We start from the raw sequence: 134337 nt of genomic DNA on the forward strand, positions 1-134337 counted from the left end.
TTTGGACAGTGTTGGTTTCATTAAGAAATCTCATGTTTTGGAATCCGAGCTGATTGCCATAATTAACGGGTTAATTTTGGCAAACAAGAGAGGTGTGAAGCTGAAAGAAGTTTGATGTTCTGATAAATCATTGCCTGGACTTCTTCCAACTCCATACCGATCTCTTTGGCCATACGAGCTTTTGACCTGTTTTTTGCAGATTTTGGAAATATCAAAGGATATCCTCTTCCGAAAATTAACTGATGATAGGATTTTAAAATGGGTAAAATCAAAGGCTTTGTTAGCGGCGAGACAATCTATCACTTGTATGTTTGAACATTGTACTAATTTGCCACCCCTTAAGTAATGTGATTTTATTCTCCTTTCACCAAAAAAAAAAAAAAGGGAAAATTACATTGCCACCCCCTGAGATTTATATTAAATACAGAGCAACCCCCTGTGTTTTTAAATTATACAACCACACCCCCTGAGTTTTGGTTAGTTGTTACAGTCAGCTCCACTCCGTTATACCATTCCCGTTAAATGGTAAGGTGTTGATAATTCATGACATAAAATGACTAATAAACCCCTATTAGGGGTGTGAGCTTACCATCCCCTTCCTATCCTTTCATTACTCCATCTCCGTCGCTCACATTCTACAGTTTTAATTCTCCATCTCCATCAGTTTCTCGCCCATTCCCTCTTTCTTTCTCTTGTTCACACCCTTAGCTATTGAAGCATTGTGTCTCTTGCAATTTTTTTATTCAACATTCTGTAGAATAGAGATGTATAAATGAATACCTGCAACTCCATCGCTGACCTGTAACTCCTCGCAAAACAGAGGAGTCCCTCACCACTTCTCTCCCTTTCCCATCCTCTCATTACTCCATCTCCGTCGCTCACATTCTGCAGTTTTGATTCTTCACCTCCATCAGTTTCTCGCCCATTCCCTGTTTCTTTCTCTCGGTCACACCCTTTGCTATAGAAGCATAGTGTCTGTTGTTGAGACTTGGGAGAAAAGCATAGTGTCCGTTTATTCAAATTCATTATCCTCTTTGATGAATCTGACCAAAAACCTTACCCTTCAAATGACTGATATCCTTTGAAGAAGTCTTCGGGGTTTTCAGATGGGAAATCTCAACTGGAATTAGTCAGAATACAAGCGATTGTTTACTCATCAAATGCTCCGAAAGTTAAAAGCGTCATGGAGTTGGAGAAGAACTAAATCTCTTCCGGTAATTTGTAGCAATCGATACTGCTCTTACGACTTCATTCCCTTACCCTGCCTGTCGTCAAAAACTGTACCCCGTGAATCATGATAAGACAAGTTTCTCAGATTAAGATCTTGGTTAGTAGAAGGGAAGAGGTGAGGTCTGGTGGGGGTGTTCTCATATAGTGGAAGGAAAATGGAAGAAATAGAAAAAGAGAAGGAGAGGGTTCGGTGGTGATGATTGTTGGGAGTTAAAGTGGGAAAGCAAAATCAAAGAGACGGTGAGTGAGGTTCTTGTTAGTGGAAGGAAAGAGAAGAATATAAGAAAGGGGATGGATTAAAGGGTTCAATTAGTGGAAGGAAAGAGATGAGGTGGGTCGGTCCAGAGGCAAAAGGAAAATAAGAGGTTTCGGTTTGGACTGTGAAATAGAGAATGAGATTTGATGATTTCAGTTATGAAATGGAGTTGGTGAATGACCGATTAAGTTTCAGAGGGTGGATGGAGAAGTGAGATTGGAAGAAGATTTGGCCAGGATTTCAATTAGGTTAAGGTAACTGAATTTCAAGGTCGTAATTTGACCTGAAGACCAGGGCATCTAGACAGGTGAAAGCAGAGGGAATAACAGATTGGGTTTGCAGATTTTTTAGGGCTAATAGCGAGTGAATGAGAGCGGGAAAAAAATCCCGAGAGAGAATAGAGGGAGAAGAGATGAGGGAGAGATGACATATGCGGTGGAGTTGTAGGTCAGCGATGGAGGCAACTTCAAATTTGGGGAAGAAGACAATGGTAAAAAGGGTTTGTCTTGCAATAGGTTTTGGTTTATAATCTTAGAAGAGGGCAAAGTTGGTATTTAAAATGTATTATTTAACACCGTCCACTCAGGGGGTGTGGTTGTATAATTTAGAAACACAGGGGGTTGCTATGTATTTAATACAAACCTCAGGGGGTGGCAGTGTAATTTTCCCAAAAAAAAAAGATGAACTCCGGTTCTTGACTTCTCGTAGGTCTCTTGATCGACGTGTGGCCTATCTGCTTCTCAACCGACCAACTGGCAACATTTCCCCACCCCCTCTCTTTGTCTCCTCTCTCCCTATAAAACTGTTACTCTTCTCATTTTTATATCAAATTCCTTCTGCCCCACCGGTTCCGTTTGTTTCGACGTAAAATTTTACCTGAAAATTTTTCCTTGGTAAATTTTACCTTGTGAATACAATTTTATATGTTTTATAATTCATAACTTTGTTCTCTTTGTCAAGAGATCACCTGGAAAAAAAAACCTCATATCAGTTGTATCAGTGCTAACAATTGGTCTGTCTTTGCAATATGAACTCCATTTGATCCTCGGCTTTTGCAACAGAGTAAGAAGATTAATCAGACTCCACTAAAATCTCACCCACGTCAGAGCACTCGAAAGAAAATGATATCTTTGCCCCAATCCCAATCGTTCCTCGCGAATAGCTAAACTCGTCTAGATTTTCAAGTGAATATAGCTTGTAATTTTAGTGAATACTTGCTGAGCCACGTGGAGGAGCCAGATTAAAATATGTGAGAAGCGGAAAGGTTTACATGAACCATAACTTAGAGAAAACTCCCTACTCTTGGTACAGGTTTGCTCTGAACCCAATCCTGTTGCTAACCCAACTTTGTGCAAAGAATGCTGAGTAAAACCAGGGCAACTTATTTCTGAGCACTTATCTGGGATGGTGGGTACACTGGTAATAGAGGGTTGGCATGCGACAAGACTTAAAGACAACTCATTGCAAGGTATATAGTAAGAGCATGAACCATCTGCACTGAAGTTAGATCTATTAGATGAAATCCACAAATTGGGGCCTGAGCTACCAACATAATGGTATGGATTGGAAATCGTTCTCATGAGATTTCTAGTAGCTAGTCTATCGAGCAGCATATTTCTAGAAGCTGTAGCATCTGAACCAAAAATCCCACCATGATTTGTTGCTGGCAAATCATGTTGGATATCATTAATTTGTTCTCCCTGCAATGTTGAAAGCAAAGGATATCTAGCTATGATTTGGCTTTGGGAATCCCATCTAAAAACATAGGATTTTGATCATCAATTTCAGGGCAATGGGACACACCGAATTGTTGTACATCATATATAACCCCTGCTAACCCCTTCTTAAAGAGGTTTTAGGTTAAAAATAGAAAACAGATTGCTTATGATTTCGCTCGCCGTGGAGAGCAGCAGAGTTGCAGGTGGATGAAGCCCAAGCCACATTTCGTCCCCATTTTGTTTTGCGTCATGTGCAGTTTAGTAAGGGTAGTTTGGCCATTTAAAATTTGTAGAAAATGCCACATCAGCAACTAATTGGATGACTCGACGAAGTGTGACGGAGTGGACTGAAGTGTTACAAATTCTAGAAACACGGGAGATTCATGTATATTTTAGAAACACAGGGAAGGTGCATGTATTTAAGGTAAAATTCGGTCCGTGTAATTTACCAAAATTCTGTGGAGTCTGTGTATTTTAAACATTGGGTGCCCAAGTCTACTTTACCCAAAAATAAAAAAAAGCCCAAACCTAGTTTCCGTCCAAGGATAGAACCAGGCGGATCAGATCGACCCCGAAAGAGTGTGTGAAGAAGCGCAATGGTGCTTCGGTTCGGATTTCGGAATGAGTAACGGAGGTAGTTGATAGAATCGAAGGGCCTGTTCGCTGTTCCCATGAAATTGACCGTAATTTCTCCTTCCCCACGTTGTTCTTGTTCTGCTCCTTCATCTTCCTTGTCCGTAAAGGTCAGGGCCAAGAGCCGGACGCCCGACCCAGGTTCTGGTAAGGTGAGTTGCTTCATCGTCTCGCAACGCTGTATCTTCACAACCCTCCCGGGGCCGGGCCTGCCTGCCTTCTTTTCCTTATCTGTAGTTCTTATTTATCTCTTTTTTATTTAGGTTGTCTTTCACTGAAGTAGGAACTAGATGTTCAAAAATGACTTAAGGCCTTTGTGGTCTCCATTATGTTGTTGTTGCTACTGTAACATTATTGTGTAGTATAACATTTCTTTTTTCCAGCAGTAGGATCGTTACTTATCCAAAAAAAGAAAAGACCAGAAGTGCAGAAATTACCCATATGCTGCACCAGTTCACTCACTTTTTTAACCATTCAATGAGAAATCCTGAAACTAAGATCAACCACAGAACATCTAAATTAGTTGTGTTAACTGTTAGGTCTTAGGTTCCTTATTGTTTCTCGTCGATTCCAAGATACTATCTCATATCATGAGTCACCTTTGAGCTCCCTTGTCTATAATAAGAAGATCCACCATTTCATCGATTCCAAGATACTATCTCATATCATGATTCACCATTGAACTCCCTTGTCTATAATTAGAAGACTCATCAATTGTCTGACCATATTTATAAAAGAAAATCATATGAGTGGCAGCCATGGAAACAAATAGGTGGAGGATTACCGCAAAATGCATTTAAAAAAAAAAAATAGGAGAGGGTTCTCTGCCTGACAGCGTGGCCCCTGCGCCAGTGCATCAACAGGGGCATGATTTTTCGAATTCAAGAGGGGCGGCGGGGTGGTCATTTGGCCTCCCTTTGTGTCGACACAGGCGCCATGCTGCCAGGCAGGGTTCTTTTTCCCTTTTTCTTTTCTTTCTTTTTTATTATTCTACTTCTCAAGGGTCGGTTGGTAGTGAGGGGAGAGTGGAGGAACAAATAAGGCTCGCAGTAAGAATGAGTAGGACACTGGGAGATGGATGAAACAGAGACATTATGGTCTCTGTCTCTAGTATATAGGGATTACTGTTGGTGCTGGTGCTGGTCACGGTATACTTGATCATAGTTGTCATGGTGCTAAAGTAAGACACAGCGGTGACAAGTCACCTTGACAATTAGGCTTGCTAATGTAGTTCTAGATTGGTAGGAGATCAACTAGAAGCCAATAACCAGGATCTGCTATGAACTGGGTAATTACAGGATCTGCTATAAACTGGGTAATTCAGCTAGGTTAGAATAGGTGAAAATTGTGAAATTAGGGTTAGGGTGTGATGGTAGGGTTAGGTCAAGTTGATGTAGGGGAGTCTATCACTGAAGGTTACGTTAAGTTTTAATGGTTAAAAGTGTGTTGGAATGAATTAGAAGCAGGTTAGGTGTAGAGTTTTGGATTTTTGAAAAGTGGAAGATGATGGAATCTAGGGTTTAGGATGGATGGATTGGGCAGCAATGTAGATCGAGTTCTCCTAAGGGGCAGGGTAGTATTCGATCCAAATAAGGTGAAGTTTGGCTGGCTGGTTTAGTCTGGACAGGATTTGGGTGTTGGGGAAATTGAAAATAAAAAGGGGGAATCTTAGGGTTGGGCTGTGAGAAGATAAGAAGAAGAGTTGTAGGGGATGGGGATGATTTAAACTCACTGTTGTTGCAGAGAATCCTTGGCAACAGCTTGTTTGAATGCGAAAACTTGAATAAAATCAACACTTGAAAAAAGAGCTTCAAAAGAACCACCCAGGCTTTATACCACAAGGTGTCAATTGGATCTAACACCAATCCCACCAGCCTTGATCAGACACAAGACAGTCTCCTTGATGAAGAAACAATTTGTAGCAGTTTGAAGAGTTAATTTTTTAACATTCAACGGGGAAATGAGGAGCCCCACGAATGACTTTAATTAAAGGCTTAAAGCCAAATTCTTAATCAGACTAGGAGACTAAGAAGCCCCTAGCCGATTCTATTACAAATCACAAACTCTCTCGAATTCGTGGCGAGGTGTGGACGCAAAATTATAATTTAAAACAAATAAAAGAAAGGTGACTTAAGTCACTTAAATTGCACCATTGGTTCAATTAGCTTTGGACCGGTTCAATTTATTACATGAAAAATAAACTAAGTATGGGAAAATACTATTACTAATTGGACAGCTTCTTAATGTAGGCTTAGGTTTGAATAGTCAAACTAGGAACCAAACCAGGATCTTTTATCAAAAGGTGAATCAGTTTTAGGGTAAAACCAGGAGAACAATGGGGCGAGAAATCATATGAGGAAACCAAGAGAACAATGGGAAATGAATCATATGAGGAAACCAAGAGAACAATGGGAAATAAAAACATATGGGGAAACCAAGAGAACAATGGGAACCCAATTATATTAGGTTAGGGATGGGGTAATAAATCATAGATTTTGTTAGCAGAAGAATTATCGCCAACCTCAACCATAGAGTCAAATTCAAGTAGAACAATAATGGAGAGTTTCAAAAGAGAACCAAAACAAACCACTTGGGTTTCCCACCGCAAGGTGTCAATCGGATCAAACACCGATTCCTTCAACAAACCACCCGGGCTTCCCACCACAAGGTGTCGATTGGATCAAACACCAATTTCACCAGCCTTGATCAAACACAAGAGAAATCTTCAGTCGAAGAGAGTAGCAAAAAGCCTTTTCATAAAAACTCAGTTTAGGGTTTAGGGTTTCGCCCTGGTTTCGGAAGTCCACGAAACCCAGTTTTGCCGAGATCTTGGCAAGTTGGTATATTTTTTTCAGTCTTGACTCGGTGGTGGGTTTCGGTGGCCATATGGCCAAGATAGGTATTGAAACTTGACATCCACCCTATTTTAGGCCTTCAAAATACAGTGGAAACATTAGTTTTTACTTTTTACAAATTCAAACCCAAAATAATATAGTGAAACTTGACATCCACCCTATGCTGTTTCCCATCTACTGTATTGAAAGGAAACATCTAGTGAAATTCTCTCAAGTGTTGAGAGGGGTGGACGTAGACTCTTGAAGTCGAACCACTATAAATCTTGTGTCTCTTGTGGGTGCTTATTACTTTAATTTTTATTGTGCAATTAATTTTGAAAAAGGACACAATCCACTGGATACAACCTATTCACCTCTCTCTAGGTTGTTTCACAAATGTGAGATCCTACGCTGTCCTACATCATATTCTTTTCCCTTCTTTTTTGGATACCCAACAGTGGAAAAAGGGTTTAGAGTATTGCATTCCTAAAAAGAGGGAAATGGTCCATAAACCCCCAAGTTGCGTACAGAAGATAAAAATCATAACATAAACAATGTGATCATAGAAGTAAACGTAAATCCCTATAACAAATTTAAAATTGAACCACCTCTTGATTTGTTTTAACATCTGAAATCTTATTGGCGGACCTTGGCTTCCAATGGAATGTGAAGGATTAAAAAGCAAGATGATGAATAGACCTACCAAGATAAGAAAATTTCCAAGGTTTTATTGTTAAATCCTCCATTCCTGCACCAACTGCATCTCCTTTTACGATTACCTGATTGTATTGTTTGGTTAGGATAAACTCTGATTCCACTTTCAAGGCTATTGATTCTGTTAGGGTAGAGTCTACTTCCTTTCTAGGTCCTGAATAAACACCTTCCATGGACCATCTGATTACCTAAGTACCCCCCAATTCCGGAGACCCTCTGTTCCTACATCATGTGCTTTTGTACATCAATTCTACACATCAGCCTTGAAAGTCCCTCTTCTAACCGTTGATTCTATGCATTCACTAGCAATGAGCACTGAATACAAAATGTCTCTTCATTCTAGAAGGTGCTTTGGTACTAAGCACCCACTTTCTTATATATGGTTAATATCAAGCTTATCTGTCTAAAAGTCACCTATATGTTCTCCACCATTCTTCTTGGATATGAACATTTTTTTCCGCTCCTCTTTTCTTCAAGATAACTATAGGTTACTGCGGTATCTTCTTTTATTTTTATGGATAAAAATAATAAAGCTTTGATTAAAATTTAGATGTAAAATTGTGTTGTGTTACGGGGTAATGATATATATATATATATATATATATTTGTGACAAGGTTAAATAAAATGCAGTTGGATTAATTTATCTGGTGCTGATAGCTTCTGACATTGTCATTTCTTATGAATTTCTTACGATGTTTAGTGTTTAATATGCTGCTAGGGTTCTGACCCAACTCCTCCACGGATTACATCGAATGTCAAGCAGAATTTGCAGTTTTTAAGGTTGTGGAGGGTATGTCACTTGCCAATATGAAGGTAATTGCTGTGAAATCCCAAATTTACATTTTGTGTGGCAAAAATCTTGTAGGATTTCCAAAGACGAAAGTCCAATACACCTAAGCCTGCTACTAGTTACCGTAGGAAGAAGGTGCAGAAGGAGGATCTTCCAGAAGATGTAGAGCTCTATCGAGACCCTACCATGACACTTTACTAGTAATTTTTCTCTCTGGTTTTCTCCTATTGCTTATGAAGTAATGTGCTATTATGCTAATCTCTTGAGAGGTCCTTTATATGTGATCTTCTACATGAAGGATGTTGTTGCATCTCTCAGTCTCTCTCATTTGACAGTACAAACCAGGGTGTGGACAATGCAGTCCCAGTGTTGCTTGTTGATGGGTACAATGTCTGTGGCTATTGGATGAAATTGAAGAAGCATTTTATGAATGGAAGACTCAATATTGCTCGCCAAAAGCTTATCGATGAACTGATAACATTCAGTATGCTGCAAGGTTATGTGTATGTATTTAATTATTTTCACAAGCAAATTTTGACATATCATATAACAACATGATATTATTCCAACCTCCATCTTGACTGGATGAGGGCCGTAATCTTTGTCTTTCAGGAAGAAAAACGAATATGCTTATGGTTGGGTTGTTTGGGACATCCAAAATATGAGATTAAACAAGTCATTATCGAAGGCCTAGGGAGCCTGTTGGTGTAGTGGCTTCTGCATAAGTCAAGCTTTTTCACCCTTCTGGTTATCAATTTGACGATATAGTTTGCAATTTTAATTGTGTGCTGTAATAAAGTGAGTTATTTTTTAATAAATGGTGTGACGACCCCAAACCCGGTTAGGGTAAAAGGCACTGCTCTTGCGGGTGCTGATTAAATGATTACTTGCATTTCATACATTTACCACAATTCCCATACATATAACATGCACAACGGAAGACTTTTAATGGAGTTGAGTTTATATTACTGGAGTAAAACAAACATAATACTGGTGACTTACATCATAAAACTGTGTATTCAAAAGTAATTACAATTCCATTACTACTTAAATTATCCTATACATGCCTATATACACAAAAAGTATAAAGAACAGTCTTCATCGGTTACTCAGCTGTATCCCTAAGGTTCGAGCATCTTGGCCACTCGCAACCCACAACGTCAGGAGCTGTACATATGTAACCTCCAGCTTTGTCATCTGAAAAAATAACATAATTGGTATGAGCTAAAAGTCCAGTGAGGTTAATCATGTTAAGTACATAAACATACTTATAGAGTTATACGTCATAATACAGTTATAAACAACAAATAAGAAAGCAAAACTAAGTCTGATCATCATAGTGTACTGCCACTGTGCACAGTAATCTGAGGTTCTGCTGGCCACCCACAATCGTCTATTCTACTCCTTAATCCAGTCACCGTAGCACTGAGGAGGAACAATGTAAATGTGATTGCCACCCACAATTGTCTATTCTACTTCTTTATCCAGTCACCGAAGCACTGAGGAGGAATGATGTGAATGTGATTGCGATTCCCCTGAATACATGAATATGCACTATTAAATCACCCATATAAATATCTGTGATCGATGATTCCCCCAAATACATGATCTACTCCCTTGTTCCAGTCGCCGAAGTATTGGGGAGGACCATGTACTAGTAAATCACCTGTGTAACGTATTACGTATTACATCTCCCCTTATCCAATACTTTTTCCCTATTGGAAAGGGATGGCAGTCACAAAGGGTTCTACATTCATTTCTTTATTACTTTCATTTCCTTTCATATAGACGTATCACACAAGGTACTAAAACTTGGGTCTCGGTACCAACTCGACTCTTGGAAAAACCGAGACGAGTCGAGATCTCGCCGAGTTAGTGCATGTTTTTTTTTTTCAACTCGAAGCCTCAACTTTGGGTCAACCCGAGATCCGAGATCTCGCCGATATATGTCGAGTTTTGTCCAATTAGGTAAGGTATTTAAGTGGTAGGTGGGTTAAAATAATGGGTCGAAACCAAGATCCAACCGAGATCTCGCCGAGATATTGCACTTTTGAGACTCGTAGGCAGTCTCGTCTCGGCTTTTCCAAAAACCGAGAAACTCGGCGAGATCTCGCGAGTTCTTGAACTATTTTTACTATCACATCACATTCATTTCATTTATACATGTTCAAACTTTGCATTCATTATTCATTTCTCATTTCATTCATTTACATGTTCCATTCTTATAATCATACATCATACTCTATGCAATCAAACAATCTATAACATTACAATATAAGTTTCCCCCACATGCGTATCAATAAGCTTGTAACATCTTATAACACCGCTACACATATCAACAAATGTCTATCATTACATATTTGCTTCCCTCAAAATATCATTACATCATTCAATCTCTATAGCTCAAGTACGAGTTTCCCTCATATACTTATACATATATTCATTCAACAGAACAAGTGCAAATTAAACATTATACATATGATTTCCCTCACAATACTCATATACATATCCAATCAATGATACAAACATATAACATACATAATGAATCCCTCACCTCTATCTCTTCTTGATACGTACACCACTACACTCACAAGCACTTGGGTATAACAAGTTCTCCTACATATATAATAATTAACATTATTATAGTATAATTATAAATTCAGCAAGCATCTAAAAATTACCTGTAAACCAGATTACACTTGCTTCTCTTAACCTTCTTGTAATTCCTTCTTTAAATCAGTGTTTCAACAACTCAAACTCCCAATCCCAACTTTAATTACATTAACCCTTCCATCAACTGGTATTCTAAGTTAATTAGAAGCCATTCACTCAAAATTCTAAACCCTATAACAGAAATGCAACTAAAATCCACGTGCCTTAGTAACTCTACTTCAATTAGATGTTTCAGGTACAACCTCTGCTGTCCTTAACTTTCTTTCTTCAATTTCTTATGATTCTAGCAACTTTCTTCCTTAATTCAAAATCCCAGCATCATCTTTTCTTATTTCTTTATGGTTCCAGCACTTCAATCGATACTTCTGCAACACCAAATCTCAGATTCAGCTTCTATTCTGTGAACCCTTCACCTCAATTGAAAGATTTACTCCTTGTTTCACTGTTAACCTTGAAACTCCTCTGCAACTTCTATATTCCAGCAGCTCAAATGTCCATCCTTAGCCCCAATTGATTGTATGATCCTTTATTAACCAGCTGCAACCCAGTTCAATTTCTTTAGTTACCTTCTTAATTCCAATGCTGCTCTTCTTCTTCTCTAAGTTTCAGAATTTCAGCAATAGCATCCAATGTTTTATCCTCTTGTAATCCCAATTCACTCCAGCTTCAATGATTTGGCACCTCATTCAATTCCACATCCCATTACAGTTCCCATTTAATTTCTTAAACGCAGGCTTTAACTTCTCAATCTCAACAGAATGCTGCCTATTCTTCATAGTTCAGCACTGCAGTCCATCTAATTGCACATAGAGTTCAGCAGTCTCAAACTACAATTCTATCTTCTCTTTTTCCTCTTCTTTTTCTCCAGTCCATAATCGGTTTTGGTGTGTTGAGTATCTAATCCCCGTTCTTTTATTCAATTATACCCTTATATATAATTTCCTAATCATTCACTTAAACCCATGTCTAATTACTAACTTATTAACTAATCAAACATCTAATTCACTTAATTAACAGTAACCACTGCTTTCTCAAGCCTCCATGACCAGCCCCTTTAGCCAAGTCTCGTCGACCCCTTCTCCTGCACCCTCCCCTTCCCACTCTCTGCAGCCTTCTTGTGCCCCTTCTACCTCCCCTCTTTCCCCTGCTTGGAAGTCCCTCTTCGGTCCAGCACCCTCTTCATCTTCTGATGGTCTCCCTCTGCACTTTGTCTCCCCTTCCTTTGTCGATGGTTCTAAGGTTGCACTTTGCCCTTCAGGTCTCCTTGATGACGAAGCTTCCTTGTGGGAAAATGTTCTTGTTGGACACTTCATTGGTAACCACCCGCTATTCCACATTGTTAAGCTCTCTCTTTCCAAACAATGGAGACCTCTAGGGTCTTTCGAGACTTACGTGTTGGGGAATGGTTTGTTCATCTTTAAGATCTCTGACTCCAATGATAAGAATCGTGCCCTGGAAGGAGGGCCGTGGCTGGTGGGTCGAAAAAATAATTTTTTGGCGGCAATGGACTCGCCATATCCAGCTCTAACATGTTGACCTCTCCTCTATCCCACTCTAATTCTCCTTCCCTTGGCTACCTTTCCATTACTGGTGCTTCGAAGGTCTAAGTTTGGTCGGTTCTATCCTTGGTACCCCCTGCACTTAGATGCCAGAACCAGTAGGAAGGATAGTGATGCAGATTCATCATCAAATAGGGCTTGTTTTATTGGGAATAAGTGTAGGGTTGGGATATATATATGTTGGGCCTTTGTTCCCAAGGGTTTTCTATGTATTAGGCCACTTTAGTGGGCCTGAAATAGGGGTATATAGGTTGCATACGGGATTAGCCCAATATTTAGTTTTTATTTTGTGTTTTTAATTGAACCGGTTTAAATTGGTTGCATCCAATTGGTTCAATTGGTCTAATTTAAGTGAAGTGATCCTATTGGCTAAGAGGTTCTTATATCCTATTGGCTACTAGGGAATCTTCTTTATTTTAAGTAGTTTAAGTTGTTTTAAGTCATTAGGACTCTATTTTGAGTCTATTTGAGTTTCCTAGTCAGTTTAAGTTGCCTAATAGGTTAGGGATAAGGTTAGGCCATTCCTTTTTAGTGTCTAAGTCTATTTTTGAGTCTTCTATATAAGTTTGTAAGGGAGGCCAGCATTGGAGACGAATTTGATTAATAAAAATTAGCTTTATGCTTGCTGCCTTTGCTCCATCGTGAGTGTGCCTTGTGAGTAATATCAAGGTTGCCTTGTGAGTAATATCAAGGTTGAAGGGATTGGTGGATCTCCAATCGACTCCTTGCATCGTGAAGATCGGGAGGGCTGCTACTTATCTCCTTGCATTGTGAAGATCGAGAGACCCCATTGTTCATCTTCAAAGTTGTTGCCATTGAAGACCTGTAACAAGTAAGAAATTCTGCAACTATTCTTCTTCTTTCTAGAAGGTCACATACAAGGTGATTTTCGTGAGAATTCTGCCTAGCCAAATCTAACCATTAGAATCTGCTAAAAATTTGATCAAGTCTTTCTCAAATCCTAAGAGAGACTCGATTCAAATTTCAGCACCATCCACCCAGCCGATTGTCTGAAATTACAGTTTTACCCCTCTCTCCTACTTCTACTAGGAAACCTCCATAACTCCAAATCTGTCCATCAGTTTCAAACCAAACTTTCAGCATACATCCCTTACATCATTGTTGACACTCGATCCAAGTTTCAGACCCAAACTCCCACTTTATCCCCTCCATTCCTTCACTCCATTAAAACCCAAAACCTGCAACACAATTCTGTCCAGAACTGCAGAATTTTAAAACCTTCCCAAATCCTATTATTTTTATACCATATTGACCCCCTAGACCTGCCCATTAATACCCTCTAAACCCCTTTCCCAATATCCAACCCTAACCCTAGGAATTGACCTAAATCCTAGTGCTGTCCATTCGAACCAGCAGCCCCTTTTTTTATTTGATCCTGTTGTTTGGCTCCTAGTAGGTCTCCTACCTATCTAGGACTACATTAGATAGGCTCAAATTCGCCCGTATTTGCGTTGAAGTTTCTGCAAGTGAAGCTCTCCCTTTAATCATTACCGTTGTTGAAGAAGATGGTCACTCTTTTGTGCAAAATGTTTCTTACTATTGGTCATCACCCCATTGTCTGTTCTGTAAAACCTTCGGCCACGCCTCCTCCCTTTTACCAACCAAAGACCACTACTGTTGGGGGTAAAGTCACCATTGAAGGTACCTCCATTACGGAAGTCTCTCTTGCTCAGCCATCATCTATTGAAGTTCCTAACCCTAACCTGGAGAATCGGCTGCTTTCCAGAGGGTGAAGTTACTCCCTCGTGATCCCTGAAGAAACCACTGCCTAGACTGTCATCCCTATTTTTTGCGGTGATTTGTCGACCCAACTAGGCACTGCCAAAGACCAAAGCATCAATCCGGCTCACAGATTGCCCTCCCATAGAAGAACCAGAACCAGACCCTGCCAAAAACACCATCGGCCGTGAGAAACTCGGACTTTGACTTCTCCTATCGGTTTTTCCGCTAGGCAAAACCTAAACTCTGTTTTTCCCGTTGGTTGAAACCATTTTGCAGCCTTAGCCTCAAGCCCTATCGATGATGCTGACACCTCCGCTTCTCTCGATTCTCCATCTGATCGAAGTGTTTCAACCAATCGCGACCTGTCGGAGATCCTTGTAGTTGTCCTGAAAAAGAAACCTCTGCGATAAGATCGCGTTGTCTGATGAATGATCTTCCCCTGCCCCAACAGTTTGAGACCCTTTTGTAGTTTAGGGATCCTCTCCCTCTCCTTGACGTCTCTCTTCCTAGCAACCATCCTCTGTTGTTTTTTCCCAGGCCTGACCCTTTGAGCCTAGGGATTACTCCCTTTCTCAAAGGGTAAGTATTGCTCCCTTTGAGGTGGGCCCTCCTGTGGTCCCTACTCCTTTGGCCATTCCTTCTCTAGCCCAGCCCACCACCCGCTTCCCTTTGGCTGATCCTGCTGGTCTTAATGGGCCAGCTCCTTCTAGCCATTCGACCCATTGCTCTAACCCATCCGTCTGGATTCACCCACGTTTGGGCTTAAACTCCAACATTGGGTTGACCCCCTCTGCAGCCCAATCTATTGCTGCCCCGTCCCTTCGAGTTTTTTGCCGCCGTAACCCTAGCTCCCCTCCTTTTCCTAAGAATCGTCCCAACATTGCTTATTCCTTGACCTGTCCGTAGGGGATTTTGCCTCTAAGCTCGGATATCAGAGGTCATGCCCTCTGTTGTGAGCCAATGGATCCTGGATTGTTTGCTTCACAGTGGATGGCTTTTGTTGCTTTTAGTTCAGACATCTCCCTTTCTTTAATGCGCTGTTTTTGTTGGGGCTCTTCCCCCTTTTTTTGTAAGTCCTTGCCCTAATTAGGCAGGGTTTTGTTTTTTTCTCGTGCTTGTATTTCCCTCTCCCCCCTCTTTCTGTCCTTTGGTTAAAGAATTTTTTATTCATCCAAACAAAAACATTAACTACCAATCTAATTAATTAAACTAGCTTACCTAAGTCAAACCTCTACTAATTACAAGATTCTAGCACAAGACACCTATTCCCCTTATGTGGCTGAAGTCCCAAGCCACCTCCTCCTCTCTAAGTCATGTGGTAGCCCCTTCCATGCCACCTCAAGCTAAGGCATGCTATGTGGCTTCTGCATATGCAGCCATGTGGTCCACTATGCCATCTCCTCCTTCCTTTGTTAAATGGTTAGCCTTACCTTGCCACCACCTCCTTTTCCATGCATGTGGCTGCCACCATCACCTTTCACGTGCACATGGTGGCAGTCCACTAACATGCCACCACCTCCTTTCCCATGCATGTGGCTGCCATCACCATATTTCCCATGCACATGGTGTCATCACCACTTGAAACCATGTGGACCAAGCACTAAGTTACTTAATTCATTTTTACTCTAAATAATCCTAATTACACTAAGAAACTATGGTTAGTACTAAGCTGCCACCTCCTACTTCACTATTCACATAATAAAAATAGATCAAATAAGCTCACTTAAATCCTATTAAAATCATTATAAAATAATATCTTACATTTTCTAAAATAAAATATTATGCTACTCTATAAAATAATATAAAAGGGTATTAAATCGGAATATTGAGCATTATATATTTATAATACATCACTAAAATAATAATAAAATAAGCATGACCTACCTGCGGGGTGTTACAAATGGCCCATTTTTGCATTTGCAACTATTATTATGTGGTCTTCACTTTTTATTTTTGCAACAGTTTTTTTTTTCTTCTTCTTTTGTTGTACAATGTCCTCAGAGTTGATAAGGCATCTTTTACCAATATTTCTTCCTCCCCCTTCACCACCCAATTGGGCAGTATTCTTTCAGCATGGTTGGATGAAGTGTGAAGCATATGTTTGTTCACCTTGGTACCTAATTTATTGCTTCAGATTTCCTTTTGGGAGATACTAAACAACTGTAATTCTTGTTGCAAAATATGAACTACAATCATTTTCCCAATGTGTTGTTTAGGCTCCTATATTAAACAGTAAATTGGCACCCTAAATCTCAGGAGTAATCGCTGAAGGATCATGAACTGCTTGCCATGAGGTTTCCTTCTGCTCGAGATCATTATGTAGCAAAATTTCTGATGTTTAATTTCCTTGTTGTGCCTTTCTTGGATGCCTTTTGTAAGCATTGTTAGGGACCATGTTTAGTACAGAGTGCATGCGAATTGATGATCTTCACTGTATTTCAGACCTTGAACAAATTTCTAAGACCACTTTTTGTGGAATGTCCACAATAGCTTGTTAAGAGTTTCGGTGAAGTTGTCTAATAGCCAAGTATCTATTTGCTTCAGGAGTTAAACTGGAACAGTGGATTTGTTATTCTTTATCTGTTGTTCTAGTTGCCTCATTCCATCCTTTCATGAAATATTACAGAGGTGAAAGTGGTTTTGGTTTTTGACGCTATGATGTCTGGACTCCCTACCAACAAGGAGACATTTGCTGGGTACTTCTTTGTTAGCCTAATTTATGTATATTTAATTTATTATTTTTTGTTTTATTTTTATAATGCTCCTTTTGGCCAGTAAAATTGTTTGTTTACATTACTGTAGAGGAGAGCAGGTGCAGAATTGCCCCTTTGATCACAGGAAAATTTCATATCATAGGTCGATTGCTAACGATTTTATTTATTTGATAAATAACATTTTATTGACTCAAATGAGTAAACTACAATGACCCTCTATCAAGTGGCCCATGGTTTGAGATTTTGGTCAGCCCCGAAACTATGTATTTTTTTCTTGGGAGTTTTGATGTTGGGTTTTGGGGGTCATATGGCCAAGTTAGGTCCTGAATCTTGTAGGACAGTTTATTTTAGGCCCTCTAAACATAGTGGAACCCTTAGATTTTAAAAAATCACACAAACAATGGTAGTTTGACTTCGGACCCTAGGTTGGTAGTCTTTGTTGTATATAATTTCTACCGTAGGCTATTCCACACAATCTTAAGTACTAGAACACATATAATTCAAGTAAAACAACTTAAATAAGCATTAGGAATGAAAAGACATCAAATTATAAACCATTTCATAAATCAGGCATCAATGCGATGAGCAGACAAAATGGTGTGTAAGGACTGTAAGGTTATCCTTAGGGAGAGCCTAACCACCCAACATAGACTGGTGGTCCTGGATATATACCTCAGTGCACGGAAGCGTAGGAGAGAACTTATGTACCCTAAGATTAGGTGGTAGAGATTAAAAGGGGAGTCCTTAAGGACATTTATTGATATTGTAGTCAAACAAGGAAGTGGGACGTTGAGGGAGACACCAATTCGATGTGGAACGAGATGATGATTTGTATTTAGAGGGTTGCCAAAGATGCGCTAGGGGAAGCGAAGGGTAGTCGGCAGGCCCCTAGGAAGACTTGGTGGTAGAACGTTGTGGTCCAAGCAGTCATTAAGACAAGAAAGTTTGTTTTAAGACTTGGCAAAAGACTAAAGAAACAGAGGATAAAAAGAAGTATTATGATGCCAGAAACGAAGCTAGGATGATTGTGGGATGGCTGAGGCGAAGAAATATGATGATATTTATACCAACCTAAACACTAAAGAAGGGGAAAATGCTATATATAAGATAGCTAAGATGAGAGAAAGGAAGAGTAGAGATTTCGATCGGGTGAGGTGCATCAAGAGTGATGATGGAAGAGTGAGTTATAAGCTAGGTATGGATCAATCCTAGTGAGGAACAAGGAGTATTAGCTTAGAAGAGAAAAAGGAAGAAGAAGAGAGAAAGAAGAAGAGATGAGGGAAAATGTAGTAAGTGAGAACTTCCTTGGAATTACATATGCCTTCATAGGGAGGTAGAAGGTAAAAATAACAAAAGATTAAAATTACAACTCAATATGACTTACATAAATTCTAACACTCCCCCTCAAGCTGGAGAATAAATGTCATACATTCCCAGCTTGCACAGAAGGGTACTGAACTGGTTAGGAATGAGACCTTTGGTGAAGATATCTGCCACTTGATCACCTGTCATCACAATGAGAGTACAAATGTAATCAGAATCCAACTTCTCTTTGATGAAGTGTCTATCAACCTCAATGTGCTTCGTTCGGTCATGTTGCACGGGGTTATGAGCAATACTTAATAGCAGCCTTGGTATTACAATAAAGCCGCATAGGCCCCTCAATGTCAAAACCCAACTCTTGAATCAACCGCCTCAGCCATATGAGTTCACGTACCACATGAGCCATGACTCTAAATTTTGCCTCTGCACTGGACCTAGCTACAACTGGTTGTTTTTAACTCCTTCATGTAACCAGATTACCAGCTACAAAAGTACATTAACCAGTTGTAGATCGTCTGTCAGAAACTAAACCAGCCCAATCAGCATCAGTGTAGCTCTCTATCCTCAAATGGTTGTGTTTGGCATATATAAGTCCTTTTCCTGGAGAAGACTTCAAGTACCTGATGATGCGATAAACAACATCCAAGTGCCCACTCTTGGGGGCATGCATAAATTGGCTCACCACTCCAATTGCATAAGTAATGTTTGGCCGAGTCAAAGAGAGGTAGATCAGTTTTCCAACCAATCTCTGGTACTTTCCCGCATCGATAAGAGGAGGACCACAATCTTCACTAAGCTGATGATTTTGATCAATTGGAGAGTTTGCTGGTTTACAACCCAACATCCCTGTTTCTTTTAACTAGTCCAGTTCAAACTTTCTTTGGCAAATATTGGTTCCCTTCTTTGATCTTGACACATCAATTCCCAAGAAGTTCTTCAAGAGTCGAAGATCTTTAATCTCAAACTGTTAGGCCAAGTATGACTTCAATCTACTTGTCTCAACTTGGTCATTCCCAGTCACTACATTGTCATCAACATAAACAATAAGAGCTGTGACAGTACCATTACCTCGCCGGATAAACAAGGTGTGATCAGCCTGACTCTGGGAATACCAATTCCTTAGAATGGCCTGTCTAAATCGCTCAAACTAAGCCTTAGGAGACTTCTTGAGACCATAAAGTGCCTTTTTTAGGAGGCAAACTTTCCCTTCAGCTAAGGGAAACTTAAAACCAAGTGGAGGTTGCATATATACTTCCGCTTCTAGATCACCATGGGGAAATACATTCTTCACATCTAACTGTTACAATGGCCTGTCTCTATTGGCTGCCACTGATAGGAGGACTCTGATCGAGTTGTGCTTGGCCACAGGAGCAAATGTCTCTTGGTAATCAATGCCATACACCTGACTATACCCTTTAGCCACCAACCGAGCCTTATATCTTTCCATAACAACATCTGATTGGTACTTAATTGTGTAGACCCACCTGCATCCAACCGGAACTCTCCCCCTGGGAAGATCAACAAGTGTCCAAGTACCATTTTTCTCGACGGCCATCATTTCCTCAGACATGGCCTCCTTCCACTTTGGGTCAGACATAGCCTCAGTTACATTTTTGGGAATGGAAGAAGAGGAGAGAGCAGTAGAAAGAGAAAAATCTGTAGGAGAAATACCATCATAAGAAACAAACTTGGATATAGGATTAGTACAAGCTTTCTTTCCCTTTCGAATGTCAATGAGAAGATCTAACTCAGAGGGAGGAGAAGAAGTGTTACCTAACTGAGGAAGTTGGAGCTCAGGATGTGGATCCAAAGAGGACTCTTGCCAGGTCTTCTTCCTCTAACAGCCTCTTTTGTACACATTAACTCCTTCGTAGTGTCAGAACCAACACCTAAATGTTCATCAATATGAACAACATCCTCTTCTTTGTGTTTCCCAATATCAAGAAGGAATGTGAGAGACAATGGAGAAAGAAAAGGTGTGACATCAGCAGCCTGTTCATTCCTATTAGTGTCCCCCTGAAGAGGATGCTGATGAGGAGAAAAGAAGGGTATAGATTCAAAGAAGGTGACATCTTTGGAGAGGAGTCGCCTTCGGGAGGAAGGATGGTAGCATTTGTACTCTTTGGTGGAGGATGAATAGCCAAGGAAAAGGCACTTGAGTGCTTCGGGGTCAAGCTTAGTCCGAACTGATTTATTGATATGGACATGGCAGACACACCCAAACACTTTAGGAGGAAGAGAGAAAGCAGGAGCTTGAGGTGATAGGGTTTCCTGAGGGGATTTGGAGCCAAGGAGCTGAGTTAGCATCTGATTGATGAGGCATCTGACTGATTGACATAGGGAGGGAGATTTTTGACAAAACGTCGGATTTCTTTGCACAACTTCGACATTTTGTGCATCTACAAGCTGTATCAAGCTTCCTAGAAGAGTTTTTGAACCTTCATTCTCAAAGGTAATGGTGTTTTCTTCCCCAAAATCAATTTTTTTTTACAATACATTGGAATACATGTTAGCTATAATTGGCCTAATCTACGACTCTACGGAGTCCCATTTTTTTGGGTAGGCCAATTATTTTTTAATTTTTGTTTTATAAAAACTGTTTTGCTGCAACATAATTTTTAAAATTTATGACTTATATATGATGGATGGACACCAATTTAATATATGTTGACACTGTTGGCCGATCTACAGCGTGACTGGGTTGAATTTTTTTTCTTTTCTGTTTTTATTTATTTAAAGTTTCTGATTTTTGAAAAATAATAATTGCTGAAATTAAAAAAAGGAGAATTATTCTGTTTTAGTTTAAAAATGTAGAAAAATAGTTAAAGTATGTAGAATATGTTTTCACCTGTATTTGATTAAATGTTATGTTCTTCAATTAATTTATATAAATTAATTAATTAATGATCATTAAAATAATTCTAAAAATATTTTTAAATATAAGTTGCCAAAGGATACAGGCTAACAAAGCTAGTAGCCACTGTTATTTGTTCCCAGCAACCAGTAAAGCAAAATGACAGTTGGGACAATTAGAGATGATATAATTATTATATCCCCTGCCAATGAGGATCAAGAAAGCTTATATGGTCATGATTCAATCTTGGTGCATTGACTTTTGGTTGATTTATTATAGTAAAAAGAGAATCAGCCTATCTCAAAGGAAGTACGTTTTGGATCTCTTGTCTGACATTGGCATGCTTGCATCAAAGCCAATGGATATTCCTAAGGGCCCTCATCAGAAGTTTGGGGTTAATGATGGTGAACTTCTCAAAGATGTGCACTCTTATAGAAGCCTGATTGGGAAGTTGGTATATCTGACTGTCACCAGACCAGACATATTCTTTGTTGTTGGTGTTCTTAGTCAATTCATGCAGTCCCCTTGTAAAGCTCATTGGGATGCTGCTATTCGGATCCTTCGGTACTTGAAGGGTGCTCTTGGTGAAGAACTTATTTGACGTCTCAAATTCCCAATAGGCATGTGGAGTTGGTGGCATTCTCTGATGCAGATTGGGCAGGTTCGGCTAGTGATCGTCGCTCTACTATGGGGTATTGTATCTTTGTTGGAGGTAACCTGGTCACGTGTCGTAGCAAGAAACAAACCACTATTGTTAGGTCCAGTGCTGCGGCAGAGTACAAAGCCATGGCTTATACTACTGTTGAGTTAGTGTGGATTCGGTCTTTACTTCTTCAGATCATAGTTCGAGAACTCGCGAGATCTCGCCAAGTTTCTCGGTTTTTGGAAAAGCCGAGACGAGACTGCCTACGAGTCTCAAAAGTGCAATATCTCGGCGAGATCTCGGTTGGATCTTGGTTTCGACCCATTATTTTAGCCCACCTACCACTTAAATACCTTACCTAATTGGACAAAACTCGACATATCTCGGATCTCGGGTTGACCCAAAGTTGAGGCTTCGAGTTGAAAAAAAAAAAAATGCACCAACTCGGCGAGATCTCGACTCGTCTCGGTTTTTCCAAGAGTCGAGTTGGTGCCGAGACCCCGAGTTTTAGTACCTTGCTTCAGATAGGTTTTCCCGTGCCAACACCTATGAAGATGTACAATGACAACCAAGCAACCGTCTACATTGCTAGTAACCTTGTCTTTCATGAGAGGACCAAGCATATTGAAGTGGATTGTCACTTTGTTCGGAGTGCAGTATTGAAGAAACTGATTGAGACTCCCTTTGTTTCTTCATCAAATCAGCTTGCTGATGTGTTCACTAAGTCCTTGTTTGCTTCTAATTTTCGTCAGTGTTGTAACAAGCCGAGCATGGGTGATAAATGCCCCACCTTGAGGGGGAGTGTTGAGTTTCCAGGGGTAAATTGGTCTTATGGGCTGTGACACTGTTCACGTGAATAGTGAGGTGAACCGTATCATGGGGTACAAGGGTAGTTCTGTCCTTTGTACTTTGTTTATTTTATGATTCAATATATATATATATATATATATATATATATATATATATATATGAAAGAGCTGTCCTCTCCTCTTTGGACAACTTTTTTTTTTTTCGATGAATGAAAATTAAATTACAAAGAAAGAAGGAATATACAAGCCCAAGGGCAAACAAACCGAAGCTAAAGGCTAGCTAGGGCGTAAAATGGATAGAGGAAGACCCCAAGAGACAACAATGAGCCTGTTCCTTGGGGTATTCTTTACATCAGAGAGGGGGAGGGAACTAACTTTAGATGAAACATAAAAAAAGATGGCATTCCACCCAAGAAGACCAGTTGCTGGATTTGTTTGTGAGGAGCTTCCAGGTAAGCTTAATGGAACCAGCAATGTTAACATCTTTTATCCTTCTAATCCTAGTCCTCCTTCAGATTTTGGAAGGCAAAGGGAAGACCAACTCTTCAGGTGAAGGAATCTGGCTGAATCCACGCCTTTCCAGAGGAAAACACACATAATAGATTCCGCTGCTTTGATGGTAGCCTTGGGGAGGCCAAAGACACCACTCCAATAGATGTAGCAAGATTGGAGCACCGATCTGATGAGCTCAAGACGACCTGCATAGGAGAGAAGCTTGGCTTTCCAAAGCTGTAACCTCTTACGGAGGAGATCTAAAATGGGGGAGCAGTGGTGGGCTGACAGCCTAGCAGGGATAAGGGGGAGGCCAAGGTATCGGACGGGTAAGGTGCCAAGGGTAAAGCCGGTGAGGGAGGAGAGGGAAGCTTTGGTTGTGTCTGGCACACCAGCAAGGAAAATTTGGGACTTAAGGAGGTTGATGTGGAGGCCAGAAAGTCCCTGGAAAAGATGAAGGGAGGACATGATGGACTCAATGGCGAGAGGGTCTGCCTTGGAGAAGATCATGAGATCGCCGGCGAAGGCGAGGTGGGTCAAGTTTGTAGGCTTACACTTGGGGATGGGGGAGATGAGATGGAGGTCGGTTTTGGATTGGATACTGCGAGAGAGCACCTCAAGGGAGAGGCAAAAAGGAAAGGGGAGAGGGGACAACCTTGGCGAATACCAACGGAGGAGGGAAACTAACCAGCAGGGCTGCCATTTAGAAGGACAGAGAAGCGGGGAGTGGAGATGCAGAAGTGGATTCAGTTAACAAAGATGGGAGGGAAGGACATCTTGAGGAGGACTTTGGTGATGAAATCCCAACAGATGGAGTCGAAAGCTTTGTGGATATCAATTTTCAGAAGGGCAGACGGAGAGTGAGATCTGCGGTCGAAACCTCGGACAATTTCCTGACAAAGGATGATATTATCTGAGATGCTTCGCCCACAGATGAAGGCGGACTGGTTGGTGCTAACAAGGGAATCAATGACAAGATGGAGGCGGTTGGCAAGGATTTTAGCAATGAACTTGTAGAGGAGATTATAAAGGGAGATGGGCCTAAAGTCAGCCATGGATGAGGCTCCAGGAGACTTGGGAATAAGGCAAAGAAAGGTATGATTGATGCTTTGGATCTAATAAGGGTTGAAGAAGAAGCTCTTAATGGCACTGGTTAGCTCGACACCAATGATGTCCTGGCAAGCGGAGAAGAACCCCATGCTGAACCCATCAGGGCCAGGAGCTTTGCTAGCCTTGTGGGAGCAAACAACAGAGACAATCTCGGAGTTAGAGGGGATGGAGCTGAGGGAGTTGAGAAGATGGTTAAGGATGAATTTGTTGATGAGGACCTCCGGAAAGGTGGTTTGGGTGGAAGAGGGGGGACAAAAAATACCAGTGAAGTATGCCACGGCTTCAGATTTGATGGCATCCACAGAGGAAAGAACCGAGCCATCAGAGGAGGTAAGAGAGAGGATGGAGTTGGAGTTGGAACGGGCTTTTAGGGAGCGGTGAAAGAAGGCAGTGTTCGAGTCGCCAAGCTCAAGCCATTTGATGCGGGATTTTTGTTTAAGGAAGCTTTCTTCTTGGGAGAGCGAGGAGGACAGCTCAGAGGCGGCAAGGTTCTCTTCCTCCACGAGGGAGGAATTGAAAGGGTCGGATTGAAGACGGGATTAGATGGAGGAGAGGGTGTCACGACAAGAGGAGACACGGGAGGAAATGTTGCCAAAAGTAGGGGAGTTCCAGGATTTGAGGGCCAATTTGACATTTTTGAGCTTTTTAGAGAAGGCGAGGAGGGGGGAGGAGAAGGATTGGACAGGAATGTCCCAAGCGGCTTGAACAACAGGGAGGAAGTCTTGATGGGAGGTCCACATGTCAAAAAATTTGAAGGGCTTTGGGCCCAAGGATAAGAAGGGAAGGACAGAAAGAGAGATGGGGGAGTGGTCAGAAAGGCCAGGGAGGTCGAAGAAGGCATAAGAGGATGGAAGGGAGGAGAGCCAGGGTTCATTGACGAGGACTCTGTTAAGCTTGCAAGCCACTCTGTTGGGGCCAGAGCGCTTATTGTGCCAAGAAAGATTAGCACCCGACCATTTGAGGTTGTTAAGCCCAAAGTCCTCAAGGCAAGAATTGAAGGCATCAATAGCTTGGTGGTCAATGGGGGGAACCACCCAATTTTTCATGACTATAACGGACGACATTGAAGTCGCCTCCAATGCCCCAAGGGGAGGAGCCCACGGACGAGGAAAGGGAGCGGATGTCGTCCCATAGGTGAAGCCGATCAGGATGGCGATTGAAGGCGTAAACCATGGTGAAAAAGAAGAGATGGTTGTCAAGGTGGTTAGAAATGTTGAGGTGAAGGAATTGGGAGGAGTAGGACTGTAGGAGGAGACTGATATATGGAATTTGGAGGGATCCCAAAGAATCCAAATTCGGCCGCTGGGAGAGTGGGAATAGTTGGATAGGAGGGACCAGGAGGGAGCTAGAGAGTAGAGAGTATGCTATATGAGACGAATTGGGCTCAAGAACCTTGGTTTCAAGGAGGCAGCAAAAGGGGGGGGGATTTGGAAGATTTGAGGCGGAACGAATTTCAGCTTGTTTAGTCGGGGCATTAAGCCCACGGATGTTCTAAATGGTCCAAGGGATCATAAGCGAAGGGTGGAGGAGGCAACCAGCCCGAGGAGGAACTAACGCGGAAACCCGGAGGGACGCTACGGGGCCGCAGACGATACTCATTCAAGGGGGGGAAGCAAACAAGAGGAGAGGAGGGTGAAGGAAAGTTCAAGGAGGGAGAGGGATGGACCATGGTGGAACCCGTGAGGGAGGGGAATGGACCAGGAATTGGTTCAACAAGGTTTGACCCGGTTGAAATAGAGGGTTTGGGAGCAGTTAAATGGGTGAGATGAGTGGGGTGTAGGATCGGGTCGGGGCAAGTGGTTGGTTCGTGAGAAGGAGGGTTTGAGTAGGGTGGGACAAAAAAAGGAGATCGCAGCACTGAGGGGACGTGTGGAAAGGTGGGTTTTGACTTTAGGAGACCTCGTAGAAAGCGAGGGCAGGGAAGATCGTGAGCTAGAAGAGGGGTTTGGTTTGGGTTGTCAAAGGGGAAAGGGTGTTTTGCGATGATGGAAAGGATGCAGCAGGCAGATTTGCAAGGGAAGCCTGCAAATCAGCACCAAAGTTCGCCCAAGGCTCAGGAGGTGCAGGCGAGAAAACGATGTCACAGCCAGCATCAAGCTCGAGAGTCTGAAGCATTGCAAACCTGTTGTGGTCAGCATCTGAAGCTCGGCAGGGTAGGCGGGCATCGGACAGCTCGCCAATGATCGAGACCGTATTAGAAGTTTGGAGACTTTTCCGGTGACGATTTCTCTTCTTTTTCCGGTCACGGGAGAGGACAGGAGAACCTTCTGACTGTATTGCCTTGAAAGGGTCAGCCGTGGAAGCCTCCTCAGGCTGTCCAACAGTTGTAACTGCGATAACAACAACATCTACTTCTTCAACCGGCGTCCCTTCTCCAGGATCTTTGACACAAACAGCTTCCTCGACCAAGGGACCCGAAGCAGCAGGGGTAGGGTACGAGGTAGCCTTAGAACCAGCAGGATCAGGAGAGCATTGCTTCGAGGGATGGCCGAACAACTTGCAGTGGGAGCAATGGTGAGGAAGCCACTCATAAAGAACTCTCTGAGAGAAGGAATGGCCTTCTTCTTCCATGATGGTGACAAAATCAGGAGGAGGATCATCAGCGTTGATATTGATATAGATTCTAGCAAACGATAATCGATCCATTCTCTTGGTGCGTTTGTTGGAGAAGAGAGGAGTTCCGATGGTCGATCCGACGATGCTGAGGCCAGAGGGGCACCAATAGTGAAGGGGAAGACCAGGCAGGTTAACCCAAATGGGGATGGGCTTTAAGTCAATTTTGCTGAGGGAGGAGCGATGATCCCATTGTCGGAGGAAGATTAGTTTCTTGCCAATCTGCCATGGACCATCCTCCAAAGCTCGAGCCTTATCGGATTCATCAGAGAACCTGAAGATGAAGATGCCGCTGGACAGCAGATAGGTGAAGACAGCACCAGCGACTCGCCACTGTTTCTGGAGGGAAGATTTGACGACATGAAAGGGGGGGCGGGCGCCAAGGAAGTGGTCCACAAGGCAATACTGCCATTTGGAGATTTCATTGTCAAGCAAGCCCTTGGGACAGAAGCCAACACGGGAATCATCAAGGTTGGAAGGGGGGACGAAATGGAGGGAGTGTCTAGCAGTGGTTGCAGAGGGTTTGCCGGTGAAGAGGGAGCTCCAAGAAATGGGAGGGAGGTTTTGCTGATCATGGACTGGGCTGGCGGGGCTGGATGGAGGGGAGATGGAAGGTGCAGGGGGTGGAGGGGATGGTGTGGTGGCGGAAGCAGGGGGGTAGGCAGCGAGAGAGGTTGCCGGAGGGGAAAGGGACATGGAGGCTGCCGGAGGAAGCTTACATTCACTCAGGTCTAAGTTCTCTTTGGACAACTTTGTTTCTCCTTCTCTTCTCTTCTCTCTCTATAATCTGGTTACAAGGTTTTTTATATTGTAACACTCTTGAAGTCTTGAAAGATAATAAAACATGTTCTTCAATCTTCCCAAGCAACCATCACTATCACCCAATCAAGATTTATAGCATTGATGGACCTTTTCTATTGCTTTTCTTCTTCTCTCTCTTCTCTCTTAGGGACAACTCTCTCCTCTCTTTTTTCTCTTGTTGCGCAGGAAAGAATTAGGAATTAAAGCCCTAATGAGTCATTAAATAGAAAGAAAACTTGGTTTAAAATTCATCCTTGGTTAAACCACCCGGTTCGACCATGTTCTGCGCGTCATCTGGAAAACAGCTGTATCTCCTTCATCTGATGTCAGGATGTCGGAATGACTTGAGACTTGTGCCATTTGAAAGAGGACTTGAAGATCTACATCTTTAATGTTTTGAGCTTCTCTAGATCTGCCATTAAGACACCCGGAAATGCCCTTAAAATGACGTTTTGTGCAAAACAGGAATTCTGGAAACAGCTTTGGGGATGGACATTTGAAACGATTTCTCCTTCTTCTAAACTCCGATTGAGGCGAGACTTGAAGCATTTGAATCTCCATTTAATGAGTCAGATTCTTTTAGTTTTGAGCTTCAATTAATTCTCCATCTAAGACAACTAAAAAATTACATGAAGTTGATGTCAGTGTAGAAACCAGTGTTCTGAAATTGGTTTACCCACTGTCTAGGCCACTGCACCTTGATCCTTTATGTTCACTGCATTAATCACAAGCCAAACGCCACCAATACACTGTCACAACACTGTTAACCCATCTAACAAGTTTCAGAGCTGATCAACACGCCCCCGATTCACATTGGTTGTTTAATGAATCATCATTGTGCCGCTCCTACACATTGACAAGCACATGAAGGACATGGACAGGCACATTATGCTGGAGACATTATAGGACACTACTTCCTTGACATGTAATTTTATTTTTCTCCAATATTTTTTGTCGTTGAAAAGTTTGCCATTTCGAAATTTCTTGCAAAATATTAAGCAGAGCCCCTGGGCTTGACGTGTTTGCCATTTTTGAAATTTCTTGCAAAATATCTGCATCCTAGGATATTATAAAATATGATTTCATCAAGGCCGTTAAGAGTTTCTTTTTCAAACCTAGCCAGAGCAAGGGGATCAACCACACATTCCTTTTGCTCATTCTGAAGAAGGAAGTTGCTTCTATGATGTCAGACTTTGGACCCATCTCCCTCTGCAATCTTCTGTAGAAATTCATTGTCAAAAGTCTTTGCCAACAGGCTTGAATTGGTGGTGGATTTTTTAGTAAGTGACAATCAATCAGCTTTCATCCTTGGCAGGAGCATTTCGGGTAACATTCTCCTTTGTAGTGAGATCATTACAGGTTTTGATAGGAACTCCCACGCCCTGCAGCCCTCTTGAAAATTGACATCCATAACGTGTTCGACTCCTTTAGGTAGGACTTTATTTCTAAGGTTTTGCTTAAGATGGGCTTTCTTCCAGTGTTTGTAAGTTGGATTCACTTCTGCATATCTTCTTCATGCTTCTCAGTGTTGGTCAATGGCAGTCCGGTGGGCTATTTTGCCTCCTCGGTGGGAATTCGTCAAGGATGTCCTCTCCCCCCATATGTCTTCACCTTGGCCGTTGAAGTTCTCTCAAGAAGTATCCATAGTTGCACGTATCAACAGCTCATCTCTCCTAAACCTATCAAGCTCTCCCACCTTGTCTTCGTGGATGACCTCATGATTTTTTCCAAAGCTAGTATTGCTTCCTTGGAGACCATTATATCTTGTTTGCAACACTTTAAAGATCTGTTGGGCCCACACATCAACCCCTAGAAGTTTCTTTTATTTGTAGTTGGGGATTCTTACATTGACAAGGCTTCTTTAACCGATAAGATAGGATTCTCTACTGGCCACCTTCTGATCAAGTACTTGGGCTTGCAGTTGATTCCGACCAGATTGACTACCTACCATTGCTCCCCCATGTTAAATATCATTTGGAAGAGGCTTCAGCTCTGGCAGGCAAGCTTCTTTCCTATGCTGGCTGCTTGTTGCTCATCAGGTTTGGTCTCCAATAATCCCACATTTATTGGTCTGGCATTGCTGGATTACCCCAGTCCATCATCAAAGCACTAAAGTCTCTTATGTCTTCCTTCCTTTGGAAAGGAGCTGATACTGCCATATTTCTCTGCCCCATTAGTTGGGCTGCTGTCTCTCTCCCCCAAAGAAGAGGGAGGTTTGGTCTTGAGGCAAATCAGCAAATCAAAGAAATTAACTCAGCTGGTATTATCAAGTTGATCTGGAAGCTTGTGTCCAAGAAGAAAACCATATGGGTTGATTGGGTGTACTCGGTCCTTCTCTGTTCTGGCTCTATATGGACAGCTCCTGCCTTGTCTGATGCTTCTTGGGTTTAGCGCAAGATTTTGTCTCTTCAGTTTATTGTGCTACGGCCTACGGGCTATCTACTCCCAGATTGATGATGGTGTCTCCACCTCCCTTTGGGTTGATCATTGGCACCCATTAGGTGTCCTCCTTCACACAGTCAGTGCAAGAGCTATTTACAGTTTGGGTCTTTCGAAGCAAACAATGGTTGCTGACATCATTAGTCTTGGTGTTTGGTTCCCTCCGGCCTCCTCCTCCCCTATGCTCTCTAGTAAGTGGAATGCTTTGCTTTCCATAACCGGAAGGACCCAAGGTAGAGGACATAATATCATTTGGGGTCCTGTCTCTTCAGGTTTCTTTAGCTCTAAAGCAGACCCGGGGCCTGCTTTCCCTTTAATGCAATATTGTGTGGTTCAAACACCACATCTCTCACTACAGTTTCACCGTTTGGTGGACCCTCTCCAATTGCCTCCCAACGCAGGCCTTCCTCATCCATCATCAGATCTTCTTCCCACCCTCGTGCTGCCTCTATTGGAATGCAGTGGAAGATATTGATCATCTCTTTCTTGCTTGTCCTCTTCTATTTGGACAGGGGTCCTAACAAAATGTTGGCCAAGAACTCAGAGGATTCTCTCTTTCCAAAGGGAATGGATTTGGGTGGACATTTCTTTTGCCGGTTCTACTATCTTTGATGTTGTGGGTAAGCTTGCTTTTAGTGCCACCATCAACCAGATTTGGATGGAGCATAACCTCAGGAAATGGATCTCCAACTCGTCCTATTTAGCATATTTGGGATTCCATTTCCTTCGGCATTAAAGCCAAGCTTTCAGCTCTTTCCTCTTTTGGTATTGACCCTCCAAGGAACAAGCATATTGTTGCTTACTGGGACCTTCTTTTTCCTCTTCTTGAGGGTTTGGCCCTGTTCTTGTGTATTTAGTTGTTTCTCTTCTCCCCCCTCTTTGGTGGCTGCTGTTTTCTTCTTCTCTTTGGTAATGAATTATTTATTGATCCAAAAAAAAAAAAATGATTCTTTTGGGATCAAACTTAGCCAATGAGACCAGAATAGTGACTCTAGTGTATAATATTGTGATGGCAAGCCAAAGAAATGGGTATTTATTACTTTATTAGTGAATCTGTAGACATATTATAAATATCATAGATTGTTGATGTATCCTGTCAACTGGTTTCAGTTGATTGTTGCACGACTGAAGCTTTCCTTTCCTATAATGTTTTGCAGGATTGATGTAGTATTCTCAGGTGACTCGTGTGCTGATGCATGGATTGAGAAAGAGGTAAAAGTTTGTTTAAGACATCTAGAGATTCTAGTGGATAAGTTTCTTCGCTTCATAGAATTTAATTTATTATCTTATGGTATGTAGATCGGTTAGCATGAGAAATCCTATTGTATTAGTCGGACAATTCTTTCTTTCTATACTTGTTTCTAGGTTAGAGGAAAGCTGGTAGTCCCCTAAGGTCTTCTGTGAGACTCTGACGTTGAGATTAATTTTTCTATAACATTTATTTTTTGGATACAAAGTGTTTTTTTTAACTAAGTACAATATTTTTAGTCATTACTCTGAAGAACAAAGAATTCATAGAAGGAAAAGAAGGAAGAAAATCCAATGGAATGTTATCACTAAATCATAGTTGGGTTGAATAATTGTCTTCCCTAGGATGTTTCTAATGGCTGTGTTTTACATTTATTCAACTGCTTTTGATGAGATTTAGTAACTTAATATAGAATACGAGGTTATTGGCAGAGACACGTTCAGGCTTAATCCGTTACCCAATTGTATTTCCTGAATTTAAGCTCTCTCTAGAATATGATTGGTGTAGGTTGGAGTCATATGTTTGGGCACTAGAATGTAGGTGTCAATGGATTGTATAGCTTTTATAAATATATGATGTAAATTCTTACTTTTTTTTTTGGCGAATAAATAATTCATTACCAAAACCTCGAAGGGAGGAGAAAGGAAAAGGGGGGGGGGGAATACACAAAGGGAGAAAAAGGGGGGGGGGAATATACAAGCCCAAGGCCATGAGGGCCTAGTGAGGGGGGCGAAAGATAGAAGAATCTAAGCCCCAAGTAACAACAATGAGCCTGTTCCTTGGGGAGTCAATAAGAGAGCCATGGGGGAGCAAGTGAAGCTTGGAGCTGACATCAAAGAAGATGGCTTTCCAAATCAGGTCAAGGGACCGGGAATTGGAGGTCCATCTACGAAGGTTCCGCTCCATCCAGATATGGGATATAACAGCCCCGAACACAAGCTTGCCAATAGCATCGCAAATAGAGCTACCAAAAAGGACCTTTGTACCTTTTTGCCCCTGTAGGGTTGTAACTACATTAAAAATAAAGAGGACCTCTGTCATTAATGATGAGTCACTTTATTCCTCAACCTTTGATTCTAAACTCCTCCTTTTACTTTAGACACCTTAATTTTTCGTATATATTTATGAAATGTGGTGTCTTGGTGGGTGTGCGGATTTCCAAAGCACTATTACTTGAAGTGTCTTCATTCAATAGGCTACAGAAATATCGTTTGCATCTCTCTTTAATGTCCTCATCCCTTATTAGTACTTACCAGTTTACCATCTTCTCTTTTAATATATCTAACATGGTCGAGATCTCTACTCTTCCTTTCTCTCATTTTAGGTTGGCTATCTTTTAAATAGCTTTTCCCCCTTCCTTATTGCTTAAATTGTTATAAAGATTTTCATATTTCTTCGCTCTTGCTGTTCCCACAATCTTCTTAGTTTCATTTCTGGCAAATTTATACCTTTGTAGATCCTCGACATCTTTAGTCCTTTGCCATGTCTTAAAACTAGCTTTCTTATTCTTAACGGCTGCTTGAACCTCATCATCCTACCACCAAGTCTCCTTCGAGGAATGACTTTTTCTTTTCGATTCGCCTAAGACTTTTTTAGCAACCTTTTTAATACAAGTAGTCATCTCATTCTACATCATATTAGTGTCTCCCTCAAAGTCCCACTTTCCTTGTTTGTCAACTTTATCAGTAAGTGATTTTAAAGTATTTCCTTTTAAGCTCCACCATCTTATCCTAGGGCATATAAGCTCACCTTTCGTATGATTCTATGTAGTGAGGCACATATCCATGACCACTAATCTATGTTGTGTAGTTAGGCTCTCGCCTAATATAACCTTACAGTCCTTAAAAATCTATCGGACCTTCTTGTTAGGAAGAAATCTATTCACCCACTTTTGAAGGTAACTAAATGCTCCTCTCTCTTTTCCATAGTTCGAGAACTCGTTTCGTTTCGGTATTTCGAGCTGACCGAAATATCCAAAATATTCGAAATTTCGAATATTTCGGTCAAAATATAGTATTTTTCTGGTATGTTTCGATAGGTCATTTCGGTGGGTTTTAGGCCAAGGTAAGGCCTGAAACTTCATGGAAACCCTATTTTAGGCTATATAAACACATTTAAATGTTCAAATTGCAAAAATAGTCACCTAAAATGGTGTTTTGGATGTGCACCATTGATTGGCAACGTACGGTCGAACCCTAATGTATAACTTAGTTAATTACACATTTACACATTTACACATACACATTGTACATTAAACGAGTAAATTGACTTGGAACTAAGTTGGAAACATAATGACTCATAAGTTAAGTCATAAATCATAATATTAAGTACATAAGACATCAAGTCAATAACAAGTTAACAAATAACAACTTAAGAGTTAAGATTTAAGAAGATGATATCAATTATCAAACATTCCAAATCACAATATGTCAATATCCCCAATTGTCCAATACAAGGCTACAAGTCAAGTAGTCAACTAGTCATCATTCATCTCAAATGTTTACAAATTTGCTAATAATAACTACTCCGTCGTCCAGGATCAACCCCACTCATGGTCCGCTGGAGCCGACGTGTATTGCTCTCCGACTGTAGGACAAATGCATGCCACGTCATAGTCTGGGAGAAGAAGCGAGTGTAGTCATCCACAGTGGCCATGTAAACTACATCATCAACATGCTGAAGGTAACCTATCTTAGGATATAGGTCACCAAACTGTGAAGAAGTACTACCCACTGATCCACTATGATATGAGTCATATGACGGCTCTGGGAGCATGTACGGGTTGTACGACTGCGGCTGGTGGGTTGGGTAGCTAGTGTAGGAAAAGAAGTCATCCACAAAAGACGATCCACTATATCCCTGTGAGTGGGAGTCATACTCAAAATTGGGAATGGATGGAGAAGATATAAGCTGCTGCCCCCGAGGGTACTGCCCAGAATGCCCTTCGCCATATGGATGGGAATGAGATGAACCATGCTCTGATTGTGCTGGAGATGGACTGCTGTCTACATGAAAAGATAGGGCACGGAAATGCCCACTCGATCTACTGTCTCTATCGCCAATACTCAGTCCACCAACAGAGCCAGATAGGGCATCAATGTCTATAAGCTCAGCCTGCCTACTAGTACCACTACCACGACCACCAAGACGGGACGGACCACGCTGCTTTCTCGAGTAGGTCGAGGTGGACGATGTGGGCCGTGTGGCTGGTGTGGGGCCGGTGGGGGCACGGATTGCCTCTTGCTGCTCTAGTACCACAAACGGGACTTGAGTTCCCTCATATGCTTGACCACCATCACCATCATCATCACGTCCATCATTACCTTCATCATCACCTCCATCATCACCATCTCCACCAGGACCACCACCACCATCTCCACCAGATGACATAGACCAATCTTCATCCTCCTCATCAACACCACCAGTAGGCTGGAATGGTATGGGTGGCGCGTCCCGTGTGTGTACCTCACCCTCTGCAGCCATGAAGTCATCCACATTAGCTTCTATGTGTTCAGCTATCATGGGGTCAGGTCTACCTCCAGGCTGATCTAACACTGGCTCACCTCTATCCCTCACCCAATCAACAATAGGATCTTCATCATCTGACTCCACCTGGAAAATGTCGGTGAGATCGATATTTTCCCTAATACCCTCTTGTCCCATGCGTATGTGTTGCATCTTCAACCTCAAATTATAATGCACATACACTAAGTCAGAGAGACGTTCAGAACCCAATCTATTTCTCCTCTTGGAGTGAATGAGAGAAAATGTACTCCAATTCCGTTCACAGCTAGATGCTGAACATGTCTGGGAGAGAACCTTGATTGCTATTTTTCTTAAATTGTTTGCCGAACCCCCATACAACACCCACCATTCAGCTGCATTACAACAAAAGAAACATGTCACTTTCATTTCAAAAGAATAAGATATTGAATTGAGTAATGACTAATGAGTACCGGCATCACCGCGTGTCCGGCCTTGCTCTGCAACATCGGTTCCAAAACTTCCCAATGCATCCCTAAAAGTCTTCAACTATAATCATTTGGAAAATATTTAAAATTAGTAATGATTCATTACTATTTAGTATTGAATTGAGTAATTCCAAATGAATTATAACTTATAAGACTCACCTCATTGTTGCATATCGCCTGTAATTTACTATTCGGCTCCAACTTGGCAACTACTTCTTTGACTGCGTCAATAAGACTATTATTCAACCCAAGCCTATGACTGTATTGGTACTTGGGGTTCAAATAATATGTTGAAATTGACATTACATATTGACTAGTTAGTAATATATCCTTCAAATTAACTTTAAAAGATGTAATTGCATAAAAAACAAAGAGTGTACACTTACCAGCCTTATGCAGTGGATGCATAAGTTGATTTTCCCATAGCAGAATCAACTATATGCAAAACCTTGACCACTGGGTCTAGAAGTTGTACCACTTTATGCAACTTAGACCAAAAGTCATCTGATGAAATTGTAGCTTGTGCTTCCCTACCACCATGGGTATTGGACACATTCCAGTTGAACCAGTCTTCAGAAGCAAACATTGATCTCAGTCCAGACTTCTTGGTCTCTATATTCTTGAGTGCAATGTAGTTGGTGGCGAATCTAGTTATGCCTGGTCTTACTAAGTCACCCCCACACTTCTCCCTCAAGAGGTTTCGTGCAAACCCATGGTTGTAGACAAAGTTGGTCATTTGCTTTGCCTTTTCCACAACATGTTGTACCAATTTGATCTTTCGAATGTCCTTCAACATGAGGTCTATACAATGGGCAGCACATGGAGTCCAAAACAATCGGTACTTATTGTTTTGCATCAACCTCTCACCGGCACTCTTGTAGTTGCTTCCGTTGTCCGTTACAATTTGGACAACGTTCCCCACTCCTACATCTTCTACCACTTCCTTTTGCAATTTGTAGATATATTTTGCATCTTTTTTCTCGTTGGATGCATCAACAGACTTCAGAAAGACTGTCCTCCCATCACAATACACCATAAAGTTGATGATGGACTTTCTTGTAGGACCAGTCCAACCATCACACATTATGGTCACCCCATAGTTCTCCCACAGCCCCCTCATTTCATTGATGTAGTCTTCAAGCTCTCTCTTCTGCTGGGGCAAATACACATTCATAATCTCATATGGGGTGGGCCCCTTATACCCTGGGCCAACCTCAACAATGGAATCTATCATAGTCTGATAAAAGGGGCCTTGTGCTGTGTTTGCTGGGATGGTATGGTATAACACCCACTTAGCTATAGATTCCTTCACCATCCCCTTCAGATTTTTCCATGCTCCCTTGATTTTTGGTTGTTTGTTGCCTTTCTTTCTATAAACATCTGGTGCTTGGTGAAGTGCTGGGTCATCTTGTGGTGGTGGAGGCGGAGGGGGAGCTGCCCTTGTACTCTGTGATCTCCTAAAGGGATTAGGCAACCCACCTCCTCCACTTGTACCTGCTCCTCCACTACCACTAGCACCAGCTCTAGAGGTACCAGCTCCTCCACTACCACCTACTCTCTGTCTCTCGACTCTCTCCTGATCCTCATAATAACTGGCTCTGCTCATCATCTGTGCTTGTCTCCAATCCCTAGCCTCTCGCTCAGTCTCTATATCATCAGGAACATAGACATCATCACTGTCATCATCATCATCATCATGATATCTTGATTGGCCTCCCGCTGTACACCTCACTGCTTCCTTAAGATCTACTTTTGCCTTCTCCCTTTGAGGCTTCCTCTTACTCCCTCCCTTCATGTAGTCAATGACAGCCCTAGATACCTCCACAGGGACCATATGACATGCGACCACTTCAGGAGAATTCCCAGCTAGATGTTGTTTGAGTCTAGTGGCACCACCTCCCAAAAACTGCATGTGACAATAGTTGCATTGGGATTTTCTTTTATCCCCATCAATTGGAGTGCCATGCAACCATGCAATGTCATCCCTAGTGCGCCTGGATGTGCTCCCCTCCCCCTGGGTCTGGGCCGGTTGCTTCTGCCCCTCTTGCCTCTGGCTCTGTCGTTTACCACGTTTCGCCATAATCGGACTAGTTTACTGTTGCATGAATAAAAGACAATTCATTAATCATTGAAGCACATCAATTCTTTTAGTTTAAATGTTTAAGAATTAAGATTTAAGAGCACTAACACAAGTATATAAGTATATAACTATTTAGTATTTTTCCCCTAACCCTCATATTTTTCTCATATTTAAAAACAATTTTTAAAAATATTTTTCAAATAAATATTGGCCTAGCACAACAAAATCGAAAAGATATGTAAATGGGCAGCAAATAAGAAGTATGTACAATTTACTTTTATATTTTTCAGTAATTTTAAAACAAAAACCTCATTTTTTCTTATTTTTTGCTATTTTTTTTGAATTATTTAAATATTTTTTATAATTTTCAAAAATTAAAATAAATAATTATTGGCAGAAAAATATTTTTGACACCATGAGGCCATAGATCGGCCAATGGTGTCTAACATATATTTAATTCATCCGCATACAATATACATAACCCCTATTATTTTTTGATTTTTGTTGTAAATAAATCCAAATTTTGAAGTAGAAAAATAAATAAATAATATATATACCAAAAAAAAATTTCGACACCGTAATGACGTAGATCGGCTTCCGGTGTCTAACATATATTTATTTCATCACAAACAAACATGTTGATCATGCATTTCCCTAAAAAAAATCAATTTTGAGAATATGGTTTTACCTGGAATAGTGGAAAGGTTTCACAGATGTGCTAAGAAGTTTGTTCTCCAAGTGATTCCGGCGTAGATGCGGCAAGGATTTAAGTGGGAAGTGGAAGATTGAAGAAGAAATGAGCAAAAACCTTAAAAAACCAAGCAAAAGTGCCAAAGGAGGAAAAATGCTCTCTGTTTCTCAGTCTCGACCGAGACTGTCGAAACATGGTATTTTATACAAAGCAATTTCTCGAGATTTTCGAAATCTCGCGAGATTTTTTCAAAATCTCGAAATCTCGAGAATTTTGATCGAAATTTTGTATTTTTTTGATTCGAGGGGTCATTTCGTTTCGAGAGGGTCTAGATTTCGCAAGATTTTGAACTATGCTCTTTTCAAAGTAAGTATTTATAATGGATAAATCATAAGCCACAACAAAATCTAAAATTGAGATCCTCTCCTTATTCCTCTCTCCAAAACCATATCCTGCATGGATACCTTCATAGTCTCTACGATCTTTCCCGACATGTCCATTCAGATCACCCCCTATAATAATCTTTTCGCCTTGACTATAAGCTTGCACTGATCCACCCATGTGTTCCCAAAATTGTAACTTATGTGATCGATGTTATGGTTACTTTTGGTCTAGGAAGGATGTTCCAATCTCAGAGTGAAGTAGATCTGATTTTCAAACGATGATTTTATCTCTCAGTTTCTGTTGCTGACTACTTCTTTGTTTTACAGTTTTTTCATATAGCTTATTGATTGTCTCGAATGGTATCGAACAGTCTCGGGTTGTATTGACCTAGACGGCTCAATACAGTTCAATACAATTTTTTTTTTATAAATGATGTAGCATATGGATAGGTATCATATCATGCCTAGGTAACATGATATGTATTCGATAATTATGAATAATTTGAACCTTGCATAGGGGCTTCCTAGAATTATGTGACCTTAACCTTGGAGGAGTAATCCTTCTTTTTTTTTTTTGGTGAATAATATATTCATTAGCAAAGGAGAAGAAAAAAGTAGGGAACCCCCAAGGGGTCGAGAAAGAAAAACAATGCTACATAAAAGGAAGCACCCCTCATGGGGATGCGGAGAGCAAAGAAGAGGGAAGACCCCAGAAGACAACAATATGACTTCCTTCGGGAGTTAATACATCTTGAGGGGCCTACAAATTTTTCTATTGACATAAAAAAAGATGGAATCCAAAATCTGACTAAGGGACCTTGGAGGAGTATTTCATTGATAGACAAGTCTCTATGGACTGAGGGTCTTGTTCAGTGTCATAAATTGACCCACCAGGCAGCTTGTAAGAAGATCTCATGCTCCATAATTCCAACCCCTTCCCTCCAACCTTGGTGTAAGACTTAGCACCCTCAAGAAAAACTATATACCCTCTTTATTCAACATCTAATATCTAGGCTGGATGATGTTCGTTTATTGCTTTAACCATATTTGGACCTGCCCGAAAAGCCAAGTGGTGCTCTAACTTCTAAGGGAATATTCTATGTTGGGTTATTGGGCAGGGTGATCAGATCTTTCGGATCTCCAACTTTATGAATGGTCCAACATTGAATCCATTTTAAAAAATATTGATTCTATGAATACTATGATTATTGATTAGTTACAATGCATCATCTGTATTTGCACAGGTTATAGCTTTGAAGGAGGATGGTTGCCCAAAAGTCTGGGTTGTGACATCTGATCGTGATCAGCAACAAGCAGCACATGGAGCAGTATGTGGATTTCTTATAGTGATGGTGTTTGTTGAGATGAATTATTAGTTGGCCTAAGAGCTTAATTTGCTTTGATTACTTTCTTTGACAAACCCATTTTATTAACTCCCGAGTACTTTTGAATGTTATCTGTATCCTTGTTAGAATGAAATATTGTTGTTTTTCCTCGAGTTGTAAACTAGGTTATATCTCTAAAGTATAATGATTTTTTTTGTTTATTTTCTCAACAACAAACATAATAAATTTATACAGTTATGCGTTCTGTCAAAAAATAAATATTTTTCTTTTGCCATTTCATATCCACACTCCTCCCCCCCCCCCCCACCCCCAAAAAAAAAAAAAAAAAAAAAAAAAAGGAAAAGAAGGAAAGCAACAATTTTTAATGAGAGCATTAAATTTGACTTGTAGAAAACGAAACTGAGAAATAATTTGTGAAAGACTAATAGTAAAAGCATAATGTCAACACACTCTAGAGACCTGTGCCCCCAACTGTGTTTTGAACCTATTGAATTGAAAATTGTTTCCAACTTCTGTATCTGTCAGATCCCTCCGTCCATACATATACATGAAACATGACCTTCAGCTGAGCTATGGCTTTCATCTCGATTCATCATTCAAAATCTTCCATATAATCCATGACTTATGCTGTTTGGGTTGGTAGAGGTACTCTACATTGCTTGTACCATGTGTTTCATTTTTATGGCTGGAGGATGTTGATCTCTGCTTTGATTTTTTTGCTCTCCTGAAGGCCCAAAATCCCAAAAAAGTAATCATTTCAGAAAAGCTAGTCAATAGTGATGTTCAGGTGGTGCAATGGGGAAGCCATGTACTATAGTCCTTACCTGATTGTATAGGGTAGGGTCTCTTTCATTCTGCTGTTAGGTTGGTATCTGTTTTTATTGTTGCATATTTTTGTTCTTTTTTTTTTTAATTCAGATTTATAAAGTCTTAGTTATCCAAAAAATTGTGGCCATTTGCTTGCACCCTAAGGTCTGTAAAAAATGTTGCATGGAAGTCACTCTGCCCAAATCTAATTATGGTTTGTACATGGAGGAAGCATAATTTTAGCAGGGGAAAAAACCCTAGCTAAAGATTTTTAAAATTGGGAATAAGACCTGACCATCAGGAAGTTTGCTGGGGTCCTGAGTTTTCTTGGATAAAGTTTGGGATGAAACCAAGGTATGCGGTGACTTCATGGGTGGATTCTTTTTGTATTCTTATTTTGTGCATCACATTATTGGGGTTTTGAAGGGTTGAAATAGTTATTTTTTTTTTCTTTTCAGGAGGGGGGATTTGAAGCTTTGAAGATGGGATAGGTTATTGGTTTTGAGTTGTGAAGTGTTTTAAAGGTGAATAATTTAGGATTGAGTGCACTAGAGTGGTTTAGGTTTTTTGATGGATATACAGAGACAGGGAACAGAGGATATATTGTTTATAAGAGTGGAGTTACCTGAATAAATTGTTTATAGAAGTGGAATTACATGATTTCTGCAAGATCCCTTGAACTTTGGCTGAAGTCACATTAGTCAGAGAGCCACACCTTCAGACCTAATGTAACAAGGTTACGAAAACTGTTCTTATTTGTTTGAAGTCTCATTCACCATGCCCTACCAATTGTCATTCATTGCTGTGGTATGTTCTTATCCATTTTAAAATTTGCTCATTTTTCCCACTTGAATGTAATTCTGGGTCCTTTGTGTGCTGGGCTGGAATGATGAGGCCATGAGTTTGAGATCCGATTTTTATCTAGCTATGTCACCTTCATCAATACACTAAGTGCATGAACTACAACCACCTTTAGGTATCATTCAGCCTTTAGAGGTCAAGGATTTTTTATATAGTTCATTTTGTGGATGTGTGACTATGAAGTTTGGGTTGGAGTGATGAAGACTTCTCCGCGAAAAATGTGGATACAGTTCATGCCATAGTTCTCACGGCTTCTAGGTGACCCAAGGCGTTGGAGTGGACCTAGATGCAAGGCGACACCAACAAGGTGTCCATGGGGCCCGCCTATGCGACCATGGTGCCTGGACGCTTGGATGCCTTGACAACTATATATAATGACCTGTATGGCCCAAAATAGACAGGTGGGTAATGACTCTAAACAATCTGGCACACTATGAGTGTTGTTGGGAGCATGGTTCAATAACTCTGCAGCGAGATCTCGCTTAAAACTCACTTTTTTTCAATAAGCGAGTCGAGATGGGAGGCGAAATACAAAGTTACATGGGCTCGGTCGAGATCTCGGTTCGACTGAGATGTGGACCAAACCCATGTTTAAAAAGGGAAAGATCTCGACCGAGATAGTCAAGATCTCAGCAGAAACTCGACTGTCTTGGTGAACTCGACAGGGAAACCAGTGGTGAGCTGTTGTTTGAGCTTTTGCCACCTTGTTTCGATAGAAAACTTGCCGGAGTCAGTACACTATGGCCATGACTTCGACACTCGGAGCACTGGGTCAGGGTATGTTGACGACGTATTCACAATCCCAACCCAGCCATACATTCTTGGTGGCAATAGCAGTGGATCGATCTCATTATTCCCATCACAACTCTCTTCTATACCCTAGGATAAGATACCTTCAGATAGCTGATGACAACACTTATCTAGGCTGTATGGTAGATTACACGCATTTTGTCAGCAACCCTTTGACATGGGAATCCTATGTGGCACGGTTTGAGCCTTACTGGCTTTGGAAACGGAAGGATAGAGGTATAACATATATGTTAAGATTAATGTAAAATACCCTACTTTACATTTCTAATGCTTATTTAAGTTGTTTTACATTAATTGAATGCTTTCTATTACTAAATTATGTGAAGTAGGGTATTTTAGTACGTCGTCGCCTACCAACCTAGGGTCCAAAGTGAAACTCCTATTTGGACTTTGTTTTTGCAAAATGATAGTGCCATTGTGTTTAAACTGCCTAAAATAGGCTGAGTACCAAGTTTCAGGCCCAAACTAGGTCTAAAACCCACCGAAACCAGCCTTCAAGTTCAAAATAAATAAATAAATAAATAAATAAAGAAATGCACCAACTCGCCGAGATCTTGGCCCAACTTGGTTTTTTGGCTGGGAGAAAGTAGTACCGAAACCGAGTTCTTGAATTATGGTTGGGAGGACCTATTCCACTGATAGTACTCCTGATAAAGCACCAATTATGTAGCATGCTACGTTCTTTTTTCTTGTGAATCAAGAGAGAAAGTGATGTTGAACAACGGATTCATTCTTGTTGGATAGAAGTCGAGAAAGTGTTCCAAAGCTTGACAAGAGTATGAGTGGATTCCCATTGGGTCTACCACGGCATCTCCTCTCCTCATTTCTCCATCCTTGTCAATGGTAGCCCACCCGGCTATTTTACCTCTTGCACTGGCATTCGGCAAGGCTGTCCCTGCTCCCCTTACCTCTTCATCCTGGCTCTTGAGATCCTTTCCAGATGTATTCAATCCAGCACTGACCAAAAACTCATCACCCCCATCCCCAAATGCAAATCCCTAAACCTCACTCACCTGGCCTTTGCCGTTGATCTCATGCTTTTCTTCAAAGCTTACCCTCTCTCGGTCCAATCCACTATTTCGTGCTTGAACCATTTTAAGTCCATGTCAGGCCTTCGTGTCAACCTCTCAAAGTCCTCTCTCTTCCTTTCGAGCATCTCTAAGGAGCTCAAATCTACCCTAATTGAGATATCAGGTTTCTTACATGGTTCCCTTCCTGTAAAATTTCTGGGCCTCCCCTTGATCCCCTCTCGGTTGACTGTTGACTATTGCACCCAGATGCTGGACCTTATGCGCAAAAAACTTCAACTGTGGAAAGGTAAACTACTTTCCTATGCGGGGCGCCTTGAACTGATAAGATCAGTCCTACAAGCGTCTTCCCTGGTATTTTTGACATCCCTTAGTCGGTTATTGCTAAGTTGGAAGGCCTCATGTGCTCTTTTCTTTGGAAGGGATCCGAAACTTCCAGATTTCTTTACCCCACCTCCTGGACAGCAGTGTGTCTTCCAAGAGCTGAAGGGGGTATGGAGCTTCATCGGCTTAAAGACTCCAACAATGCTAGAATCTTAAAGTTAATTTAGAAGATTACCTCTAAGGAAAAAAGTATCTGGGTTGATTGGGTCTATCAAAGATATCTTCGCAAGGACTCTATTTGGACTGTCCCTATCCCCTCAGATGCATCCTGGGTTTGGAGAAAGACTGTGAAACTTAGACCTCTTGCTCTCAATTCTACCACTTCGTTGATAGATGATGGTGCCTCTCCTAGGCTCTGGCTCGACAACTAGCATCCTGCTGGTGTCATTCTCTTGGAGGTGGGTGACAATTATTTATAGTTTGGGTTCGGACAGATCAACCATGGTTTCTCACATCATTAGGGGATCATCTTGGGATCCTCCCTTCCCTTCTCCTCCCCCTCTGGACATTATCTGGGCTGCTCTGCCAAATATATAAAGATCCTCCCCTGGAAGTGGTGACAAAATCATTTGGAAAGCCTCCCATTCGGGCATGTTCAGTTTGAAGTCAGCATGGAACCTCATTAGATCTTGTGGTGATACTGTAATCTGGAGCAAAGTGGTTTGGTTCTCAAGCTTCATCCCTCGATATAGCTTCACCCGTTGGCGTGCGCTTCGCAATTGTCTTCCTACTCACTCTTTCCTCATTAGTAAGCACATCCCTGTTTCCCCTTGCTGCATCCTGTGCTGGTCTGGCCTAATACTGATCACCTGTTCTTCCAATGCCCTTTCTCGTCGCAGATCTGGTTATGGCTCCTAGCTCGTTGCTGTCTGGTTCATCGGCGGATCCTCCATTTCCATAGAGAATGGATTTGGGTGGATATGACTTTTGGAGGCTCCTCCTTTTGTGATTGAGTGGGTAAACTAGCATTTAGTGCTGCTATCCATCATATTTGGTTCTGGAGAAATATTAGAAGATGGACTACCAAATCCAGATCCTTCAATCAGATTTGGGATTCCATCTCCTTTGATATCAAGAGCAAACTATCGGCAGTCCCCTTGCGGTATTCTGATTCCCTCAGAATAGACATATTGTATCCTCTTGGAATTTTGCCCTTTAAGGGTTGTAATTTTGTTGTTCTTTAGCTCCTTCCCCTTGTCTTTTGGAGCTGTTCTTTGTAACCCCTTCAGGGGTTTTCTCTCTTTGGTTAATGAGTTTTTATTCAACCCCCCCACCCCCCCCCCCCCCAAAAAAAAAGAAAAAAAGAAAAAAAGAATTGAAGGTTTTGACATAAGTTGGGATAAACCAGGATATATTTGTTTTGTACTTATACCGCAGGGGTATTTTTATCTAATCCCCTATGGTACATTTGGCATCTAGTCTTTTGGTGGTATTTATAATAAGAGGAGTCCTCTATTGTGTTATGTTATGTTTAGTTAGTTTTTAGTTTCCTTCTTTGTTTATGCTTGTAATAAATTAGTATTATAAATAAAAGGGCAGATACACGATAGACAATTCAATTCATTCTATCTTGTTCTGCAGTTTCCTCTTCTTCCTCATCCATCATCTCTCTCTCTCTCTCATCTTCTAACTTTGGTGTGGACTGGTTATTTGTTTGTCTTTGATTTCATGGTATCAGAGCTTACATAATCAGTCTTCACCAAGGTTCTAAAACTCGGTCTCGACCAGGTCGAGTTTTCCGAGATCTCGAGATCTCGAGAAGAATTATGTTTCGGTGGGCATATGGCCATAGTTGGCTCCGAAACTTTAAGGTAAGCTTGTTTTAGGCTTAATAAACATATTTAAAGGTTCAAATTGAAAAAAAAAACACTCAATTCTTAACTCCCAAGTCCCAACAATACAATACTATGACTCTGAGTACTAAGGAGGTCGAGATTCTCGAAATATTAGAGATTTCACCGAGATTTCTCGAAATATTTGAAATCTCGGTTGAGATTTTCGAGATTTGACATTTTTGTGTTTCGTATGCTATCTCGTCTCGACTAGCTCGAGATTTCCGAGATCTCAGCGAGATTTTGCTATGGTCTTCACCCTCATCGAATCATGGTTTGATAGTCCCTTACGGACTGTGTGTTTTGGTTGCAGCAACCTATGCTGCCTACAGTACATCTAAGGCTCTAGTTTCTAATTATATGAAGAAAAGCTAGTGTCCCTTTGCATCTACTATTTTTATCATGCCTACCATTCCATGGGGTTATTCATCAATTGGAATCAAGCATAGTTGTCATGGCGACGCCATGGCGCTGGAGAGGGTTGCATGGCGACCCTCTTTGATTTCTTCTTCCTGTCTCTCTTTCCCTCTTCGATTTCTTCTTCCCGCCTTCGATTTCTTCTTCCCTCTTCGATTTCTTCTACCCTCTTCGATTTCTTCTTCGATTTCTTCTTCCTGTCTTCTTTCCCTCTTCGATTTCTTTCGATTTCTTCTTTCCCTCTTCGATTTCTTCTTCGATTTCTGAATTTTCTTCTTAAAACTTGAGAAACAATAGAGAAAAAATAAAACATGGCTTGAGTATACATCTATTAACACATTAAAAATAGAGAAAATAAAAAATAAAACATGCTGCCATGGCGGGCGACATGTCGATATATCGACGTGACACCCCTCCACCGACTTGGATCGCCGTGACGCCGTGACAGCTATGGAATCAAGATTTATCTATATAGAGATCCTGGCAGCATCATCACTCTGGATTTTTTTTCGAGATCTGATTTATTTCTATATCCAGCCAGCATATCCAGATTTGGAGCCCATCAGAGCTCCTGATCTTTTGTACTAAGCTTTCTCTCTACTGCTGGGCGATACCCTGTTTTAGGGAGATTTTTCAGGACTACTGTAGTAGCCCTCATTTCCATTATAATGTTTTAATATTGATTTTAAAATAATTGTTCATCTTTCTTCTTTCATTTTTCTATTTTTTTCCATCTTTCATTAGTCCCTTTCCATTTTTATCTCTCATCTCTTCCCACTTCTCTCTCGCTTTTTTTTTACTTACAACTCTGTTTTCCCTACTTTGTTTTGTTTGGATCCATGTAGCCGACCCCATTAAGTTGGGATAAGGTTGAGTTTGTTTTTTTTTTTATTGTTTTTTTATTTTAGTGTTCTTGAATTATTTATTAATATTTGTTACTTTTTGTTTAATATTAGTTGTTGTGTATGGTAATATTTTATATAATTTATGTAAGTTGGAATGATTTATTGTTATTTAATACAATAACAACAACAAAAAATTCAGCCTTTTCCCAACTTAATGGGGTCGGCTACATGGATACAAATAAAACAAAGTATGGAAAACAGAGTTCGAAACTAAAAGGAGAAGAAAATATGGAAAAGAGGGAGGGGGAAAGAGGTAAGAAATGAAGAAAAGAGAAAGAGTAATGAAAGATGGGATGTAAATAGAAAGATGAAAGATAGTAAGAGGAAAGAGGCACAGCCCAGCACGTCAGGAGATTCTCAGCTACATGGGGTCTGCGACATGGATCCTTGCCCTCCAATAGGCTCTGTCCAAGGTCATACTTGGTACAAGACCTAGACTATGCATGTCCTTCCTCACCACTTCTCCTATGGTCATTTTACATATGCCCCTAGCTCTTTTAGCTCCTTCAATTGGAATCATATCACTCCTCCTGACTGGGGTGTCCCTAGGCCTTTGTTGAATATGACCATACCACCTTAAACGACTCTCTCGGAGCTTGTCACTGATCGGGGCAACTCCCAAATCCTCTCTTATATGTTCATTTTGTACTTTATCCTTCCTTGCTTTTCCTTACATCCATATTAACATCCTCATCTTTGATATACAAAGCTTATCAATATCACACTTCTTAATTGCTCAACATTTTGCTCCATACATCATGACCGGTTGAACAACAGTACTATAGAACTTTCCTTTAAGCTTTTAAAGGAATGCGTCGGTAACACAGTACTCCAGACGCACTTCTCCACTTCATCCATCCCACTTTAATTTTCTGTGAAACAATCTTCGTTGTTGTAATATGGGTTCATGGGTAAAATTGTCATAGGGGTCATAGTTATCAAGGTGGGAAGGCGACCACGGCGTTTTAGAGGGTCAAAATTCAAGGCGACACCGCCATAGCGGCAAGGCGCCCGCCATGGCGCCCAAGGTGTCCAAGGCGACCAAGGAGCCTGGATGCCATGGCAACGCCTGGATCACTATGATAGGGGTAATATTATCCTTGTACCTATTCCAGAACATTCTTTCTCATATTATAAATAAAGGATGGCTGTAGTCACTTTGACTCAAGCCAGTATTCACGGATTTCAACATGGTATCAGAGCAAAAAATAATCTAAGAATATGGGACATAATTTTTCTTTCCTTTTTTTTCTCTTTCTCTCTCTTGTGATCTCGTCCTAGCAGCACTACCGCCCTCCACCACTTCACTTCCGCCAGCCCTCCGCCAGTCTCCCACGCTACCGCCAGCCTTCTGCAGGCCTCCGCTACCCTTCCCAGCCTTCCGCCAACCTCCCGCGACTCTCTCCTTTCCTCCTTCTCACGGGAGCCTTCTCCAGCCTTGCTGCCCTATTTTTTCCCTCTTTGGTGGTGAGTTGACTCCCACCATGGGCTCTTTCTCTGTAGTAATATTTCTGCCTATGTAATAATTTTTTTCCGAAATTTTTTCTCTGTTATTGAGAATTTCTCTTTGACCAGCCACCATGCTTGACAATTCTGAGATCACATTGGCTTCCTTTGGCCTCAACGGCACGTCATAGCGTGATTTTGTTAAAATAAAATCATTTGACCAGTCAAACTTCTTGGTGAACAAGAACATTTCTCTAAATAGGTAGTAGTATTACTTATAGATAAGATCATATTTTCTGACAACAATATAACTTAAATGTGAAACTAGGTCTACCAGGAAAATGACAAATTCCAAGAACAATATAAACCAAATGTATGTTTTGATTGTTTCAAACTTCGAATATCTTTCTTCTTCAATACTATTGTCTTCTAAAACTATGTTGATTTTTGATTACCAGGAGTATGAACCTATTTTGGTACAAATTTTGGGCCGGTTACCTCTTCTCTCTCTCTTGATGAAGTATGTAGCTACTTGCACAGTGAGGAGACTAAAAGAGTGGTCATGAAGGCTATACCATCTTTGGATAGATCCGCTCTTACCTCAGATGTGACCATTGTGGGAAATCTAGGCACACTAGAGAGAAGTGTTGGGTGCTTCATGGCCATTCCCCTGGTATGCGTGGTGTCAGGAGAGGGGGAGCTAGAGTCCACACTCATAGTTTGAAAACTCGCCAAAATTTCAAATATTTCGGTAGTTTCAAAGGCACCCAAAACAAAACTATACGAAATATCAGACTGGCAGTGTTTCAGCCGAAATATCCTAAATTTCGTAATTTTGGTCATTTTGCTTCAAAATTTCTCTCATTTTAATTTAAAAAATGCACGGTTTCAAAATTTCGATAATTTCTTTTCCATATTTCGCTCATTTTGTACCGTTCGAAATGGCCAAAGGAAGCTCATAGTAAAAAATACAATGTTTCAGCAAAATTCCACGGGAAATTTTTATATTTCGCTCGTCTCGGTTTGGCTGAAACACCAAAACGAAACGAGTATTCGAACTATGCCCACATTGTGATGGCTAAGACTTAGCCTATGGGGTACCCTTCTAAACTACAAACATTTCACAATTTCCTTACTAGAGAGGATTATGCAGCATTTTGTAAGGTGATGCCACGGTTGGGTAGCTTTTCTACTACACCTACAATGTTAAACTCTTCAGATTCAAAATTGTACCCCTTCCATTGCTCCTCCTTTGGTCATTGACTCTGGCACCACCATAGTTGTCAAGGCATCGCCTAGGCGTCCAGTCGCCTTGGTTTTGGACCGTCTCCAACGCCTTGGGTCGCCACCGATCACATGACTGGTATGCCTTAGTGTTATGATTCATACTTCGTCTACTTTGGTAGGGATGAGGTTAAGGTTGTTGATGGTTCCCTTTCTTCTATTTCTAGTAAGGGTAGTATTCATGTCACATTTTTTATTTCTCCGGACTCTATTCTTCATGTCCCCAACCTTGCTACTAATCTCTTATCAATGAGTCATCTAACCAAATCCTTGAATTATTGTGTCATCTTCTTCCCTTCCCATTGTCTTTTTTTCAAGATTTGGTGAAGAAGAGGATTATTGGCAGTAGACGTGAGGAGAAAGCACTCTACCTTCTTGAACCCCACACACTTGTTTTGCTCACTGCTCAATCCTATGTGTGTAGCCAGAATGGTAGCAGTACTGTAGATTATGTGATGCTTTGGCATCAACGTTTAGACCACACTTGTTTTCCTATTTTCCTTTTTCTCATATTTTTCAGTGTGAAACATATATTTTTGCTAGACATTGTCGTTCTTCTTATCCCTATCATAGTAATAGATCCACTGTACCTTTTCATATTGTGCATTCTGATGTTTGGTTATTGTTATTTTGTTTCATTTATGGATGACTATTGCTGCTCCACTTGGACTTTTTGGATGAAACGAAATTGTGATGTCTATGATGCCTTAAAAAAATTTTATCACATGATTTGTATTCAATTTCATATTAGAATTAAAATTGTTCGTTTTAATATAGGGTAGGGAGTACTTGTATGATGGACTCCAAAACTTTTTTTTACTGACAATCGCATTATCCATCAGCTTGCTTGTGTTGACATACCCCAACAGAATGGGGTGGCTGAGAGGAAAAATCGCCATTTGTTGCAAGTCACTAGGTGTCTCCTATTTGGCATGCATGTCCCTAAGACTTTTTGGTCTGACGCCCTTCTTGCTGTTGCCTTTTTAATTAATTGCATGTCTATTAAACTTCTTGGCTCTAACTCCCTTTTGGACTCGTCTCCTTAAGTTTCTGTTTTCTCTCTTCTTCCCAAAGTGTTTGGGTATGCCTGCTATGTCCATGTTAATAATTCTGCTAGGACTAAGCTTGACCCTGACACTCAAATGTTCTATCCTGGGATATTTCTCCTCTACCAAGGGGTATAAGTACTACCATCCCTCTTCCCCCCGGCTACTTCTCTTGAATGATTTTACCTTCTTTGAATCTACATATTTCTTTACTCATCAACATCCTCTTTAGGGGGAGAATAGTGAGAGTGAAAGGTTGCTGATGTCCACTCTTCTGTTCCTCCCTTTCCTGTTCCTCCATTTTTGCTTGATATTGGGAAACACAAAGAAGTGGATGTTGTTTATGTTTGTGGTCATTCAGGTGTTGGTTCGGCTAATGAGAAAGAGTTACTTGTGTACCAAAGAAAGGGAAAGAAGACCTGCCAAGAGTCCTCTTTGGATCCACATCTTGAGATCCACCTTCCTCAATCAGGTAACACTCCTTCCTCCCCTTTTGATTAGACCTTCCCATTACTATTCGAAAAGGAAAAAGGGCTTGCATTAATCCTGTAGCTATTTTTTTTCCTTTGATGCTATCTCTCTTGCAGGTATTGTTGCCTTTTCTGTTGCTCTTTCGTCCATTTCCATTCCCAAGAATGTCATTAAGGCCATGTCTGACCCAAAGTGGAAGGAAGCCATGCTCGAGGAAATGATGGCACTTGAGAAGAATTGTACTTGGATGCTTGTTGATCTTCCCAGGGGGATAGTTCTAATTGGGTGTAGATGGGTCTACACAATAAAGTATCGATCCGATGGTGCTATTGAGAGATATAAGGCCAGGTTGGTAGCGAAAGGGTATTGTCAGGTATATGAGATTGATTATCAAGAGACATTTGCTCATGTGGCTAAACATAACTCGATAAGAGTTCTCTTATCATTGGCGGCCAATAGAGATTGGCCATTGTATTAGTAAAGTATGCTTTCCTCCATGGTGACTTAGAAGAGGAAGTGTACATGCAACCTCCCCCTGGGATTCAAGTTTCCTTCAATTGAAGGGAAGGTGTGTCTCCTAAAAAAGTCATTATATGGCCTCAAACAGTCCCCAAAGGCTTGGTTTTAGAGGATTAGATAGGCCGTTCTAAAGATGGGTATTCCTAGAGTCAAGCTGACCATACTCTATTTACTTGGTTAGGTAATGGTTCTATCACAATCCTTTTTGTATATGTTGATGATATTGTTGTGACTGAGAATGATAGAGTTGAGATAGGTCGGCCAAAGACTTATTTGGCCCAACAATTTGAGATCAAAGATCTTGGACCATTGAAGTACTTCTTGGGGATTGAAGGGTCTAGGTCAAAGAAGGGGTTAATTATCTACCAGAGGAAGTTTGTGCTGGACATATTGACAGAAATGGGGATGTTGGATTGCAAACGAGCAAACTCTCCTATGGAACAAAACCACAAACATGGAGAAGATTGTGGTTTATCCCTTATTGATGCAGGAAGTACCAGAGACTTGTGGGAAAGCTAGTCTACCTCTCTTTGACTCGCCTAGACATCACCTATGCAGTTGGAGTAGTGAGCTAGTTTATGCATGCCTCCAAGAGTGGGCACTTGGATGTTGTATATCGCGTCCTCACGTACTTGAAGTCCTCCCCACGGAAAGAACTCCTATATCCCAGACACAACCACTTGAAAATAGAGGGCTCAATGATGCCAATTGGGTTGGTTTAGTTTCTGATAGATGGTCTGCATCAGGCTACTATACTTTTGTGGGTGGTAACCTGGTTACATGGAGAGTAAGAAACAGCCTGTGGTAGCCCGATCCAGTGCAGAGGTAGAGTTCAGGGCTATGGCTCATGGAGTTTGTGAACTCTTATGGTTGATAAGGCTGGTCCAAGAATTAGAATTTGTTACCGAGGCACCAAAGGGTTCGTCCATCATCAATTCAATACTCTTTTGTGCAAGTTGGGAATGCATGACATTTATTTTCAAGCTTGATGGGAGAGTGTTAGAGTTTATGTAATTTCATGTAATAAGAGTACTTTGGGTATTATGATGTAATGTGTTATGTTGTAATGTTGTGTTTACCTTTTACCTTCCTTAGCTAACATATATTATCATGCGGGGTAAGGATGTAATTTCTCCTAATGCTTAGTGAATCAATATAGTGGAGAGTAAGCAATTTCTCCCACGCAACTTGCAACCATATTCTTCTTCTTCTCCCTTACCTCACTTTCTCCTTTCTATCCATCGCTGAACTGCTTAGGTTGCAATGATATAGAGATCCTACATTCAATAATGCAGGGGTTTGGGTTACAACTGACGGAGTGATCCACAAGGCACCTAATGTAGTCTTAAGTGGCAAGGAGACCAGTTAGGAGCCAAGCAACAGGATCTGCTATGAACAGGCAGTCAGATTAGGCAGAAATTGGGATTTTAGTCCAAACTAGGGTTAGGGTTAGGGTTAGGGTAATGGGGATGAATCTTATATGGTAAAGCTGGGCAGGTTTAGAGGAGTCTAAAGAGCTAGGTTTAGTGATGTTTGAATAAAAATTTCAAAAAAAAGAAAATTAGGGTTTCGGGTTTTTGAAAAGATGAGAGTGAGGGGATCTAGGGTTTAGAGATGGATTTAGGGCAGGGGGTTAAGGTCGAGTTCTCCAGGGGTTGGGAGAGTCACTCGGCCAAGGTTTGGGGGCTTAGTGATGGGTGGATGTGGCTAGGTAAGATTTTGGGGTTTTGGGTCACTAATAGGGATGAGGGGAATTAGGGTTTCAATGAGGGGATGGAGCTGAAGCTAAGGTCGAGTGGTAGAGAGGCTGTAGGGGTACTGTGGTTAAAATTTGGAGGGATGTTGATGGTGGAATAGGTATGTGAGTGACTTTGAGTGAATTAGGGTTAAGGAAGTTGAAGAAAATAAAAGGGGGATGTGAGGTTTGGGCTGTAGAGGGCTTAGAGGTAGAGGATTGGGGTAGGGGGTGATCTTTGGACTTACCTGAAGTTGCAGGGGATGCAGACAGCAGCAGCAACTTGAAGAGAATTCGAACCTTGCAGCAGAATGCTTGGGAGAAAGCTTGTTCGGACCACCCAGGCTTCGCACCGTAAGGTGTCGATTGGATCAAACACCAATCCCACCTTGCTTTGATCAAACACAAAGCAAAACTCTCAAGAGAGAAGGAGCAGCTTCCTAACAGCAGGTTTAATTTCATAAAAGTGGGGAATGAGCTCCTCCACAATTTGCATTAATTTAAATAGGGCTAAAGCCTAAAACATATTCAGCCTAGGAGTCAAAAATACCCCTGGCCGACCTATTCTAATCCACACTCTCTAAATCGTGGGAGTGCGGTGTGGACCCAAAAAAACAGAAAATTACATCATAAAATAAAAGGTGACTTAAGTCACTTAAATGGACCAAAGGTTGAACCAGGTTGGACTGATTCAACTTAAAACATAAAGAAAACACTTAAAAAAAAGCTAGTATGGATCCACCAAACACTACTGACTATATCACTTGGACAGCAGTTTCTTCTTCTTCTTGCGGATTTTGGGCTGTAGCTCAGCATCAGCACCTGCTTAATTAATTTTTCATGTTCATGCACGTCACTTCAATTCGATTTAGGCATCACCACTCACCAGAATGCTTAGACCCCAATCACCAGTGACTCTAACATTCAATATCACAGAGGCTTAGCCCAGAATTGACAAAGTGATCCTTAAGGCTACATTTTAAGGAGGGGATTCATTCTCTTTTATTCCATTTAGCATCCTTGAACATATATATATATATATATATTTTTGACCTATCTGGAAGGACCTCTTCCTTGATGGGGGTTCAAAAAGTATTCTGGTATCTGTAGAATGACCTCTCCTTTGGGGAGGGATCAAATGTAAATTACTACAATCAAGGCATTCATAGCACCAATTGAGATGTAAATAGATGGTTCAAGTAAAACTGAGGGGATTAGAATCCGCCCTTTTTTTTTGACCCCACAGCCTGTCTGGCAGTGTGTTTCTGACTTTCTGTAGAGCTGCAGGTATAGTTGTTTGCAGCCTATCTGATTCTATGTGAGATAGATAAGTTGAGATATGTATTAATTCTGGTATGATAATTTCCAGGGGGCTTTTGTGTGGAGTTGCAAAGCACTGATTTCAGAGGTGAGTAATATTCACCACATTTTTTTTTTCAATTCTGTAAATTTGTTGTAGAAATATATTTTCATATTTTCCCTGTAAGTGTAGTTTGTCAAATCTTGTGACTCAAAGAATATTCAGATGCACACGAATCAGGGAGAGCAACCTGGGACACTGTTGAATAATGTACTCCAGAATACCATGAGGGTATTCTGGTCTTTTGGGCTTTATTTTTATGTACTGCCGACTCTCTTAGTAAAGTCGGCTAGAGTAGGGACAATTCTGTCCTATTTTTTGTAATTCTTTTTTTATAAATAAAAGGGCTTGCTTGGTCGAATTGATCATTCAAGCATTCATTAAAAATTCTGTTTTGTTAGCATGGCATCAGAGCCAATTTCTATGATTTAGGTTTTCAAAACTTCCCCCTTCCATCGTTTTTTCTACCTCCCTCCCTCTTCCTCTCGATCTCTTTTCTCCTTTTTTTCCTTGGTTCTCTTCATCCACTTTAGGACAGCACTAATGAGGTGATCTTATGATCTAGATGCTGCCCTCAATCCAACCTCTTCAATCAATGTTCTAAAAACAGGTTCAGATCGATAGCTGCTGCCTCTCTCCTCTGCAATTTTTTGGAGTTCTCCCTTTCTTGAAGATTGAGCCTGTCTTTGTTTTGAGGGTTGATTTTCCTTCTTTGAGATTCATCCTAGCAGTCTTGGACTGCAACTATCACAGGTTTACACAATCAATTGAAGGCAATTCCCCTATATCGATCTCCTCTCGAGGTTTTTCAAAACCCTGCCTCATTGATTTTGGGGTTTCAGGTTTCAGCTATTGCTGATTTTTGGAGAGCACTTTTGTTCTACTTCAAGGAGCACTCGACCAGGCTGGTGCCCCTTTCTATTGAAGTTTTTTGAAGATTTTCAGAATTCCCCTCCTGGGATCAATTTCTGCCCATATCGATCATAATTTTCTGTTTTGGCTCTTGGCTGGCTGCAGCTACTCCTTGCTTATTTTTCTGATTTGAAGTCAGTATGTCTGGTTCTGAAATTACCACTGCTACTTCCGGCATTGAAGGCTAACCAAGGAATGAATATCTTTCTTACGCTACTGCTATTAAACTTGATGGGACAAATTATCTGATGTGGTCCAGATCTACCTATTTGACTGTTGCTGGCCGTGGCCTTACTGGACATCTCCTTGGCCCTACTACCCAACCATCTGACCCTGGTCCTCCTCAGGACCGATGGCTTTCTAATGATGCTATGGTGATGTCTGCTTAGGTGTATGAAATAAGGAAGAAGGTCCATGACACCACTCAAAAGGAACTCTTTATATCCCAATACTATGCTGTCCTCAAGAGCTTATGGCAACAATTGGATCACTACTTTGCTTTTCAGCCTACAACTCCTGCTGACATTGCTGCCTATAGAAAGCATGTTGATAAAATTCGAGTGTATGACTTCTTGGAAGGTCTGAACATTGAGTATGACCCTATTAGTGTGCAAGTTCGTAGTAGGTCTCCCTTCCCTACACTAGAGCAGTCCTATGCTTTGGTACATACTGAGGAGACTCGTAGAGCTGCTATGCTTCATACTTCTACTGTCGATAGGTCTACTCTACAAGCTGGTTCCAGCCCTGCTCCTATAACTGATGGCTCTCCTACGGCTACTACTTCCACCAAGGAACCTGTTAAGTGTGATCACTGCAACAAACCATATTACACTAAGGCTACTTACTGGAAACTACATGGGAAACTTGCTGATTTTGAAGCCAAACGTGGTCGTGGTAAAACTAAGAACAAGGCTAATCATACTAAAAGCATAGTTGTCAAGGTGTCGCCTAGGCTTCCATGCGCTTTGGTCGACTTGGGCGCCTTGGACGCTTTGGTTGCCTACTTGGTGTCGTCTTGCTTTTTTACCCTCTACACCACCTTGGGTCGCCTAACCGCTGTGACAACTCTGACTGAAAGTGTGGCTATAGTCCTCACTTCTGAACATGCATAGAACTAAAATTCGGAACTCGACCAGGTTTCGACCTTGGAAAAAACTGAGATCTCGGTCGAGTTGGTGTATTTTATTTTTTTTCAACTCGAAGACTGGTTTCGGTGGGGTTTAGACCTAGTTTGGGTCTTAAACTTGGTACTCAGTCTATTTTAGGCCATTTAAACACAATGGTATTATAAGATTTTGCAAAAACAAAGTTCAAATAGAAGTTTCACTTCGGACCCTAGGTTGATAGGTGACGACGTACTAAAATACCCTACTCTACACATAATTTAGTAATAGAAAGCAATCAAAACATTGAATTAATGTAAAACAACTTAAATAAGCATTAGAAAGGTTAAAGTGTACAATACATCAATCTATTTTAACATATCACATTCTATCATCCCATAAAATGTAATTGACACGTATTCAGTCCCAACTTGTTCCACATAGTCTTCCTATGTCATAGTGTTGTTGTAGTGTTGCACATAGTTTGCCACAACACTCATATAAGTGTTGTTATCAACATATGCCAAGTCCCCTATCCTAGGGTATAGAAGAGGCGGTTGCCATGAGGCGTGAGATTCACTGCTACTGTCATATTGAGGCATGTATGGGTGTGTGGTTTGGGACTGGGAATATGGGCCAAAAAAATGGTTTACCTTTCAAAAGCTCTTTAAAATTGATGTAAAGAACCACAAATCATGCACTAATCTTGCAGTGGTGTAGCTGAATGATGCCAGCTGCGGCTTCTCCGACGAAATCCAGCTAAAAAATGGTCAAAAACTAGAGGTAGCAGCTCATGGAACAACCTCTCGGTTGAGATATCTCGAGATCTGGAAGTTTTATAAGTTGAGTTGGGTTGAGATTGGGTCGACCTGAGATTTCGACGAGATATTGCACTTTTTTGTTTCGTATGCCATCTCGTCTCTACCCTGGGAAAAACCGAGATCTCGTGAGTTTTAGTTCCATGTGAACATGGTCTCTTCCAGGAAGAATTACAAGCTTTCAGGCATATGCTACAGGCTTCTGCTGCTTTTACTACATCTCTTTCTGCCAGTTCTTCTACTCCATCAAGTTCCCACTTTGCCCATTCATGTATTTCGGTTGCTGGTCATTGTGCATCGGTTGTCTCTACTCTATGGATTATAGACTCCGGTGTCATTGATCACATGACTGGTTCCTCCAGCCTCTTTCATAAATATTCTCCCACTTCTGGTAAGGATAAAGTCAGGGTGGCTGATGCCTCCCTCTCATCCGTTTCCGGAAAGGGTTCCATTAGTTGCTCTTCATCCATTACATTGTCTTCCATCTTATATATTCCCAATTTTACTACTAATCTTCTGTCTATTAGTAGTCTTACTAAAGATCTGAATTGTCAAGTAACCTTTATTCCCATTCATTGTGTTTTTCAGGAACTGGAAACGGGGCGAATGATTAGATGTGGTAAAGTGCATGGTGGATTTTACCTGCTTGATGATGGTCATCTTCCTCCAACGGCATTACCTTCTCAATTGTATCAGCCTTCCTACTCCTCTGAATTGCACCAATGGCATTTTAGATTAGGACACCCCCTAGGGACTTTATCCCATTTATTTCCAACATTGGTTAAAACCTATAATAAGGAAGAATTTTTTTGTGAGGCTTGTGTCTTGGCCAAACAAACACGTTTTCAACTTATCCAATTTCTAATAAAAGATCTTCTTCCCTTTTTCATTTGGTTCATACTGATGTGTGGGGTCCTAGTCGTAAAGTTTCTATTTCTGTTCATTGGTGGTTTGTCTGCTTTATAGACTATTACTCAAGAACCACTTGGGTCTACCTGATACACACAAAAAACAAGGTTTTTTTATGTTTTCAGCAATTTCATAAGATGGTTCAGACGCAGTTTAATGTTACTCTCAAAATATTGAGTGACAATGGGACAGAATATATGGAAGGTCAGTTCTAAAAATACCTTGTTGCCCGTGGGATTATACATCAGACCAGTTGTGTTGATACTCTAGCCCAAAATGGTGTGGCTGAGAGAGAAAATCGCCATCTCTTGGGGCTAGTGCCCTTATGTTTGCTCGAAATGTTCCCTCTTCTTATTGGGAGGGGGGGGGGGATATTGTCCTTACTGCAACCTATTTGATTAATAGGCTTCCTTCTTGGGTCCTTGACTCCAAGTCCCCAGCTGAAATGTTACATGGCTCCTCTTCTTTTGTCGTTCCACCTAAGGTGTTTGGTTGTGTCTGTTATGCCAGAGACACTAGGTACCCTAGTAAACTTGAACCCCGTGGCCTCCGCTGCATTTTTCTAGGATACTCTGCCACCTAAAAGTGGTATAAGTGTTAGTATCCTCCTACCAGACGTACTATGGTAAGTATAGAGGTTATTTTTCATGAGAACCTCTCATATTATTCGTCCCCACCTCTTCAGGGGGAGAGTTTTAGTGAAGATGTGCCGACCATAGAATCCCCCCCCCCAACTTCAGTATGTGCATGATGAATCTGTTCCTGCTCCTCCTGCTCCTGTTCGTCCCTTTAATTCTGAGGCAAATATTCCTATACAGGGGGAGACTATAGATAATGATGAAATTCCTATTCAAGGGGAGCTCACTCCAGTCCTATTAACCATTAGTGATTTTCAGAGGAGGATTGATGATTCAAATTTGAAGGTCTATACAAAGAGCTGTACCAGACATAAACAGCTTCAATCCACTATAGCACTAGTACCCATCCAGTTGCCCAATCCGAATCCAGAACCTACTTCTCCACCTGCTAAGACTTCTTCTCTTGAGCTACCTATTGCTGTTCGCAAAGGTATTAGGGTTTGTGCTCAATACCCTATATCCCATGTTTCCTATGCCTCCCTTTCTCCATATTTTCGTATATTTGTCTCTTCTCTTTCTTCTGTTCGTATTCCTCAAAATTGGCAGTAAGCTCTAACAGATGGAAAGTGGAAGCAGCAATGATGGAAGAAATGGAAGCCTTAAAGAAAAATGACACATGGGAGATTGTTGTTCTTCGACTAGGGAAATGACCTATTGGATGTAAGTGGGTGTTCATAGTGAAACAGAAGGTGGATGACACTGTGGATAGATATAAGGCGCGACTCGTGGCAAAAGGATTCACTCAGACGTATGGGATTGATTACCAGGAGACCTTTGCACCATTTGCATGGCCAAGGTGGTGGTGGCAATAGAACCCAACCACATGGCTGGAAGGAGGAGGTAGCCATGGACCTGATTTGACTAAGCACACTTGTACATCAAATGGTGGCCTTAGAGGCTGTAACGTCCCGAACCCAGACAGGTTTCAAGGCACTGCTCTAGCGAGTGCCGACCCAAAAGGTCACAAATAGACATGTAAAAGTAGTAGCAAAAGTCCCAGTATCGCATACTGTTGTAATATAGGTTCAGGGGTAATATTGTCCTTTTACCTATAGTGTCTAGGTTCATTGTGCACATGTTAAATGTATTAGGTGTGTTAGGTAAGGATTGAGTAAATCATTCCATATTTGTAATATTCTGAATTTATAAATAAAGGCTTGGCCTCTGTCTCATAGACAAGCCAGATTCCTGGATTTCTACATGGTATCAAAGCCAAAAATAATCCGGGAATATGGGACCTAAAGTTCTTTATGTTTTTTTCTTTCTCCTCTTCCTGTCGTGATCTACCGCTAGGCGCACCACCACCCTCCACCACTTCCGTCAGCAGCAGCACCACCCTCTGCTAGCCTCGTACCCTTCCGCCAGCCTCCCCCCACCCTCACACCCTTCCTCCACTCTCCCGCAACCTCTCTCTTCTTTCTTCCTTCTCGCGGGAGCTTTTCCCAGCCTTGCTGATCTATTTTTGCACCCCTTGGTGGGAGTTGACGGCCTTTTTTCCTGCAGATTTTTTTCGGTTATTGAGAACTTATCTTCGACCAGCAACCGTGCCTGACACTTCTGAGATCACATCAGCCTCTTCTGGCCTCGACGACACGTCACAGCGTGAATTTGTTCCGTTTCCAGCCAGCCCTATTAAATTAAATGGGGCCAATTACCTGTTATGGTCTTGTTCTTGTTTGTTTGCTATCGGTTCCCGTGGTCTCTTTGGCTACATCACCAGAACCTCTGTCAGGCCTACTAAAACTAGAGCTGCACAAGATAGGTGGGTGAATTCTAATTTTCTGGTTATGTCGTATCTGGTCAAGTCCATGGACCAAGAGATTGCCGGACGCTACCTTTTACTTGATTCGGCTGCCAAGATCTGGAAGACAGCCCATGACACCTACTCTCAAGTGGGCAATGCTGCCCAATGTTATGAACTTCGTTAGAAACTCCACTCCACCAAGCAGTTAGAGCTGACCCTCTCTTAGTATTACAATAAAATGTGCACGATGTGGCAGCAGCTTGATTTTTTAGGGACCTTCACTGCCAGTTGTGACGTTGACACCACTGCTTTCCGGAAGTGGGAAGATGGCTTACGGGTGTTTGATTTTTTGGCTGGTCTCAACATTGAATTTGATAAGATCTGGGCCAATATTGTGAATCATCATCCCCTACCAACTCTTGAGCAGGCCTATGCGATTCTTGCAGCCGAAGATACTCGCCGGACAGCCATGATTACTCCTGTCACTTAGGAACGATCGGCCCTACTTTTTGGTTCTCACCCTACTTCTCGTGGTAATTCTTCCCGCTGTTCTGGTGTTACTAGTGATCGCCCTCCTATTAAATGTGATCACTGTGGGAAGGAATGGCACACCAAGGATTGTTGCTGGAAGCTTCATGGTCGCCCTGCAGATACCCGTGGGCGTGGGAGGGGTGGCTCCAATCGATCCAATAATGCCCGGGCAAACCAGGCATCTACTGAGGAGCAGGCAACTACTGATCTGTCTCTTTCCCAAGTGGTTGAAGAACTTCAGCATCTCCGGACTATGATGACTCGGCTGGACACCTCTTCTTCCGGGCCTCCTTCTTTGGCTGCTTCTGCTGTTTCCTTGCCATCAGATTCCACTACGCCTCATTCTTCAGGTATTTCATTTGGTCGGAATTGCACCTCGGTCATACCTGACTCTTGGGTTATTGACTATGGTGCAACCGATCATATGACAGGTTCTTCCTCCATTTTCTTCAATTATTTTCCTTTATCTGGTCATAATAAAGTTCGGGCTGCTGATGGGTCTCTCTCGCCAATTTCTGGCAAGGGGTCTGTTCAGTGCAACACTCCTCTTTGTCTTTCTTCTGTGTTGCATGTTCCTAAATTTTCTACTAATTTATTATCCATTAGTAGTTTTACTAGGGACTTAAACTGCAAAGTAATTTTTTTCCCCAATCATTGTTTATTCCAGGACTTGGTAACGGGTCGTACTATTGCATGTGGTAAGGTGGTTGGTGGTTTATATGTGCTTGACAGTTCGCCGACAGCTTTGACTTCTCAGTCGTCCTCTTCTGCTTCTACATTTGCATTACTGGAATTAAATAAGTGGCACCGCCGATTGGTGCACCCACCATTGCAACTTTTATCTACTTTATTTCCTAGCATATTTAAGCAATGTAATCCAGACAATTTTTCATGCGATGCTTGCACTTTAGCAAAGCAAACTCGGAATGTTTACCCTATTTCTGACAAAAGAAGTATGACACCATTTGGATTAATTCATTCTGATGTGTAGGGACCAGCTCGATGTGTTTCTACTTCTGGTTTTAGATGGTTTGTTACTTTTATTGATTGTTTTAGTCGCACCACATGGGTATATTTGATGCATAGCAAGAGCGATGTTTTTACTTGTTTCCATCTGTTTCATAGGATGGTTCAAACACAATTTGATGCCAAGGTGAAGATTTTACGGTCTGACAATGGCAAGGAATACATGGATGGCGCTTTTTGCACGCACTTGGACACTCATGGTATTATCCATCAGACATCTTGTGTTGATACTCCGGCTCAGAATGGTGTAGCTGAGCGTAAGAACAGACACTTGTTGGAGGTTGCTTGCTCACTTGTGTTTGCCATGCATGTTTCCACACGTTTCTGGGGTGATGCTATTCTTACAGCTACATACCTGTCAACCGTCTTCCTTCCCGAGTCATCGATGGTCGCTGCCCATTGGAGGTATTAATGGGTTCGTCTAATTTTGTTGTTGACCCCAAAATTTTTGGTTGTGTGGTGTTTGCCCAAAACCATCATACTCATGGGAAATTTGACCCCAAAGGTCTTCGGTGTGTCTTTCTGGATTATTCTGCTACCCAGAAAGGGTACAAGTGTTACCACCCCCCTACGAGAAAAACATTTGTAACAATGGATGTTGTCTTTCGGGAGTCTGAAGCTTATTTTGCACCACCGGTACCTCTTCAGGGGGAGATTCCAGATGATGAAGATGTACCTTTGATTGCTCCTCTAGATGTAAATATGCCTACTATAGAGGATGTGTTAGTTGAATTGGAAGATGGAATTACCAGTCAAGAACAAGAGCAAGGACAACAGTATGAGCAGCCTATAGTCCAGGGGGAGTCTAGAGAATCAAAGGAATTGAAGACATACTCACGTGGGACTTACTTCCCTCCTCATGGAACTAAGCACAAAGAAACCACCACCACTGCTCCCACACAATCAGCGCCTGCTCCAAGTCTTGCTCCTCACTCAGGTAAGCCTATTCCTATACCTGATCCCAATCTTGATCTTCCCATTGCTGTCCGGAAACCAAAGCGAAGCTGTACTCAACATCCAATTTCCAATTTTGTTTATGATAATTCTTTAACTCCAGCATTCCATGCCTTTGTTTCTTCGTTATCCTCTGTTTCCATTCCTAAAAACTGGCAGGAAGCAATAGCCGAGCAGAAATGGTAGGAAGCAATGAATGAAGAGATGTTTGCCTTGGAGAAAAACAAAACTTGGGACTTGACAGTTCTTCCACCAGGAAAGTAACCCTTTGGTTGTAAATGGGTCTTTGTCGTGAAGCACAATTCAGACGGGTCAGTAGAGCGAGACAAGGCGAGGTTGGTTGCAAAGGGGTTCACACAAACCAATGGAATCGATTACCAGGAAACCTTTGCTCCTGTGACAAAAATGAGCACAGTTAGAGTCATCATCTCTTGTGCAGCAAATCAAGGCTGGACTCTCGAACAGCTTGATGTCAAGAATGCTTTTCTACATGGAGAACTAGAAGAAGATGTCTATATGGAAATCCCTCCTGGCTTTGCTACTCCAAATACCTAGGGAAAAGTGTGCAAATTGAAAAAGGCCTTATATGGTCTAAAGCAATCACCCAGGGCCTGGTTTGGTCGATTTCACAAAGCCATGATTGCCAATGGCTATAAGCAAAGCAATGCTCACCACACGTTGTTTGTGAAGAAAGTGGGCCAGCATATCACAATTCTACTAGTCTATGTGGATGACATAGTGATCACAGGAAGTGATACATAGGAAATTCAGAATTTGAAGAATTATTTGGGGACAGAATTTGAGGTCAAAGACTTGGGGCGTTTAAGATATTTCTTGGGAATAGAGGTTGCTTATTCAGCTAAGGGTATATCTCTTTCCCAGAGAAAGTATACTCTTGATCTTCTGAGTGATACAGGGATGCTCGAGTGTAAACCTGTTGATACCCCTTTGGAACCTAACACACCCTTGAAGAGCAAGGAAGGTGACCCGGTAGATAAAGGTACTTATCAGAGGTTAGTAGGTCGGTTGATATATCTCTCTCATACTCGACCTGACATCACATTTGCAGTAAGTGTTGTAAGTCAGTACATGCATGACCCTTACTCATCTCACATGGAGGCAGCCTACAGAATTCTGAAGTACCTAAAGTCTTCTCCTGGAAAAGGAATCTTATATTTTACCCACAGTAATCTTCAGATAGAGGCCTATACTGATGCAGATTGGGCTGGCAGTCCCGATGATAGAAGGTCAACATCCGGATATTGTACATTTGTTGGAGGAAACTTAACTACTTGGAGGAGCAAGAAACAAGCCATGGTTGCTCGGTCTAGTGCTGAGGCAGAATTTAGGGCCATGGCACAAGGGGTCTGCGAACTTTTGTGGCTTAAGGGGGTTCTTCAAGATATAGGTATGGCTGTTGATCATCCTATGCGGCTCTACTATTACAGGAAGTCAGCAATCAGTATTGCCCATAACCCGGTCCAACATGATCGTACCAAGCATGTTGAAATTGACCGACATTTTATCAAGAAGAAGCTGGAGCAAGGAGTCTTTTGTGTTTTATTGGTTCAGTCTTGTAACCAACTGGCTGATATTCTCACTAAGGGAATAAGTAGTTTATCGAGTCATTGAACCAATAAAAAATAAACCTAACTAAACACTAATACAGTGGAGATTAAGGGTATCGAACTACGGGGAACAGAGTCTAAGTTGCACGAAATTAAATCAAGTCTAAGGTTAAACTAAAAATGCAAATTAATTAATTTGAAGCTAACAGTAGCAATTGATTAAAGAGAATAAAAGATGGTGAGATAATATTGTTTTTAGGTTGAATCAACTTTAATTTAGATTCATTATTCAATCTCTCTCATATTCGGCTCATGGCGACTACAAACCCCACGACAACCACAGAATATAGGGTCCCTTCTATGTATAAAGTACCTTGACGAAATTGTCGTCCGATCGCTACAATGAATCGAAAGTTCAAAGAGCTCGGGTACGCACAATCCGCTCAGGTATACCGTATCATCGATACAACCACATGAATCAATTCAATACCATTGCTTGGTAGGTTAACTTGAAGCATAGAAACAAATTACCCTAACTAGATGTAAACATGATTACACAAAAATTATAATGGGATGCCTAAGTTTTTTCCTAGCAATCAATAAGAAAAGAGAATGAATAATTAAATCATCTTTAAAGTATCATCTTCCCAAAAAGAAGCAGCAAGTTTAGTTACTCATTTAACATGAATTACTAAAGAGAAGTTAGGGATACAAGCCAAGAGAATTAGATGGAAGAAGAGAGTAGAAGCGATGGCAGCAATGGCAATTCAGGTGTGTGACGGTGCTGGATGGTGGTGATGGTAGATGCTCTTCCTCTTCTTCTTCTTCTTCTTCTTCAAGCCTTCTTCTCCCCAAACCCAAAACCAGAAAAACCCACAGCCAAGAACGATCCCTTTTTCTCCAAAAATCCCCTCCCATATAGCTTGCTGTCTCCCTATTGAATACCCCTTTTTTTCCTCCTATCCCTTTTGATAGTTTCCACATAAAGAATGAGAGAAAAATCTGTTTTCCTATCGTTGAGGAGAAGGACAAATTCTGTGGAGAGATATGGAAGGGAGAAAATTAGGAATAAAATCAAGGGGAGAGGCATATATGGGAGAGAGAAATATGTGGGACCGAGAGGTAGAAATGTGGAGAGAGATATGTGTGAGAGAGAGTTTACGTAAGAGACGAGAGAAATTAGGGAGAGAGATCTTTCTTCCTTTTTTTATTTATTTTTTATTTTTTCTTTCTTCACACTTTCCAACTTTGCCATAATCCATTTTTTGGCCATAATCCCTCCTTGAACCGAAGTGACTTGACCCAAGAATTAAATGTTAACCATTTAATTTTACTGATGCAATGAGTCCAATATCAATTTTTCTTGAGAAATCTCCTCTTTGTCAAATTACGATAATGCCCTTGAGATGACGATTTGCATACATGCGGACCCTTGGCCCAGCTGGTATTGAACATCCAAAATCGGCTAAGGGGGCTGATGCTATCACTGATTCATGCTTTTCTCCTTCCAGGCCTGCAATCATAGAAATCACATAGCAGTATCAAATCCTTCATAAATATTCAATAAAAACAGCAAGTAAATAGTGATTTCTATCTAAGATTACAGCCCAATTAGTAGTAAATTGTTTTGTTCTGTTATTAGCAAGTTGGGCATGTTTGATATGTATGCACCAACTTGAGGGGGAGTGTTGTAATATAGGTTCAGGGGTAATATTGTCCTTGTACCTATAGTGTCTAGGTTCATTATGCACATGTTAAATGTGTTAGGTGTGTTAGGTGTGGTAGGTAAGGATTGAGTAAATCATTCCATATTTGTAATATTCTGAATTTATAAATAAAGGCTTGACCTCTGTCTCATAGACAAGCTAGATTCACGGATTTCTACACATACAACACTGCGGAAGCTTAAAGGTTAAGTTACATTTTAAGAGTTAATTTATGCACTGGTGGCAAATAGCTACATTTATGTATAAAAAAAAGTCTGAATCAAACATACCGAAGTGTTATTTACAATTCAAAAAGTCAATTGTTCTTAACATCACAAAATGTCTTTTGGTCCTAACCTTGGGTTCTCAACCCACATACACTAGAGTTGCACAAGCCTCCTCATCTGAAAAATATCAACATATATGGGATGAGCTTACGCCCAGTGAGGTACACATGATTCTATATACACAAGCATTCAAAGATACAATAATGGATACAAGGACATAAATGACAAAACATAGAAATTCATTTCTTAATTAGTTAGGTCCGGTCTTGGCCATATAGTGAACTACCATAGTGCACCAACTGTTGAGGGTGGTTGTCGACTACATACATTCCCAGGTACTATAGCCCAGCATTATAGATGCGCTCTACTCCTATGTGTCCAGGCACCGCAGCCCTAGGGGAGGACCCCTCATCTACCATAGTGCACCAACTGTTGAGGGTGGTTGTCAACTACATACATTCCTAGGCACTGTAGCCCAACATTATAGACGCACTCTACTCCCATGTGTCCAGGCACCGTAGCCATGGGGGAGGACCCCTCGTCTATTCTCTTTCTCTTTCAAGACCCTCATCCAGTACATAACCCCCAACTGGAAAGAGGTGGTAGCCATAAGGGTATTTAATACAAAGTTACCATTAACCATACATACATACTTCTCTTTCATTCATTTACCTCATCTCTTCATTACCCTTTTCATTTCATAATCATTCATTACTTTCTCTTGGCAGTTGGCATAACATGTGAAATCATTGTCATACATATTTCATTTCATGGTATATATCAGATTTCATATCACATTCATAAACCATATGCATAATCATTTCATATAAACATCTCATGTTATACTTTATACAACATCCAAATATTATCAAGTAAACACTTTAAGCATTCCCATGACATTCATTCATATAACAATATATAATCAAGAATCATTCAATAGACACATCACATCATACAATTCATACCCATGCTTCCCTCACACAACATGCATATACTGTATTATAGTACATAGTCATGGATCCCTCACCTTGATTCCAATGTGTTCAGTTGCTGTTTGCGTATCTTCAACAATGACACTGCCAAAATGGCAACTTAACATCTATAAAAAAAAAATTTAGAACATATCATATTTAGGGAAACAGATCTCTGTCCGGGAGTGTGGCCTACGCCAGCACTCCCATGAGTCTATCTCTCTCCTCCCCCATATGAAAAGACACCTCTGCCCCCTTGTTTTAAGGAGGAGAGAGATAGACACTTGGGAGTGCTGGCGTAGGCCACACTCCTGTACAGAAAACATCTTCCCTCATATTTAATAGCCTTTCAAGGCTACAAATGGTCTGTACGCAAACCCCAAGAGAAATTCCCTAAACAGTCCCTACTGTGACACCTTCCGGATCTTGGGTTTCAGCCCAGGTCCAACTAGTTTCTCCTCTGTTTCAGTAGGGTAAAGCAGGGGTTTTACATCCTCACTTACTTAGCACCTTTAACAGGGTGTTAATCTCTATACTAAGAACTTAAAACACTTAACCAACTTCATTTAACATATCTAATTAGAACATTAATTAACACTGAACAATGAAACAAAAGTCATTCCTTAAATCCTTTTCAAATCTTCAATATAGCAGCAATAGATTCTTCAATCCAGTTCTAATTTAAGAGAACCTTCAGTCAATTACCCATGCTTAATCAATTACTTACAAAACTCTCAACATCAAACCTGGACCTTCTATTCCCAATCCGGGTTCTCAGGTGGCTTCCCTAATCCACTTAAACCTGCTTAACTCTAATGTCTCTCCAACGAACCACCCAACCCCGGTTCAATCCATCTCCCTTTCAAACCCTGTGAACCAAAACCTCCATCATCCCCCCTTGGCCAAAGCTTCCCCTGCTTCCTCTTACAGTCTTACAGTAGGAGGAAAAGAAGCTCTTCCCAGCCCCTGTCTGTCCTCTATAGGCTCGGCGAGCCTGTGGTGCCCTTTCCCCCTCTGTCCAAATGAGTCAAGGCCTTCTCTGGAATACTAGGGGCTTAAATTCTTTGGCTAAGCAAGCCCGCGGTTCGTTCCAAAATTAAGCTTTCCCATGCAAGCTTCTGTTGTTTACTTGAAACTCACATCAAGGAATCCAATTCTGCTAATATCATGGCCACCATTGCCCCTCGTTGGTCCTCTCTCTCCAACTATTCCCACCACCCAAATGGCAGAATTTGGGTTTTATGGGATCCTTCAAAGTTTGCTATCTCTCTCATCTCCTCTTCCTCTCAATTCCTTCATCTTAAATTTTATGATATCCTCAGCCAATCTGCTCTTTTTTTCACTGTTATTTATGCTTCAAACTGCCCTTCTCAAAGGCTCTCTCTTTGGACTGACTTGCGCTCCATTGCAAATCTGATTGGAACAGCCCCTTGGGGGCTGGGGGGTGATTTTAATGTTATTAGATTCAGTCATGAGAAGCAGGGTGGAGTTCAGCTTGACATGGATGCTATCAATTCCTTCAATGACTGCATTGAAGACATAGGGGTTAATGATCTAAGATGGACTGGTCCTCCTCACACTTGGAATAACAAAAGATCAGGCTCGGCTCGTATAACTTGTAAGTTGGACAGAATTCTGGTCAACGAAGAGTGGCTGTCTTCTCACCCTTCATCCCGTGCCACTTTTGATACTCCAGGGATCTCGGATCACTCCCCTATCACTCTTACCATCCAGCCTTGCATCTCTTTTGGTCCTAAGCCTTTCAAGTTCTTTGACATGTGGACATCAAATTCTTCTTTTTTGCCCACAGTCCAGGAGGCTTGGAATATAAATGTAAATGCATTCTCCTCCCCTCTTGTTGCTTTTGCCAGGAAGCTCCGCAATGTAAAGGATGCCCTCAAAACTTGGAACAAGAACTCTTTTGGCAACATCTCCCAGCAGGTCTTGCTCTGTAAAGATAAGCTCTCTACTATTCAGCTGCAGTTACAATATGATCCTCTCAATGTCTCCTTGGCTGAAGAAGAAAAGGAGGTCTCCATTGAGCTCTCATCTCTCCTCTCTCAAGAAGAATGCTTCCTTAAGCAAAAATCAAGGATCAAATGGCTGGAATTGGGGGACTCACACTCAGTTTATTTTCTTCGGTCCTTGAAAGCCAGGACAAATGCAAATTCAATCCTCATGCTAAGGGCTCCTGCTGGTTCGGCTATTATTACTGTGAAAGATATTAAAGACATGGCTGTCAATCACTTCAAGGATATTTTCAATGGTCCTTTAGATGATCCGGGCTCTTTCCCCAACAACCTGCTTAACAAGTTCATCCTTGAGGAGCTGCTCCCTTCTCTTCGGGCTATTCCAGATGAATCAGAAATTGAAGCTGCTATTCGCTCCCTTAAAGTCAATGGGGCTCCAGGCCCCGATGGTTTCAGCATGGGGTTTTACTTAGCAGCTTGGGATATCATCAAGGCAAACCTCATCAAAGCTGTCCAGAGCTTATTCTTCAATCCGTGTCAAATCAAAGGGGTAAACCACTGTTTTCTTTGTTTGATTCCGAAAAAAGAAGGGGCCTCTGTGATGTCGGATTTCAGGCCTATTGCACTTTGCAATCTAATATACAAGTTCAATGCCAAAATCCTTGCCATCAGACTCAAAGGTGTTGTGTATCTACTAGTCAGCGAAAACCAATCGGCTTTCATTCCAGGCAGATGTATTTCGGACAATATCCTTCTTTGTAATGAGATTGTTAGAGGGTTTGAAAGAACCAGTCACTGCCAAGCAGCCCTAATGAAGATAGATATTCACAAGGCTTTTGACTCTCTAAGATGGGACTTCATTTTCAATGTGATGAATAAGATGGGCTTTCCCCCTGCTTCTATTCAGTGGATCCATATTTGCATCTCCACTACAAGGCTCTCGGTTCTAGTCAATGGCAGCCTAGCTGGTTACTTCTCAACCTCAAAAGGAATCAGACAAGGGTGCCCCCTCTTCCCTTACATCTTCACTTTGGCTCTAGAAGTTCTGTCAAGAGACATTCAAATATGCACAAACCAGAATCTTATTTCTCCCATTCCGAAGTGCAAAGCCCTCAAGCTCTCCCACTTAGCTTTTGCTGGTGACCTCATGATCTTCTCAAAGGCCTCCATCAGTTCCTTTGAAACCATTATGGCTTGTCTGCATCGCTTCAAATTGATCTCAGGGCTGTGCATCAACTCTTCTAAATCCCTTCTCTTCCTTGCTGGGGTTCCTGATCAAGACAGAGCAGCCCTCATCTAGAAAGTGGGCTTTTCTGTTGGCCAGCTCCCTGTTAACTACTTGGGGCTCCCTCTGATTCCTGCTAGACTCTCAGCCCACCATTGCACTCCTATGCTGGACCTCATCAGGAAAAGACTTCAACTCTGGAAAGGAAAGCTTCTATCTTATGCAGGTCGCCTAGTTCTTATCAAGTCAGTGCTGAAATCTTCTTACATCTACTGGTCAGGTATTTATGGATTGCCTCATTCCACTATCAAGGCCTTAGAAGCCCTTATGGCCTCTTTCCTTTGGAAGGGCACTGACTCCTCTAGATTCCTCCACCCAATCAGCTGGGCTTCAATCTGCCTCCCAAAAGAAGAGGGTGGCTTGGGCATCCGAAAAATCAAGGAGGTTAACTTGGCTGGCATAATCAAATTGATTGGGAAGATAGCCTAAAAAAAAAGAAGTATTTGGGTTGATTGGATCTACTCAAGGCACCTTCAGCAAGACTCTATTTGGACTGTCTCCCCTTCCACTGATGCCTCCTGGGTCTGGCAGAAGATCTTAGCCACTCGTCCCCTTGTTCAAGGAGCTATATGCTCCCGCATTGGAGATGGTTCCACTACTTCCCTCTGGCTGGATTACTGGCATCCTATGGGCATCCTTCTTCATCTAGTTAGCCCCAGAGTTATCTACTGTTCAAGCATCTCTAGAAATGCTAAGGTGGCTGATATCCTTGACCGCTCTGGTTGGAACCTGCCTCCTTCTTCGCATCAGGCTCTTACCAACATTTGGTCTGCTCTACCAAACACCAATCTTGGGAGAGCTGATTGTGTCTTGTGGTCGCACTCCAAGACGGGTACCTTCTCTGCCAAAGCTGCCTGGGATCATATTCGCATCAAAAGTCCCCCAGCTGTATGGAGAAAGCTTCTCTGGTTCGAGCATCACATCCCCCGTCACTGCTTCACTGCCAGGAGAGCGCTCTCCAACTGCCTTCCAACTCAGTCCTTCCTTCGCCATCGCCAAATTGCTGCTTCTCCTTCATGCTGCCTTTGTTGGAACAATGTGGAAGACACTGAGCACCTTTTCGTTGCTTGTCCGTTGACTCCCTTCTCCTTAGCTATTTGGGAGGGGATCTTAGCAAAATGCTGGCCTAGACGTCATAGAATTCTGCCATTCACTAGAGAATGGCTTTGGATTGAGAAGTCTTTTGCTGTCCTTCTTGCTGCGACACGGTGGGTAAATTAGCTTTTTGTGCCGTCATCAATCACATCTGGATGGAGCGAAACCTCAGGAAATGGACCACCAAATCTCGTACTCACCAGCAGATTTGGGACTCCATTTCTTTTAAAATCAAAGCTCGTATATCTTCAGCTCCTCCCTCTTTTTGTAATAACACCCCAAGGAACAGGCTTATTGTTGTCTCTTGGGGTTTGTCCTCTATTTCTCTCCAGCCCTCTCCGACTTGAGGAGCTGTTTTTTATTTTTCTTTCTTCTCGCTCCCTAAGGAAGCTTCTGTATCTTTTCTCTTGGTAATGAAATTTTTTATTCACCAAAAAAAAAAAACATCTAATTTCAGAGAATACTTTAATTTATACTTTCATGAATCAGCTGCAACCCATTTCAGTTCTCTTCTTAATCCTTGATAAATCCAGTTGTGCCCTCCATTAATCCCAAAGATCCTTTGGAAATTTCAAAGCTCAGCAGCCAGATTTTCATATATATTTCACTCACACTCACAATAGCTCCATTAATCCAGCTACACTTAAGTATCTCCAGCTCTTTTAACCCTCTAACTCCCCTTCAGTTTCAGTATCCTTTGTAGATTGGCTTCAAACTCAATCTAATTTCCTTCAATTCTTGATGAAGAACCAGCTATACTTCTTTTAATCTTCCTTCTGCAATTTCTTTTTAATCAATACTGTTATCAGTTTTCACATTAGTATTCCAACAGCTCACTTCTAATTGCTTTCATCATATTGTAATTCCAAATTACATCTATTATGCAAACAAATGAATTTGTCTATCTTAACCTTCAGAATTCAAAGGTTGTACTTACCTTAGCACATCAGTATTTTGTTCAGCTGAACTCCATGTGTTTTGAACTCTAATTTTTCACTTCCCTTCTCAATTTAGTGTACCAGCCATCAATTCCTCTTTCTATATAATTTCAGCAACCATTAAATCATTGAATCCATCTTCTCCTTCTTCTTCTTTTCTTCTTCTTTTCTTTAGCTCCACAGCTACATAGGCAGCCAAAACAACTCTCCCAGCTCTAACGTAGGACTCCCTCTTCCTTATTCTTTCCTTAGTCAATCAACCAGTTACCTCCAACTTGTAAATTTTCCACCACCAGCTTCACTTAGACAGCTTCTTAGTCAAAGCTTCTAGCCACCACCAGCTTAACCCGTGGTTGGACCAATGGTTCATATGAGCCAAGCCAAATCAAACTAGACCAGACCAGACCACCTCCTACTAGACTATTCACACCTACTTCACTATTCACTTAGTGTATTATACAATTACAAACTATATGTTAGATCAATCATATCCATACACATACATACACCATAGTGTATATATAATATGAAACTCATATAATTCATATAACTTAAAAATAATAAGATAATTCTCTTTATATTATAATTATATAAACATTATACAATCCACTAATATAATACTAAAACAGAATATCAAGCAATAAAATACTCACAATTATTCAAATAATATTATAATATTCATAAAAGCATTAGAATATTGTAGGACACCTAATATAAAAATAAAATATTCATGGCCTGCATACGGGGTGTTACAGAGGCAACCACCATGTGCATGCTTAAGTAGGAGGTGGCAAGGCTGGGACAGTCATATGGTTGCTGGAAATTCCTAAGGTTGTTGAGTTCTTAAGTTAGAGAAAAGAAAGAAGAAGAGGAGGAAGAAAAAGAAAGTGAAGAAGAAAAGGAAGTATAGGGGTTAAGGGATTTATATTCTTGGAAGCCTAAATTGAAAGAAAAGATTGAAGAGGAAGTTGAGCAGAGAAGCAAAGTTTGAAAGAACTATTTGAAGTGTAGATTGAATTCTTGAAGGGTGCTTACACATACTTAATTATCTACTGAATGTAGAGGTAATCAAATCGAAAGGAAACAAAGGTGAGGGGATATTGTATATATGTGATTGATGTACTGTTTAGTGACGCGTATGTAAAGTATATGTATATGTCAGTTGTTGATGATGCCTATGTGAGTGTTGTTATGATGTATTCTTTGGATGTCATGCATTGATGAGCTTGTAGATAATGTTATATGTTTTTTTTTTTTTTTTGGTGAATAAAAATCTATTACCAAAGCGAGGGAAAGGAGGGGGGGGGGGAATATACAAAGGAAATAGAGGGGGGGGGGGAGAAAGATACAAACCCCAGCCCAAACTAAGAGGGGGACTGGGGTCGTAAAAGAGCACTATCTAAACCCCAGAATCAACAATATCCTTGTTCGTTGGGGTGTCATAGAAGGGTTTTTGGGGGGAGTAAACTCAGCTTTGTGGAAACATCCGAAGAGATGGTTTTCCAAATCAAGTCCAAAGACCGGGAATTGGAGGTCCATCTCCTAAGGTTCCTCTCCATCCAAATGTAGTAAAGAGCGGCGCCAAACACAAGCTTGCCAACAGTGTTGCAGATAGAACAGCCAGGGTAAGTCATGACCAGCTAGAGCCACTCTCTAGCAAAGGGGAGGGGTCTCCTGCTGCGAGGCCAAATAAACGATAAGGCTTTTTTCCATATGGTAGAGGAAAAGGGGCAAGCAAAGAAGAGGTGGTCAATGTCTTCGGAACCGCTCCAACAAAAGATTCAAGAAGGGGAACAAGGATTCTTCGGTGAAGGAGGAAGGCTTGGGTGGGAAGGCAAAGGTTGAGGGTTCTCCAGGCCAAGAAGCTATGGCTAGGGGTGTATCCTTTGAACCAGACTAGCTTGTGCCAGAGGACAGTAGGGGCATGAGTCCTAACAAAATTCCAGGCAGTTCTAAAGCCAAAAAGGCATTCAGGGGAGTGGAGCCAAATAATCTTGACTGCATGAGAAGGTGGGGGGGAGAGGGGTGAGGGGGGGAGGGAGTGCCAAACTTGGGGATGCCAGAGGAGTAGATTGATCTGGCTCCAAAGAAATTATAGAGGACCCCATTAAGATGCCAAGGGTCAAGTAAGAGGGAAATGGAGGATCCATTAGCAATAATAGAGGAAGTGGCTCTAAGAGCCAAAGGGCGGAATTGGAGGATCTTATACCAGATCAAGGAGGAATCCGAAGGGGTGGGGACGGTCCAAATCGAGTCATTTTTTAAGAGATGGGAGTAAACCCAGTGAACCCAAATGGAGTCATGCTTAGAGGAGATTTTCCAAATAAGCTTCAGAATACCCGTAGTATTGGAGTCTCGGATACGGCGGATGCCGAGGCCTCCTTCAGATTTGGGAGGGCAGATGGATTTCCAGCTGACTGGATGGAGGAATTTGGAGGTTTCCTTCCCTTTCCAAAGGAAAGCACATAATAGATTCTCCATGGCTTTAATGGTGGTTTTTGGAAGGCCAAAGATTCCACACTAATAAATGTAAGATGATTGGAGAACCGATCTAATGCATTCAAGCCTACCACCATAGGAGAGAAGTTTGCCTTTCCACAGCTGGAGACGCTTGCGGATATTGTTGAGCATGGGGGTGCAGTGGTGACTGGAGAGCCTAGCAGGGAGCCAGGGATGAGGGGGAGACCTAGGTATTCCACTGGGAGGGAGCCCATGGAAAAGCCCGTTAGGTGCAGGAGGGAGTCTATAGGAATCTGAGATTCCAGAGAGAAAGAGCTTGGATTTAAGGAGGTTGATCCGGAGACCGGAGAGACTCTTGAAAAGGTGAAGGGAAGATATCATGGCAGAGATAGAAGAGGGGGGAAGCTTTGGAGAAGATCATTAGATCGTCCGCAAAGGCCAGGTGGGTAAGATTGAGCTGCTTGCATTTGGGAATAGGGGAGATAATGTTATATGTTTATTTTGGTGTTCTAGTATGAGAATGGCTATAAGAATGATATGTGATGCAATGTATGGAATGAAGATATGATAATGATGTATATGTATGTAATGACATGATGATGATGATGTATAAGCATGAAATGAGATGACGATGGTGATGTTTAAAGCATGAAATGGAAAGGGAATGAAATGTATGAAATGAAAATTAATGCAATAACAATACCCTGTGTCTACCGTTCCTTTGCAGTAGGGGGTTATGTATTGGATGAGGTATTATGTATTGGATGAGGTATAATGTAATGGTAATTCTAGAGCATGGCGTACGGGTCATGTGGTCTAGTGTAGGCCCCTTTTTTTTTTTGTGAATAAAAATTCATTACCAAACCCCAAAGGGAGGGGAGCATGAAAAAAAGGAGGGGGGATAAACAGGGGAGAGAAAACGGAGGGGGGGGGGGAGCTATACAAGCTCAAACCACAAGCCTAGGAGGCCTAACTAGGAGAGCCAAAGATAGAGGAATCTAAGCCCCAGGTAACAACAATGTGCCTGTTCCTTGGGGAGTCTATAAGAGAACCATGAGAAAGCATGCAGAGCCTAGAGCTGACATAAAAAAATATGGCTTTCCAAATCAGGTCAATGGACCGGGAGTTGGAAGTCCATCTACGAAGATTCCGCTCCATCCAGATGTGGGAGATAGCAGCGCCGAACACAAGCTTGCCAACTGTCACATATAGAGCTGCCAGAAAAAAGGACCTATACAGCCAAAGCCACTCCCAGGTATTGGGAAGGGGGGCGTCTATTCTGGGGCCAGATGGACTGCAAAGTTTTTTTTCCAATTAGAGGAGGTAAGGGGACAAGAAAAGAAAAGGTGGTTAACATCCTCATTCCCATTCCAGCAGAGGATGCAAGATGGGGAGAGAGGGATGTGGCGGTGGATGAGGAAGGATTGGGTGGGGAGGAAATTGTTTAGAGTTTTCTAGACATTGAATGAGTGCCTAGGGATGTGACCTTTGAACCAAACAAGGTTGCGCCAGGGGATTAAAGGGCCATGTGGTCTGGCAAAATCCCAAGCTAAGTGGGAGGTAAAGAGGCCATTGTTGGAGGGGACCTAGGTTACTTTATCCGAATGAGAGGGGTGGGAAGGGGGGGGGGAGAGAGGCCTAAATCTGGGTGAGACCAGGGGAGACCAAGAGCCATGGGAGATAATAGAAGAGAGAGGAGTAGCTTTGGGGATGCCAGTAGAGTATACCCTATGGGCACCAAGGATGTTGTAAAGGATTCCAGCGGGATGCCTAGGATCAAGCCAAAGGGAGGTAGAGGTACCATCGGCGATCATAGAGCTAGTGGTGGCTAAAGGACGAAGGAAAAGGATTTTTCTCCAGATCCAGGAGGGGTCCGCAGGCAGGGGAAAAGTCCAGATGGAGTCAGATTTGAGTAAGTAGGAGTAAACCCAATTAACCCAAATAGAGTCCTACTTGGAAGGGATTTTCCAGATCAGCTTGAGGAGACCTGCAATATTATAATCCCGGATTCGACGAATGCTAAGGCCACCTTTAGATTTGGGTCGGCAGATAGCTGCCCAGCTGATTGGGTGGAGGAACTTGGAGGACTCTTGACCTTTCCAAAGGAAACCACAGAAGAGAGATTCCATAGCTTTGATCATGGACTTTGGAAGGCCATAGATACCGCACCAATAGATGTAAGAGGATTGGAGGACAGATTTGATCAGAACAATCCTACCCGCAAAGGAAAGGAATTTGCCCTTTAAGAGCTGGAGCCTCTTATGAATAAGATCAAGCATAGGGGTGCAATGATGGGCAGTCAGCCTGGCAGGAATGAGGGGGAGGCCAAGGCATTTCACTGGAAGGGAACCAAGGGAAACCTAGAAGGAAAGATTTGCGATTTTAAGAGATTAATGTGCAAACCCGAGAGATTCGAAGAGCTGAAAGGAAGACATGATGGAAGAGATGGAGGAGGGAGAAGCCTTAGAGAAGATCATCAGCAAAGGCAAGGTGGGTGAGATTGAGACTTTTGCTGTTAGGGATGGAGGAGATGAGATGTTGGTCAGTTTTGGCTTGGATACTCTTGGAGAGGATCTCAAGAGCAAGGGAGAAGAGGAAAGGAGAGAGGGGGCAGCCTTGACGAATACCAACATTCGAGGGAAAGAACCCCGCCGGGGAACCATTGACAATGACCGAGAAGAAGGGGGAGGAAATGCAGGAGTGGATCCGCCAGACAAAGACAGGGGGAAAGGACATCTAGGTCATGACATCACAAATGAAGTTCAATCTTAAGGAATCAAAAGCTTTATGGATGTCAATTTTCAAGAGGGCAGCTAGGAAGTGAGATTTGGGTCGAAGCCTTGGATAATCTCCGCATAGAGGAGGATATTGTCGGCAATGCTTCTGCCAAAGATGAAGGTCGATTGGTTCGGGCTAACTAAAGAAGGAATCACCAACTGCAACCGATTGGCCAGAATTTTGGCAATGAAGTTGTAGAGGAGATTACAGAGGGAGATCGGCCTAAAGTCCGACAGGGAAGAGGCTCCCTCTTTTTTGGGGATGAAGCAGAGAAAAGTTTGGCTAATGCAGGGGAGCTGGCCTGGATTATAGAAGAAGCTACAGATGGCTTTAATGAGGTCATCTTTGATGATGTCCCAACTAGCCGAGAAGAAACCCATACTGAACCCATCTATACCAAGAGCTCGATTGGACTTATGCGAGAGAACCTCAAAAAGGATTTCGTCATCGGAAGGAATGGATTGAAGTAGATTCAAAAAGGAGGGGACAAATTTGTTGATGAGAATAGGGGGGAGGGGGAGGAGAGGGGGGCAGAAGAGAGGAGAAGAAGGAGGTGGCTTGATTTTTAATGTCGGGGGCATCAAAGATGGGGGAGCCATTCGGAGCATGGTAATGGAATTGGAGTTGGAGCGGGCTTTCAGAGAACGGTGCAAAAAGCCGAATTGGTGTCTCCAAGCTCGAGCCATTTAATGCGGGATTTTTGCCGGAGAAAGCTCTCTTCTTGGGAGGTGAGAGTGAAAAGCTCAGAGGAGAGCCTTTTCTCTTCCTCAGCGAGCAACGGGTTGAGCAAGCCTGATTGGAGCTAGGATTGGACAAGGGAGAGATTGGAATGACAGGAGGAAAGTTGGGAGGAGATGTTACAAAAAATGGAGGAATTCCATACTTTAAGAGCAGCTTTGGTATTACGGAGCTTTTTTGCAAAAGCAAGGAGAGGGAGAGAGAAACAATGTACAGGCTTAGACCAAGCCTCACGAACGGAGGGGAGAAAAAGAGAATGAGACGTTAACATATCAAAGAATTTGAAAGGCTTAGGGCCAAAGGAGGAGAAGGGTTGGATGAGGTTACGACAAGAGCTATGATCAAACAAACCCGGGAGGAAGGAGGCATGGGAATAGGGGAAGAGGGTTTGCCAAGCATCGTTGATGAGGAAACGGTTAATTTTACAAGCAATACGATTAGGCCCCACTCATATTGTGCTAGATGAGGAAGGAATCCGACCATCTCAGGTCATTGAACTCGAGATCTTCAATGCAATCATTGAAGGCTTTGACCGAGGGAGATCAAGGGGGCGACCACCTATTTTTTTCAGAACCAAAACAGACAATATTGAAGTCACCTCCAACACCCCAGGGGAGGGAGCCAATGCTAGAGTGGAGGAGAGAGATAATTCCATAAAGGGAGACGATCAATAGGTCTATTAAGGGTGTAAACAACCGAAAGGAAGAAAGAGGACGATGGGTTGAGGAGGGAAAGGTGCAGGTGAAGAATTTGAAAAGAGGACGAAGAGATATGAATTTTTGAGGGGTCCCAAAGGATCCAAATACGACCATTGGGGAGTAGTCATTGTTATAAAGGAAAGACCAAGAGGGAGGAATTAAGGAGACAATGCGGGGGGCATTATCCCAAGAAACTCTAGTTTAAAAAAGAGCCCGGAATGAGGCATTGTTGGATTTGATGAGAGAGCGAATCTCAGCATGCTTAGCCAGGAAATTAAGACACCTGACACCGGACAAAGGGGCCTCGGAGGTAAGAGGATTATAGGTGATTTGGTTCGGTTGGGGTCAGTTAGAGGGGAGGCTGTTCAAAGGAGAGATAAGAGACCGGGTCAAAGGGGAGATAAAGATGTAAGTGGTGGGCTAGGGGTGGTTGGGTAGAACCAGGGTTTGAAGAGAAACGTGAAAAAGGGGTACGTGAGGCCAAAGGGGGGTCGTAGATATTGGGACATAAGGGGTTAGAAGGTTTACTAGGTTTAAGAGGGTGGTTAGGAGGGGTTAAAAGGGAAAAAGGGTTAGAGGGGAGAAACCGAGGATGGGGCTTATTTAGGAGAGGGGGGAGCGGGGAAGACGACGTCGCAGGGGTAGTTACGCAAAAGGGGTAAGTTAATGGGACAGAGGGAGGTTGAAGGTGTAAGGAGTCAAGTTGGGTAGCAGGGAGGGGGTACCTTCCAGGGAGGGGGTGCTTTCCAGGGAGTAGCAGCGGCGGTGAGGACGAAGTCTAGATTGGTATGCGCTTGGCAAACTGGAGGCAGGGGCTTGTGATGCCATGTAGCTTTGGAGCGTAGTGGCCAGAGTACCAGAGACTTGAGTACCAATCGTGGAGGCGGCGATTCCAAGACCTGAACCTCCAACATCGACAGGAGAGCAAGCAGAGCTAGGGACCAGAGGATTAGTGGCTTGGGCCACCAAAGCTGGTGGATGCAACAAGGGGGATGGAAGTAGAGGCATCAGAGACAGCCTATTTATTATGCAAAAACTGAGTCGTCGACAGAACCAGAGACCTGCGGCACTGGAGCTCCAATAGGGGTAGAGTAGTTCTAAGACTCCAACGTACAAGGAGACAGGGAGCTTGTTGCAGTGCAAGGGGAGGTTTAAACTTGCCTCTGGTTCTGGAAAAGATGGGAACTCTCTACCAGGAGGTGAACCAGAGGCAGGCTGTTCACGGCTACAACGGCGGCGGCGGCAGCGGCGACGAGTCTTCATACGACCACAGCTGGGGTCTCTAGAGGAACTAGAAGGTAGCAATGGTGCCGGTTGGAGGCCAGAAGACGACTTGGCGAAGGAGTTTGCCGGCAGACAATCATGCAAACTAGTAGAGGTGCTCACAATTGATCGATTGGGGGGGGTTGGTCACCCTAACATGGACAGAGGTAGGGCAACCAAAGCCTTGAGAGAGATCGAGAGGAGAGACTTCAGCGTTTGGAGCAATAATAGGTGCTAAACCAGAGGAGCCAGGGTCTGCCTGGTCTGGAGCAGAAAAAGAAACTTTGTCAGCACCAGGGTTTTCAGGGGTTGGAGCCATTGGAGCAACTTTGCCGGAACAAGATTTCGAGTGGTGACCAAAGACCTTGCAGTAGATGCAGTGGGGGGCATCCAATCAAGTGGTCTAGAGCAAACCATTTAATTCTAGAGCATGATGTTCCGATCATGTGGTCTAGTGCAAACCATTTTATTCTAGAGCATGATGCACGGTTCATGTGGTCTAGTAAAGAGAGTTAATGATAGAGCATGTCCTCATGGTCATGTGGTCTAACCGAGATGATGCAAGGCCTAATTTACCTCAACATTTATGTACACATTCGGTAGTACACTATTGACTTGACTTAACCCAACAGTAAACCTGTGTTCTTATTAAATGTATATACACATGTACACTTTTACGATTATTAGCATGTTCTCCTCACTTGGCTTTTAGCTCACCCCATTTTATATGTTGATTTCACAGATGAGACAGTGGGAGAGTGTGTATATACTGAACCAGATACAAACGGATGTTTGTACGTTAGGTGCATAAACTTGAGAGACAGATTGAGTAGCTTATGAGGGTTGCTAATATACTTTTGTGTTTGTAAGAATGTATAGGACAAGGTACTAAAACTTGACCCCAACTCGACCCTGGGAAAAACCGAGATCTCGGTCAGGTTGGTGCATTTTTTTTTTCAACTCGAAACCTGGTTTCGGTGGGTTTTAGATCTAGTTTGGGTCTGAAACTTGGTACTAATCCTATTTTAGGCCATTTAAACACAATGGCACTATTAGATTTTGTAAAAACAAAGTTCAAATAGGAGTTTCACTTTGGACACTAGGTTGGTAGGCAACGATATACTAAAATACCCTACTCTACACATAATTTAGTAATAGAAAGCAAGCAAAACATTCAATTAATGTAAAACAACTTAAATTAGCGTTAGAAAGCTTTCCAACAAGTCCAAGATTGCTTAAATCTGATTTATATTGAAGGAGTTATGTACCGGTCAAACTTAATTTGGTGTACGCGAATGCTGTCAAAATCGCTCTGAATGAAAATATTTTTTTGGACATCAAAACAAATGTATTTTACCGCACTTCTGGTTTTTAGCAATGTTTTACCATATTATGATTTATAGAATTTTTAGATTTGAGAAAAACCCCAGCATTAGAAAGTTGAAATTGCACCTATCGTCGAAAATCCAGTTTTTGTTCTTAAACTTGGGGTTTACTTTTTTTCCTTTTGGAATTTGATTTTTTTACTATTTTTCTTGGATTCAAATAGGGGGGTATTTGCTTAAATGATATTAGGCATAAATAAATGTATATCCTGAAATCTGGCATAAATAAGTGTCTGTATACCAAGAGATAGGTGTCTGTATACTAAGATTTCCCAGTATATCAAGATTTCCCTCTGAGATCTCGCCCAGATCTTGAAATCTGGCACTCATATAAAGGAGTTTGGGTCGAGATTTTGAGATCTCGACCGAGAAATTGCACTTTTACAACTCATATGAGATCTCGTCTCAACCCTTTGGAAAATCGAGATCTCGCGAGTTTTAGAACTATGGTATAGGATATGTTCAAAAAGTAAGAGAAATGTAACAAAAATGTAATAACTTTTGATATTGAATGCAATTATTTGCCAGTAGTGTTAGTGTTTGTTTGTAAATACTCTTTAGAACTATGAAGTATATCAAACTCTAATTAGTAAGTCTTTCGTTGTGTATGTTATGTTATATGGGAGTTGTGATAATAAATCGAGGTATATAGAAGATCATTTGATCAGCACCTGTGACGGCAATACCTTTTACCCTGTCTGGGTTCAGGTCGTTACAGTTGTTGATCAGAGAAGACTCATAAATATATCAACGTCGTGGATCTGAAATAGAACATCCAATAATCCTTGGAATTGGAGAAAAAATCAGACCATTAACAACAACCATAATCTTATCCCAACTAAATGGGGTCGGCTACATGGATCTGAAGAGGCTGTGAGCGTAATAGAAAAAATAAGAGAGGTAGAAGAGAGTAAGAAAGTACAAAGGAGTAAAAGGAAGTAAATAAATAAAATAAAGTTACTAAAAGGAAAAAGTCTAAGCAGTAGTCAAAGCAGCATCCCAGGAACATCCCCTTATAAAGGGTCGGCTACACGGGTCCTTGTCCTCCAAATAACTCTATCCGCTTTTATGTAAGGGCTTAGAGCTGATCCTTGGTGTAACCCTATTGTAATTGAGAATTCACTACTTTGGCCCTCTGAAGTTATGACACTTGTCACCGCACCCTCATACATGTCCTTAATTATATCCACATAGTTACTTGAGCTCCTTCTCTTCCCTAGTACTTGCCAAATGAGATCTCTAGGAACCCTATCATAGGCCTTTTCTAGGTCTATAAAGATCATATAGAGGTTCCTTTTATAAGCTCTAAAAATTTCCATAAGCCTCCTTAAAAGGTAAATAGCTTCTGTCGTAGATCTCTCTGGCATAAAACCAAATTGGTTCTCCGATATATCAGTTTCTCTTCTTAGGTGGACTTCAATGATTTTCTCCCATAACTTCATGGTATGACTCATTAGTTTAATACCTCTATAGTTATTGCAGTTTTGGATATCACCTTTGTTCTTATAAATTTGAACTACAGTGCTTCTCCTCCAATCATCTTGCATTTTCTTTGTACTCAAAATCCTTGTTAAACAGCTTGGTTAGCCAAGATACCCCTCGTACTCCTAAGCCCTTCCACACTTTAGTTGGGATCTCATCCGGTCCCGGGGTTTTACCTACCCTCATCTTTCGTAGGGCCTCTTTAACTTCGGCTTCGCCAACTTGTTGTAGAGGTACATGACGTGTTGGCTTCAAGACTATTTCTCTCCACTTCCGAATCCATTCTATCAGTCAAGATAGCTCCATTAGTAGATTGTAAAAATATTCACCCCATCTCTCCAAAATGTCCGCATCCCATATTAGCACTCTACTGTCCTCACTCTTAATGCATCTTAATGGTCCAAATCCCTACTCTTCCTTTCTCTTATTTTAGCTATCCGATAAATCACATTTTCCCCTTCCTTTGTATTATGTTTCTCATAAAGGTCATCATATTTCTTCGCTTTTGCTTTCCTCACAATCTTCCGAGCTTCTTTTCTAGCCGCATAATATCTCACTTTATCCTCTGCCTCATTAGTCCTTTGCCAGGTCTTAAAACAAACTTTCTTAGTTCTAATAGCTGCTTGGACCTCGTCATCTCACCACCAAGTCTCTCTAGGACCCATACTCATACCCTTGGAAACCCCTAGAACTTTCGTAGCAACCTTCTTAATACAAGTAGTCATCTTAACCCACATCTTGATAGTATCGTCCTCAAAATCCCACCTTCCTTGTAAAGCCACTTTATCAGTAAATGACTGTAGGAGAGCTCCTTGAAATCGCCCTCATCTTATCCTAGGACAAACCTGTTTCGCCTTCTTACTTTGCCTCATACCAAGGTACATATCCTAGACCACCAGTCTATGTTGGGCGGTTAAGCTCTCTGCTGATATACCTTACAATCCTTACGTAATAGTCTGTCAGACCTTCTAGTAAGGAAGAAATCTATTTGGTTTGCATGTTGTCCACTCTTGTTGGTAATTAAATGTTTATCTCTCTTTTAAATAAAATAAAAATAAAAAATCAGACCATTAAGTGGTCAAAAATTCCCTTGGTGGGAGATAAACCCACCACCAAAGGTGAACCGAGAAGGAGGCGAGAGCGGTGGAGCTACTAGAGGTGGTGGAAGGTGTAGGTGGTGGCAATGGCGGTGGCAATGCCTAAAACCGAGAAGAGAAGAGGGAGAGAGAGATGATGAAGGCCGTGGTTGGTGCTTGCGACACAGAAACCAAGAAAGAGAAAGGGAGAGAGCCTAGGGTTTCGAGATATGAACCATTAGGGTTTGGATCCTAAAGTGGTTCCCCGCTTTGATACCATGTGGAGATTTGAGAATAATGGCTTGTGACTATATGATCACATCCCCTCTATTTATAATGGATAAGAGAACATTCTAGAATAGGTACAAAGACAGAAATACCCCTAGAACAAAAATACCCTTGAACCCATTTTACAACATATATCATATTCTTAACATCTCACAGTTCTTGTAATGACTAAAAGTAGCATTTCTAAATTGTTTTCTGATCTTATTGGCCAAGAAATTAACTTAATTCACTTCAACAGAAATACTAATTTGGTGAGGAGGAGGAGAATCTGCTCCATCCTCAAAATAAAAGAAATGGGCCCTGATTTTCTTTACCTTAGAACAAAATTGTTTCATCATAGATCCAAAGTTAAGGATTTAGATCACATTATTCAGAGAGTCCGAACTAAATTGAGTTCTTGGAAAGCTAATTGTCTTTCATATGCAAGCAGGCGAATCTTGATCCAATCCGTTCTTGCTTCAACCCCCTCCTACCTAATGTCCTGTTTTCTTTTTTCCAAAAAAATCTGTAGGTCATTAGATTCTATCTACCTAAACTTTTTGAACAGTGACTCTGTAAGTAATAAAAAAGCCCATTTCATAGGATGGGATAAGATTTGTACCCCGACTACTCAAGGGGGGTTGGGAATTCGCAAATCCCACATCCATAATAAAGCTCTGATCCTAAAGCTTGGCTGGAGACTTCTCTTCGAAGACTCTCTCTCAAGGCAAAGGTGTTGAAATCAAAGTATTTCTCTCAAACCTCTATTTTCAACCCCAACGTGAGAAGAAGAAAGGGATCATGGACATGGAATAGTATAACTTCCATATTACCTGATCTTAAGAAAATGGTGTGGAGGAAAATTGGAAATGGACGAGCTACATACTGCTGAGATGACCCATGGGTCCCTACTATTCCTGATCATTGCTTACCAACTGAAACTTATGACAATTCAATATGTAAGGTAAGTGATCTTATCTCAAATCAAAGCTGGAATTTAATGTCTCTTATGCCCTTTTTCCCTAATAACTTCAACTATGAAATTTCCAAAGTGCATATATCAGATTCTGAAGACGTCTGGAGATGCTCCCTAACAAATTCTGGAAGCTTCTCCACTCGACATGCAGCAATTTTTTTAACTCCACCATTACAAAACAGGCCCTTACTTTCCAAATGGTGGCCTTTTTTTCTGGAAACTTAATATACATCCGAAATTTAAAATGTTTTTTTGGCGTGTTTTAAATGCAGGTTTACCTGTCAATGCCACTCTTTCAAAATGGATATCGATCAAGCCTACATGTGTTTTCTGTGGTGTTCGTGATGAATCCCACTGGTATCTCTTTATATCTTGTGAATGGACTAAGCGTATTTGGGCCTGTGGACCCCTCTGACTGAGAACAGAGCACCTAAGTAACTCTTGTATGGCACAGCTATGTGCTTCCCTCCTTCAATCTAAAGCCCTGGATAAACCAACTACATCATGGTTTTTCTCTGTTGTTACAATAACACGTTATTTCATTTGGCATGTAAGAAACAAAGTAATTCGGGGTCTAGCTACGACTGACCCCGACCCAGTCCATTCAAATATTTCTAGATGGATGTTGGATCTACATTTAAATCCCCCACAGATAAATAATTATTTGGTTGATCCTCTTATATGCACTCGAAATGAATTTCTCTCTAATTCTTTATCTTACCACATAATGAACTTACCTGTCCTATGCTGCGCAGGTCTTTTTGAACCTTCAATAGGACTAACAGGATGGGCATATTGCTTTTTGCTTGATGGTCAAAGTGTTTTAACATCTGTAGGATTTACTTGTTCGACCGACAAAATGAAGGCTGAGCTTATTAGAATCTTGCAGGGGTCGAAAAACGCGTTGAGGGATAAAATCCACCTCAAAGAAATGTGGATAAATAACTATGATCTACATGTTTTGTTTTTTTTTTTTTTTTTCCGATAAGTATCTACATGTTTTGTTGCACCTCCAAGGAGAGATGTGTATTCCCTGGAATCTCCTCCCCTCCTATCTTGAACTTGCCGCACTAACTTCAAACTTTTCAAATGTAAATATAAGGCATAAAAACAATCTTTGGTTTAGAACCCTACGCTCTTTGGCCCTCTTTACAATCACCAATAGAACCCCCATTCCCCCTTTTTTGCATGATGAGAACAGAGACTTTCTGTTCTCTTTGAGAAATAAATATTTTCTTTTCCATTAAAAAAAAAAAAAAAAAGTAGCATTTCCTATCTCAGTTCATCATTAGTTATTGATATTTTCCTTTTTCCTTGCACAAGCGATGTGGTTCAAAAGAAAAATCATGTTTTTATGCCCTTCTCTCAGCCATGTTACCCTAGATTGTTGCTTTTATGACACTTAATTGGGGTTAATGGATGACCTTCACGTATTCCTCTCTAGCTTCACCCCGTTTGTATAGTTCTCTTGTTTCTATTTTTGTTTCTATTTTTGTTTCTTGGTTTACCCTTCCAATAGCTTCAATCTTTTAGCAAAGGCATATATGGATTTCCCCTCAAGCGAAAGATCTTTGTCATGCAACTGGTCAATGAGATTCTCAAATATATATATGGTTTTATGCATCCTAACACCCCTTTCCCCAAGTACAGAAAAAGAAACAAAAAGGGGGTGGATTGCCTACCCTATAGTGTTTGATGGAACTCTAATTGGAAGCACAATCATGAGAAAGGGGTGAAGCATACCCAATTTCTTTGCAAGTGAGGTTGCTTTTTGTTTTATGCAGTTCTTCCATATACTTTGTCACAAGGCCAATGGTTAATATAAGTATCGTGTTTGAAGAATTTTAGAAAGCTATGTTGAGAACTGGGACTCATAATTACAACTTGGAAAGATGCACAAAAAGAAACAAAATGGTTTTATCTGCTAAATAGCAGTGGTATAATTGTTGCTGTTTTAAGTTAAGATTTGGGCCTTTCTGTCATTATCAAGTGTGACATTTTTGGTTTTTTGTAGATAAAAGCTTCCCAGAAGGAGTTTGATAGGATGCTTCAAGAGCAAAGGTTAGTTTGTCTAATGTACTGCTATTTGTGCAATTCACCATACATGTTTTCAATTTCAGGGAACTGAATCTTGTGGAACTGAATGATCTAAGGATGGAAAAATTACAAAATCATTTACCCACTTGAGAAGGGTTGCTAGATGTTTTTTGTTGTTATTTCCAATGAAGTATATGCAAAGATGTATCCCTAGGCATAAGGATCAACAAGTGTGAAGTTGAGTTGGTCATGAAGGAACCATATGTCCTCATTCAGGTCATAGTATGATTTGCTGAAGCTTCAGATGCAGATTTTCCAGGACTCATTTAAAATTTTCTGTTATTAAACTATTTGTTCCCTCTTAAATTTCTTGCATGGACTCATTTCTATAACAGAGCGGACTCTGGGTACAGTCAAGGTAGTCTTTGTTCCGTAACTAATTAATTTGAATATGTTTTCACGCCTATAAATATGTTCTTGTTTTCTTTCATGCTTTAATTTTTGTGAATGAGCTCCTAGAACAGTTCCTTGGCTATTCTAGTATTTGTCTTTGTAATTGAGTCACATTTGTTAGTTTGTGAAGACAATAAGGGACTACCACATATCCCATAAATTGATTCTGATTTTGGCAGGTCGTTTTCTGTACAAGGGAAATTGCTGAAGTACAATCTTGGCCCTGAAGTAGTTGATGCTCTCAAGGATCTTAGGAGAAAGCTATCTGAAAATGAGTCGTAGTACTCTGTTCTTTTAAAGTATATTTTCTTCTCATTCTTTATCAAGCTTGTGAATCTGCAAACCATTTATCAATCAGTAGTCTGTCTTTTCTTTATTAGTTATGCATACTTAACATTGATTTTCTCGACTAAACTATGGTTTCTCAATGTACAAATTGGCTGTGCTTGTATTATAAAATTCACAGATACAATAATAAGTCGGTGAATTATGTAAAGTTCACCCCCCCCCCCCCCTACACACGCGCACACAGAAAAACAGAAGTAAAGACTTCAAATTTTTGCACTTTCTAGGCATTGAATTGAGATTATCTCTGTTGTTCACTCTTTTTATTTTGGACAAAGGCGTGGTTTAGGGACTTTACAGCCATCTATGGCCATAATATCTGCCCCGCAGTTATGAATTATCAAAAAATACCCCATTGTTGCACGATAATCTATGAACACTATCCAAACCCCTCGGTCAAGGGAGAGTGGTGAAGGAAAACCCCTCGGCCAAGGGAGAACGGTGAAGAAAAATGGACCTTTAGCCCTTCAATTTGTTTGCCCATCAATTTCCTCAATTCCATCTAATAGGGGGGCGGAAATGACCACCCTAACCTCTTCCTGAACACATTGTTCGGATAGGTCCACCTCCCTTTATTAGAGGGAATTGCGGAAATTGACAGGCAGACAAATTGTGGTGATAATTTTCCAAGAAAAACTGTCATTTCTTTTTAATTTCTTATCCTTTGTTTTCCCAAAAAAAAAAAGGGAAAGAGAATGCTACACTTCGCACAGCATGTGTTGCACTTGCGGTCTGACACAGGGGTGTGCGAAATGATTGCCGCATCCTGGTGTGACAGAGTAGCGTTCTTTCGTACAAAAATAAAATATATATCCAATTCTTGCTATTTTTTCCGGTAAAAATTATTGGCATCTTTTCACAAACTCCCATAGCTCTCCAACACTTCCTATGCCGGGCCTTTTTTATTTCCTCCTCTGGGTGGGAGCGTCGGGTGTTCAAAGCTTGTATATAAACATCCTGGGTGTGTTAACGGCCTAGTTTTAATCTGAGTTGATCTGGTAGGACCATTGCCAAAGTCTGAATTGGACATTTGGCATCAGTCTGATGGCCCAAATGCAAGGTGACCTGTCGATTTACAATCAATCAAATGAAATTTATTGAATTGGATATTTGGCATGAATCTAATGGTCCAATTGAAGCCAATCACTGTTTTTCTGGACTACACTTTTTTCAGGCGCGAGGTAGGGGGGTGTTGTAAACTAAAGTTACTAATTAAAAAAGGGTTAAATATGCATACCCCTAAAATGCATCCAATATTCCTCGTATCCCCTAAGGTTTTGATAATTCCACGTATCACCCTTATTTTATCCCCTAAAGCCGTTTAAGTCTACATCAGGCATTAAATGCTAAAAAATGATCAAACTACCCTTTCTACTATCTTTTTTAAAATTTGAAAAGACCTAATTGTCCTGGCCTATTTGTTAAAATTTGAAAAGATCAAAATGTCCTCATCTTCCCCAAATCATCTTCTTTTATAATGTGGATACCCAATACCACCATCACCATCACCACCACCACCACCCACCATTAAAACAATCACCACTTTAAGGTGATATACTGTTGTACTCCCTTGGAATTAAGGTGAAAATACAAACTTCAAAAATAGAAGATGAACAATGAAACAATAAAGGTAATATAGATATCCATTGCATAATGACTAATTGTCCAAAGTTTTATCCCAAATTTATACAGAGAAACTGTATTAAATATGTACTATATTATTATCATACGTATTTTTTGAACAATACTGAGGGTCACAACATGGATGTTTCACTCCATCGGTGGATGGGGTCGGATGAGTTTGCCTGTTGGGCAATGGCCAACGGGGGCATATGGTGTTGGTAAGGACACCTGTCTATACTATAAAAATCAATCATATTCTCTACTCTGCCTTTTTTTATATGACTCTGACGGCTCTGTCGCAATGAATGAATCCAACGATGCTGGTGTGGTGGCCCCGCCCAAACCCACCCAAAATACTTCATACTTCTACAGATTGATCTAGTCTGCTGGTCTTGGTCAAGTCAACTATAAAACGTACATTTCCGTTTTCCTCTATCTTTGTCTCACTCTCTATTATTTAATGTTCGATCCAATAATGTCTTATGACGACGACATCATGCCTCACCCATGACCCAACATTAAGAGTCGGCAGGCTGGCGGTCACCAAAACCACCGCACTCCAACTAACCGGCCTAAACCTCCTCCCCATTATGCCATGCCATAACCACCCTACCATGCATTCATACACAGATGCTACGTACAATTTAGGGTTTTGGTTGGGCTGGTACTGTGCTTTGCCTGCATTCACGTAGAAAAAATATCGAATCTGAATCCAACCAGCTAATCTATTATTAATCTAGTCCTTATCTATATGACAGGATTTTCGTCTTCTAATTCCCCCCCCCCTCTCCCCTTTTTTTGTTAAAAATTGTAATGCTGTTAAAAGAAATTAACAAATTACACTTTGTGAAGAAGGTCCAAAGGCCAGGAAGGGAACCTATCAGTTCAATTATGTATCCAACTATTGGGCTATCGCACAACTAGAAAGATCTAGGGTTCTATTTGATTTCATTATTTAAAACACGGGCAGAGGTTTAAAGTAAAGAAATCACATCAATGAGAAGATGAATTTGTTTAACAAGAAGCTCAAAAATTGACGGAGGAAAGAGAGTGTCTGTGTACTAAACCATAATTTGATTGAATGAATTTTCCTTGATTGAAAGAATAGAATATTACAAAATATATATAGAAGATAGTTTACAAGTATAACACATCCTATGTTTGGTATGTACAATTAGTACATCCTTGATTGAATGATTTTGTGGATTCTTGTCTAGAGAGGAGGTGGAAGGATAGAACCAAATGTTGGGTTCCCAAGTTTAGGAGGGAATCCAATATTTGGTCAATACGCCCTCTCAAGTGGAAGGTTTCGAGCATCGAAGCTTCAACTTGTCACGTAAGAACTAGAACCGGGCCGTTGCTAGGGCCTTTGTGAGGATGTCTACTAGCTGGTCCTTTGTGGAGATGAACTGCACGAGCAATTCATGGCTGGCAACACGATCTCAGACGAAATGAAAGTCAATTTCAACATGTTTGGTCCGGGCGTGAAAGACCGGATTGGCCGAGAGATATGTGGCGCCAATGTTGTCACACCAAAGTATTGGCAGGCCAGATAGAGTGATGCCAAGTTCGGTGAATAACGATTGGAGCCAGATTAATTCAGCCGTCGCATCTGCCAAGGCCTTGTATTCTGCTTCTGTGGAAGAGCATGTAATAGTATGTTGTTTCCTTGATATCCATGAGATAATGTTAGTCCCGAGAAAAATGGAGAATCCGCCTGTGGACTTTCTATCATCGACACAACCAGCCCAATCAGCATCACTAAAGGCTTGTAACTGGAGATCAGAACGGTGGTCAATCAACAAGCCGTGTCATTGGGTGCCTTTGAGATAGCAAAGAATCCGCTTAACCAACCCCCAATGAGTTTTAGTTGGGGCATGCATGTATTGGCAGACTTTATCAACCGCAAAGGCGACATCCAGGCGAGTCAAGGTCACATATTGAAGTGGCCCGACGATGGATCGATACAATGTCGGATCGGCCATAGGAGTACCAGAGGTGGCAGTAAGGGCCATAGTGGTTGCCATTGGAGTTTGTAGGGGCTTATAGTCAGTCATGCCGGCCCTTGTCAACAAATCACCAATATATCGAGATTAACAAAGAAGTAGGCCCTGACTATGGGGGAGAGCCTCAACCCCTAGAAAGAAATGCAATGGGCCTAAGTCCTTGATAGCAAATTCCTGCGCCAGTTGCTGGAGAAGTGTTGATATTTGGTCCTTGGAATTCCCAGTGACAACGATGTCATCAACATATACATGAACAAAAATAGTGTTGGCAGCCTCTCGATATATGAATAAAGAGGGATCTGTTTGTGATGCCTTGAATCCAATTTTAAGCAGGAACTGGGAGAGTCGTGTGAACCAAGCCCGTGGAGCTTGCTTGAGCCCATAGAGAGACTTTAATAATTTGCAGACATGGTTGGGCTTGGTCGGGTCAACAAACCCAGGAGGCTGGGACATGTAAACTTCTTCCTGAAGTATGCCATGCAAGAAGGCATTATGGACATCTAGTTGGCGCATGGCCCAACTATTTGAAACAGCAAGTGAGAGAATGGTACGAATGGTGGTGGGCTTAACAATCGGACTGAAAGTTTCAGTGTAATCAAGGCCGGGTTGTTGGTGGTAGCCCTTTGCCACAAGGCGAGCCTTGTACCGGTCAAGAGAGCCATCTACTTTTCTTTTGACCCGATACCCCCATTTACAACCCACAATATTTTTAGATGGGGGAGGGGGTGGTACAAGATCCCAAGTGCCATTTTTTAAGAGAGCATTGAATTCTTCTGTCATCGCCGTACGCCACTCCGGAACTTTGTTGGCTTGAGTGTAACAGGTGGGTTCAAGGGAGGGGTTTGTAGTGGTAGATAAAACGATGGGGATGGGAGTGGTGTGAAGGTATAGGTCGTGGATAGAGCGGGTGCACCGCATGGCGGATGGTGTAGCATTCGGCTGGGGTGGGGAGGGAAGGTTAGAACTGGCTTATGGAGGAGAGGGTGGGGTGGGTGGAGTAGTGGCAATGGGAGAGTGTAAGGGTGGGTTGGGTGGTGGTGGTAACCTGTTGGGAGCAATTGCCCATGGAGGTGTTGGTAGAGATGCCAATAATGAGGTTGAGGAGGAGGTGGTTTGTGAGGCAAAGAGAAACTCAGATTCATGAAACCTGACATGTCGGGCTATATAAATTTTATGTGTAGAGTGGTCAAGACAGATATAGCCAGTATGCGAGGTACTGTAACCAAGGAACACACATGGGGTAGGCCGGTAGTCCATTTTGTGATTATCATATGGCCTTAAAAAGGAAAAGCATAAGCATCCGAATACCCAAAGAAAAGAATAATCGGGTGCTTTGTCAAATAATAGTTGAAATGGGGAAAGGTCCATTGAAGCCCTGGATGGCATTCGATTGATTAGATAGACTGTTGTGTCAAATGCATTGTGCCAATAGTGCTGGGGAACCGAGTTATGGCCAAGGAGAGAGAGGCCGGTCTCAACAATGTGGCGATGTCACCTCTCAACAGAGCCTTGTTGCTCATGTGTATGGAGGGCTGAAACTCTATGGCGAATACCCATTTGGTCAAAAAAGGAAGGGAGAGTACGATACTCACCTCCCCAATCGGTCTGGATAGAGATAATTTTACGAGAAAATTGGCTCTCAACTAAGGTTTGGAAACGACGAAAAATTTTAAAAACTTTGGATTTATGGGTCATTGGGTAAAACCATATGTACTTCGAAAAGTCATCAACGAAGATGACAAAATACCGATGGCCAGAAACCAAAGAGACATGGCCGGGGCCCCAAACATCACTAAAAATTTGTTCAAGCCGAAATAAACTACGAGATGGGGAAAGGGGTAAATGTAAACAACAAGATTTCCCTAATTGACATGCCTTGCAAAGAGGGGATAGGGATTTATTATTACAAGGCAATTTATTTATGCGAATCATGCGATGAAGTAGGTCTTTATGGGGGTGACCCAGTCGGCTATCCCACCCATCCAATGTTGTTCCCGCAGCAATATTGGCACTCATTTGATGAGATGGCGGGGAGAAGACATACAGCCCATCCTTACTCAGGCCGGATAGTAGAACCTCCTTGGTTGTTCAATCCTTCACAAGAAAGAAAGAGGGGTAAAACTCAAAATATGCATTGTTATCCTTGGCAAACTTTTGAACGAAAAGGGAGAATTGATTGTGGCAGAACCGATGTTAGAGATCGGCAGCCCTTTACCATTACCTACAAAAAGTTGCTCATTACCACCATAGGAGTCATAGGTTGTGAGGGATTGGAGATCTATCGTAACATGGTGGGTTGCCCTCGTATCGGGGTACCAAGTTAAGGCTGCAGATGGAGGGTAAGAGGGGGTAGGGAGGAGAGGGGGTGTGGTGCCGTGGTAGGGAGGGGGGAGGAGTGGGGACGGGCGGTGGAGGAAGGGGTTGGTGGAGGTGTAATGGGCAGTAGGGGGTCCCCTTGGACGGTAGTAACAAGTGGCGTCAGAGTGATTGTTCCGGTGACAGTGAGAGCACCATTGGCGGCCTTGTCCTCGCCCTCTAGGAAAATGGCCAAAACCACACCCCCATCGACCACATGAACCCCCGCGGCCATAAGAAGGGGTTTGGGTATCTGGGTTATCCTTTGATGACAGATGGGCACTAGGAGCAGTGGCATTGGTTGGCATGATGGCAGCATGATGAAGGGAGGAGTTCTTCAAGAACTCATGACTGAGGAGCAATGAATGAAGCTCAGTGAATGGCAGTGGTTCTGTCCTTGTTAGCAAAGAAGGAACAATGTCTTTGAGGTCCATCTTCAATGCCCTATAGACATGAAGATTGAAATCAGCAGGAGAGATGGGTTGTCCGGCAGTAGCAAGTTCATTGGCCAGAGCCTTGAGGCGGCAAAGAAATACAGAGACACTTTCATCAGGGTTTTGCATAGTATCTTTGAGACTAATATGAAGGGCCATGAGCCAAGTCTGAGAAGTTGAGCCAAAGGCTGTTGTGAGAGCCGTCCAGATTTCATGGCTTGTGAGTTTGCTAATGACTAGTGGACCAACCTCCTCGGAGAGGGAGGCAATGAGGAGAGAACGAAGCAAGGCGTCCTATTGATGCCAAAGAGAGGCAGCAGTAGCATCCGAAGGGCATGGAAGAGATCCATCAACATAGCCATACAAGTTCTGCCCTTGAAGAAAGGGCTCCAGTTGAGTCTTCCAAAGGAGAAAGTTTGTGGGTGTGAGTTTGAGAGAGAGAGGAGATGATGAGCTGAAGTGGATGAAGGGGTGGAGAGAATGGTGTTGGGAGTGAGGGCGGTGAGGGTGCCATTGGGTGGAGATTGATATCCCATTGTGAAGGATGGAGAAAGAATGAAGGGAAGAGAGGTGAATAAAAGGGAAGTGGAGAACGTGGGAGGGGAGTTTGAGAAATGACAAGGAGAAAGGGAATTTGATTTAGTGGGAAGTATTAAAGAAAGTGGGTGGGAGGATCGGATTTGGGAGGAATGAAAAAAGAAAGGGATGTAAGGAATTCTGATTTAGAGGGAAAAAGAGAAGAAAGTGGGTGGGAGGATCGGATTTGGGAGGAATAAAAAAAGAAAAGGATGTAAGGAATTCTAATTTAGAGGGAAAAAGAGAAGAAAGTGGGTGTGAGGAAGGATCAGATTTAGGCCTTGCCTAAATGTGGCTCATGATACCATACTAAACCATAATTTGATTGAATGAATTTTTCTTGATTGAAAGAATAGAATATTACAAAATATATATAGAAGATAGTTTACAAGTATAACACATCCTATGTTTGGTATGTACAATTGGTACATCCTTGATTGAATGATTTTGTGGATTCTTGTCTAGAGATGAGGTGGAAGGATAGAACCAAATATTGGGTTCCCAAGTTTAGGAGGGAATCCAATATTTGGTCAATACTGTGTGAGCCTCATTGGTCATTATGTAAAAAAGCATGTGGATTTCCTACTCTATATTGTAGGGATTTTTCCGTTAAAAAAATCCACTTTATAACCCCCTGTGTCCCTATAGGCTACATGCATAGGCACATTATCATCATAGGGCGCCCCACCTTATAGCCTTATTTTTGTTTTTAGTACTTATAAAAAAACAACAAAAACAAAAAGGAACCAACGAGCTAAGTTCCATTATTAGCCCTTTCAAGAGAACCTTTATCCCTTCTAGGTCATTTCTGACAACATTTATGCAGTTCATGAGATCTTGCATTCCATGCACTTATAAAAAAGAAAAGAAGATTGTATAACCATCAAAATTGACCTTTGTAAAGCGTACTATAAGATCGAGTGGCCTTTCATTGAGCACGTACTCTAAAAATTTGGCTTTAATAATATTTGGATAAACTAGATCATGCAATGACTGACCATAGTTGAGTATCATCTTAAAGTCAATGGGTCTATAATTAGGCACATTACATCTTACCGAGGGCTTTGTCAAGGATGCCCCCTGAGCCCTTATCTTATCATCATCATCATCAAGAGATTTGATCTCATGACTTCTTTTAAGCTCAGCCCTTAATCTACTCCTTGGCCTCCAGACCAGTAGAAATGGGCCTCAAATCCCTCTCATGTTCTTTGCAGATGATTGTATGTTCTTTGCCAAGGCTGGGGATTCTAATTGTAAGAAAATCATGGTTACCTTTAATAGTTATTGCTCTATTTCAGGGCAATAAGTACATTTTGGTAAATCCTGTGTCCTCTTTAGTCCTAACACAGACCCTTCCTTTAAATCCACTATTTTTGTCATCATTGGGTTTATTATTGTAAATGACATAAGGAAAATATCTTGGAGTACTTATTGCTTTTGGATGGTCTAAGCGGCTTGCTTTGATAGGACCATTGAGAGAGTCCAAGCTAAGCTCTCCGGGTGGGAGGAAAACCTTCTTTCTATTGCTGACAAGGAAGACCTAAGTAAATGTGTCCTTTCCTCTTTTCTAATATGTATTTACGATGTTCATCTTTCAACTCCCTCTGAATATATGCCATCAGCTTGGTTAAGATCCTTCGACGAATTTTGTCGACGGATGCAACTGATAAGGGTGTTTTTTTAACTAAATGGGATAATCTTTGTACTAGTAAAACAACAGGTGGATTGGGTTTGGGGGATTTTGAATGACTTTATCCAAGCATTATTGGCACGTTAATGATGGAAGCTTTTAGAAAACAATAATGCTCTATGGGTTAGGGTCTTTAAGATAATACCTTCACGAATGCCCCCATTCGTTCCAATAGCTCGATCTTGGTCTTGGAAGAGCCTACTTAAAGGGTGTGCCCTCTTATTTGCGAAATTATATTATGAAACTAAAGTAATGGATGGACACCTTGTTGATATTTACGAGGATGAGTGGATTCCAACTTCGCCCATTGACTGAATCCTTAGTTTCCCCATTGCTATGGGCCTCAAAGTTGTGGCAAATATTCACAACGGAACTCATCAGTGGAATTCCTCCCTTCTTAGAAAATGCTTTTCACCTGTTAAAATAAAACACATTCTATCAATCCCATTAGGAGTTGAAGCTCATGGCTTTTACCAAATCTGGGGGTTTCTCAGTTCAATAAGCATATTATTTTGCCTTTAATATTAAGCAGTCTGGGAGTCAATAGGGGAGCATCTCTTTTCAAGACCCCTTTTGGTCAAAAATTTGGAGCTACGACATACTTCCTAAACTTAAACTATTTCTGTGACGTTGGACCTCTAAAATTTTGCCTGTTAACCCCGGCCAATTACTTTTTCTTCAGAATCTTTTAGCATCTTTTAGCATGCCCCCCCCCTTGGGCGAATGTTCGATCTATTTTCCATATATAATAACCTTGAGACCATTTTGCATGCTGTTGTGCAATGCTCCTCCTTTGTTGTCTACTGCTAGAAAGCCTCTCCTCACTTACCTGCCATTGTCCATTGGGCAACTCAATCACTAGTTGATGACATCTTTTTGTTAGCTAAACAATTTGATTCTCCTTCTTTTCATTATGTACCTCGTTATTGTAACTTTGAGGAAAGGGCGGAGTGCGAGGAGAGCATAGGAAACAACAAGTGAGGACTATTCTTGCACAAAAAGGGACAGTTAAGACTTTAAAGCTAGAGAAGATGAAGGATGATGAGTGACAAGAGTTGAGGGATTTAGCAAACAATACGATCCTACTGTATCTTGGAGGAAGTCTAGGCAAGGCTGGAGAGCTTGTACAAGTCTAGGTCATTTACAAATCAGTTGTTTTTTGAAGAAACCTTCGATTATCAAAGGCCACGAAGTTTGAGGTGCACTTGGATGAGTTTAACAGAATATTGATGGAATTTTTGGCTCTTGATGTGAATATCGAAGAGGAGGACAAGGCACTTCTTATATTGTCGTCATTACCTCCTTCATTTGATCATATTGTGACTACATTATTGTTTGGTAAGGATACTCTCAAACTTTACTAGGTTATTACTGCTTTGTTGATGAATGAGACACGACGGATAAATAGCAGTGAGAGGTATGTCAGAGGAGAGTAGTGCCTTAGTTGTAGGTGGTGGTCTGGGAAGAGGCAAATCAAATGAGAGACTGAAGGAGTTTGGCAAGTACAAGGGTCGCTCAAAGTCTAAAGATCACAAAATAATTTGTTATTATAGCGAGGAGAAAGGTCATATAAAGAAGAATTGTCCAAGGCATAAGGAGGAGGATGGAGATATCCTTCTCAATACTTCATGTGGTACGGAAACTTTAGATTGGATTTTAGCATTCGGTTGCTCATTCCATTTCAGTCAGGGATCAATTTGCTACATATAATGAATGTGATAATAGTACTGTCAAAATGACAAATAATGCGAAAAATAAGGTTGCCGAGATTGGGATTGTACGGATTCACATCTTTGATGGGACTATGTGAACTTTGATTGGGGTACGACATGTGTCGGATATAAAGAAGAACCTAATCTCATTGAAAACACTGGATTCAAGAGGTTTCAGATGCTCATTTGAAGTTGGAGTTCTCAGGGTTTCAAAAGAGGTCATGGTTGTGATGCAAGAAATGATTGACAATCTGTACAGACTTGCAGGGAGTGCTGAAACAGATGGAGCTACTATTGGAACTCAGGCAAGAGGTACAAGTAGAGGATAGAGAATGCAGGTGGTTCAAGCGATGGACAAGTGCAAGTCTGAAAAGAAACAGGTGTCTTTCACTCCGGATTTGGTGAGTAGCAATGATCTCTCAGAGTGGGCTGTAGCGGAAGGAGAGGTGGAGCCATGTCATCTCGTGCGGTGGCAGTGAGTTGTACGAGACACACTGGGTGGGAGTGTGGACCATGCCGGTTTGGGTATTGCAGACAAGAAAGCACATCCCAGGCGAGGGGTTAGCCATTCCGATTTAGGAATGGCAGACAATCAAAGACAATGATGTAGTTTGCAGAGTCGACATCAACACCGGTCTTCTTCAGGGTAGCTTACAGAATCCAAGCCAAAGTGGAGATTGTTGGGTTGGGTATGTTTTGTATTCAACGGGTTCACATAATAATAATTGAAAATGTAATTGTAATTTAGGACGGGTTTTGGGTTCATTATATGTACGGGGATAAAATATGTGGGGATTAGGGTTTTGAATTTTCCTATATCTCTGTCTAAAAAACCCTAGTCATAAACAAAGGGAAAACATTTTGTGAGGTGCAGAGTGGTGTAGAGAATTTTTCGAGAAATAGTAAAAAATCTCTTAATCTCTCGGGTGAATATAGACAACCTTGTCATTTTTGTGTTGTATATGATTATTTGCGTAGATTTTTCATTGTGGTTTCACATTTTGATTTTGTTTTGATGAATGGAGAATTTTATTTTATTTTTGGTTAACAATGAATGGCGAAAAATGGGAATTGAAGAATATGTAATGAGATTGGAGAAGTTTCCCTTTTATTCTCTGACACAATCCTCCACCCCATCATCTTTACTCCACAATTTTAAGGTGAAAGCCAAAAAAAAGGAGAACGTACAGAGAAGCGCCTTTGATCATTGATCCATCCAAAGACACTTTTTTTTTGTTTTTTTTTGGATAAAATCCATCCACAGACCTGACACGGTTTTTTTGGTTTTTTATTATAGAACAGACCTGACACGGTCGTAAGTCGTACCTATTTAACACTATAGTCGTAGGGCCAACGTGGATGGATAAGATCCCATCCCATAATTCCCAGTCCAACTTCTCTAACTTCAAGCCCAAAAAAATATATATAATATAATAATGTTGTCCAGGACTCAGGACTCAGAACTCAGGACTCAAAACTCAAGACTCAAGATAGTGATAGATACATTTTCCACGGAGTTGGTGCAGACCACACGTAGCGAGAATAGAGGATTAGAGATCCTCTCCGCACACCGCCCATCCCAAATTCCTTGCATGCATCCTCGTGATCAGAGGGGACAATACCAATTACTAAGATGATTTAAGACAGTTACATTCGTCTCACTCACTCATCTATGCATAGCCCATAGCGCCCCAGCCCCACTGTCCACGGTCTAGGTTCACAGGCCATAAGAACCCAAATTGGATCTTTTATTGTCAAACTATTCGATAAGATTCTATTGTCAAGACACAGTAAGACGGTAAATGATCACCTTAAAAAAATATAAACATGCAAAACCTATGTTTAGCTACTATTCATACCCTAAACAATGCACAAAAATGGTTCGTAGACATTAGAAAATTTCTATTACTAAAAAAAAATATTGAAAAATTATAGAAACACCACTACTCATGTGAATAATATATCATCATCATGATAAGAAAAGCATAAGAACTAAACCACATGTACAACAAGTCCTTATGATACTCCACATGAAAAACAGAGAACAACATGAAAATAATAGAATAAAACTATGAAAATTTGTGTCAATGTAAAATTACCAAAATATTCTTATATGAAAAAGTAACCAATTATGCATAGACACATGGAAGAAAAAGATCAGATGACTTTATTTCTTTTATGCCCTACAAGGTCTAACTACCATTATTCTTTCGGTCATACACACCAGACCACCTCATTAAATTAATGAATCATTTTGATGGGCTAGCTCAAACGGTGGACATAATTCATATATGCATTTAAGGAAGGGGTTATTATCCAAACAAACCTTCTCCTAAGTGTGAAGGGTCCCCATTCCCAAGCCGTATTTAATAGGATGAGCAAGCCAACCTCATTAAAGCGCACATTTCTTTTGACTGGATTAAATAAAATCTTGAGACCCCATATCGAGAAGGTGAGTATGTTTAAGGGAACTCGGAGAAATAAATTGCATGATCGACCATCTTTCGATAGAAATGTATTAAAAAAAGGGGAAATTACTCAAATCCATTTAGACAAGAAGAAAATTAATTATAAGGAAGTTTAAAATTTATTTTATTTTATCTTCGGCGCATCTCTTAGCTACTTTTGAAATTTCTCTTGATCGTGGGTATATTTCTAACGCATAATTTTCCATTTGCCCAAAAAAATAAAAAAATATTTAAAAAGATTTGTTTAATCTCCAAAATTATTTATTACTAATGTGGCCAAAAAAAAAAACAAAAATGAACTTCCTATTTCCTACAAAACAATACCCCAACATCACTTCGTCTTCTATTCAAGTATTTTCATGTTGGGAAAGAGAACATCACCTAGTCGTGCAATGCATGCCGCCCCTATAGCCTGACACAAGGGCACACGAAATGACCACCGCCCCCTTGGAACCCCAGAAATGACCAGGGGTGCGATGGTCATTTTACGTGTCTTTGTGTCAGGACATAGAGGCGGCGTGTCTGGCGCAACTCGGTGACATTCTTTCTCCCTTTCATGTTTTAGTTTTTTTTTTCTTCTGCTTTTACATTTTTTTTTCTATTCTTTCCTTTCTAATCATATATATGTGGGGCCCACAGACTCCTCCTCCTCCTCCTGCTTCTTACCCAACCTCCTGATCACCTTGCCCTACAACTCCACCCCCACCTACAAGTCTGCAACACCGTCTCCCTCCCCCACTCTCACTCTCCCCATTGTGCTCTTATCAACCCCCCGTCCCATATTAGCATTGTGCACTAATACTTAACACCTCTGTTTTCCCCTAAATTTGGCAACAACGCGGCAGATTGTGATGCGCGGCATGCCAGAGTCGTACGACTCAATGAAATGTGATGAAATAAAATCAAACTTCTAACTATGACGAAAATGAGATCTTTCCAATGCCTTGATTGCTCCAAGGACTTTAAGGAAAAGAAAATCGTAATGGAAGAAGGAGAGGAAGATCATTTACCAGTGCATTCTATTGAATTGAACATTAGTACATTCAAAGAACATACCATTGAGAGAACTCAAAAGAAATGCTTGATTGATAGAAAGACATCTTCTGAAACATGGGCAAAAAGACATATTGTTGGGGTTATTCTCCAAGCAAGACCTACATGAATGTCCCTTGAAACACGGGCCAATGAGACATTGATGGCCGAAATCCAACTTCGGCAAAAACTAAGGATAAAAGATAAACATATATCTATAAAGAAAAGTAAAAGAAAATCAACATTCCATTCTAGGCCTGTTGATGTTGATAACATTGTGCCAATGACCTGTTGATATTAAACATGAAGCCTTCGTTTCAAACCTGTTGATGTTGATAACATGGTGCTAATGATCTGCTGATATTGGTAGATCACATGGTTGTCATGGCCTAACAATATGATGTCAAATAGCCTGATGATGCTAAAAATATGATGCCTCTTCTTAATGGATCTCCTCTCAAGTAAAAGATAAAAATCATATATATATATATATAGACTAAACTGTCCAAGTTTTGTGTTGTGTTGATCCTTTGGTAGTTGTGGGTAGTGTGTGTAGTTTCCACAACTTTCACTCCTCTTTTTGAATTCGAATTTAAACATTGTTAGGTGGTTAAGTAACTATCCATAACCTCCTACATCATCTTCTCACTCTGTTATTCAAATTAGAAAAAAAACCCTTTTATAAAACTGCAATGCACGGCCTTGCATGGTGTTTAGCTCAAGGATCAAAAGTGCGGTGTGAAATTTATAAAGTTAGGGTGTAAACAACCTCATAAACATTGACTTTACCTGACAACGTTAATTCTACATAATTTTTACGTGGAAAAAAAACAGACCCATATGTATTTGTCAAGGAATAACCGAATGGTTCAATTGTTATTCAATTGATTTTATCCCCAAAAAAAAATTTGTGATTCACTTGATAGATGATGGGGAAACAGTATTTAATCACTAGTGACAAGAGTTTTTTAGTGCTTGTCCTTTTGAAATCCTTTTTTTTTTTTAGTAAGTGTTTAGCTAGAACAAATTAATTTTTCCATATACTCAAGTAAATTGCAATGGATCTAGGACTTGCAACTCTTTTTTTTATTTTTTTGGGTGGGGAGTGGAGGAGGGGAGCGTAAAGAAACTAAATTGTATTCATTCAACATATATGAGCAGGATTACACAGGTAGCGTATCAGAACAACCTTTAAAATCCTCATCAGACAGAACATTTAACAGGTTCCGTGGAGGATATCTATATAAGTCCACTTAATTGAATGTATATATATGGTTCCTTCACTTCGAAGAGACGGCCATGGGAAAAGGATTGATACATGAATGGGGACGGACGGCCATGTGCTGTAGGTAGGTAGCATAGATTGACAATGAGGGGTATATGTAAGTGTCATCTATATTATCTTGTGATTAAGCTCGTAAGTCAATAAGAACTGTTTAATCTCTCTATCTATTATTGAAGTGGTTGAGATTTAGCGTCCTAACTTTCATCATGCTTGGTTTTCCCAAAAAAAAAAAAACTTCTATCATGCTTGTGAAAGCACATAATATTATCTATGCTTGTAAAAAGAGTCGATTCTTGATTGAATGATTCTACATACAATAAAAGAAATTGATTTTTTTTTCTTTGGGTGGTGTTAGGGTTTTTTTTTAAGGGGGGGGGGGGGGGGGGGGGGATGGAACCTAGTTGGAAAATCTAGAACTCAGAGAGGGAGAGAGCATCGGTTCGATCGAAACCTAATGAAGTTTCGATGTGTTGGAGAGGGGAGTGGGGTGACAGACTAGTATACTACACTCATTTGGGACCGGTAGTAATGGAGTGGGTGGGTTGGATGTATGGTAGGACCTGGTCCTTTTCATTGGAAGGTCTCTCTCTCCTCTATCTTAATCAAGTGCTTCTTATTCTACCCAAAAAAAAAAAATTAAGTGCTTCTTTTGATTCAATTGTTGAATGACACTCGAATTTCCATTTGCTTTCACTCGTTTTGGGAGGAGAAACCTCAAAATTTAGCAAGTCATGGTTAGAATCTCCTTAGATTTGTGAAATAGTAATCAATCTCCGAACACGATTGAATAAAGAAAACGGAAGAAGGAGTGTGTTTTGCACTCACGTATGTTGAAGAAGATATGATAGAGTTCCCCACGAAGAACACGAACGAAAACCTTGGTTTGGGTCTTCTCCAGTCTTTTTGTCTCACATGTACCCCTCACATTCTTGGTGTGAAGAACAGAGAATGAGATCAAGTGACTGCAGGGATCTAACCTTGTATTTATAATACAAAGCCCTAATCCTTCTCCACCCCCACAATGGAAAGGACTAGCATATATCCTCATTAACCTTAAAGTGGTCTCAAGCAGGGTTTTATGCCCATGGACCCACACCAATAGTTAGGATATAACTAATTAAGTCCATTAAAAAAACTAACAGTTTCTCACTTAGGCTATATTAATTATACACACTTCCCTATTGGCTTGGACATTGAGTCACATTGCAAATTACCACTTTAAATACTTGATTCAGCTAATAAATCGACTCATGTCGAATAACAGCAGAAGATACACCTCAATATACGACGTACAACTTTCTGTTAGTCACAAACACAAGCCTACTTGCAAATCATAATCGTAATGAAAAATTAACCATGACAACCAACCTGTGATCACACAAACCTTGTTGTCATACTCTTATAGGTCCTTTACTTTGATATTAACCATCACCCCTTGGGTAAACCATCACAAATCCGATTAATATCTAACTTTGACTTACCGCCTAACTTTGGCTAAATACCATCTTTGGCTATTACCGCCTTGAAACATTTACATATCAATAAACATGCATATGCATACAAATGTTAAACCAAGCATAAACAGGCACATTCACAAATATCCATGCTCAACAAACCAAGTGTACAACATAACAGTTAAGCATAATAAACAAGCTCCCACTGAGCTCCCACTAATTAATCAAAATTAACAAGCAATAAGTTCACACTGGTTAATTAAAACAAGCATTGTACCATTACAAAAACTTTAAAAGCAAGTAATTTGTTCAAATTGTTTTAAACAACTGCCTAAACTCAAAACATTAATTTTTTTCTTTACTAGAATACACTTGATCTTAATGTATTTAGAATTACAGAATTTCTGTGTGGCCCAGTACCACCAATACCTCTAATTTCATCACCGAGTGTCATTCACACACAATTACATTTTCCCATGTTCTCATTTTTCTATCATGATCTTATCTCCTAGAGTGTTTCTAAGTGCATCATGTTTGGACAGTAATCCTAAATCATCTTCTAGGTCCACAACCTATTTTTATTTATAATTATTTCAATGAGAGTAAGAACAGTAGAAAATTATTACCACAAATTAGACATCCTAGAGGAATAAGAAGCAATCATCAAGATATTAATTATGAATAAATAGGCTAGTCAATTACATAATCAGTGCAATTAGCAAAATAAAACTAAATAAGTGTTACAACCGATACTACATCCCCATCCTTTGGACTAAGAATGCACTAGTTCTCTTATTAATCCGCTTTTACCGCGAAAAGAACAATAATTTTCAGAAATCCCATCACCTTTGGGCAACAGGAACCCCTAGATTACTATCATTTTCAATATGTGTTTCCTTAACTTCAATGACATCACCTTTGGGCAAATGTCATCAACTTTGCTATTAAAACGAAACCATAAAAGCATAAAATATCCCACTTTGTTAGATTCCACCCAATCCTCTCACGGTTTCCCATAAAATATATCGTGCAGCTAGACATGTGCGGAAGCACATTTTACAAGTCAAATACAAGTAGTTTATTTTTCAGTCTTAATCGACCAACACTTTGGTGTGATATACCCACACCTAATGAACCATGCTAGCAATTAAACTAACAAATAAGAGTTTCGATCGCACTATATTTTTCAACCTTTACGTCAAAAAATGCATTGGTCCTCTCACCGCAACTACTGCGAGAAGACAATGACGTTCGAAAATTTCTCCACCTTTGGGTGATAAGAAACCCCTAGGTCATGCTTCTCTATGTATACAATTTTAAACCTTGACAATGTTACCTTTGGGTAAACATTATCCACTCTACTACCACAATAGTCATATATCCTTAAATTATAAAACATGACAATAAGAACTAAGCATGCCACTTGGGTGGGTCCCGTCTAATTCCATCTTGATATTTTATAATCCTAACCTTTGCAGTTAAATTGGGGATTCCAAAATTCTATGCACAATAACTTTGACATTAAAGTCACTTTGATACATTTAAGTACCTCGCTTAATCAGTAAACTCCAAAACCAACACCCATAGCATCTTGCAATTAAAAATTCGAAAAAATCGAATCCATATACACCATAATAGGCAAAATAATCAAAACAGGTCCCTGGAGGTGTCAAACGTATCGAAACAAAGTACCAAACTATAGATCTTGGAAAGACGGATACAACGGTCCAAACCGGAGCTCAATCAGATGCTCCACGTACGTGCCCTCATGCACCAGCCAAAGATGGCGTGTGATATCACTTTCGGTCTGATCCAGGTAGGTCAAACTGAGGTTCACTTGGACCGGTTCAACCTGGTTCGGTTCGGTTCACTCACTCATGTTTCGGGTTGTGTTTCGGGCTATCGGGTCGGCCCGTGTCACGTGTGTGCTCGAGGTCTGAGTCAACTGGGTCAAACCTTCCTGATCGTAGTGACTCGGTCAAGTCGACTCAGAATCCCTACCAGGTCACCGCCCAATCCTTTTCTTAAAAAAAAAAAAATCAAGTCCGGCCATCGGCCGAGTGGATCTCACTTGCCACTTTGGCCCGCACGTGGAGGCGCGTCCGGCCATCGGCGATGAGGATCCACACATCGGTGTAGTCGTCTCGCCAAAGGCTACATTCTGGTATAACTTTTTTTTATTTTCTTCAGTGAAAAATTCCAACAGTGGGCAAAACATGTACAAGTTTGCTAAAAACCCAATAAAAAAATTTGTTTTTCATCGTTAAAAAACTGATTCAAGTTCTTAAACATGCAAACAATTGATTCTAGGTTTGTATGGACGGCTCTGATACCAATTGTTAGAATCTCTTTGGGTTTGGTGAAACCCTAATCAATCTTCATACAATAGAACATGATTGAATAAAGAAAACAGGAGAAACAGTATGTACCTTGCACCCAGATATGTTGGAGAAGATATGGTAGAGTTCCCCACGAAGAACACGAACGAAAATCTTGGTTTGGGTCTTGTCCAGTCTTCTTGTCTCACATGTACCTCTCAAATTTTTGGTGAGAAAAACACAAAATAAGATCAAGTTACTGCAATGACCCTAATCTCGTATTTATAATACAAAATCCTAATATTTATCCACCCTTATAATGAAAAAGACTAATATATCCTTATTAACCTTAAAACGATCCCAAATCGGATTTTATACCTATAGACCTAGGGTATAATTAATTAAACCCATTAAAAAAACTAACAGTGATTTCCTTGGATAGAGATTTTTTATAATTTGATTATTGTAAGCTATAACCACCCTGATAGAAATAATTACTAGTCATCGATTTCCTATTCTACCTAGTTATGTTTAGCGGGTTGAGAGAGAAAGATGGGTGCATGTTGGCCATTTTTCTTCCATGATTGATGATTCCTGAGGACCCCATTTCGATGTCTTTAGTGCCCTAATGAGACACGGATTGGCTTTTTGGCAACAAAGCAAAAGCATTACATTAACGAAATTGAATAGATAAGAGTGTGATATTGAGTGATGATGAATGGTGAGAGTGACGATGGATGGATGAATGAATGGACGGAGATGGTGGTTTTCGTGTCAAACAAAATTGATTCATTGGTCGTTGAGGTCAGACCCAACAACTTGTAATTCTAATAAATGCAAAAAGTGCTTGGAGGAGATTGTGCGGTGCTTAGTGAATATATGTAATCTAAATAAAAAATCTGAAGAAAAAAAATATCTTAGAAAATAAAGACAAGAGGAGGCGGCATTGGCGTTGTTCTTGTCATCATCGAGAGAGTGGTCACGGACTTCACTTGACTACTTGCAAAAACACCCAACACCTCCAACCACATCCCATGCCTACAAGGAATCTCTCTCTCTCTCTCTCTCTCTCTCCTTCCTGTTTGATATTAAGATAACTTAAACATATGCATGTATAAAGTATAAGCTAATATAGTAATATTTACAGCATGAGTAATATATAAATGGGGAAAGGTTTGATACACGATGGTGTAAACCGTGTATATGAGAGGGTCTCTCACAAAGAGTTGGAAAAATCATAAATTCCCACCCATTAACTAATGTCTTCAAACTCCTACCCTCTCACATACATGATTTACACGACTATATATGAAAACTTTTCTCTAAATAAATATATAAATATATGGCTAAAGTGTAGTGGTACATATCTCAAAATACATGTTGGCTAGTCGTTCTTCAATCCTAACCTCGATTTAATAACATAAACTCTGAACCGTTGAATTGTTACATGGTTCATTTTATCGGAGAATGGGTATGGTAACGACAGATCATTCGCTAACTTCATCGTGATTTATCTTCTTCGTTGAATCGATAACCCTAACTTTTTTATCTCTTAACCTCAATCTCTAAGAAACTATCACGGGAAGAACGCTCCTGGTTTAATCTAAAATTTCGAAGCATTTTGCTTTTAATTTTTAATTCTGAAGCATTCTGCTTTTGTTTAATTCTGTTTATCCTCCGCCCAAATTCATTTCTCAATGCAACTCCACAAATCCAACATGAGCTGCTTCAATTTATTGTTCAAAGCAATTTATTGTCTCCCATAGAACGCTCCAAATACCAAAATTCCATTATTGGTTTATCGTAAAGCAATTTCGTCGCTCGTAAGAGAAACCTGGATATCACTAGTACATGTAATGATCTTAGAACAGTATAGAAGGGATTCCAGCTCTCCCTTCTCTGCACCAAAAAACAACCCTCTGATCGGTTGACTATGCATCAGGTGAGCCGCTCCGATTCACTCTTTAGTCCAGTTGGTCACTACCTTAGTACTCTGGTTTTTTTTCTCCCTCCTTGGGTTAACAAAGAAATCGCGTCTCACTGAAGAGCTGGGAATCGGTGTTTAAGCAAAGATTCAATAGACGGTAGAGATTAATCTCATGTTAAGTGGACGGTTAACATCAAAGACATTGGGAATAAGTTTGCAACACGTACACTCTGCTACCACTCTCTCTCTCTCTCTATATATATATATATATATAAAATTTTTTTTTTAGTAAATAATTTTAATTTTTTACCCTTTTAATATTTATAGGAGTTGTCGATCTAAATGACACATCCATAGATATATTTAGAACTTGTCATTTTGTATTTTCCATTGTCGAATTTTCAAAAGTTCTTTAAGTCAGTGGTAAAAAAATTTAAAATAATTTGAAAGTGTCTTATTAGATGTCATTAAAAGCTATCATCGTCTTTTGAGAACACATGTGAAATTACAATATTTACCTTCATTGAAAGAAAAAAAATGTATTAAATTAAAAGGGCAAAAAAGTAAACTTACAAATTTTATATGTAGACAAGAGAATGCTACCCGGCTGCGTGGCCTATATATATAACAAATTTTTTAATGGACACACCCCTTAAGGTGTCAGATAATTTGTAATCTTACTTTTTATCCTTTGTCATACTTGGAAAACCAAGTTTTGACTCGAGTGAGTCACTCGAGTCGAGTCAAAAAAAGGTAAAATCTGATCAAGAGTCACGTAGATTCGACCAAGGTAAAATAATGACCAAACTCGATCCGAATTTTCCTGAATCACAAGAGACTAGGTGTTTCTACCCGAGTCAACAAAAACCCGCCTTGTTCAGTCACCTTTCTATCTCTTTTGAATGGGTTTATAAAGAGTCAGTTGATTCATATTCCATGGATGGCGAGTAAACTGTAATTATTAAGATAACTTGTTCAAAACTACAATAACTAATTTAACTGTTTTCAAATCATAGTGGAGATCATGCGATTCAATCTCACGATCAAGTTTGGTTTCCAAAAGCCATTTACAATTGAAATTAATTACTAAATTAATATAGCAGTTATGAACACACACAATGGGTGTCAGAATCGTGGTTTGAATGGTCATTTGATTCATCTTCCTTGATACGGTTTTGAAGGGTCATTTGAATGCATCGCATGAATCAAATAATCATTCAAAAATTAATTATTGCAGTTCTGATGCTTAAAGCCTTAAACTAATGTTGTTATGTAATATGCTTAAATTAATATCATGTCATATTTTTTTGTAGGATAGGAGGTATATATATATATATATATAATAAAAATAAATAAAAACATGACTTGTCTTGATCAGGTTTGACTCGTCTAAATCACTCGATTTAAAAAAAGGCAAGTCTAGTAAAAAAACCTGGTTTTTCAATCATGTTTTTAGTATAATACTTTTGTTCTTTCAATAAAGATAAATATTATAATTTCACATGTATACTAAAAAAATGTGTAAAATGATGACAACTTTTGATAATGACATAATAATTTTTAGAATAAGACCACGCAAATAAAAGGGTGTCAAGTTTTAAATACACCTATAGAAGTGTTATACATACATAGTTACATACTATATATATATATATATATATATATATATATATATATATATATATATATATATATGTAATGTCTGTGTGACATTTGTATTTAAATATGTACCCGGGTTTGCAACCAAAGAAATAAAATCTCAAAAGGTATTTTAAAAAACTAAAAAAATTTAGAATGTATGTGTAAACCAGACGCAAAGTGAATTATTCCATTTTTTACTACGAGCTTGAAAAATTCCTTTAATCCGGGTAACAGTGAAATTTTTGGCGGAGAGAGAACAAAAAATGTACAGAACCAAAAGTCATACTAGAGAGTCTAGAAAGTAGAAACTACAGAGAGAGGGAGGGGCCAAGGCCACCGCTAACAGGCTATGACCAACCTGTCTTCTTCTCGAGACGTCCCCGTCACATCTTTTACACCTCAAGGCAGGCCTCCCCATGTAGGGCCTGAAAGCTGTAGATCTTTATCTTACTTCAAACCGCCCACCCTTCTTTGTTTCTAACTCTTTCTTTTCTTTTCGTCTGTCCTTTCTTCTTTTTTTTTCTTATTGAGGGAGAGACACACACAGAGTAACCGTTTCTCATATCTTCTCCACCACTTGTACCACTCTCAAAACGTGCAAAGTTGTATAAGAGGAGAGCTAAAGTAAGAGAAGCTGATGACCTTGGATAATTGTTAGCGTATGGCAATTGCAGCAGCCATGAGCCGTGAAGACGACAAGGATGAGCATGACCATGACATGGTAATGCCCGGTTTTCGCTTCCACCCAACCGAGGAAGAGCTCGTTGAGTTCTACCTCCGTCGTAAGGTAGAGGGAAAGCGCTTCAATGTGGAGCTCATAACCTTTCTCGACCTCTACCGCTATGATCCATGGGAGCTTCCTGGTGATGCACTTACCCTTTCTCGCTCTCTTCTAATTTCCCCCTTCTTCCCAATTAGCGCTCCTCTTTCCACATATGTGTATATGTCAACATACATGATTCTTCTCTCCATATATAGTATGAACTCTTACATAAATCCTGAATTTTGTTTCTCTCAGCCTTGGCAGCTATAGGAGAGAAAGAATGGTTCTTTTATGTGCCGAGAGACCGCAAGTATAGGAACGGTGACCGACCAAACCGGGTGACCACTTCCGGTTACTGGAAGGCTACCGGTGCCGACCGGATGATCCGGACTGAGACACTTAGGTCAATCGGGCTAAAGAAGACCTTGGTCTTCTACTCAGGGAAGGCTCCAAAAGGCATCAGGACCAGTTGGATCATGAACGAGTATCGTTTGCCGCAGCATGAAACCGATCGGCACCAGAAGGTTTGTCCTTAGAGAGAAGTTTTCAATATATAGTCACAATACATAGATTGTTGGTACAAATCAGTTTTGGAGGTTGAATAAATTGCAACAAGCTTTCATACAAAAGAATAAGACAGGGGGAGAGACGGGAACTTGGGCTTTTTATAATCTTTGATTTGAAGAGGGTACCTATTCTTGCTGCAAATGATCATCTGAACGAATAGCATGCTAAATAGAACCATCTGTGATTTCTGTCCAACTGCTTCCTTCCTGTAAACCCTAGTTCACAAAACCCAAAAATATCTTCTTATATAGATGCAAGCAATTAGGTTCCAATTTAACCTAAACCTTCTCTCTCTCTATATATCAATCAAAAGAAGAGAATAATACATGAATCCCAAATAAATTCAGTATGCCCAGACAGACGAACCGTTTGATTTTAATCTGCTCATGACAACTTCCACTGGGGTTTGCTTCATTCTTTTTTTTTTGGGTAGAAGGGGTTTGCTTCATTCATTCCTCATTAATTCGTTTGGTCTATCACTCGTTAATATCTTTTTGTTGTTTATTTATTTGGTATGGAATTCCTTCCTTCCTTTCTAATGAATGACGGACATGAATTGAAAAATTAATTAGCGATCTGTTTTGGTTTCAGGCCGAAATTTCGCTTTGTCGCGTGTACAAGAGAGCTGGAGTAGATGATCACTCCCCAATAATCCCCCGTTCGGTTTCAACTTCATCATCCACTCCATCCTCATCGAGAGGGGTCCAGTCGTCTGGCGATAAGAAACAACGTAGCACAAGCACAGTTCATCGTAATGCACCACCGGTGAGTTTCCAAACACTGGGAGTCGGAGGACATTCACCTCCGAGCAGCGAGACAGGAGATAAGGTGCAGGAAGCAGACAGAAGCAGCTGTAGCAATGAAGCGGGCACCGCTCTTGCCCTATCCAAGCCCCATAGAGCAGCTTACGCTACTGAAATATCTCCGATGGCCCCATTGCTGCCACCGGCTACAGCACACGAAGACGTGACTGCTAATCTCTTGCACCATTCTAAGGAAGTAGGCTCTCTACTACCAATACCAAGCTGCACCACCTTCTTCGCCTGCTCATCGTCAGTGCCCTCCCCCACGACTCAACAGGTATTCGACGAGCTTCACAAACTTGTAGGCTACCAAAGAGGTTACATACATCATGATCATCATCAGCAGCAGCAACAACATGTACAACAACAACAACAACAGCAGCAGCACCAATCCGCCCAATTCCTCTCCATACCATGTCAACAATCACAAACACTAGCTCTCAACAGGTTGCCCACCTCGCTGCCCACAACATTCTCTGACAAGATCTGGGAGTGGAATCCCATCCCGGAGGCTAACAGAGATTACACCAATCCATTCAAATGATGAACAAACTGGCACATACAAAGCGCGCGCACACACACACACACACACACCCATATATATATACACACTTTATATATCTTGCTTATTAGTTAGTATTTATGTCTTATCTAGTCTCGTCCAATCTAGTACTTATTAACCTCCAACACTAACTGATGTTGGTTTAAAGTGCATGTATTGTTGCTTTCTTATATATGGATCTAGCTGCAAGATTTTATGAACGAACTTTCCTTTTTTTAAAGTAAAATTGTGTTCATCAGACGTTTTTCTCATGCATATTTTTTTCTTCTTTTTTTTTTTGGGGACAATTTTCTCATGTATATTCAGTGTGTTTTAATGTTTAGATAGCGTGGAAGTACTAGATTTATTTAGTACATATGGGGATATTAAAGTTTCTTTTTATATCTCTCTCCATTTATAACCCGATCTATAAATAACTCCCTATGTGTAGGATCGGGGAGTAATGATATATGATGACTCTATATATGTAAGACTCTGAGGCACTTCTGATCTAAGGTTGTGCATGATTTTGAACTTGACACATCTCTGTGAACGAATAACTGATCTGGTCATGATTCATCGCTGAATATGATAACCAGCTAGCGGAGGTTAGGGTTCCTTTATGAGAATTAGAGACTTGGAAATGGCATCTCCACTCACATGCATTGGAGACCTGTGTAGTACGGAGACTTTACAGGGCCCCTGAGTCCCATATTGTTTGTTTGTCTGCTGTGGAGAACACTAACCGAGGATAGAAGGCACATATATACCAAAATATTTAGTCATGGTTTCGGTGTTTGGCTCTTTGGAGTTCCGGTAATGTAGAGACATACAAGATTTCAACAACTTCGCCCGTCTACCCCAGGCTCAGGAAGTATCTCCAGAACTTAATTATCCGCACATATATACCAAAATATTTAGTCATGGTTTCGGTGTTTGGCTCTTTGGAGTTCCGGTAATGTAGAGACATACAAGATTTCAACAACTTCGCCCGTCTACCCCAGGCTCAGGAAGTATCTCCAGAACTTAATTATCCTCTCTCTCTCTCTCTCTCTCTCTCTGTCTGGTGTGTGGTTTGTAAAATTGACCAGTACATCCCTTCTGGCCTAGAGATGAGTCTAGGGTGTAGGTGCAAGAATTTAGGCTCTGACACCATTATTGGTGTGCAAGCCCACCATGCTCGCCTCTGCAACAGAATTTCTACGGCGATCACCATATATAGGTGCAATTTGGACCAAGCTTCCCGGCAGGACCGTGCTGCCTAGACATAGCTTTGAGGTGGATGAATAGAGAGGTCCATCCCAATTTTCAGCTGACTCTAATGAGTTTATTACCATAGCAGCCACCCCGCCAATTTGGCGCGAGAGAGATCGATCTAAAACTAGTAGGGGCCTGTTTTCAACTACTGACGGGTTTTTATCACTAACAGGTTTTGATTCATCCCTTTTTGCGCCTTTGACTAACTGATCCCCCCCCCCCCCCCAAAAAAAAACCCTAAGGGCATAAACACGTAAATCCCTGACCGTGTTAGTAGCAGCAGCATGAAGCATATATGTATACACAACTCCCGCCCGGCTTCCTTTCTTTGCGTGTCTCCTTCTTGACTTAGCTTTGCTAATTGGTTTGTATGTGATCCCTTCCCTGAAAAAACTTATAATGAGGTAGAAAAAAGACACGAACAGAAATAGCAGACAAATAATCACAAAACGCAAGGTTTTATGTGCTTTTCAATAATAATAAAAAAAGGTTTTATGTGCTGGTTCGACAATGTACCTATGTCCACAGAAAATAGAAAAAAGGTTACAAGCTCTCTTCTTCATATCTCTTTATGTTTACAAAAATTCTTAGTAGCCCTAATCCCCCTGGCAACAATTCTTAGGGAAACAAAGAGATACAAATTACCCGAATTACCCCATGTAAACCCTAAAAACAAACCCTATGTACGGGCATTTTAAGGACCCTTCTTAATCAACCCACAAACCTATGTGACAGAATACAAGACATCCCACCTCAACAATATCCACCTTGACTTGAATTCTATAGAGCCTTGTGTGAAGACAACATGTATATGTCTTCGTCCTCGTACCTCCAAAATATACGAACCCTCATCCGTCGGGTGCATCCCTCACTTTCAACAGCGAGTAACATTGATCAAGAACCAAACTAGAATCAAACTTCTCTGTAGTGATTGGCTTCGTGAGAATATCTACAGGATTGTTATTTGTGTAAATTTTCCTCAAGCAAATGTTGCCTTCTGACACAAACTCCCTGATCTTGTGAAACCTCAAATCAATATGTTTTGTTCTTGCATGAAACACTTGATTCTTTGCAAGATGTATGACACTATAATTGTCACAATGTAACACTGAACCTGTAACGACCCAAATCCATATAGGGTACTAGGTCCCACCCTCATGGGTGCAATTCAAAAGATTAAAGATTTCTACCTAGCAATTGACGCCCAAGTCATATGGTGGCATTCAACACATAGGTTGTATTTGGGGGATTGGGAAGAAACTGTTCTCTATTACTGTAGATAATGCTGCAAATCTCTCTTTTATTGATCATTTGAAAAGAATTTTGATATTGAAGAAGGCTTTAATGTGTGATGGTGAGTTTTTTTCACAATTAATGTTGTGCTCATATATTGAATTAATGTAATTGTACAAGATGGTTTGATGGTAATTGATAAATCTGTACAATTAGTTCGATCCAGCATAGCATACGTGAAGACATCTCAGGTAAGGAAAGTGAGGACCGTGGAATGGTGGATAATTATATTTAAATAGAAATAACATGCCAAGACAAATAAAGTTGGTAAGGTAATTACAACCTTATAAACATTCAATCCACAATGTCAAATATGGTATCTTTCATCCCTTTTTTTACAAAACTAAATAAAGAAACTCATAGAAGGTCATTTCACACAACTCAACAAAGGCACATGATTGTAGGGTTTAATGCAATTTAGAGGGTTATACTTTATTCATTTAGTTCAAATAAATGCATTTCATAACTAAAACCAGAAAAATGGCTTGGTCAGGCCTATCCCCCAATCTCCTCCCCCCCCCCCCCTACAAAAAAAAAAAATAATAATAATAATAAAATGCTTTGGTCAGTTTAATAGTTAAATTGGTGCAAATGTTCATTGATAAGTTCTCTTTGACAAGTGGCATTTGAAATCAGTAAAAATATGGATTTAATTTGTTTTGAAGATTTAATATTTTAGTAAAAGAAAAAAAACTTAATATTGGTAAGATTAATCCAAATTTACATGTTTATGTTTCAAATTTTGAAAAACCAAAAATAAGTCCGTTTCTTTAATTTTTTTTATTTTTTTGGTAAAGATTGACTCACAAGTAGTATGACTGTTTGGATAGAATTGAAGTGAGATCTTGGATGTTCTCTGCACCGGGAATGCAGGATGCACCCAGACACATGGGGGGGGGGGAGGAGGGAAATGACCGCCCCACCCCATCCCATGTCTCTGATGCACCCCCCTACGGTGAAGAGAATATCACTACGGGTGTAAATGAATAGTCAAAATCCGTTTCCGCATCCGTATTCATTTCTGTTTAGCACTATCCAAATCTGTCCGAAAGTTAAATGGATGTGGATACGAATAGGCTATAGCTATCTGAAAATCTATATTTACATGTAAACGAATAAAATATCTGTTCCATATCCGTGTCTGTATCTGTTTAACACTATTCGAATCCGTCCAAAAGCTAATCGGATGTGGATGCAGATATAGCACTATCCAAGCCGAATCCGATCCATTTACAACCCTAAATATCGCCCCATACTTTATATACTTTCTAACATTTTCTACTTTATATACATGCATACATATACAAGTTTGTATGTGACCCCTCCCACCAATCTCGTCATCAACTTTTTTTTTTTTTTTGGTAGGAACAAAACTTATTTATTGAAGCGAGTCCAGCGCAAGGAATTTGAATTACAAAGATCACAGAACCAAGGAGTGGAAGGTGGCTAAATTATCTCACTCACAACAGACAAGGCCTTCCAAGCTAGGGAGTCAGCCACGTTGTTAATCTCCCTAAAAATATGGTTGAAAGTACACCTACTAAAATGGGGCATCAGGAACTGGATATCCTTAACAACCTGACTCACCTCCAGTGGGGGTGGGGAGGAGGTGCTTAACAAAATGGATACCAGTTCTTTACAATCAATTTCAACCTGCACGCAATCACAGCCTTCTGAAATGCACAACAGCAGCCCATCACGAACAGCCAGAGCCTCACCTTGAAGAACAGAGGCAAACAGAAGCAGCTTTGAGACTGGCACCTGAACTTCCATTTTAAAGTTTCGAATGACATACCCAATCCCTCCTTTACCTTCGGTGATAGCCGGTCATCAACACTGCACACGGAAAGTGATGCACCGCCCAAATAGTAATGTGTCAAAATCCCACCTTAACCCTAACCCATATATATATATATCTAATCTTATTCCAACCATTTGTACACATCATTTGACATTATTGCATGTTTGCCTGCTCAGAAAAAGAAACCGCTTAAGGAAGGGAAGAATCAAGGGTAAAAGGATTCAAAAGAAGAAGAAGCACTGCATTTGTAGTAAGCCATGGAATTAATGCTTACTGGCTCTTGGCGAGCTTTAGTATTTGTGTTGACTTGATGAGGCTGCATGAGCATCACAGTCCCTACGTTAAGTAATCCAAAGGCTTGACTCATCTTCCTATAATATTAGGGGACACTTTTCCTTCACACACGTGTGGAACTTGTAAACATAGATAGTCTATATGTTTCAATTCTCTCCATCGCAAATCATGTCCTTGTACAAATACCATTCAAGATCCCAGGGCACTCACATGGAATCCACTCATCCTGTGGATCCTGGAGGGCCTTGGATGGTAGTTATACAAGGACATGATTCAGTCTCATTTCTCTCTGAGCAAACCGAAGTTAGGGCTGCAATAGGGTCGGGTTAGACCAGGCTGTATAGAACCCTAGCCCAACCCTAAGTCTCCTTGTTGGGCCAGGCCCGACTTGACCTTGACTCAGAGCCAGAAAAATCCAACATATATCACTTATTGTCTTCATATATAATATATTATATAACAAAATGTGGGTAACGTTAGAAGTTTATAATATAGATAGTATATCAATATATATTTTATAGTATAACTTAAAACAGGGTCGAATTAGGGCCAAAATTTTCTAACCCTAACCTGCCTTCAGGATCAAATATGTCAGCCCATGCCTTATTCAAGCTCAAGACAAGCCAGTGCGGGTTCAAGCCAACAAGGCCAAACTTGCACTAACCGAAATTGCAAAAGGAGTTTTTGGGGTACTTACCAATAAAAATTTCTTTAGATTTAAGAATGATGAAAGGTGAATGGTCACGAGAATATTCCTCTTCCAACACTTATATACCAAACTAATTTAACTTGTTACGTAATGCTAAAGATAACTTACAAATCACCGGACACAAACAACCAAACATACCGAGAGAATCTCTTTTTAAATCATGTCCATAGAGTCTCTCTCTCTCTCTCTCTCACAGATGACCAAAAGAACAATAATAGTAAATCACCAATAGGTGGATTGTAATCAATTACAGCGTTTTCCTACGCTCGCTGTTGTGATGCAATACGTACTATCATTGTCAAGCCATGATAGTTAAATTCTTCTCTCAATATTCTAGTTTATCTTTACACAGTAATGAGAGACAAGAATCTTAACATCGGGAGTGAAGAGAAAGTACTAGGTTTATTAAGATTAATACTCCCCTCAATGTGTTGTCTCATATTTGATAAATGATAATGGGGCCCATCAATTTATGCTTGATGTAATTAGGGAGTGCCCATCACAATATTTACAAGTTGATCCGCCCCCATTTTTGGGCACCAATTGATTGTGTCTTGATAGGAATAAATTCATGATCTCTGGGAGGCTCACATGAAATAGGTAAATGGGCTCCTTAGGTTGTGTTTGATATACAACCTAGGTTGATTTTGCATTTTGTGAATTCTGTTTTAAGAATGCATACCAAAATGCAGCTTAGATTAAAGGTATCAATTGGTCCTGTTCCAGTTATTCAGTTCGAGTCCAGTTCGGTTGATATTTTAACAAAATGTAAATTAAAATTGAACAGGATAGAAATTAGCTAAAATCAAAATTGTTTTGCATTCAACCTAGTTTTATCAGTATCTATTCGTTTTTTGTTATCCGATTGACATACGGTTTGTAGTACCTATTTTCGAAAATGGTTTGCAATTTTAATTTGCAATGTTTTTAATTTGCAATGTGTTTAATTTAGGTTCACATTCGGTTTACATGGGGTTTATAGTGTTGGTTCACATTCAGTTTCACATTTGTACCCTTAAATTCAATTCTTTTTGCACAAAGTAAGTTACAAAAGATCTGAAGGCATTAAAGAGAGAGAGAAGGGGTGTAGGGAGGAGGATAATCTAAGAGGCCATAGTAAATGCGGAAAAATTGTGGCCTACCTCCTCGTGGACCGTAGTAGTCTGCCATCTGAATATTGGAAATGATCCTTTAAGACTATTTGAATCTATCACTTTAGTCTATCTCTTTCTTTAATTTTCTCTCAAGTCTTGTCTTCTCAATGGGACGAGACAAGTGATTAAATGAAAAGAGGGACTTAAGTATTCACCTCATATGTAACTCTTCCATTTCCTCCCATTAAGGAAGTGGATGTAGTTACATGACTTCATTACTTATCTAATTAAAATAATTAGTAAGTGGAAGTTTACATAACTTCATTGCTTGCTTAATGAAAACATTAAGTGGAAGTTTACATAACTTCATTGCTTGCTTAATGAAAACATTAAGTGAAGATTAATTATGCCAATGTGGCAATCATATGCCACATCAGCCAACATTCTCCCACTTGACTTAGATTGCCGCATGCCAAATAGATGATTAAGTCCTTAACTTGATGTATGGTTATACTGAACTTAATCTCAGTAGAGAATCCTACATTCAAGATGAAAATTCCAACTTAACGAATCATGGCAGTCCAAGTTCTTAATACTTAACTTTTCCCTTCCATGTATCACGATGAGCTATCCTTCTCAACATGAACCATTATGTAATGAAGTTTAAGCTTTATAGAATTAATCCCATGATTAATTCTGTATTGACTCAATGGTCAATTTAAGTCCAAACTTTATTGCCTAACGTCTTTATAGGCATCTGTTATTCTAAACAAATGTGCACAACCATAATGAATAACAGAAAAATCAAATTGGCAGTAACTTTATTGATACTTTAATCGGAATCAAACTTTATACTGTAATATCTGAAATTACATTTAAACACACAATGATTTGCATAAGCCTATGTTCTCTACATGATCTACAAAGGTGCAAGCCCTTTGGTAAATGGGCTAGCAATCATATCATTGGTACCTATATGTTCGATCGAAACCTTGTGATCCCAAACATCTTCCTTTATGACAAAATACTTGATCTTGATGTGTCAACATCGACTAACTGAGCAAGTATTGTTAGAAAATCTAACAGCTGTCGTATTATCACAATAGACACAAATCGGCTTCTCAATGGAGGGTACAACTTTAATGTCTGTGATAAATTGCCTTAACCATGATGCTTGAGAGATAGCCTCATAGCATGCCACCACTTCAGCTTCCATAGCAGATGAAGCGGTCTTTGGTTGTTTTATGCTTCTCCAAGATACTGCTCCTCCAGCCAGTAGAAAAATAAAGTCTGATGTAGATCGTCTTGTATCTTCACATCCAACATAGTCTGAATATGAGTAACCTTTCAGCTCCAATTCTTCAACACGCCTGTAGGTGAGCATGTAGTCTCTGGTGCATTTAAGGTATCTCAGCACTTTCTTTGTTGCTGTCCAATGTGACATTCCAGGATTCTTCTGGAATCTACCTAAAACTCCCACTGCAAAAGCAATGTCAGGTCTTGTACACACCTGAGCATACATAAGACTGCCTACTGCAGATTCATAGAGGATGTTCTCCATTTCTTTTAGCTCTAAATCATTCATCAGGCACTGCTCCTGATTAAGTTTGTCACCTTTAAGAATTGGTGCAATACTTGGTTTGGAATCCTTCATCTTAAACCGATCCAAAATTTTATCGATATAACCTCTTTGGGATAATCCTAGGGTCTTTCCTGACCTATCTTAATGAATTTCTAAGCCTAAGACATAGAAGGCTTCACCCATGTCCTTTATATCAAAATTTTGTGTTAGAAATTCCTTAGTTTCATGCAGCAGTGTGAGATTGCTGCTTACTAAGAGAATATCGTCTACATACAAAACTAAAATAATGAAACAACTTCCCTTAGTCTTGATATAGATACATTGATCTGCACGATTCTCTATAAAACCAAATGAAGTGATCGTGTGATCAAACTTTAAGTACCAGTGTCGATAAGCTTGTTTCAATTCGTATATAGATCTCTTTAGCTTACAGACAAGATTTCTTTTTTCTGATGAAAAACCTTTAGGTTGTTTCATGTACACCTCCTCATCAAGATCTCCATTTAGAAATGCAGTCTTGACATCCATTTGGTGTAACTCAAGATCATAATGAGCCACCAATGCCATTACAATGCGCATCGAATTCTTTCTAGATATTGACAAAAACATTTCTTTATAGTCTATGTCTTTCTTTTGACTATAACCTTTTGCCACTAATCGGGCCTTGTATCGCTCTATATTACCGCTGGAGTCTCTTTTGGTTTTGTAAATCCATTTACAACTTACAGTTGTAACTCCTTTTGGTAACTCAACAAGTTCTCACACATGATTCTTAAACATTGATTCCATCTCATCCTTCATAGCGTTAAGCCATAAGTTGGAATCATGACTGTCCATGGCTTGTTTAAATGATATTGGATCTTCATTTATTCCAATATCATTTTCACATTCTTGGAGGTAAACATAATATTCTAAAGGTATAGCCGACCTTCTAACTCTTGAGGATCGCCTTAATTTTTGTTGTTCATGTTGAACAACTTGTTCATTAACAATTTGATCCTCCTATGGTGATTGCTCATGAGTTGATTCCTCGTGAGTTAAATCCTGATGTACTATAGGAATTGGATCAAATGTCATAGGTAAAGGTATTATTCTTGATCCTTCACCTTGTGACGTGGAAGCTTCTTGTGAAACTATTAGTTCATGGAACTTTATATTTCGTTTCTTTATACTCCCACTGTTGTCATCCTCTAAGAATTTGGCTATTTTAGACTCGACAATAACAAGAGTGTGTGAAGGGCAATAGAATCTATGACCCTTAGATCTTTTTGGATATCCAATGAAATATCCACTAACGATCGTGGAATCTAATTTGGTTTCGTGTGGATTATATACCCTCACCTCATCCAGACATCCCCAAACACACAAGTGTTGTAAACTAGGTTTCCTTCCTGTCCAAAGCTCGTGAGGAGTCTTTGGTACAGCCTTTGAAGGAACTCTATTCAAAATATGTATAGCTATTTTCAAGGATTCACTCCACAACGATATAGGGAGATTAGAGTTGTTAGTCATTCTTTGAACCATTTCCATTAGCGTACGATTCTTTCTTTCAGAAACACCATTTTGATATGGAGATCCAAGGATGGTATACTGAGCTATAATACCTTGCTCTTGAAGATAATGAGCAAATGGACCAGGTTTCTGTCCACACTCTGTGTACCTCCCATAGTATTCATCACCTCTATCTGACCTAACAATCTTAATTATTTGACCAGTTTGTTTCTCTACTTCCACTTGAAAGATCTTGAAGACATCTAAGGTCTCATCTTTATGATCTAGAAGATAAAGATACATGTACCTAGAATGGTCATCTATAAAAGATATGAAATATCTTTGACCATTTAGGCACGGGGTAGTAAAAGGTCCACAGATATCTGTATGTATGATTTCAAGTATTTCTTTACTCCTTTTAGCACATTTCTTGGACTTGTTAGTCTGCTTTCCTTTAATACAGTCTACACAAGTTCCAAAATCAGTAAAATCTAGAGTATTAAGTACTCCTTCTTTCACCATTCTTTTCATTCTCTCAATAGAGATGTGACATAATCTTTGGTGCCACAACATGGAGGATTTCTCATTAACAATAATTCTTTTAGTGCTTACATTATTGGATGTGGATAATAAACTACTTTCATAAACAGAATCCAAATGCAATAAATATAAACCATCAATTAAGCTAACAGAACCAACCATCACATTATTTTTCAAAACTTTTAAAATTGTACCAAAATGACAAACAAATCCTAATGGTGCTAAACGTGACATCGATATCAAGTTCTTCTTAAAAGATGGAATATAAAAAGTTCTATCCAAATCTATTACAAATCCTGAATGCAAAACTAATCTGAAAATTCCTACGGCTACGACTTCAGATTGCATTTCGTTGCCTGAATAGATGCATCTTTCATTTTTCGTCGGTAGCCCTATTTCCAGAAAGCCCTGCATTGTAGTGGCAATGTGAGTTGTACAACCCAAATCAACCCACCAGTTATTGTTATGAGAATCAACCAGAAATGAATCATAGCATACAAAGGTTTCAAACATACCTTTCTTCTCTAACCACTGTTTGTATTTAAAGCAGTCCTTCTTTTGATGTCCTGGTTTCTTATAAAAGAAACACTTTTGAGAAGCCTTCATGCCTTCAGTCTTTATAGGCATCTTTCCTTTGTCTTTCTTCATTTTTGTCTTGCTGGACTGACCCTTATACTTAGTGGTTGTGAGATTTGCACTTTCCATCTTTGAATCTCTCTTCAACCTGTCTTCTTCCTCCACACGAATGTGAGATAAGTCATTAAGTGACCACTCACCTTTCTGTGTGTTATAAGAAGTCTTTATGCCAGTGAAATCCTTAGGAAGAGAATTCAAAATGTGGTAAACCAGATAGTTATCTGGCAAAACCACATTAAGTGCCTTCAACTATGTTACTATGTCTCTCATTTCCCCAATATAAGCCCTCACTCCATTAGTTTTGTCATACCTTATGGAGTTAAATTTTCCAATGAGGGTCATAGTTATGGACTTATATGACTTGACAAATTGTTCATCCACGACCTTAAGATAATCAATTGCTTTATCACTATTTGGAATTGATCCTTTGATGGTTTGGCTTATATTGCCTTTTATAATTGCAAGACAAACCTTGTTGGATTGCTCCCACTCTTTAAAGTGATCATTTTCATCTTGCATACTTGATTCCGTGAGAGGAGAAGGTTTCTCTTCAGAAATTGCAAGATCATTGTCCATAACTATTAAGGTCGTTTCGACTTTCTCCCTCCAATCTTGGTAATTGTCCCCAATCAGTATAGGGATTCTGTATACATTATCTAGGTTTGCTGCAATTAATTAATTGAATAAATAAAGCATGCTAATATTATACTAAAAGTTAACTCATGTTAATTTTAGCTACCTTATGCTGACATCAGCCAATGCCAATTATCAGCAACATACTAAAGCTCATTACAACTCATCGTTGGACTGCAACTACAACTTACAATAGTCTGTCAAATTTTTATAGTGAAGCAGTTATTTAAAACAGCTTCAGTGTCAAATCGGGTTTCATTACAACTCGCCGTTGAGCTGCAGTTGTAATAACAAGATTTGGCTCTCATGTGGTAAAACTTGTGTGCATCACACCAACTCAAACCACACCGTTGGGTGTAGTGTCTAGTGCTTATCATAACTATCTTACCCCAACCTACTTGTATGTAAAATAGTTCCCTCCCGTTGGGGATGGAAAACTATCCACATACATCGGTTGCAATATAATGATGTAATTCATGTATTAAATGAATGCATATCACTTTATGGGATGCAACATAAATAGCAATCCCTTAATAACATTTCTTACAATACTTACATCTAGACCCCTTATATATTTTCATAAGCTTGATTTTACATTTTCACAAATAAAATAATAATGCCAATGAATTATTAAACTTATTATAATTCTAATTATATTCTCAAGCAAAAGTCATCGAACACTAATTCAAATGCCACTAACTTTAATGCATTTGCAATATAATTAATAGTAACACATAATCATCATGTGGAAAAAAACAACATATGAAAACTTACATAAACATTCACTAGAATATGTAGAGGCTCAAAACCATATAATTCAGTGAAGAATCAAGCCATAAAAAAAAATTCAAAATATGTTTAGAATATAAGTGGTCCGGACTAGTTTGATCCGGTTCAATGTGATGATCTAAACCTTACCAATCCACCCAACCAAAACGGGTTGGGCCCGAGTCACTCCAATTTACTGGGTTGGGGTGGTTACTTGAGTGGGTTTGGATCTCAGATATGAGACAATCAATATTGATCCAGACTTTTACCTCTTTCAATAACCACATAATTAATATTGTTTTGATCCACTGATGACTCTCATAATTAAACATGGTTTAAATGCGAACAAGTAATTAAAACAACTTAAAAATTAATTACATGTTCCTTTAAGATTTCCATTATAATTATGTTCCTTTAAGAGTCTCAATTATAAATTGTGTACCTTTAAGAGTTTCATATAACCATGTTCCTTTAAACTCATTATAACCATACAAAATATAAGAACACAATTATATATGTAATTGTTGCCTCTTATCACCTTAATTTTTAATTTTTTTTTAAATGTGCTTTATGAAGGTTATGTTTTTATGGAGAGAATTAAAGGGAAAGATTTCTCTTTCTTCTTGCTCCATGATCGAGCCAACAAAGACTCAATGTCGCTGTCGATCACATGACCGATGTCGATTCTGGTAAAATCCAAAAATTACCAAGAAAAGAAAAAAAAAAATTTTAATGAATTAAACCTTCAATGGACCTTGCAATCATCCAATTCCATCAATTATCTATTCCAACCAAAACCCAAATCCAGAGGCAGGAAAAACCTGCTCCGATGCCAAATATAGGGAGGAGGATAACCTAAGAGGTCGTACTAGATACGGAAAAATTGTGGCCTACCTCCTCGTGGACCGTAGTAGTCTGCCATCTGAATATTGAGAATGATCATTTAAGACTCTATTTGAATCTACCACTTTAGTCTATCTCTTTCTTTAATTTTCTCTCAAGTCTTGTCTTCTCAATGAGACGAGACAAGTGGTTAAATAGAAAGAGGGACTTAAGTATTCACCTCATATGTAACTCTTCCATTTCCTCCCATTAAGGAAGTGGATATAGTTACATGACTTCATTACTTATCTAATTAAAATAAATAGTAAGTGGAAGTTTACATAACTTCATTGCTTGCTTAATGAAAACATTAAGTGGAAGTTTGCATAACTTCATTGCTTGCTTAATGAAAACATTAAGTGAAGGTTAATTATGCCAATGTGGCAATCATATGCTACATCAGCCAACAAGGGGGAGCAGTGATAGGTAGATTTATGGTAAAAAAGAAGAAGGTAAAAAAATTTGTTGCACTTGACGGAGAAGATTTGGGTTGTAAAAAGTGGAACACATTTCACGTTTACGGATAAATTGACTAGACCCCTCTTTCTGTGTCTACCACAGATTTTAACAGTCTCTCTACATAATCTGATCTGTTCATTGTTATTTTAGGCCTCTCAGCTCTTTTATCATTCAATACTCACAAATGATGATAATGATCTTTGTAATTTACCTAGTTAGGGTTCTGGAATTGTCTCTTCCTCTTGGGAGAACTTATCATCAATGTACCTTGATCAAGGCATTCATATTGGATCGGCCAGTACGATCAATATTGATTGGTAGTATCAATTTTAATTTTTTTTTTTAAATTGTCCAATCTTAGATCGATACAGCCTCGATACGGCCTTCGATATCGATACTGATATGATACCTGTATGGTTTAAAGTATCGGTATCGCTAACCACCAATCCCAATACTGTGTTGATATTGTATCGGTGAAATATCAGAAGTAAAAAGGTTAAAATTTTCCGATTTTAAAGAAAAATCGGGGGTAAACTTGTTCTGAGTTTTTTCCTGAAAAACCTCTTTCCTCTCAACTCAACCTGGACAGTGATGTGTTGGTCCGAGTAGAAGATAACCGAGGGCCGAGAAAGATAGGATTTCCAAAGGAACCAGATGTTGGGGACTCCAGCTGCACGACTGTTGGAGATAACATCAGCCTCCATACCCAGCCTAGAAAAGAAATTAAGAGGGCATTTATCTACCCCTATTTTTTGTTCAACCAAACACAAAAAAATTAGGCTTAATCTCCTAAATTAACCCCCTCAGGTGCTCATGCGCCCTATGATTACTCACTCCTCTGATATTCCAGAAAAAACACTTCATAATAGCGGGGAAGTGGATCGAGCATGGCTCCCATCAAAAGAGCCCTCAACATGGGAATCACGAATTACGTCTGCCACTATAGCGACCTCTTTCATACCTTGTCGTCGTCAATGCGTGCCAGAGAGGATATTTACCTGACTAATATGTTTCTCCCTAGCGTGCCTGTGTGTCACCCTTTTGAAGTTACCACCTTCATCATCATCTTCACGCTCAGCCAAGACATGAGTTACAACATCAGTTCGACCACAGTCATCATCGGAGATCATAGCTGGCGAACTGTTAGCAACCATACAGCCATCACAAGACCTCTCCAGATTATGCGCCAACTGTGTAACCTCCACTGGCAATGACGCAAAGTTTTGGTTGGAAAGTGAATCACTAACTCTCGAGAGAGTGATCAAAGGAGATTTTTGCGCATGAGCAGAGCAGAAATCCAGATTTTGTGCATTTCTCTCGGCTTCCACCTGTTCCAAATCTTCAAAATTTGAAATCTTTGGGCTTTCCAAAATCTCAGCATTTCTAACTGAATGCTAATTTGGTGCTTCTTCCATAATTACCTCCTCACCGTGATCCTTGTCCTCCGTCGAATCATCACCGCCAGCAGCGGCTTTCTCCAACGAAGAAGCACACCAGCGATGCCTTGATCTGTTCTACCTGCGCGGTTGGCCCTACTCCTTAACATAGTTTGCACCTGGAACACCACCATCCTCTACGACAAGTTTTCTGGCAGGACATGAGTCCACTCAATGACCAAAGCGGCGGCATTCAGTGCATCTGGCCAGGGGGTCTTTATAGACTACAGTCTACTTGAAAACAAACATTTCTGTTGTGCCTTCTTGTCTCTTTCTACGAAAACTTCTTCCACTTGGGGAATGGATTCATCCATGTCCACACAGACTCGCGCAAAATGGCCATAGTAAGAATCCCGAGTCTGTTTGTCAATGGCAATGGGTCTTCCTACTGGTTTTGCAATGGATAATAACACCTCTTCGTGCCAATATTCCTGAGGCAGACCAGGAAGCCAGATCCAAGTTAACCGGTGTGTGATGGTTTGCTCTTGGGTAGTGAAATCTTTGCGCCATGGCTGAAACCGCAAGGCTTGCCCATCCACTCTGAAAGGGCTCCTTCTCTAAACCGAAGCCAAGTCATGTTCATTTTTTAAGGTGAAAATGATAAACCTTTTCCAATGGAACGAAGACAGACCTCCTCACATAAACCCCAATGCCTTGAAGCTTCACGTACCTTGTGCATTGTCGTGTATCAAAAATTCACTCTCCCCAGGAGAGAGAACTTGAGTTTATCTAGTTGTTTCATGTATGCAGCTTGAGGGATTTTGATACGCGTAAGGTTACCGTCTCTCACCGGGGATGGCAGCTTGTCAACCTCTAGGAGACCCTACCTAGCCACTGAGTCGTAAGGCTTCGGGGGCAAGGTGGCAGAGGCAGGCTTTAATGCAGGAAACCCTAGGAAAGCTCCCAAGTCGATCGCCGATGACCCTCCTCCATCGGGGTCTTGTGCATGTCCCAGGAATTCACCTTGCGGCAGTGGCTCAGACATTCTCTCTCAAAAAGACGATAGTCAAAATATTTCTCAACTTGAAATTGAAATTTTCCTTTAATGACTGAGAACAAGTTTACCCCTGATTTTTCTTTAAAATCGGAAATTTTTAACCGTTTTACTTCTGATATTTCATCGATACAATATCAACACAGTATTGGGAATTGGTGGTTAGCGATACCGATACTTCAAACCTGGGCCCCACATGTGAAATGACCACCCCACCCCTATTTTTACTGTCGTTTAGCTAGGCTAGACGCTCCAGCTCCCGCCACTGCAGGACATGATCTTTTTCCGAGAGGATCTTTATTTGCCATCTCTATTCTCTCTCTCTCACTCTCTCACTCTCTTTTTCTTCTGTCTCTGTGGGTTGGTTTATTTGGGTCTTCTTTGTTTTTCTGCTTATCCTCTCCACTTCATACCTCGTCAGGTATTATCTTGAGATGGGTGTCCAAGATAAGACCGCTACCTATCTGATTCTTCTTGTTCTCAACTGAGCTTTTCTGGGTTAGGGAGAGTTTCTGATGTGAGAGAAAGGAGGCTCTCTTGGAGAGAGCCTGCCTTAGATGACCTGGAAGCGTCATTTCAGTGCTCATAGAGAGTGCCCAAGGCTCTAGTTGTTATTGCCCCTTGTAATTCTTTCAATCTTTTGTTGTATTTTATTTTTGAAATCTTTTATCTTTGGTTTTTGGGTTTTTTTCTGGGTTGGATATATATATATATGGCGCTCTCGATTAAGGAGTCTAAACAGATGGATTCCAGCAAGTATGTCAGATATATGCCTGAGCAGGTTGAGGCTTTGGAGAGGGTTTACTCTGAATGCCCCAAGCGAAGCTCCATGAGAAGGCAACAACTGATTAGAGAGTGTCCTATACTCTCCAACATTGAGCCTAAACAGATCAAGTTTGGTTCCAGAATCGGAGGTAAGATGCAGAAATACAGCGACAGTCTGACAGATGCAGTTATACTTGTTCTCTTCCTACGTTTCATTGAATCCTGTTTTTATTTTTTTTGGTTTGGATGGAAAGAAAATGATATCTGGGAAGTTGGGTTTTGTGCTTCTCATTTATTTTCCTCCTTGTGTCAAAATGTGTGCTCTTCTGGTGGGTTTGGCTACTTGGCTTATTTTTTCATTCATTTACAAGTGTTTGTTCTGAAGTTGGAGTGGAACAGAACGAGAAAATATTTGGTTTTTGTTGGAATGTGTTGTTACCTGGCTTTGTTATGGTCTTTCATTTCTCTTGAACGCAGAGTGGGTTTGTTTTCATTATCTTATAAAGTATTGGGATGCTATTTTTGGTTAATTTAATAGAAGAAATCTTGGTAAGAATTGTTGTCCATTATTCTGAGTGATTTCAGAAAAAGAAAAAGGAGAATGGGTTGGGGAGATGGAAAAGAAGTTGTTCTGATCTAAATGTTCTTGGTGGTACATTCTTTTAAAAAGTTTTTTTTCCTTCCTTTGCCTTTTATGGATTGTAGGTTCTCTTCTGTTCTCTTTAATGCTGGTGACTCTTAAAAATAAAAAGTCATTTGTTTCTATTTTACTGTCATTCGGGTTCCTTTGGTTCAAAAGTTAGGATATTTGAGTCTGAACATCACTTTGTTGAATTGAGAGTTTGTAGTTAAAGTTTCTGTAAAAATGAGGTTGTATTCCTTCTCCTAAACTTTCTGCTGTAATTCGTTAGGCAGATGCCGTGAAAAGCAAAGAAAGGAAACATCCCGTCTACAGACGGTGAACAGGAAGTTGACTGCTATGAACAAGCTTTTGATGGAGGAGAATGACCGACTTCAGAAGCAGGTCTCCCACTTGATGTATGAGAATGGTTTCATGCGGCAGCAACTGCAGAATGTAAGTTCCACCTTCATTTGGCTATTAAGCATTTGGACAACGACACATTGAAAGTAAGATCGAAACTACCATTTGTTATCATTCAAAAGGGAGCTATCTATTAAATGAATTTATGCATATCTGTGCATGTATATCTGCAAATACATGTTGAATGTCAATTTCTTTCTTGTATGCTGAGTTTATTTTAGCTGGTGAAATGGATCTTATGATTATATAATTAGAGCAATGATATCAATTTCCCACTGGCAGGAAGAAAGGTTCTTTAATGCAGTTAGATGTACCCTTGTACATTCTGCTGGAAATCTTTTGTAGTTTATGTAGCTTTCCCTATGAATTTGGGCCACATTTCTTCTAGTATTCGGAGGCACCTCTTGTAGATGTTGGGTTTTGGGCCTAATTATTATGACTTAATTTATTGGGCCCATATTAATCACTTAAAGGGGATTTAATCCAGACCGTCCATTGTGGGGATGGATTAGGTCTGGGGTTTATTTATAGCAACCCTGGGTCCCTGCCGTCTCCCAATTTTCAATTTTGTGACTTTACTCACGGAGTTACAGAGGAATAATATTGTTTGGGAAAGACGGGAGTAATCTAGGGCGGTCAGAGCATGTGGCTATCAATCACAAGGAAAAGCTTGGATCTACTGCAAACGTTTGGAGAGGTATGAATTTAATTCCATCCCTATTATTATTCTGTTCACTGTATTCTAGCCATGTGAAGCATAGATCATGATAGTGATCTAGATCCAACAGTGGCATCAGAGCCAGGTCTTCTTTACATGCTAGATCAATTGTTCATAATAGAAGTATGAATTAAATATTTGTCTTGAGATTCGGATCGATCTCAATAAAAAAATAAAAAACAATTGCAACCATAGCCGAAGCTATGATTGAGTAAAAGAAATTTCGGTACAAAACTTGTCTGATAGTCCATCGTTGGCACGGCGAAGGGTTTTATAGCGGCGGCCTGGTCAGCGATGATCTGATTCCCGCCCACAATAACCTACTGTAATGGTTTATAAAAATAAAAATAAAAAGGGACGCAGCTGAGGCTACCACCGTTGGCAGCCAAGGCTGCCATTGAAGAACGGTTTTTACCTTATTTTCCGGTGAAGGAATGCTGGCCTAAAGGTCTCTGGTGTTTTAAAGTTCTACGCCAATGTTTTCCCAAGGTCGGAGGACTCGGGTGAAGCCGTGGTTAACCACAGATTTTCTGGGCACATTCTATTCGTTAAGGGTGTCAAAACAAAACTGAAACCGTTTACCGAAATCGAACCGAACCTTTTAAATAAATGGTCTGGTTATGGTTTCAGAAATGTCACCATTTAGCTAAATAGTTCAGTCCGGTTTTAACCAATTAATTCAACGGTTTCAAGCCATTTAATCCAATTACCATCGATTATAACTGTTTAAACCAAACATCAAATAATTCAAAACCTAGCAATAGCAACTACTAAGTACTAACTACTAAGTCACTAGCTCACTAAGTCACGTTTCTTCAATAAATGATTTCCTTTTTAAAAAAAAAAAACTAATAACTTCATAATTAATAACTAATTAGTATTAGTAAATAGAAGGTAAACCGTTTTCTACCCAAAGAGAAAAAATAAAAAATGGGTAAACAATGGTTGAAGGTACAACATTTTCGTGGGATCCATTGTCCATTGAAGGTATTCACTAATTAAAAGAGATGCACTATAGGCTACAATCCATTTTCTATTAAAAAATGCAGGGGGTTTGGTTTGAAAACTATTAAACTATTTAGTAACCATGGATGTTATTCATAACCGGCTAACCCAAACCGTGTAGAACTATTTAACCAAAAATCGTGTAAAACCGAGTATAACCATTTAACCGAAACCGTTTAAAAATCGAATAACCGAAACCGTTTACTAAACGGTTACGATTTTGGATATGCAACCGTTTAGCTAAACGGTTTGGTTACGGTTTCTACCCTCAAGCAGTCAAAATCAACCGAACCAAACCGTTTAACCAAAAGCGGACTGTTACACCCTTACTATTTGTGTTGTTGTGCGAAGGTTGAAGACAGGGATATGCCTGTCTTTGTTTAATTTGTTTTGGACCAATGGGTCCATTAGACTTGTTTTACTTCTTTTTAAAGGAAATGGTACTGGGCTGGACCATTTCAAAGTTTCAATTAAAACTTGGAAATGGGCTTCATTGGTTTTAAAAGCTCATCTTTAATTTAAAATAAAACAATCTGTTTTAAAGCCCATGAATGTAAATTGAACCCAATTAATTCGGTCCAACTTGATTCGCTTGAACCAACCCGACCCATGACCCACTGGCTTGACCCATCTCAGGTTATCTGATAATCCGGATTTCTGACCCGTCAACCCGTCTCAGGTCAACCAGATATTGACCCAAAAATTTGCTCCGGCGGGTTTGTTGGTGACCCACCAGAATATTCTGCCGGTGGTAGA

At 40.5% G+C, this 134337-nt stretch overlaps 2 protein-coding genes across 8 annotated transcripts; both read left to right on the plus strand.

The window, feature by feature from the left end:
* The first annotated feature begins 3782 nt into the window (after nt 1–3782).
* Nucleotides 3783–89156, plus strand: LOC122668841 (uncharacterized protein YacP). Of its 5 annotated transcripts, XM_043865388.1 has the most exons (10): nt 3783–3989; nt 8105–8176; nt 8252–8376; nt 8512–8672; nt 16778–16847; nt 31107–31161; nt 39568–39651; nt 54584–54622; nt 88167–88213; nt 88822–89156. In XM_043865388.1, the coding sequence occupies exons 1-10, from the start codon at nt 3876–3878 to the stop codon at nt 88922–88924; spliced, it is 870 nt and encodes a 289-aa protein (XP_043721323.1). In that variant the 5' UTR covers nt 3783–3875; the 3' UTR covers nt 88925–89156. The 5 variants fall into 5 exon arrangements, with proteins under 5 accessions (XP_043721323.1, XP_043721326.1, XP_043721324.1 ...); XM_043865391.1 differs by lacking the exon at nt 88167–88213; XM_043865389.1 differs by lacking the exon at nt 54584–54622.
* Nucleotides 89157–112086: 22930 nt separating this feature from the next.
* On the plus strand, nt 112087–118648 carry LOC122669916 (NAC domain-containing protein 35). Of its 3 annotated transcripts, XM_043866828.1 has the most exons (5): nt 112087–112371; nt 112527–112795; nt 113430–114207; nt 114256–114262; nt 118633–118648. In XM_043866828.1, exons 1-3 carry the CDS (start codon nt 112170–112172, stop codon nt 114183–114185), a joined length of 1227 nt encoding a protein of 408 aa, XP_043722763.1. In that variant the 5' UTR covers nt 112087–112169; the 3' UTR covers nt 114186–114207; nt 114256–114262; nt 118633–118648. The 3 variants fall into 3 exon arrangements, with proteins under 3 accessions (XP_043722763.1, XP_043722764.1, XP_043722762.1); XM_043866829.1 differs by lacking the exons at nt 114256–114262; nt 118633–118648 and having other exon boundaries at nt 112088–112371; nt 113430–113973; nt 114004–114243; XM_043866827.1 differs by lacking the exons at nt 114256–114262; nt 118633–118648 and having other exon boundaries at nt 112088–112371; nt 113430–114243.
* The last annotated feature ends 15689 nt before the right edge of the window (nt 118649–134337 follow it).

The sequence above is a fragment of the Telopea speciosissima genome, chromosome 7 (assembly GCF_018873765.1).
Source record: "Telopea speciosissima isolate NSW1024214 ecotype Mountain lineage chromosome 7, Tspe_v1, whole genome shotgun sequence".
NCBI lineage: Eukaryota > Viridiplantae > Streptophyta > Magnoliopsida > Proteales > Proteaceae > Telopea > Telopea speciosissima.

Excerpts from the sequence above, each read along its gene's own strand:
- LOC122668841 (XM_043865388.1), top strand. The coding sequence starts at position 3,876 with ATGAAATTGACCGTAATTTCTCCTTCCCCACGTTGTTCTTGTTCTGCT. Across the intron at positions 8,377-8,511 it reads CCTACCATGACACTTTACTA|TACAAACCAGGGTGTGGACA; the intron begins GTAATTTTTCTC and ends CTCATTTGACAG. Across the intron at positions 8,673-16,777 it reads AACATTCAGTATGCTGCAAG|AGGTGAAAGTGGTTTTGGTT; the intron begins GTTATGTGTATG and ends GAAATATTACAG.
- LOC122669916 (XM_043866828.1), top strand. The coding sequence starts at position 112,170 with ATGGCAATTGCAGCAGCCATGAGCCGTGAAGACGACAAGGATGAGCAT. Across the intron at positions 112,372-112,526 it reads TGATCCATGGGAGCTTCCTG|CCTTGGCAGCTATAGGAGAG; the intron begins GTGATGCACTTA and ends TGTTTCTCTCAG. Across the intron at positions 112,796-113,429 it reads AAACCGATCGGCACCAGAAG|GCCGAAATTTCGCTTTGTCG; the intron begins GTTTGTCCTTAG and ends TTTTGGTTTCAG.